The sequence below is a fragment of the Nycticebus coucang genome, chromosome 5, assembly GCF_027406575.1.
Source record: "Nycticebus coucang isolate mNycCou1 chromosome 5, mNycCou1.pri, whole genome shotgun sequence".
NCBI classification, from domain to species: domain Eukaryota; kingdom Metazoa; phylum Chordata; class Mammalia; order Primates; family Lorisidae; genus Nycticebus; species Nycticebus coucang.
In genome coordinates this window covers 72,532,432-72,645,885 of record NC_069784.1, presented here as the reverse complement: position 1 = coordinate 72,645,885, position 113,454 = coordinate 72,532,432, and the positions used below count along the sequence as shown (strand labels likewise).

Below are 113,454 nucleotides of genomic sequence, written 5' to 3'. Positions count from 1 at the left end.
ATCAGAGATTTATGGGCAGAAAGGTCTGTGAAAGATAAATGGCAGGAAGCAGTAAGTAAGAGCCTTCAGACCCCGATGCAGGTCTCACCCCTGTGGAAGGATAGAGGGAGGGAGAGGAGCTCAGGAAACAGGGATCTTAGATGACAGCAAAGCTCTAAGACAGTTCTGGTCAAGTCAATGGGGAGCCCCCAAGCTGAAGTTGTATGTTAGAAGAGCCCCGTATCTGTAGGAGCAGGGTGGCACTTGTGCCCCAGCCACTCTGTCTTTGGCTGGTATAGGCTGAGAGAAGTGTGGGCTTGGTTGTGATCTGGAATCTCTGCAGCAGGACATGTTAGTGGTGCATTATTATTATTTGTTTATTTCAAAATATTAAAAGGATACAAATGCTTATGTTATGTGGATACCTCATATAATGCTTAAGTCAGGGGTTTAGGTGTGCCCATCACCAGAATAGTGTCCATTGTACCCAATAGATACATTTTTATCCCCTGCCCCTCTTCTTGGTTTCAATGTCCTTTATATCTCTTTGTGCCCACGTGTACTCATCATTTAGCTCCCATTTATTATTGAGACCAGATGGTGTTTGGCTTTCCTGAATGGTGCATTTTATTGGCTACCATATTGGGTAGATTTAAATACTTTCCTTTGTATTGATATATTTATTTATTTTCCATTCATATATAACATCAGTAGAAAATCCTTATTTTTTAGCAGAAAATCTTTAGAAAGCAAATAAGTCAAACAATTATAAACAATAAGGAATTAAAATGATTTTATGTAGTAATTTTAAGAAAAAATATTTTCTTTTTATTTTATTTTTTAAAAAATTTTAACTTATGAGGGTGGCGCCTGTGGCTCAGTGAGCAGGGCGCCGGCCCCAATATACCGAGGGTGGCGGGTTCAAACCCGGCCCCTGCCAAACTGCAACAAAAAAATAGTCGGGCGTTGTGGCGGGCACCTGTAGTCCCAGCTACTCAGGAGGCTGAGGCAAGAGAATCGCTTAAGCCCAGGAGTTGGAGGTTGCTGTGAGCTGTGTGACGCCACAGCACTCTACTGAGGGTGATAAAGTGAAACTCTGTCTCTACAAAAAAAAAAAAAAAAAAATTTAACTTATGATCTCCAGGAAAATCAAACAATTTGCATGAAATTCCTTTTAATTCAAATGAATTTTTATCCATTATCTTTCTTATAAAGTGCCAAAACACTGAGCTCTTATAACTACTAAATATTATTTAAAAGTTTTGAAGTAAATTTTCTGTAACAGCTTATTTTCATTTAAAAAACTTTTAATTATGTGAAAAAAGTAAATGATTACAAATGAAATTAAAAGTGCTCAAACTTACTATCTATAGGGTAAGAACCATGACACTTGTTAAAAAAAATTCATACTGGAAGAAATTCACGATTGTAACACTGGTACACATATTGAATGTTTTTAGTTGTGTTTCTTTTTTTCTTTCTTTCTTTTTTTTTTTTTTTTCAGTTTTTGGCCAGAGCTGGGTTTGAACCTGCCACCTCCGGCATATGGGGCCGGCACCCTACTCCTTTGAGCCACAGGGGCCACCCTTAGTTGTGTTTTTTAATGGAAAATTTTCAAATCAGTTGCCTATGATTTTATGTTTCTAAAAGGGAATGAGATAAAAATAACACCAAGAAAACACAAACTCAGGGTCATCAGTAATGGCTCTTATATGCATCAAAATAAGTGTTTTAGATGAATGAATGTCTTGTTTAATCCTCATAACATTTCACTCCTATTTTACAGATGAGGAGACTGAAGGTTGGAGGGGTTAAGTAACTGCCTAATGTCTCTCTATCATGGTGGAGCAGGAAGTAGAAATCATGATTATCTAATGCTCCAAAAGTCTCATGTATAGGAAAAAACTGCATAACACAGATATGGCAAGTGTTCACTGTGAGCGGGAGAGAAGACGTCGTGTGTGTGTAGAAAGAGCTGACCAACATGTAGAGAATGTTCGCAAAATTTTGTAATGATCTCCTGGTACACTGAAGTCCAAAGAAAGGCATATTGTCTGTCTGGAAAGCAAACATTATTTGGCCTCTGGTAGTTCTTTTCTGTAAGAATACTGACTTTCTGGAGAATTGAGTATATCGGTTACTGTACATGATTGCTTTGTGAAATGTGCAAATGATTATCACCTATGCAGCCTTGCTTGATTTACTCCCTTTCGTTTGTACTGTTATTAAAAGCATACTGTATTATAAAAAATTTTTTTGTAATGTATACTTTTAAATAAGTGTGCATTTACTTACAATTCCCTATCTCTCCCATGTATGGCATCTTTTAGGACATATTTTGTATTAAGCCCTGCTGAATGTGGCTAGAAGCCTGTGAGCTATAAAAGCAGAAAGAGGTTTCATAGCAGAGTTTCAAAAGCTTAGCCAAAACAACTTCATGGAGGCTTTACATCTTTACATTTACCTGATGGAGTTGAAATACATTCTTCTTATTAAAATATCACAAGAATGGAAAAATGAATATCCAATGTACTCCATACTAAAATGAAATCAATATATAAACAATTACATGCTCATAAGAACTATGAAACACTAATATAGTCCAGTTAGGGGTAGAGGGAAATGGGAGGGGGAAAGACGTTTGGCAGAAGGAGGGAGGGCATGAGGCGGGATCTCACCTAATGTGCACACTGTGAGGGTGTATAACACACCCCCTGGGTGAGGGGCTCTTCTATAAATGGAACTTTGCCCTGGAAGTGAGAACAATGTAACCTAAAAATTGTACCTTTATATTAATTTAGAAAAAAAACCCAACACCTTCATGAATCCTCAAAATAGCTGCACTTTTATTCACTTATTCCTTTTAAAAAATTGACTCATTAGAAGAAAAAAAACCTAGTCTCATCCTATGAAATAATATCCTTGAAATAATGACATTGACATGTTTTATTTTCTAATCTATAATAAATTAAATAGACTTATTAAGGGTTACCTTCTCCTAAAAATGAATCATGTGCTAGCAATGGTCCAGATACCAGTGTTGGAAGAAGGAGACTGAGGGATAGACTCACAGATGGCCTGAGGGCTGCTGTCCGTCTCCTCTCCTTGGTCTTGGTCTGCTGGATCTTACCCACCACTGCAATGCCATTTGGTGTGTGTGTGAGTGTGTACACATGTGTGTGCTCTCTCAGGGGTAGAAAATACTGTACATAAAATGATCATAAAATGTACATGTGGAAAGATGCAAAAGAGATTATGACTCAGAATTCATGCTATTTTATTGACTGTGATCAGTCTGTACTATAATAGAAGACTTTTCAGGGGCAATGCAGAGTAGACAGCAGTTACAATTCTATTGAATGCCTAGCCTGCTATCTATGGCTCGGTGAAGAAGCAGAAGCATAAATCATGAAGCTCAGTCTGCTTTCCAGTCTTAATAGTCAGAAAATAAGAGACAAGTCACTGTGGGTAGAGGACTGAGTGACAAATCTCTGCACAAACTGATGCTTGGAGAGATGTTGTTTGCTCAATGTCTTGCCACCAAACAGTTTCTCACCCAAATTTGCTTTGAACCAGAGGCTGTTGAACTTCTTATTTTGATCAGGAAAAAGTAAGAGATGGAATTTACATCACAACCCAGAACACACATAATAATGAACACACAAGTTTAACAAATGATACTTAATCTTGTTTAATTAAAATAATATTTGTCAAAACCCAGTAAACCAATTTTATGACTTGCAGTTTGGAACACTCTTCTAAACCATGACAGTACAGATTGCCTTTCTGTTCCTACAAATGGCGGGATATTTTCGCCACCAATGCTGTCTCATTTTGTTTTCTCACGTGGAAAGCTGTTTTGTTTTTCTTTGCATTTTTTATTATTTATTTATTTATTTGAGACAGAGTCTCACTTTGTCACTCTTGGTAGAGTGACATGGCATCATAGCTCACAGCAACGTCAAACTTTTGGGCTCAAACAATCCTCTTGCCTCAGCCTCCCAAGTAGCTGTGCCCACCAGGATGCCCAGCTATTTTCAGAGATGGGGTCTCACTCTTGTGACCCGGCCCACGGGTCAGTTGACAGGGATACCTGGAGGAGGGGGTGAGAATGAAAAAGGGGCAAGGGGTGCGAAGAATGGAGACAAGACAGGAGTCTGATCAAGTCTCGTTTATTGCAAAGTTCTTCCAGGGTATATAAGGGTAGGTGAAGGAGGAGGTTTACGTCACCAGGTATCCAAGCAACCTGGCCTTGGTATAGATAAGTTCCTGGCCTTGGTGGAGATAAGTTCCAACGGCAACCTTCAAAGTTTCGCTCGTGTGAATTATGAGAAGAGGCCTGGCGTTAGCAGGGAAATAGAAACTTAGGCCTAGCATTTGCAGGGAAATAGAAACTTAAGTCTGTTAGTACTGGAAATAGCACTTGGCCTACAAAATAGATGCTGTGGTGTCAGCCTTCCACACTCTTGCTCAGGTTGGTCTGAGCTCAAGCAATCCTCCCGCCTTGGCCTCCCAGATTGCTAGGACTATAGGCATGAGCCACCACACCCAGCTTTCTCTGCATTTTTTAAAGAGCACCAAGTTCTGCCTCATTGAAACATGTTTCCAAGACTACTCCTGTTCATAGTGCCTCTTATTCTGATGCTGATTTTTAAGACACATATTGCTCTACCTTAAATTATACGATATATTGTGATGATCTGTAATCATCTTGCATCTTAGATGATGTCTCATTAAGTTCAATCTCTTTGAGGACAAAGACCATGTCCTATGCTTTTGTTTCTGTGCTCTTCAAAAATATAACTGACTCTGTGAATCCCTATATATTTTATAATAATCTCTTCCTTTAATTAACTATTTGAACTTTTTGAGTTGTTTTCCAGAAATGGTAGATTTTCTGTAAGACAAAGGATCTGAGATTCCAACGGCCTCTGAGCAAGAACTCCTAATGCCAAGAATCACCATCCCCCATGACCTACCTCAATGGACCTGACCAGCCCAGTGCACATAGCCTCTTGTTAGATATACCAGGACCTGCCCCAAGGCATGTGACCCCTCCTTCAAAGCCACCTGACCTCCCTTAGTTGGGTAGATGGATTTGAGGCAGCTTTTTTTTTTTCAGAGTGCCACTATGTCACCCGCAATAGAGTACCACAGCATCACAGCTCATAGCAACCTCAAACTCTTAGGCTTAAGTGATTCTCTTGCCTCAGCCTCCTGAGTAGCTGGGACTATAGGAACCCACAATGCCTGGCTATTTTTTTGGTTGCAATTGTCATTGTTGTTTAGCAGGCCTGGGCTGGGCTTGAATCTGCCTGCCTCAGGTATATGTGGCTGGCACCCTACTCTCTAAGCTACGGGTGCCTCAAGCCTTGAGGCAGCTTCTTAATGTCTCCCAACAAGAAGTCTGTCATATTAAAAATTCCTTTCTTCCTTGCAATATTTATAGTTTCAACAATTGGATTTTTGTGTGATAAGCAATTGGACCCAGACTGAAACACCCTTGTAGTTTTGACAACAATGATGGGGCTTATTGGGGATGGTATTACACATGGTTGAGTGGTTGTGGCACAGGGCAAGACCAAAGCACCTCTTAGCAGCTGCCTGGCCATATTTGCTGGAGGGCAGCTTTGGAGTCTCCCCCCAGCCTTGACTTCTCCATCACTGGCCTTCGTCGCATTCTCACCGCCCTCCAATGCTTTGGTGATTGCTTCCTGATTGTCTCCAAAGAAAGGAACTCTCTAGATTTGGATTTTAAAACTTGGATCTAGGCAAGCAAGTACTATTTGAAGGTCCTGCCCAGTAGAGGATGCTCTCTCAATTTGGGAAATTCTGAAGAAATCCTGTTTGTTTTGGGCTGCATAAGCCCTCAATCACTTGGTTTATGAGAATGGGAAGTGACCTAACCATTTTGATTTGACACTCCTGGGGCTTATTAAGTAAAACAATTCATTTACTTAAAACCTCTTCAACTTCTCTTTATGTTAAACATTTATCTGTACCGGTGTGTAGCACATAAATGTAGAGTCTGTCAAGCTCTTTGTCTCTATTTTCTTTTTCTTTACTTCAAATTTGCTGTTGATGGTTTATTATGAACACAGTTCAAGGTCTGAGAAATTGAAAGATATCTCTAATGGTGGTTTATCTTGTGACAGGTTCTAAAAGGTTAAAAGACACCTCCATCCTAAAGTCTGGGAGATTAGGAGACATCTCCATTTTAAGGTCTAAGAGATTAAAAGGCAGCTTGGCGCAAGTAGGCAACCTGGCTGGGTTTCAGAGACGCCTGCTAGACAGAGAAAGAGGAAAGTCAACATAATGTGTGCAGATTTAGGTAGAACTTCAGAGCCTCTCCTGGCTAAAATTCTGAGATAGAAGCTATCGAAACTTTGCTAGTATACATGTGTATGTGTTTACAGGTGCTTTTTGTGTACACATATATTGTATGTCCACATGGTACACAAACTGGCTTATAAATAAAAAGAACTCTCATAAACTAAATAAGCCCAAATGCTTTTCAAGTTCATGTGAACTTAGGAATCTTTAGTAAACAAGTTGGTTTTTAAGTGTAAGTAAATTAGAATAGAACTCTAAGTAAATCATAGCTCTAAAATAGAAAATTATGGTCAAAGGTTTATGAAGATATTTTGATTTTAGTCTCTTAATCCTAGTCGCAGATCCAGTTTCTTCCACTGACTTTGCTGCTTGTGGAAAGGTACACACAAAATCTGTTTCTGACTCAGTCTTTCTGAATACTGGTTGCAAGCTAGCCTGTTAGGCATGCATTGTGTTGCCATAGCAAAGGCCTTTGCTTAGAAACATTTTAAAAAGTATCCTTAAACGGTTAATTTTTGTACAATAATTTATTTGAAAATAAATAAAATGGTTATTCTTAGAATCCAAAGAGACTCTCAAAACACTGTTTGAAAGTATTAAATGTAATTGAATTTACACTTTAAAAAGTTTTGAAACTAGTTAGATTACTTTAAAAATAGCTTGATCTTGATTTTTTTTTTTTTTTTTGAGACAGAGTCTCACTATGTCACCCTTGGTAGAGTGCCCTGGCATCACAGCTCACAGCCACCTCAAACTCTTGGGCTCAAGAGATCCTCTTGCCTCAGCCTCCCAAGTAGCTGGGACTATAGGAATCTACCATGCCCAGCTATTTTGTTGTTGTCACTGTTGTTTAGCAGGCCAGGTGTGAACCTGCCAGCCCAGGTGTATGTGGTAGGCGTTCTAACCACTAAGCTATAGGCATCGAGACATGATCTTGATTCTTTTTTTTTTTTTTTTATTTTGGCCAGGGCTAGGTTTGAACCCGCCACCTCTGGCATATGGGACCGGCGCCCTACTCCTTGAGCCACAGGTGCCGCCCAATCTTGATTCTTATGTAAAAAAAGTGTTATGACTTTGTGCCATCATTTAAAATGCTCAAGATTGATGTCAGAGGTTTATTCAGTCTATAGTTAAGTGTTGTCAATAAATTTTATTTTGAGATATTAGTACTTTAGAAAGATCAAATTAGTTAATGTCTATAAACATGATGTGTTCTAAGAATTTTAAAGTTCAAAAGTAAGAGGTACAACAATATTTTGAGATAGTTTCTTGGTCTATGTTTTTAAATCATTTCCCAATTTTGTTTATAAAAATATATTTAGATATTAAATTTGTTTAGACATTAAATGATGAGGGCACAATTAATCACATTGGTTATATATCTAATATTAACAGACTATTCGAATTGTTAAGTAAACTGAAAAAATTAAAGTATGCAAATGTAAATGAGATAAATATAATAAAATTGAAAGAGGTTTTCTATAATTTACTTCTTTTAAAACTTCTCCAACATTGTATCTCAGAAGTTCAACTTTTGCTGTCTCACTGCCTTCAGCTTTTTCTCCCTTTTAGGTGGCCTGAGGCGATGACCCTGTTCTTCAATCTTTTTGTCAGCTCCTGGAACTTTGTCTCCTCCACTGGTTCTAGGTCTGATGTCAAGGTCTGATGCCGAAATGTTTACCTTAAACATCTGAAAAGCAATGTTTTCTTAGCTTCTGTTCAACATGGTAAAAAATCTTCTTAACCTAAGAGCTATAGTCCTCTCCTCAAGGTATTCGTTTTTTAAGTTTGTTTCTTTCATTCAAAAATGTTTACTTTGCACATAGTCTTCTTATGACTGATAAATTCTGGGTTTGACTTCCAAGTTGTCTAAATGGATTTCCCATTAAAACGAATAATAAACCCAATCCTCTCAAACCCAATTACACTAAAATTTTTTCTTTACCTTTTGATAACTGGCCTAAGAAACAAAGATTTTATATTTCACCAAGATAATTCTTCTGTCCTTATTAAGTTTTTGATTACTTGGAAAAAGTGAGCTTTAAAAAACTAAGGTTTTGGGCCGGCACCTGTGGGTCAAAGGAGTAGGGCACTGGTCCCATATACCAGAGGTGGTGGGTTCAAAACCAGCCCCAGCCAAAAACTGCAAAAAAAAAAAAAAAAAAAATTATTTTTATTTTTTTGGTATTGCCTTTTAAAGACTTCTAATTATCACTATTATTTAAGTGAATTGCTATTATTTTACAATAATGCGTGATGCTGTTTTGATCAAATATTTTGAGTCTTTTAATGTCTTTGACAAAGTTCCACAAATTCTAAATAATTTAAGTGTTTAAGCTACCTATAAACTTCTACTTTCCTGTGTCGCAGCCCCTAGAGGCCCCTACGGCCCTGGACTCGATCCCCACAGGGAGGAACCAGACATGATGCAGATTAGAAGTACAAGCTTGCAGGAGGCGGGCTAACCTTGCTTGCTGGATAGCCCTGAGCAACCTCTGCAGTAGCCTTTCATTGAGACAGTACAAGACAGGTGAGGGGAGTGTTAGACAATGACTGTGTGCCTACGGATCACCTTGGGCTCGGGCTCTTTCTCTGCAAGGAGCACCTGTGGATGAATTGTCCGAGGGTCCGCCCGGCAGCTGCAAATCATCTTGCTCCGAGGTTGTCTGGCTCTTGGCGTCCTCTACATTTTCCCCCTCTGTGTATTAAAGACATTTCTGGATAGGCAAGGGAGAAAATCTGCCGTTGGTTATTTCAGCTGTTCTCCTCTCTGAGGAGCTTTCCTTCCTGCTAAGAAAAAGAAACAAAAGGGCATATAAGTACAACACAGAATTACACCAACGGAACTAATCCCGGTATAAGGGAAATTATTTTAGCCAAACTAGGCAAAGGGGAAAACATGTCCCCTTTGTGCTAATCACCACCCAACTATGTGCTACGGGCTGACCCATAGGGCCTATAACACTTCCATGGGAAGTATTAACCACCACATGAAGTTACATTAGGTGGGGAAAGGGCTGTATCAGACTCATACTCTTTCCAAAGAGCAGTATAACTTTAAGAGCAGGTGCCCAACTGAAACAGATATAAATCCAATAAGTGAAATTCTCTTTCTTTAGCCGATACCAGTAAAACCATTACCTTGAAGCCTGCTATTTGAGGTCTTTGTTGTCATACCCTTCAAAGGTTTTAGAAGATGCATACTAAGCTTACCTGGGGCTTGTTATTCAGCACAAAATAATGAAATCCTATAGCAAGCTTCCCACTCTGCAGAGAAGCTCCAACTGCCTCTTAGGGAAATAGGATGCTGACCGCTCTTAACTGCTTCCTGCTGAAGATGGACGGTGATATGGGAGAGGCAACTAGAGTTCCCACAGACGAGATTGATCCAGGGTTTCTCTGTTATGAAATTACATAGCCTCCAAAATCCTGTGAATAAAAGAAAAGTTAATGAAAACAAATTTGTTAAGGTGCTGGCAAGGTGTCCTGCTTGTGTCGAGGCTTAATCCAGCGGGCTGGTAACCACTGCTTCTCTTGGTGTTCTGTAATAATATGGGCAAAATCTCGACCCCAATGTAGTACATAACCAGGTTTCCACTCTGACATGTCTGGTTTTCTATAAAAAATAAGTTGTTGTATTGGAGAGGATGGTGGATGAATGGGAGATGTCCAATGGCGTTCTGCAGCTGTCTTTCCGTCATTGCTGAGATTCAGAAAATTGAGAGTGACAAGAGCTCTAGTGAGCATATACTCAGGACTATTATTCAAGGGGAGGATATCCTCTCCCCCTCTCTGTTTATCTAACATATCTTTCAATGTTTTATGATGTCGCTCAATAATGGCTTGTCCTTGAGAATTGTAAGGAATGCCATGAGATAAGTGAATATTCCAAAAAGATAGGAAGGTATTTAATTTGTAAGTAGAATAAAAAGGTGCATTATCAATTTTAATAGATTTAGGGAGACCCACAATCATTGTTTTTGCTATAGATCTTCCCTTTCCAACACTCTTTTCTCCTGTCCCTTTTTTCCACAGTTATGACATTTAGGACAGTATGGACTGACCCCTTCTTTTAAAGCGGCAGCAAGCAAATTAGCCTTGTGGAATTCCATTCCTATATCAGCACATGCCCGTATATATTCCTCTAAAGGAGCATTTTGTGCTCTCAAAGGTTGCAAGGCCCTTTGACACTCAGAGTTAGCATTCTCAAATGCTAAAGTTTGGAATAGCATGTCTCTGAGCTGCGGCTGGGCAACAGCCTTACTGACTGCAGTTTTTAGTCAGGCTATAAGGCTGGTATAGGGTTCATTCCCTGACTGCATTATCTTAATAAAAGATTTAGAGATATCTCCAGGAGCCTGAACCTTTTCCCAGGCCCTAAGACAACACAGCCTTGTCTGGACTACGGCTATGTCATCGTACTGAAGTTGATTGGAAATCCCCAGCCACTGGCCAGAACCAATGAGCTGTTCTGATGTTATAGGAACCCCTCTCTGCTTGTTTTGGCCACTCATCAGATAAGCCTCCTCCTCCACCAGGTTTTGAACTGTAAATACTGTCCAGACTCAAGAACAGTTCTGGCTATCATGTCCCAGTCATAAGGAATGAGCCGCTGCTCTTGTGCAGTCCCCTGTAACAGACCTCTAGAAAACGGGGATTGCAAACCATACTGTACTACGGCCTGTTTCAAATCCTTCATAACCGCAAAGGTGATCATATGGTGATCAAAACGTTGGCCCCCTTGAGTGTTTTGCGGATCGGGAGGAATATCAGTGACTGTAACTGGTAAAAGCCCCAAAGTGTCTTCCCACTTAAAGTCACCAGTTTTACGCCCTTCTAACACAGCCTTCATAACAGAAGTCACGGGCGGTTCATCTACATAGGGAGGTGCTGAGGGCAATATTGGGTGCTGTAAGTCGGCATTTCTGACTGTGAGACTATATACCTGGTCTTCCAATTGTCTGATCTGAGCAGCCATCATGGCCATAGAGGTAATTCCTTGCTTATTCATGTCTGTAGCATATGCTCGATTCCCAGTTCTCCTTAGGTCCAGCTTCCCTCTGAACCTCACTGTTCTCCTCACTTTCAAATTCTGTTTGAACATGGGTTTCTTCCTCAGTTTCTAATTCTCACGACTCCCCAAACAGGAAGTTACCCATTGTTTTTCTAAATGTCTTTGCTTATTTATGAAAGACCTTACTTATTCTGAGCGAGGTTCTCTAGATTCTAGATTGGCCAAAGGTCCCACTTGCCCTGAGTGGAGTTTCCCTTTGGATTTCCTCCCGCTGTCTACCAAAGACCTCACTTCTGAGTATCACTTTCCCCTTTGGCCCACGTCCCTGGTGTCCTGTTGTGTCCTGCTGGATCCTGCCAACTAGGCCAGATCACAGCCCCTAGGGGCCCCTATGCCCTGGACTTGATCCCCACAGGGAGGAACCAGACGTGATGCAGATTAGAGGCACAAGCTTGCAGGAGGTGGACTAACCTTGCTTGCAGGATAGCCCCGAGCAACCTCTGCAGTAGCCTTTCTTTGAGGCAGTACAAGACAGGTGAGGGGAGTGTTAGACAATGACTGCGTGCCTAAGATCACCATGGGCTCGGGCTCTTTCTCTGCAAGGAGCACCTGTGGACGAATCGTCTGAGGGTCCGTCCAGCAGCTGCAAATCACCTTGCTCAGAGGTCGCCTGGCTCTTGGCGTCCTCTACATTCCTGTCTTAAAATATTGTTTGTTCATTCTGATACAAGAGTCTGTAAATCCTTAGCTCAAATGGTTTTTAATGAACGGTTATGTTTTGTATAGCAAATTCCTATGAATCTGATAGCTGATAATAGTAAGTTAATTTTATGTTACTTTTTTGTTTATTTGTTTTTTACTGTTATGCTGCTTAAAAGGTTTTAAAATTTGATAAATGCCAGTTCACCTCCATTCCCACCTGGTCTAGAACATTTATTAACTTTATTTATTTATTTACTTATTTAGAAGGCAGAGTCTTACTCTGTTGCCCTGGATAGAGTGCCTTGGCATCACAGCTCAAACTCTGGGGCTTGAGCAATCCTCTTGCTTCAGCCTCCTGACTAGCTGGGAATACAGACACGCACCACTATATCTGGCTAATTTTTCTACTTTTAGTAGAGATGGGGTCTCAGTCTTGCTTAGACTGGTGTTAAACCCCTGAGGTCAAGCAATCCTCCTGCCTTGGCCTCCCAGAGTGCTAGAATTATAGTAAGCCACTGCATCCAGCTGGCCTAGGAACATTTAATCAGCTGCAAGTCTTTGATTTTAAGTCCATTGGCCACAGGGTCCTAGTGATGAACAAGGTGGAACTGGGTAAGTTGCCACATCACTCCAGTAATGATGGGACAAAATAAAAGTTTAGCCATTGATGTTGCCTTTGGCAAATCTCAGTCATAAGAGGAGAAATATAAATTAAAATAAAACCCTAGGTGCCCTCCCTAACTGAATGGACCCACTCTTAGCCAAGGGGACACTAAGAAAAAAACTTAAAACTGAGTCCTTAGCCATGAGGGAAGGAGCAGTCAGATATGCCTTGTTATACCCCCATTTGTCAGTTGAAAATAAACAAAGCTAAACCCCAGGAATATTGATTTATTTGAGAGTTAAGGGTAATAATAAACTAAATACTGGAGGACATTCTTATTTGGAAAGTTTGCCTGATTTTCAGCAATATAGATTTAAATAATTAATACTTTCTTTTACATTCCTCTTGCCCCCAAATCCCAAGTACTATTTGCTTTTAAATGTGAAGGACCAACAATTTTCAGAAAATTCTAACCAGAGATCTGAGAGAAACAGTTTTGGGCAAAGGAATGATTTTATAGCATATAGATGATAATGTGATAGTCAGTGGGACTAAAGCTAACTCAAGGCAACATGCCATAATTATATTAAATTTACTGGCTAACAAAGAATACAAAGCCTCAAACAAAACAACAACAAAACAAAACAAAAAACAAAGAGCTTAGATTTCCCACTGTCAAATACTTGGGGTTTGTCTCTTGAAACTCACAACTTTCTTCCAGGAGAGAGCCTATAAATCAAATAACAGTTTGTACCACCACCAGCAGTTGTGAGGATTCTTGTGTATGACTGGATTTTGTTAGATTTAGATTCCTAACTTCAGGCTAATAGCAAAACCTGAGGTGATAACCCTTTATAATGCCTTAGATGGAGGGAAAAAAACAAACAAACTACTAACTTAGATGGGAGAATGCCATAGGCCTTTCTTGACTATTAAAAATTAATGGCTGCCCCCACATTGTGCCCCTGGACATATGTAAGCCTTTTGATCTGTTCATTTAAGAAAGGCAAGAGATTAAACTCAGGGTATTAACATAAACTTTGGGAGATCATAAGAAACCTGTACCTTATTTTTCTGCACAGTTGGATGTGATAACAGAAGGGTGGCCCACTTGTCTGAGAGCAGTAGCTGCTACTTAGGATACTTTATAAGAAGCTGAAAAATTCACCCTTGGACAACTGATGACTGTTCACACCATATATTATATATATTTCCTGCTAGAACAAAAAGCAGGCTTTTGGTCACCAGTGAGTGGCCAGATGGGTACAAGTCAGGCTACTTTGTTAAATAATCCTAATACACCTCTAAAGCTGGTGTCTATGTGAAGTTCAGCCACCTTGCTGTCTATGAACTCTCAGTTCCCATTCTGTGATTATATTCAGGTATTGACCAAGTGTATTCTAGTCTCCATGATTTGGTTGATCAGCTCCTAGTCGGCCTAGATGAGGAGGTCTTTACAGATGTAAACAGCATTATGGAACAGAGGTAATGCAAAGGTGGGTATGTTGTGGTTACCTGCCCAAAGACAATTGAAACACACACCCTGTCCCTGGGATGTCTAGAAAAATAAACACTGTGTAGCTGGCTGGTTCTTTGGGGATTCTTGTTTGCCCAGAAAGACAGCTCTTTAGTTACGACCTCCCAATCTATTGCCTTTTCCACTAACCTATCTCACTGCTAAATTAACTACCTAAGACATTTTTTATAAATAACTAGAAAAATTTCAGGATAAAGAATATACCTGGAGAACACTGGGCCAATATTTTCTTGGGAAGGATCTCCTACAGAGATGGGTACCTCTTTCAATATGCTTTGCTACCTTCATAGAAAGAGGGTGGCAATTCAACAATATATACTAAAAAGTTTTAGTTACAGACTGAACACTTTAGTTCTTCCTCAAACCTCAACTGCCTCCCATTTCAACAGGAAACACCCAGGTAGATTAACATCCTGATTCCCCAAGACTGAGGAATGAACTAAGAAGAAGGGGGGAGTTGTAACTGGCTCCATGAACCCATACATTTCTTTTGAGACAAAGTCTCACTGTGTCACCCTCAGTAGAGTGCTGTAGCGTCACAGCTCACAGCAACCTGAAACTCTTGGGCTTAAGCGATTCTCTTGCCTCAGCCTCCCAAGTAGCTGGGAATAGAGGTGCCTGCCACAATGCCCAGCTTTTGTTGTTTTTGTTGTTGTTGTTGTTGTTGTCATTATTGTTTAGCAGGCCTATAGTTGTCATTGTTGTTTAGCAGGCCTGGGCTGGGTTTGAACCCGCCAGCCCCAGTGTATGTGGCTGGGGCCCTAACCACCGAGCTACGGGTACCGAGCCCCTGTATTTTTTTTTTTTATTGACTGGGGCTGGGTTTGAACCTGCCACCTCCAGTATATGGGGCCAACGCCCTACTCCTTTGAGCCACAGGTACTGCCTGCCCCTGTATGTTTTTTAATAATATCCTCCCTTAACTAACTACTTGAATACAAGAATGGAGGATTTTCTACAAGACAAAGGAGATTCCAAAGGCTCCTCAGCAAGATTCTTGATCCCAAGAATCACCATCCCCCACAACCCATTCCAATGTACATGACCTGCCCCAAGGCACAAGGCCACTCCTTACAAAGCCTGTAATCTTCCTGGATTTGAGGGTGCTTCAGTTCTGACAAACTACCTGTTGTATTAAAAATTCCTTTCTTCCGGGCAGTGCCTGTGGCTCAAAGGGGTAGGGCACTGGTCCCACATGCCACAGGTGGTGGGTTCAAACCCATTCCTGGCCAAAAACCACACACACACACACACACACACACACACACACACACAAAAAAAAAAATTCCTTTCTTCCTTGGCAATCCTTATTATCTCAACCACTGGATTTTTATGTGACTAGCAACTGGACCTAGATGGAAACTCCCTTTTGTTTTTTTTTTTTTTTTTGAGACAGAGTCTCGCTATGTCTCCCTGGGTAGAGTGCTGTGGCATCACAGCTCACAGCAACCTCCAACTCTTGGGCTTAAGCAATTCTCCTGCCTCAGCCTCCCAAGTAGCTGGGACTACAGGTGCCCGCCACAATGCCCAGCTATTTTTTAGTTGCAGATATCATTGTTGTTTTAGCTGGGATCAAACCCACCAGGTTCAGTGTACGTGGCTGTTGCTGTAACCATTGTGCTATGGAAGCCGAGCTTCCCTTGTGGTTTTGACAACAAAAATAGTTATGTGACCCTACACAAGTCAATTCCTGACCTTTTATTTCTTTATCTCTGAAATGAAGAGGATATTTTGGGTTATTCTAAAATCTCTTCCAGGTCTGTAATTTTTTTGAGACAAAGCTCACTTTGTCAACTGGGTGGAGTGCTATGGCATCATAGCTCACAGCAACCTCACATTCCTGGGCTCAAGCCATCTTCTTGACCCAGTCTCCCCGAGTAGCTGGAACTATAGGTCCCTGCCACAATGCCCACCTAGTTTTTTTCTTGGTAGAGACGGGGTCTTGCTCTTGCTTAGGCTGGTCTCAAATTCTTGAGCTCAGATGATCCATCCACCGGCCTCGGCCTTCCAGAGTGCTAGGATTTATAAGTGTGAGCTGTTGTTCCAGGCCTATACGTGTATTTTTTATGACATATAAGGACTTCTGTAAAAGGCACAAATGAAGGAATAAAAACATGAAAAAATTTTTTCATTAGCAAATATTGTACAGGAAAAGTTTTTGAGAATTTTAAAAGGCTGAAACTGGTGTTTTTTGTAGCAAAAATATGAATTCCTCTATGCTATCTCTGAAATGATAAAGAAGTTACTGAAGTTTAAAAAGAAGTCGTGCGCTATGTCACTTGGGTACTGAAATGTGATTACTCATGGGCTACAATGTCAAGTTGAATAAATATTTATATAATAAGGAAATTCTATGTCTCTTATTATATTGAATTGATGACATAATAACACAAGGTCTAACAAAGAGTATGGGGTTGGGTATATGGAGGCAGAATTAACATAATTGAGGGAATAATCATTGAATAAAATTACAGTTTAGTTATTGTTTGTTTGCAAGTGGTTTGTTAAACATCACTGAGGATCTTCCCACTTGCTCCTGAGGCTACAAGATGTGGTTGGCTGGTTCAATTACTTGCATCTTCATGACCATTAGTATTCTCATTCTGATTCTGAGGTTACTGGTGAAGGAGGCAGAGAGGTAATGAGCGTGAGTATATGTGGTGGTGGCGGCGGATGTGTCTTTGTGTTTTGGGGAACTGGTGGGTGTTGTAGGAGGCATCTGTAATTTTCATCTATTTAACATTCTTTTCCCTTTGTTAACAACACTTGTAATTTTCCTTTCCTTTTCCCTTCCACTCAGTCCCTGTGGTTTGGGTGTATATGAAGCCTTTTTCAAATACAGGCAAATGGCCCTGGCCTGGCAGTGTGCATTCCCTCCTTTGGTTACAATGGTTAGTCTCATTGGCTCCAAGTGGGTCAACTGAGACCCTTCTTTGTCTTGCTGTCTTATTGATGGGATCAGTTGCTAAGGAGGTTGGGTATTTGCCTAGAGATGTAGGATGTGTTTGTTGCTTCTTAGAGAATATAGAACCAGTGCAGTGAAAGTACAGTGAAGATATGGAGAGAAACTGAGTCTGGATACTCTTTGGGCATTTGGAGGAAAGAAAAAGATATTTAAAAACATGTATATTTCCAGCTCTACTTTTGGGATTTTATAAACATTTAAGCCAATAAATTCCAATCCGACTCAGACGTAGGTTTTGTTAAGTCAGTTTGAGTTGTGTGCTTGTCATATACAACTATCCTGACTTTACCCTTACTTACTGCTAACCTCCTTTCACATCTTGAGGTTTGGTTCACACAGGACCGAGCTGCCTGCTTTTTATAGAACCCACGGCTTATTTCCTCCCATCTGGTAGCATAAGTTGCTCCAACTTTTTACATATTTTCTCGCTGCCCTCTTCCTCCACAAGTACAACACAGACGCTTGTTTCACAGCTGCAGAAGGCTGGAGGGGAAGAACTGAGATGTTCAGGTCTAGTCTCAGGCCTGTGATGATGCATGCAAGTGCTTTTGTGTGCAATAGAAAATGCTACTTCCTCTGCCTGGTGCCAGGACCACTGCTTGGAGACCAGGCTTGATCTTACCTCCAAATTGTCTGCCCACTTCCACCTTAGCTAGAGGACACAGCATAGGGTACAAACGCACTCCACTATGTTGAGGCCCCACAGTACTGAAGAAGTTAAGGATTGTAGCCTTGAGGTAGAAAAACTATGGACAGCAGCAGAGCTTTTGTGGCTCACATCCAGTGTTACATGAGCTATTCCTAGGATGATAACAGTGGCTGATGCTGTGGGCCTCTTGGGCATGGCATCTCAAGGGTGTGGTCTCAGCAATTATCATAAATGTTGCTGATAGCTGGAGAAATAATATCACTTGTCACTCGAAAGTTGCATTTCCGCTATCATTAGATCTTAAGGTGTTATCTTCCCTGGAACAACTTACTGAGTTCAGTTTATCTATCCTTACATCCAATTTCCTTCCTTCTTCCTTTCCTTCCTTTTCTTTCTTTTCCTCCCTCTTTCCATACTTCCTCAGAGAAAGAGAGAGGAAGAGAGAGAAAGCGGGGGTCTCACTCTGTTGCCCAGGCTAGAGCGGTAGGATCGGCATAGTTAATAGCAACCTCAAATACCTGGGCTCCAGAGATCTTCCCACCTTGGCCTCCCAAAGTGCTAGGATTACAGGAGTGCGCCACCACTCCCGACCCTACAGCAAGTATTTGTTGTTGAAAGTCAATGGTTCTAGAAATCTAGATTTGGAAGCTACCTGGAAATTGTCCATTGGAGGAGAACACAGCACCGGGTAAAGTAGGGCGTCTGACAGATCTTCCATGCCACACAGCAAGAGAGATCGCTAGCAAGGAAAACAATTTTATGGTTGGGGGTCTCCACAACATGAGGAACTGTATTAAAGGGTCGCGGCATTAGGAAGGCTGAGAACCACCGGTCCAGGGGCTTCAGCTGGTCTCAGATAGTTTCGTCTCCAGCGCGCCTTGGTAGGGCCCTCTTCGCTGTGTTGGAGATGAAGACTCACCAGGGAAGAAATGCGACCAACCTCGGGAAGTGCAGTCTCTGGGCAGTGGCTAGGGGCGCGCATAGACTTTAAGGGAGAATGGGGACAGAAAGACAAGACCCTGGAAGAGTGTGGGCGGTTAGGGGCAGGGGCGCAGGCCAACAGCAAGGGTCCCCTGGTCCCGGGTCTCTACGCTCTGCGCCTCTGGCCAGGCGGAGGGCAGACCCGACCTGAGTTGGGGGCGCTTGGGAAGCAGAGCTCCGGGGCACTTCGGGGGTGGCCCCGGGACCTGTCGGTCTCGCCTCGCCCGCCCCTCCCGCCGTCAGCGGGGCGGCGCCTTTAAGAGGCAGCCTGGCTGGGCCAGGGGCGGGAACTCGGGTGCGCGAGGCGGCGGCGCTGGCCGGCCAAGCTCCTCACTTTCGGCTCCAACCTCCTCGTCGCCGCCACCACCTCCTCGTCGTCGTCGTCCTCGTCTCCCTGGAAGCGTTGCTCTCTGCGGCGGAGGAGAGAAGTGCTATGTCAGGAAAGTTCCGGGAGGGACTGGATGGGGCCGCGCTCCCCCGCGGGCGCCCGCGCGCCGCCCTTTGTGTGAGGTGAGCCTCGGGGTCCTCAGCCCGGGCACAGGTAGCCGCCGGGGGCGGGGAGCGCCGCAGCGACCGCGGCGTGGCCGGGAGTGTGGGTGAACGAGGCTGGCGAGGCTGAAGTTGTGCCGACAAGCTCGGCTTTTCGGGAAGGCTCTCGCAGCCGGACTGGAGTTATTTCAGCCGGCGCCACCCGGCGGGGCCGCGGTGTCTCTCTCCGGTGCTGCCTCGCCTCCCGTCGCCGCCGCCCCGGCCCCTGCCCGCCGGGCGGCAGGCCTTCTAGGAAACCCGGCTGCAGAGGGGCATCCAACCGGGTTTCCCCGCCGGCTGTGCTCGGAAGGCTGAGCGCTGCGGGTGGGACGGAGGGAAGGAACCGTCCTGAACTTCCACACGGCGCTCTCGCCACTCTCGGGGGCTGACACTCGCCGTGATTGCCCAGGGGACGCTCCCTGGAGCTCGGCAGTCTGAGCGGTGCCCTCCTGCGTGGGGCACCCTGGCCGGTTTTCACCGTCGCCCAGTTCTACCTCTTTTCTTCCGCCCCTTTTGGGAACACTGATTTTGTTTTTTGAAAAGAAAAAATATCCTGGAGGCTCAGGGTACTTAAACAAACCCCTACAACATATCATTGTGAAAACATTTCCCCAGGGCTGGCTCCAGTTTTCGAAGTGACCGTTTAGTCTTTGATGAAATATTTGGACTCAGTCTTGACACTTAATGAAATGCAGGTATCCTTGTAGGAGGAGGTAGTTTTTTAGTGAGTTAGGATGAGGTTTTAACCGTATTCTTTTCTCTTGGTTTATTGGTGAATTTGTTTTAAATTATGCCTTAGATTAAGAAGGCTTCAACCAATTTGAGGAGTAGTATCTCTAAGAATCAAATAAACCCTGATGTTTCTTGCACAATCTAACTTTGCTTCAGGCGTTTTAATCCATTTATGAGGATGTAATATGTGTAGTCCTTTGATGGAACCTAACATTGCACAAATGGGTAAATTGTCTTTTTTCATGTGTTCTGTGGGTGAAGGAAGCCTCATTTTTTTTCACACCCGCAGGTCTTTGCCACTCCATAAAGTATTTCTGTTTCTGTCTTTCCTATGTACATTGTGTACATCTGATGTCAATTACACAAATGGAAGGTCCTGATGAAAAATCCCTGTTTTGTTAAGTGTTGCATTGCTCAGATTTTAGTGACATAACATAATGATCATCCGGATCATTTTGAACAATAAAAATAGAATGTCGGAGCTTATTTAAAGGAAAGAATGTCATGAAGTATTTAAAGTAAATGTACATGCTTTACATGTAATTTTCATGTGCGAGAAATATATTACCAAGATAGACAGGAGATAGTGTAGGAAACGTCTTATTTGTAATAAAGAGGTTTTCAAAGAAAATCAGTCCAGAATAATCATTAACATTGCAAAATTCTATTTGGGATAAATGCTTTCATCTTTTGATTACAGTTTTGTCATTTTGCTGTCAAATATACCAGAACTGAAACTTTTTATTGTAAAAAAAGAGGTGAGGTTCTTAAAAAAGAACTTAACATCTCTAGCATTTTCTGAAAATTTGCAGCAAACTGAGCATACTTGGAGAAAAATTTGTATAGAAAAGTCACATAGTGGGCAGCGCCTATGACTCACTGAGTAGGGCGCTAGCTCCATATAACGAGGGTGGTGGGTTCAAACCCGCCCCGGCCAAACTGCAACAAAAAATAGCCGGGTGTTGTGGTGGGCGCCTGTAGTACCAGCGACTCAGGAGGCTGAGGCAAGAGAATTACCTAGCCCAGGAGTTGGAGGTTGCTATGAGCTGTGACACCACGGCACTCTACCAAGGGTGACAAAATGAGACTCTGTCTCTTAAAAAAAAAAAAAGTCACATACTGAAAACTCTAACTGCAGTTACCATTTTACCTTATATTTGTTGGACTTCAGGCAAGAAAGTAAGAATTTAGGGTTTTAAGGTGGATCTGGCTTAGTTCCTAGAATGGATTTTTTTTTTTTTTTTTTTGAGACAGAGTGTTACTTGTCGCCCTTGGTAGAGTGCCCTGGCTCACTGCTAAAACTCTTGGGCTTAAGCAATTCTCTTGCCTCAGCCTCCCAAGTAGCTGGGACTACAGGCGTCTGCCACAATGCCTGGCTATTTTTGTTGTTGTTGTCATTGTTGCTTAGCAGGCCTGGGCCCGGTTCAAACCCATCAGCCCCAGTGTAAGTGTCTGGTGCCCTAACCACTGAGCTACAGGTGCGGAGCCCCTAGAATGGTATTGATTAGTGTGATTACTTTGATATTTTGTATACTGTATATTTGATTTGGGATGATTGTGTGAATAATTCTTTTTAAAACTATATATATGTATGTTTGGGACATACATACATACATATAGATTAATATATGTATATGTCCATGTCACACATTTATTTACATCTTTAAGTCTGTAGGTAGACACATATATACATATACATACATGCACATGTATGTATATATATTTTTATAGTGGGGAAAACCATTAAGGGACTTGATAGTACTTATGTACTAAGAATAGCAGGTGTAAAAGATCAGCAGCTAAAAATAGTTCTTGTTAGGGCTTGTCATCTTCTTAGCACTTTTGTAGATATCAGTTTAAGTTAAAAAATACTGTTTTCCAAAAAGTTCCTGAATTTTTCCCAGGCTTGGAGTAGGGAGCCATATGCCAGTGATTCTAACCACATATTTATCTATTAAAATGAACTGAAGTACCCTGCTCAGTGTTAGGATCTAACCAAGCATTTCTTAAGTTTCAATAATTTATCTTCAGTAGACAAATTCTAGGTAAAATTTAGCTGTCCAGTATAGTGATTTCTTCTTTGAACCTTTCGAAAATCACCTTCATAGCATTTTCTATGGGTATGTAGACAGTAGACCTAAGGGCCATGAGAGGCAGACCTTGAGAGATGTGAAAGGATGTCTTCAGCATTTGATTTGAGAGAGGAACCCATTAATGGTTGGGAAAATAATACCTATAAATACACTGCTCCATTCTCTACAAGCAAAACTGTCCACTCACCTTTGTAATATTTGTTATCACATTTCACAGCTGAAGCTGCTGCATTTCAGCATATGTATGAAAATTAAAAATGAGATGAGCTGTGTGACTTTCCTTTAATTTGCTGGGTATTTGCCAGAAATGGGTTTGTATTTGCTGTAAGTGCCCTTTGCTTTGTTGCATATGGCATTTTTTTCTTTTTTCTTTTTTTTTTGTAAATATAACAGGTATACTTAGGGTGAATTCTTAGTGTTTTCTTAAAAACACATTAAGTTTCATAGAGTTTATGTTGCGTGTCTTCAACTTTCAAAACATAACATTTGAGATGTTTGACTGTGAGCCTGATCAGATCATAGCTTTCAGAGCTGATGGGATCTTAGTCAAATATAGTTCCAGTATCGTGGGAATTTTCTGTTTTAAGGTCAGATGTGTCCTTAACTTGAACTGGATGATCCGCAAAATAGGTTCTTTTGTAACCACAAAACATGGAGAACATCCCAAATAATTTGCAGTGTAGGCAGTCCAACATGCTTTAGTGTTTGGTTGGCTTGAGGCAGCGTGCCATGCTTGTAAAAAAATGGTTTCTGAAGCTGACGGCAAGCTGTTTCAATGTTTTTTTGAGTTTGACACATAGAACAAAATGCCTTTTAACTTCTATATCAGCAAATATGGACAGGATTAGTACAAGTAATTTGTCCCCATTTGTAGAAATTCTAGCGTAATATATAGGAAAGATCATTCATGTTTGTTATAAATGTAATGAAGAGTTAGAAGGTTTGGGTTTTAACACAGCTCTCAGGTCTTAGGCAAGAGCGTACATTTGCTGTTAGGTGGATAATCTCGTGAACACCTATTGAAATTAATAATAGCACTATTTTTTTTTTTTGTTTGTTTTGGAAACAGAGTCCCACTATGTTGCCCTCAGTAGAGTGCCTTGGTGTCACAGCTCACAGCAACCTCAAACTACTGCACTTAAGCGATTCTTTTGCCTTAGCCTCCCAAGTAGCTGGGCCTACCAGTGCCCGCCATAATGCCCAGCTATTTTTTTGTTGCAGTTGTCGTTGTTTAGCAGGCCCAGGCTGGGTTTGAACCCTTTAGCCTCGGTGTATGTGGCTGGCACCCTACCCACTGAGCTATGGGGGCTGTCAGTAATAGCACTGTTAATAGTTTTTTTTTTTTTTTTTTTTTATGGATAATGCTAAAAAAAATTACATCCTTTGAGGTCCAATTTAGATTAAAAATTTCACCAGTCACATACAATACCAATCATCTGGCGTATGTGTTAATTGATTCTTAGGTAATTTTCAGCTGAAACCTTTATGTGTCATAGTCACAAGCTTTAAAATACCTTTTAGGGTTTTTGAGCAAAGCTTATTGGTTAACTTCTTTCTTTCAGTTGACTTAGTTCAGTCTATACTATTAAAGCATTTGAAAACTATTTGAGACCAATTCTTTTTTGTGGAAATTTCTAAGGATCTGCTTGGGGAAGTTGGTGCAAAAAGGACATGATTTTATACTCTAGCTGTTACTTTCTAAAAGGAGGCTTCTTCACCTTGCCTACTGTTTTCAAACAAAAACAAATGAACAGGCAATTTTAGAGAAAGAACATTAATGTGGGCATTTTGAAGATGCCTGAAGTTTGGATCAGAATAATGGTTTCAGCTGAAAATTACCTAGGAATCAGTTAACATCTGTGCCAGGTGTTCACTGCAGTCTCTGACAGAGGGTTTCTGCTTCAGGTTTTTTTGCTCTAGGTTGATGCTGGTAGGATGTAGAGACACAGGGAGTTGTGTAGGTATAATATCCGTTGGCTCCAAGAGAAAATGCGTTTAAGTGTGTACTTGTAATAAAACTCAATCTTTCCATTGTAGCTTGTTTTTTTCCCCCCATTTCCTCTGGGTTGTATGTGAAGCACACAGCTTCCTATTCCATTTTGATTAACGCTGTGTAAACTGTTATGCCTTCTACAGTTTTATACTGTCCAGCACCAGCAGAAACTGTTCCTGAATTCTCTCAGCTTGTTCTCACTCAATACATTTTCAGACTTCTTCCTTATTTATTTATTTATTTTTTGCGTTATCCAGTTCTTTAGTGATAGGAGTTTTGAATATAAGGCTTCTCTATTTTCTATAAATTGAGTAAATTTGCTTCCATGTAAAGATTTAATGATATTGAGAACTTTATTTTTGTTTCTGTAGTTCATCAGCAGTTGCTATGGTAAAGTTTCAAATCTTTATTTATTGTTACGCTATAATAGATTTTTTCTTGTGAAAGTGACACATATTCATTACAGATAATTTAGAATATTCAGACAAGCAAAAATAAAAGGAAAAAAGAATTGTGCCCATAGGTAACTGTTAACATTTTAGTACAGAAATATTTTTATATACATATGAAAAATACCATAATAATTTAATTTCCAAAAGTGGCACTTTATATACATTGCTTCATAATTATTACACAAAGATAACCCACTTGTCATGGAATGATTTGTAACGTTTTCAGTATTGAATAGTACTATTCTAATGGGTATTTCATAATTTACTGGGAATATGCCATCATGTGTGTATTACGGTTCTGTTTTTCTTTTGCTACTTTATAGCAGTGAATATTTTACAGCTCCTTTTTTTTTTTTTTTTTTTTTGAGACAGAGCCTCAAGCTTTTGCCCTGGGTAGAGTGCCATGGCATCACAGTTCACAGCAACCTTGAACTCCTGGGCTCAAGCAATTCTCTCAGGGATCCTCAAACTACGACTTGCGGGCCACATGAGGTGGTGTGATTGTAGTTATTACCGTTTTGTTTTTTTACTTCAGAATAAGGTATGTGCAGTACGCATAGGAATTTGTTCATAGTTTTTTTTTTTTAAACTAAGATCTGGCCCTCCAATGGTCTGAGGGACAGTGAACTGGCCCCCTATTTAAAAAGTTTGAGGACCTCTTGCCTCTGCCTCCCAAGTAGCTGGGACTACAGGCACCCACCACAACGCCCAGCTATTATTTGGTTGCAGCTGTCATTGTTGTTTGGCGGGCCTGGGCTGTATTCAAACCTGCCAGCTCAGGTGTATGTGACTGGCCCCTTAGCCTCTTGAGCCACAAGCGCTGAGCCTATAACTCCATTTTTATACATATCTATGGTTATTCCCTTTGGGTAAAGTTTAGAAGTAAGAATTTTTTTGGAGGAAAAATGCCATTAATGTTTTCTTTTTGACCTTAAGCTACTTTATTATTATCAATATAAAATCTATAGCCCTAATCATAGACTTCCTTGTATTTACAGAGTTTAGCTTTGAGCTCTGTGTGCGCGTGTATGTCTATATCTGTACTTTGTTCATATATTTATCTATATCTTTTTTCCTTTCTGTCAATAATGTGTAACTTCATCTTAGCCAGAAGGTACCTTTTGAAACCAGTTGAGTATCATTGTGGCTACCACAAAAACATAAGATATATAATGAGCAAAAACCAGGGAAAGGACATTGTGTAAAAACGTAAAGACTGATGGCCAAATATAGAGATAAATTCTTTAATTTTTAGAAATAAGTTATTTTTGGCCATCAAACATGACCCTACATCATACTGTATTTCTCTTTTTTAGAATTTGGTTCTTGGCTGTGGAAGGTAAGAGAAAGTAAACACGTCTGCACACTCCCAGATGTGTTTTCTGAGCCAGTTCTTTCTCAGACATTGTCCCCTTCACCTGTCTCTGCCTTTCTTTAAGTCACACTGAGGTTCTCTGCTCCCCTAATACCCTAGTGCTTACTTCTGCTTTAGCACTTTAAAATATATTTTTTCTTTAGATGAGTATTATTTCTCTCTTCAATATCTTGAAGAATAGGAAACATATCTTTGCATTTTGGTGTGGAATGTAACAGGCATGGGCAAATTGAGCAGGTAAATTTTTTTCATGAGGTCTTGTGGATATTCACTTTATAGGGAAGTTCAGAATATTCTTTTGAAACTAATTTTACTGCATAATTTTTCCTTTAAGAATATTTATTTTAAAGTATATTGTACACATAAAAGTGCATAAAACATGTTTGAATGTTAAAAACAAATTGAATACCCATAGACCTACAACCAAAGTTAAAAAATATAACAAACTTTAAGAGTTCTTTTCTACCAATTCCTCACCTAGAGGCGAGTCTTGTTTTGTCTTTAAAGTGGAAAATTCTTTAGTTTTGGTTATTTTCGGATTTTACCTAAAAGGAATCAGACTACTATACATGTATAATACACACACACAAACACACTTTCATGGTTGCTGCATTTGCTCACTGTTGTATTTTTGAGATTCCTCAATGTATGTATCTGTAGTTTGTTTTTCATTGTTTACTATATATTATATTGATTTCTACAGTTTAGCCCCCCTGTTTTTAAGGGGCATTTTTTTCATTGTAACTAGGTTTTTTTTTTTTTTTTTTTTTTGTAGAGACAGAGTCTCACTTTATTGCCCTTGGTAGAGTGCCGTGGCCTCACACAGCTCACAGCAACCTCCAACTCCTGGGCTTAGGCGATTCTCTTGCCTCAGCCTCCCGAGTAGCTGGGATTACAGGCGCCCGCCACAACGCCCGGCTATTTTTTTTTTGTTGCAGTTTGGCCGGGGCCGGGTTTGAACCCACCACCCTCGGCATATGGGGTCGGTGCCCTACCCGCTGAGCCACAGGCGCCGCCCTGTAACTAGGTTTTAAAAAGTATAAGCTTAAAGTTTTCCATGAGATATTTTTTATTTATTTAGTCACTGCTGTGTCTATGATATGTCCTATTTTTTTCCCTCTGATGCTGCTAATTTTTATTCTCTTTTGTGTTTCGTCTTGAGATACATTATTTTTCTTAATCTTATCAAAGAACCAACCTTTGGCTTTGCTGATCGTTGTTTTAAAGGCGTCCGTTTTCACCCTCATTTTCCTTCTGTCTCGCTTTTAGGTTTATTCTGCCCTTGTTCTAATTTCTCAGGTTGGGCACTCCTTGCTTCTGTGTCTTCCTTCACTCAAAGCTTTGTGTCTCATTTCACTCAAATCACCACTTTAGCTGTTTAATACAGTGTTTAATGTTATCACACATACTAAGTATTTTTTGTTATTTCTTGAGACTGGTATTTTCTAATTTACATTTTGTTGTTGTACGTGGTCACAGAATATGGTCCGTATCATACCAGTTGTTTGATATGTCTTGAGGTTAGGTTTATGGACAATGGCAAGTGTTCCCTTCTGGTAAATGTTCCATATGTAGCTTGAAAACAATGTATATTCTCTGATTTCCGGGTGCAGTATTGCGTGTGTATCCATAAGATGAAAATCTGAATTGTGCTATTTAAATCTTTATCCTTTGGTGTTTTTTGTCTGCTTGATCATTCAGTTACTGAGAGAGTATAATGACGGATTTATTATTTTCTTTCTTTTTTTTTTTTGTGGTTTTTGGCCGGGGCTGGGTTTGAACCCACCACCTATGGCATATGGGACCGGCGCCTTACTCCTTGAGCCACAGGCGCCGCCCGGATTTATTATTTTCATTTGGATAATTTACCTTTTTTTTTTGCAGTTTTTGGCCAGGGCTGGGTTTGAACCCGCCACCTCTGGCATATGGGGCCGTTGCCCTACTCCTTTGAGCCACAGGCACCACCCCGGATAATTTACCTTTTACTTTACACGTTGTTTTTTTTTTTTTTTTGAGAGACAGAGTCTCACTGTACCGCCCTCAGGTAGAGTGCCATGATATTACACAGCTCACAGCAACCTCTAACTCTTGGGCTTACGTGATTCTCCTGCCTCAGCCTCCTGAGCAGCTGGGACTACAGGCGCCCGCCACAACACCCGGCTATTTTTTTGTTGCCGTTTGGCCGGGGCTGGGTTAGAACCCGCCACCCTTGGCATATGGGGCTGGCGCCTACTCACTGAGCCACAGGTGCCGCCCTACTTTACACGTTTTGAGGTTTGTCTTTAGATGCACATAGGTTAAGATTTTTAGCTATCTTGGGTTTTTTTTTTTGAGACAGAGTCTTATTATGTCACCCTCAGTAGAGAGCTGTAGCATCACAGCTCACAGCAACCTCAAACTCTTGGGCTTAAGCGATTCTCTTGCCGCAGCCTCCCAAGTAGCTGGGACTACAGGTGCACACCACAACGACCAGCTATTTTTTGGTTGTAGTTGTCATTGTTGTTTGGCAGGCTCGGGCTGGGTTTGAACCTGCCAGCTCCAGTGTATGTGGCAGGTGCCCTAGTTGCTGAGCTACAGGCGCAGAGCTACAGGCGCAGAGCCTATTTCTAGATGTCTTTGGGTAAGTTAGACCTTATATGTATGACTTTGTATATCTAATAGTGTTGCTTTAATTAAAGTATTTTTTCTCTTAATATTAATAAAACAATATAGAGTTCTCTGTGGATTATGCCTGGCTCGATATACCTTTCTTTACTCTTTGGCTTTAAGGTCGTATCTATGTCCTTATAAGTTCATATGTGTCTCTTGTAAATAGCATGTTGCTGAATCTTTGCTTTTAACTGGAGAGTTTAAAATGAAGACTGATACATTTGGGTTTATTTATTGTCATATTACTATGGTTTTTTAAGTTTCTTTAAAATTTCAGATTAATATGATGGTACATACGATTAGGTTACATTGTTTGCATTTGTAGGGTAAAGTCCCTGTTATAGTTGTGGTCTTTACCTAAGTGGTGTGGCATTTACTCATACTTTATGCACTGTAAGTGGGAAGTTACCAAGCCCCCTCCTGCCTACTGTGTATTTTCTATTCCGCTTTATCTGTCTTTTCTCCTTTCTTGCCTTCTTGGGGATAGACTGATTCCCTTTCCCCCATTTTTCACTGTTCTGTCAATTTGGAGGGTGAGGGAACTGGCTATATACTCTATTTCTATTTTTTTAGTGCCCAGTTTTACTATACATACTCATCTTTATCCAATATAAAGTTAGTCATTATCTTTGTCCTCTGTTATGGAATTGAAGTGTGTCCCCCTCATATTCGTATCTGAAGCCCTAATCCCCAATGTGACTTTATTTGGAGATAGGGCTTATAAGAAGGTGGTAATAAGGTTAAATGAGATCATACAGGTGGGGTGCTGACCCAGTAAGATGTCTGTATCTCCACAGAGATCTCTTTCTGTCTCTCTCCCTCTCTGCGTGCACGGGGGAAAGGCCAAGTGAGGACATATATGTCTACAAGCGAGGAAGAGAGGCCTTACTAGAAACTAATACTGTTGGCACCTTGATCTTGGACTTCCAACCTCCAGAACTGTGAGAAAATTTCTGTTTGTCATCAGTTGTAGGATAATATTTAGAAATAACACCAATATCAGTCTGTGGTATTGTTTTTAATTTAATAATTTTTATTTCAAAGTATTGAGGGAGTGCAAGTATTTTTGTTACATGGATGAATTATACTATGTAAAATGCTGAAGTTAGGGCTTTTAGTGTGCCTGTCACCAGAAGACAACCTTAGCTAATAAATGGGCCTTATTAAAAAATGCGTATTCCTGAGACTTTCTTAACTCTTATGATACTCACTTCCAGTTTATGTGCCATTGATCCTGAGTGTTTTATTTCTAGTCTGTTTTTTTCTTTTACAAGTTAGACTTTCCTGATATTGTTGTGTATAGTGCCAGTTATGTTGAACCGTGTCTTCATCAACATCATTCCTTCCGGTGCCCGATGTATATCCTTTACTTTTCCTTCATTGAGAGTGCATGAGAGAGAGAGAGGGAAGATATGAAATATTCTTATATGTGACAATCCTTTTAATTCACCTTTCTTGAAAGATTTCTTGAGTATTAAATTCTGTTTTCATGATTACTTTCTTTAGCACATCAAAAAATATGATTCCATAGCCGGGCGTGGCAGGCGCCTGTAGTCCCAGCTACTCGGGAGGCTGAGGCAAGAGAATCACCTAAACCCAGGAGTTGGAGGTTGCTGTGAGCTCTGATGCCACAGTACTCTACTCAGGGTGATAAAGTGAGACTCTGTCTCTAAAAAAAAAAAAAAAAAAAGATTCCATTGTCTTCTGAATTTTATTACCATTGACAATTAAACAGTCAAGCCCTTTTTTTTTTTTTTTTTCCTCCTGTGTCAAGAAATCGCTTTTCCAAATTCTGGTTCTTTTGAAGCTCTTTCAAAGATGTTCTCTCTCCTTAAAGATACTTTCCTTCTATTCTGAATTTTCAACATAATGCTACTGGGTATGAATTTTTAAAAAAATGTATTTGACATTAGATGGGCTACATTAAGGACTAGTATTTTTCAGGAATTCTGAAAACTAATATTTACAATCTTTTTGTACTCTTTCTGATTAATTTTATGATTTTCTTTTGGAACTCCGATTGCATGTCTGTTAGACCTTCTGTTTATCGTTCTTCCTTCATTTCTTTTATCTCTTTTCATTGTATATGGAGAAATTTCTGATGCTATAACTTAACATTTTTAAAATTCCCTTCAGCTGTGTCTAATATGCCACTTTGTTGATTTAGTTTTTAATATCAGTGATTATATTTTTAAATGTAGAATTTTATTTGGTTCCTTTTCAAATCTGCTTGTTTCCTGCTCATTTCAACCATTATTTTATATCTTTGTCTAATAATTTTTATAACTGAAGTTCTTCTGTGGATTTCCCCCTTGTCTTAATTACTCATGTTGCTTTATTTTGAGGTTTTTGTAGTTTTTTTTTGACTGTCAGCTGTTCACTTTACTTGGAATTTTGTGGTAACTCTTTCAGGCTTATATTGAAGAGGAGTTCTTCCAGAGGGGAAGTAGGTTTTTTTTTCCCTACTAACTTGGGTGTTGTACCAATCTGGATACATTTTAAATCAGATTTGTGTGAGAATTTTTTTTCTTTTTTATCTCAGTGGTAGCTGTGGTTACAAATCTTCTAGAGACATTATTTTCCTTTATCCATGATGCAGTTCCCTCATCCAGTAAAATGCGGTTTTTATTTTTGTCTCTTTCAGGATGGAGTTTATTTCTTGTTCACTTTTAACAGTGAATATGGCCCTTTGAAGTACCTGGTTGCTGTTGGGATCTTCTGAGAAATGTAATTCTCTGATCCCATCTCAAATCCTTTCAATTTGACTTTGTTTCAAGAAACTCTTTGGTTTTTGAGATTATTAGCATGTATCAAATAGGATATTGTTGTTAATCAGGTTAGTAAGCAAACCTTAACTTTTCACATTAGGCTGTTTGCTTTTGAAAGGGAGAAGCAGACATTAATATCTCAAGATAATGATAGCAAAATGCTTTTCTTTTTCTTAATTCCAATTTCATAATTTCTTTGTTATAAAAACTATAATTTGAATTATTATTTCCTCCATTGGTGGATTTGAAATTTCTGCATAGGATGTTGCTATCAGCATTTTCTCTTCCTAAGTTCAAAAATCTCATCATTTACATCTTTTAGCACTCAGTTATTGTGAAGGAGCAATAAAAACACGTGGTAAAATGAAGCCAAATTAAAAAAAAACACAAAAGTAATTTGCTTGATTACATTTGGATAATGATTTCATTTATCAGGTGATAAATTGTGCCTGTCATAAAATTGAGCTTTTACTATTTCTGTGCTCTTTTTTAAGAAACAGTTTTACTTTTGCATTCTTAGTTCTAAAGTCTATCTTTTTGTCCTAATTTTCCTCATCTTGCGTAAAGAGGCACCAGAATAGATCTCTGAAGCATACACATTAGAATCTAACTCTGGTAAAATCTTTACTCATATCTAGGTTCTAGGTTAGAATAAAGTTACAGAAATAGATCTCTCTGATAGCTTTTTTTTTTTTTTTGTGAACAGACAAGGACACTCATCAAAAGCCACATTTTAGTTTGTGGCCCTTATAAGAAGGAGAATTTTCTTTTTTCATCCAGTATATACTTGAGACTTGATCATTTCACTAAATGTCCCTCCTCAAGCCTATGTTAAAGTCTGTTTTTCCTATTTTACAGCATAATAAATACTCTCTCTATATAAGAAGAATTTTCACATTTGTTACATGGGCTATTAGGCAAACTTTGAATTTGGGCCATGTTACAGTGGTTCGTACTATTACTGAAAATGTATTGTGTGCACATATTTAATAGTGTGCAATTTATGACCACCCTCTATACACACACACCACTCCCCATTGTCAGTCACTCTCATAGGCCATATCTGCTTGAAGAAATCAAATAAGAAGTGGTCATGAGGGAGTCTAACAAAAGGGGAGAAACTCCACATAAGTTTAAACAGCAGCATGTAGTGCATTTCTTTTCCTTTGTTTAGTTTAAGAGCAAATCCAGGAATTGCAATTCTGACTGTGGTGTGTATGGTTGATACAGGCCAGTGAATTCCCTATGGATCCTTCATCTTACCATTTGTATTAGCACTTTGTGAATCTGAAAAGCTTTTACTAATGCTTTAATCTTTGAGTAGAAAACCAGAAGACTAGCGAACAGGTGTCATCACAGTAGGAAACCCAGTAACTACCAGATCACACTTCCCTTGGGCCCTTTTCCCTTGTGATTTTGTGATGCTTAATATCATCATTTGGTGTTAATAATACAGCCATTTTATTATCTTTTTGGGTTTTCCCCCCATTTCTAAAGGTTCAAAACAAATATGGTAGATTTTCTTAATTTTTTTTTTCTTTGGCTAAGGCATTTTTTGGGGGGAGATGGGCAAGGTTTATGCTGGGAAGTGATATGCAGTACTTTGCATTTAGAATTACAATTACATAGCCGTTTTTACCTGGAGCAATTCTTCCTGATTGTTGGATTCCCACCAAACTTGATTAAATGTTGAAATTTAGAAATAGTAGAAATGGATTTTTTATTTTTTTTAGAGGACATACTTATTTTTACAGATGAACTCTGCTTTCTGACAGGATTTAGTATATTTCTTCAGCTAGTGAGGTTTTTAGGAAACATTAGTTATTCTTGAGTTTAAAATTATTTGTTAACTTTTTGGTTTTAGGAGACTTTTTTTCAGGTCTGCATGCATTTTATAAAATATATCTATTTTTGCAATGAAAGACTGCCCTTTTGGTCTGTCTTTATTTTTTTTCTTCTCTTATAACCCAGGACCTACTCTTCCCCTTTCCTTCCCTACCAAAAAGTTAAATGGAATAAAAAATAAGCTCTAGTGTCAAAACCAAAATACACTGGCCTTCAGCGTGGTACTTTTAGATCATCTTAGGAGATAGTATCATATTGTCATAGAGCGTGGGGGTTAGTGGCTGTTGCAAGAAAATATGAGCACATGTGTTCTGAGAAACTTGATGCATCGCGTCTTTAGGTGCTCTCACCACTGTGTGAGCATCGTGGAGTGCACTCACGTGGATGTGTGCATTACAGCTCCCCACACCGAGCTGTCCAGTGTTGCCTGGTGCTCCTAGGCTATACACATGCACTGTATATCACTGTCCTGCACGCTGTAGGCAGATGTAATGATGGTAAGCATTTGTATGTCTAAACATGTCCAAACAGAGAAAAGGTGCAGTAAAAATATGGTAGAAAAGATAAAAAGTAATACACTTTAATTGCTTATAGGGAATGGAGCTTATAGGACCACACGCGGCTATGGGTGAAACAGTGAATGAGTGGTGAGTGAATGTGTGGGCCCAGAACATTGCTGTGCACTGCTGTAGACTTTTTTTTTTTTTTTCCCTTGAGGCAGAGTCTCAAGCTATTGCCCTGGGTAGAGTGCTGTGGCATCATAGCTTACAGCAACCTCAAACTTTTGGGCTCAAGTGATCCTTTTGCCTCAGATTTTCTATTTTCAGTAGAGATAGGGTCTCGCTTTTGCTCAGGCTAGTCTTGAACTCATGAGCTCAAGCAATTCACCCACCTTGGCCTGCTATAGACTATATAAACACTGTACAGTTAGAAAAGAAGGAACAGTGGTGGAGCCAACAAGGGCCATGGCCATGTGCAACCTCTTCTCTTCATGAACGGAGCCCAAGGCATGCCTAAAGACAAAGCTGTAATGAAAGTTCATCATTCCAGACATGGTGGAGGCTGTAGCTGTCAGGGATATTTCTGAAGTGAGTGTCTTCTATGCCTGAATGCTTCCCAAGTTCTGTGTGAAGGTACATAATTGTGAGTTGTGCCACTTACAGCGTGCTGGTCACGAACCGTTCTTGGGAAGCCTGCAAGGACTAAACACTCCCACTTTGATTTAGACCTGCCTGTGCTGCCTGCCGCCTCTACCAAAGCCCATGTAAGGAGTTGAGTCCCTGAGGACTCAAGAAAACTATCCTTTGGAAAAAAATAAAATGGAAACTACTTAAAAACAGAAAGGAAAAGTATATGTGAAAGATTCATGTAGTGTATGGGGTTGGCATTAGCATGGAGATACTGAGTATCAGGGCCAGACATGCAAGTGTAGTTGCCATTTCCTTTACTGGTGGCCACTTTGAATACTACAACTTAGAGTTTAAAAATGTATGGAATAAGACTAAGTATGTTAAGTATGACCTTCAGATTTTTCAGAACCTTCCCAAGTTAGCTAGAATTATTTTGATCATAGCAGTGAATTGAAGTCAAAACACACTTGCCATTATTTCTGAGAATGAGTCAACGCTGCTCTGCGGCGAGAATATTTTGAAGTGGTGTACTAAGAGCAGAATGAGCTTTATTTGTGTGATGTTTCTCTTGTCTTATTTTCTAGCTTCTCACTCATGAAAAAATTTTTGTATTTTCCTTATGTTTATTATTGGAATTTACTTTGGTAATAAATTATGTTTATAAACTCCAGGACTAAAAGAGTGAGGATCTATCCTTTGATTTTTTTTTTTTTTTTTTAAAGTGTGGTATGCACACACACACACGAACATATATATAGGTTGCATATGCAATCATGACCCTGTTTGAGGTCTGGGGACTTATGAAGGTCTTCTGATTGTAGATTCTGTGAAATTTCTGTAATACCATAATGAAGATATGCTTGGTCAATGGGGATGAAGTGGTGGGGTATGGAGTCCACAAGTGTGTCTGTTTTACACCAAGAGATTATGCTTGAACCAGCACAGGCATTACGGGGAGTAACTTCTTGTTGTGCAGGAAGAAAGAGGAGACTGGGGTGTATGCAGATGTGTCCCTTACATGTTAGTAGACAGCATGCTATATTTGAATATCACACAGCCAGTGTGGTACTTGGTACATGGTTGAAGCTTGAGACCTATTTGTTGGGTTGACTTGGTTTGAGCTGTCAGGGATAATCACAGTCAGCAACAAAAAGCATTGCTATGAAAAAGAAGTAAGCTGCACTACAGTAGCATTTGGAGGTAGAGGAATAAACTGGGCATTGTTGCAGCAGATCATTTTGGAAAATCTAGTAAAGAATACATTGGCTTCTACCATGTTTAAAAAAATGGAAGGACAAAAAAAGCTTCATCTCTGTTGTTCTGAAAAGAGATTTTATTTATTTATTTATGGAGGTGGGCAGAGTCTCACTCTGTTGCCCCTGGCTAGAGTTCTGTGGTGTCACTGTAGCTCACAGCAACCTCAAACTCTTGGGCCCAAGCCTTCCTCTTGCCTCAGCCTTCCAAGGAGTAGCTGGGACTACAGGTGCCTACCATAATACTCAGCTAATTTTTCTTTTCTTTTCTTTTTTTCTTTTAAGTGGAGACAGGGTCTTGTTGTTGCTCAGGCTGGTCTCAAATTTCTGAGCTCAAGTGACCACCTGCCTTGGCCTCTCAGAGCGCTGGGATTATAGGCATGAGCCATTGCACCTGGCTCCTGAAAAGAGATATTTTTTTTTTTTTTTTTTGTAGAGACAGAGTCTCACTTTATGGCCCTCGGTAGAGTGCCGTGACCTCACACAGCTCACAGCAACCTCCAACTCCTGGGCTTAAGCGATTCTCTTGTCTCAGCCTCCTGAGTAGCTGGGACTACAGGCGCCTGCCACACGCCCGGCTATTTTTTGGTTGCAGTTTGGCTGGGGCCGGGTTTGAACCCGCCACCCTCGGTATATGGGTCCGGCGCCTTACCGACTGAGCCACAGGCGCCCCCCCTTGAAAACAGATTTTTAAAAGTTATTATTCTGAAATAAAGGGAGATAAAGAGAAACAAAGGTATTATGTCAAAATCACAGTGCAGAATCTTGAAATGAGAAACAAGCTTAAATTCAGTTTGGGGTGAAGTATTGAAAAATAATCATTTGCAGGGGAAAAGGGGTAGAAGCCTAATGCCCCTGAAGGGTTGGTGTTAGAGGATGCTCATTTTTTTTTTCTTTTTAGTGACATGCCACTGTGTGACTAGCTCATATTTTTTGCCATTATTATTACCATATTTATGTCCTAGACTTTACATTCGCTGTCTCATTTGGCCCTTACATTGCTCCTTGGGAGCTAAGGTGCAGTGCGGTTGATCATCTCCATCCTTCTGATGAAGAACCTGAGGAGTTACGAGGCTAGGTAACCTGCCCAGTGACACAGAGTTGTAAACGGCAACCAGGTCCCGCAACCTCTGTCCACGTGGGCACAGGAGAAGGAACATGGGAGTGCTCAGTGGACAGATTACTCTGGCCCTCTTCCAGAGAACTTGGCGAAAGTGAGATGTCATGGAGAAGAGAGTACCAGCATTTTTAGAAGAGATAGAACATGTAGTTTTTGATTAGATAAACTAACTTTAAGGCACAAGTGTTATGCTAAATTTGTGAAAATTAAAGAAAAATGAAACATCTAATAGGCATGTGGGATCAGATGGGTTGCAGAGTTGCTAAGGGAACAGGTTAAAAAAGTGAGTTTCAAGCTGAGTGTTACCCAAAAATTCAGATTGACTCGAAAGCTAGAGTGAGAAAAATCTAGGGGAATAGCATGAAAATAACAGCAAGCCCCCCATTCTTTAAAATTGCATTGTTCTGAGGGCGTATTAGTAGAAACCAGAAAGATGATGTAGAGATTAATATGAAAAAATGGGACTATTTTTTAAGTTATTAGGTGGTAAATAATTGCAGGAAATATGAAGTATTTTTAAAAGTAGTGACTAAAGTGCCATATTTAATCTCATTTTAATTTTATTTTTATTTTTTATTAATATTAAATCATAGCTGTGTACATTAATGCGATCATAGGGCACCATACACTGGTTTTATAAACAGTTTGACATATTTTCATCACACTGGTTAACATAGCCTTCCTGGCATTTTCTTAGTTATTGTATTAAGACAATTATATTCTACATTTACTAAGTTAATCTCATATTTTTAATGCTTTAGGGCAGTGGTTCTCAACCTTCCTAATGCCGTGAACCTTTAATACAGTTCCTCATGTTGTGGTGACCCCCAACCATAAAATTGTTTTCATTGCTACTTCATAACTAATTTTTGCTACTGTTATGAATCGTAATGTAAATACCTGATATTAGGCGACCCCTGTGAAAGGGTCGTTTGGGTCAGGACTCACAGGTTGAGAACTGCTGCTTTAGGGGCTAACAAAATCCTGTTTTTCTCTTAAGTCTTACATATTAACAGTAACACGTGCTTAACTGATAAGGTACATTTGAGTAGCTTCTCCTGTCTCTGGTTTCCACATGTTTAAATACTGTATTTTATTCTACCTATGGACAACAGGCATAAAGAGATAGGCAGGAGGATGGTTACTTTTTAAAAAGGAATATGTCTTATGATCATTAAGAGGAAATATTAAAAATATATATATAATATAGTGCATATGAAATATTCAAGAACATTTTTTCTGAATAGAAGAAAACTAAGCACTCACTTTATAGGATTTGGAAAATAAAGGAAATCTGAAAAATGTTTCACTGATAATACTACTGGTCAGAAATATCTTAATATCTTGATATGTTTCCTTCTAATCCCTTGAAAAGTTTAAGAAAACAGGCCATATTACACATACAGCTCTTCTTGACTCAACATTTTTTTTTCTTTGCAGTTTTTGGCCGGGGTCGAGTTTGAACCCACCACCTCTGGTATATGGGGCTGGTGCCCTACTCCTTGAGCTACAGGTGCCACCCTTGCCTCAACATTTTAGTATAATATATTTTTTTTTTTTTTTTCAGTTTTTGGCTGGGGCTGGGTTTGAACCCACCACCTCCAGCATATGGGGCCAGCGCCCTAGTCCTTTGAGCCACAGGTGCTGCCCTTAGTATAATATTTTCATGCACCATTGTGGACATAAGCATTTTCATTTCTGGGTGCCTAATAGTGGGATTTCTGGATTGTTTGGGAGTTTTGTGTTTACTTTTTTGAGAAATTGCCAAACTTTTTTCCAGAGTGATTATACCATTTTATATTACTAGTGATGTATGAAGGTTTCCATTTCTTCATATCCTCACCAACACCTGTTACTGTCTGTCTTATATAGCCATTCTGATGGGTATAGTATCTCATTGTGGTTTTAGTACTTACTTTCCTAATAACGACGATAGCCATTTAATATCTTCTTTGTTGGAATGTCTACTTAGGCCTTTTGTCCACTTTTCTTTCAATTGAGTTGAGTATTATTGAGTTACAGGTGTTCTTTCTAAGTTATGGGTATAAATCTTGTGTATTTAGTAAATAACCTCAGTCTGTTGCTTGGCTTTTCATTTTTTAAAATTTTCTTTTTACCTTTCAAAGTCTAAAAATTTTTGATGACCAATTTATTAATTTATTTGTGAACTGGTTTTTTTCATTTTGTTCAAGTTGATAAATTTATCTGTGATTTATATTGTTTCATTAGGAGCATGACCTCAAGTCTAAAGTTATGAATTCTTTGCATGACTCAAGGTCTTACAGGTTTTATATATACAGCGTTTTAATTATATAAAATTTTAAAGAATATTTAAAAACATGTTTTAAGGATAGGTTCTGGAAAGTAAAATTTCTGGAAAGTTTTTTATTTTTAATTTTTTTGAAGTTTTTTTTTCACTCAAAGTACTTTTGTTGGGGATTCATTGAGGGTACAATAAGCTAGGTTACACTGATTGCAATTGTTAGGCATAGTCCCTCTAGGTTACACTGATTGCAATTGTTAGGCAGAGTCCCTCTTGCAATCATGTCTTGCCCCCATAAAGTGTGCCCCACCCCCTCCCTCCGTCCCTCTTTCTGCTTTTCCTCCCCCCTCATAATCTTAACTGTCATTAATTGTCCTCATATCAAAATTGAGTACATAGGATTCGTGCTTCTCCATTCTTCTGATGCTTTACTAAGAATAATGTCTTCCACTTCCATCCAGGTTAATACGAAGGAGGTAAAGTCTCCATTTTTTTTTTTAATAGCTGAATAGTATTCCATGGTATACATATACCACAGCTTGTTAATCCATTCCTGGGTTGGTGGGCATTTAGGCTGTTTCCACATTTTGGTGATTGTAAATTGAGCTGCAATAAACAGTCTAGTACAAGTGTCCTTATGATAAAAGGATTTTTTTCCTTCTGGGTAGATGCCCAGTAATGGGATTGCAGCATCAAATGGGAGGTCTAGCTTGAGTGCTTTGAGGTTTCTCCATACTTCCTTCCAGAAAGGTTGTACTAGTTTGCAGTCCCACCAGCAGTGTAAAAGTGTTCCCTTCTCTCCACATCCACGCCAGCATCTGCAGTTTTGAGATTTTGTGATGTGGGCCATTCTCACTGGGGTTAGATGATATCTCAGGGTTGTTTTGATTTGCATTTCTCTAATATATAGAGATGAACATTTTTTCATATGTTAGCCATTCGTGTCATCTTTAGAGAAAGTTCTATTCATGTCTCTTGCCCATTGATATATGGGATTGTTGGCTTTTTTCATGTGGATTAATTTGAGTTCTCTATAGATCCTAGTTATCAAGCTTTTGTCTGAAAATATGCAAATATCCTTTCCCATTGTGTAGGTTGTCTCTTTGCTTTGGTTGTTGTCTCCTTAGCTGTACAGAAGCTTTTCAGTTTAATGAAGTCCCATTTGTTTATTTTTGTTGTTGTTGCAATTGCCATGGCAGTCTTCTTCATGAAGTCTTTCCCCAGGCCAATATCCTCCAGTGTTTTTCCTATGCTTTCTTTGAGGATTTTTATTGTTTCATGCCTTAAATTTAAGTCCTTTATCCATCTGGAATCAATTTTTGTGAGTGGAGAAAGGTGTGGGTCCAGTTTCAGTCTTTTACATGTAGACATCCAGTTCTCCCAACACCATTTATTGAATAGGAGTCTTTCCCCCAAGGTATGTTCTTGTTTGGTTTATCGAAGATTAGGTGGTTATAAGATGTTAGTTTCATTTCTTGGTTTTCTTTTTTTTTTAATTTTTTTTTTTTATTGTTGGGGATTCATTGAGGGTACAAAAAGCCAGGTTACACTGATTGCAATTGTTAGGTAAAGTCCCTCTTGCAATCATGTCTTGCCCCCATAAAGTGTGACACACACCAAGGCCCCACCCCCCTCCCTCCGTCTCTCTTTCTGCTCCCCTCCCCCATAACCTTAATTGTCATTAATTGTCCTCATATCAAAATTGAGTACATAGGATTCATGCTTCTCCATTCTTGAGATGCTTTACTAAGAATAATGTGTCATTTCTTGGTTTTCTATTCGGTTCCAAGTGTCTATGTCTCTATTTTTGTGCCAGTACCATGCTGTCTTGACCACTATGGCTTTGTAGTACAGACTAAAATCTGGTATGCTGATGCCCTCAGCTTTATTTTTATTACTAAAAACTGCCTTAGCTATACGGGTTTTTTTCTGGTTCCATACAAAACGCAGGATCATTTTTTCCAAATCTTGAAAGTACGATGTTGGTATTTTGATAGGAATGGCATTGAATAGGTAGATTGCTTTGGGAAGTATGGACATTTTAACAATGTTGATTCTTCCCATCCATGAGCATGGTATGTTCTTACATTTGTTAATATCCTCTGCTATTTCCTTTCTGAAGATTTCATAGTTTTCTTCATAGAGGTCCTTCACCTTCGTTAGGTATATTCCTAGGTATTTCATTTTCTTTGAAACTATGGTGAAGGGAGTTGTGTCCTTAATTAGCTTTTCATCTTGACTGTTATTGGCATATACAAAGGCTACTGACTTGTGGACATTGATTTTATATCCTGAAACATTACTGTATTTTTTGATGACTTCCAGGAGTCTTGTGGTTGAGTCTTTGGGGTTCTCTAAGTATAAGATCATGTCGTCAGCAAAGAGGGAGAGTTTGACCTCCTCTGCTCCCATTTGGATTCCCTTTATTTCCTTGTCTTGCCTAATTGTACTGGCTAGAACTTCCAGCACTACGTTGAATAGTAAAGGTGACAGAGGACAACCTTGTCTGTTCCAGTTCTAAGAGGAAAAGCTTTCAGTTTTACTCCATTCAGTAAAATATTGGCTGTGGGTTTGTCATAGATAGCTTCAATCAGTTTTAGAAATGTGCCACCTATGCCTCTACTCTTCAGTGTTCTAATTAGAAAAGGATGCTGGATTTTATCAAATGCTTTTTCTGCATCTATTGAGAGGATCATGTGATCTTTATTTTTGCCTCTGTTAATATGGTGGATAATGTTTATGGACTTGTGTATGTTAAACCAGCCGTGCATCCCTGGGATGAAACCTACTTGATCATGATGAATGACTTTTTTGATGATAAGCTGTAATCTATTGGCTAGGATTTTGTTGAGAATTTTTCCATCTATATTCATGAGTGAGATTGGTCTGAAATTCTCCTTTTTGTTTGGGTCTTTTCCTGGTTTTGGTATCAGGTTGATGTTTGCTTCATAGAATGTGTTGGGGAAGATTCCTTCTTCCTCAATTTTTTGGAATAATTTCTGCAGTACAGGAATAAGCTCTTCCTTGAAGGTTTGGTAGAACTCTGGTGTGAAGCCATCTGGACCAGGGCATTTGTTGGTTGGAAGATTTTTTTATTGTTTCTTTAATCTCAGTGCTTGAAATGGGTCTTTTCGGGAGCTCTATTTCTTCCTGGCTAAGTCTAGGGAGAGGGTGTGATTCCAAATATTGATCCATTTCCTTGACATTGTCAAATTTCTGGGCATAGAGTTTCTGGTAGTATTCAGAGATGATCTCTTGTATCTCTGTGGGATCAGTTGTTATTTCCCCTTTATCATTTCTGATTGAGGTTACTAGAGATTTTACTTTTCTATTTCTCGTTAGTCTGGCCAATGGTTTATTTTATTAATTTTTTCAAAAAACCAACTCCTGTTTCATTAATTTTCTGAATGATTCTTTTATTTTCAATTTCATTGATCTCTGATTTGATTTTGGGTATTTCTTTTCTTCTACTGAGTTTAGGCTTAGATGTTCTTCTTTTTCCAATGCCATAAGATCTCTTGTGAGATTGTTGATGTGCTCTCTTTCTGTTTTTCAAATGTAGGCATCTATAGCGATAAATTTTCCTCTCAAAACTGCTTTTGCAGTATCCCACAGGTTTTGGTAGCTTGTGTCTTCATTGTTGTTATGCTCAAGGAAGTTAATGATTTCCTGTTTTATTTCTTCCTGCACCCATCTGTTATTCAACAGAAGATTGTTTAATTTCCATGTCTTTGTGTGGGGTCGAGCGTTTTTGTTAGAGTTGAGTTCCACCTTTAGTGCCTTATGGTCTGAGAGGATACAAGGTAAAATTTCAATTCTTTTGATTCTGTTGATACTTACTTTGTGTCCCAGGATATGATCAATTTTGGAGAATGTTCCATGGGGTGATGAGAAGAATGTATATTCTTTATCTTTGGGATGGAGTGTTCTGTATGCGTCTATCAAGCACAGTTGTTCTAGGGTCTTATTTAAATCTCTTATATCTTTGTTTAATGTCTGTTTAGAGGATCTGTCCAGCTCTGTGAGAGCAGTATTAAAGTCCCCTGTCATTATGGTATTATCAGATATCATATTGCTCAGACTGAGTAAGGTCTGTTTCAAGAATCTGGGAGCATTTACATTGGGTGCATATATACTTAGAATTGAAACGTCTTCTTGTTGTATTTTTCCCCTGACCAATATAAAGTGACCATCTTTGTCTTTTATGACTTCAGTTGCTTTAAATCCACATGTATCTGAAAATAAGATTGCAACTCCTCTTTTCTTCTGAATTCCATTTGCCTGAAAAATTGTCTTCCAACCCTTGACTCGGGGTTTTAATTTGTCTTTTGAAGCCAGGTGTGTTTCTTGCAGACAGCAAATGGATGGCTTGTGTTTTTTAATCCAGTGAGCCAATCTGTGTCTCTTCAGTGGTGAATTCAAGTCATTAACATTTATTGAGATAATTGATAAGTGTGGTAGTATTCTATTCGTCTTATTTTGTGAGAGTCCATTGCTTAGTTTTATCTTTTGCATCAGTGTGAAGGTTAGGTTCTGTCCTTTAATTTCTGAGTTCTCACTTTGCTGCTGATCCATTGTGATGGTCAGTGTGTAGAACAGGTTGAAATATTTCCTGTAGAGCTGGTCTTGTTGTGGCGAATTTCCTCAATGTTTGTATATCCGTAAGTGATTTGATTTCTTTGTCAATTTTGAAGCTTAGCTTAGCAGGGTACAGAATTCTGGGCTGGAAATTGTTGTGTTTAAGTAGATTAAAGGTAGATGACCATTGTCTTCTTGCTTGGAAAGTTTCATTAGAGAAGTCTGCGGTCACTCTGATGGATTTGCCCCTGTAGGTCAACTGGCGCTTACTCCTGGCAGCTTGCAGAATCTTTTCTTTTGTCTTGACTTTGGACAGGTTCATCACAATGTGTCTTGGAGAAGCTCGGTTAGAGTTGAGGCGACCCGGGGTCCGATATCCCTCTGAAAGCAGTGTGTCAGAATCTTTGGTGATATTTCGGATATTTTCTTTTATAATATTCTCTAGTATGGCTTCCATTCCTCTGGGGCATTCTTCTTCCCCTTCTGGAATTCCTATAACTCGTATGTTGGAACGCTTCATAAAGTCCCATAATTCTGACAGTGAACGTTCTGCTTTCTCTCTCTTTTCTGCCTCTTTTACTATCTGAGTTATGTCAAGAACCTTGTCTTCTACCTCTGAAATTCTTTCTCTGCATGGTCTAACCTGTTGCTGATACTTTCCATTGCATCTTTAAGTTCCCTAATTGATTGTTTCAGTTCCTTCAGCTCTGCTATACCCTTTCTATATTCTTCATATTGTTCATCTCTTATTTGATTCTGTTTTTGGATTTCCTTTTGGTTATTTTCCACTTTATGAGCAGTTTCCTTCATTGTTTCCATCATTTCTTTCATTGTTTTCATCACGTGTATTCTAAATTCCCTTTCTGTCATTCCTAACATTTCTTTATAGGTGGAATCCTCTGCAGTCCCTACCTCATGGTCCCTTGGTGGGGTTGTTCTGGACTGGTTCTTCATATTGCCTGGAGTTTTCTGCTGATTCTTCCTCATGAGTGATTTGTTTTATCTGTTTCCTTGCCCTAATTTTCCTTTCACTTCCTCTTGGTCTTTAAGTTCTTGTGCCTGTGGACTAAGGTTTTGATGAGTCCTTTTGGTATAGGACCAGAAGGATGAGAGGGTTGAAGAGCAAGAAAGGGATGAAAGAAAGGAGGAACAAGTGAAAAGAAAAAAAAAATAGAGAAAGGAGAGGGGGTGGGTAAAAGGAATATTGACAAAAAGAAGAGAGGCACAGAAAGAGGGAGACAGAGCAATATAGGTGTACAGTAGGGTACTTTGACACAACCTGAAAAAAAACCCACCTTCTGGGGGTGCCCAGTTGGGTGGTTCCCGTGACGTCAGCAGCTCTTTGCTAACCTGATCAGACACAGTACCCCACCTCCACCAAGTAGAGAGGAAAGACAAAAATGCTATAAATCAAACCAAAACAAGCAAACAGAAAACTTTAAGGGATAAAATTGGGTGAAAAACCAAATAATAGTGGTAGAAACACTAGCAAAAATGAAGTTTTAGTTATTGAAAAAGGCATCAATGGGAAATTATAATTAAACTGGAAAAATTGAGAAAGAAAAAAATTTGTATGGAAAAGGTTGAAATTAAAAAACAAAACATCATCAACATCAAAATAAAACAACCAAACAAAAAAAAAAAAACCACGACCAAAAACAAAGTAGTACGTATATGTTGTTGAATATTGTCTGGTTAACACGTGGTCTTCTGGGGTATGAGATGTTAATCACAGTGCTGTTACGACTGGAGGCTGCTGATTTCTCAAACCCCAGCAGGTAGACACCCTAAATCTCTCTTCAGCCCTCTTAAAAGGCACTTTGAACTTGTAAACTTGCTGAGCAGAAGCTTTCCCGGGAAAGTGCTGGTTGCTGGAATCACTGCTGAAGTGGCTATCCACTTACCCAGTGTGCCAAAACCGGTCTCACTGTGCCCCTGAGGGTTAGGGCTGTAAGGCAGCTCAGACCTCGCCCTTAGGCTACTCAGTCGCTAGGTTACCAGCTCCCACCCAATTCTTGCTTTTTGACCCTGAGGGCAGAGCTTTCCGGGGCAGATCACTCACAATGGCTCCCTGTGGTCCACAGCCAAACACTATTAGCTCCGTCTGGCTCAGCGGCTCAGACTGGGGCCCTAGACAAGGGCCAAAGTTCTCTGCACTCCCGCTCAGGCTCTCCCCAAGGCAGTTCAACTGAGTGCCAAGTCCAAAGACACCAAAACAGTTCACTGTAAGGCACTTACAGTTGCTGGCGGGTTTAGACCGATTGAACACACGCGACCACTTGCCATTTTTCCACTGTTTTTGTCCTCCTCTTGGGGTCCAGAAGTCTCTTGCTGACTCCCTGTATCCTCACAGGATGATTATAGGCAGATCCCACCAGCCAGAGATGCCTGGAGTCCTATCTCCCCAGATGCAAGGAAGCTGTTACTCGGCCGCCATCTTGCTCCCTCCAATTTTTTGAAGTTTCATATGCAAACAGAAAACGCACAAATCACAAGGGCATAGCTCCATGAAATTTTAAAAAATGCATGAGTCTCCCAGAAGCCCTTTCCCACACATTACTTTTACTCTTCCTCATAGATAAGCAGTAACTACTGACTCCATAGGTTTTTTTTACCTGTGTTCGAATTTTACATAAATTGAAAAACATATATACAATTTTATGTCTGTGTATTTTGCTCATTTTATATTTGTGGGATTAATCCATGTGTTATAGTAGTTTGCTCATTTTCAGAGCTGTGTAGTATTTCATTGCAGGAATATATCATATTTATTACTTCTGATGAATATTTTTATTGTTCAAATATTTGGTTATTTCAAAGTGCTGCTAGGAATATTCTTCCATGTGGCTTTTGGTGTGCAAATGAGAGCATTACTGTTCAATATATATTCAGGAGTGGGATTACGAGGTGACAGGGCAGGCCTCAGTGCAGATTTACCTTAAATGGCAAATGTCCTCCACAGTGACCAGTTTCTACCTCTAGTAGCAATCTGTGAAAGCTCCACTTGTACCACATTTTGATCAATACTTGGTGATTTTTCTAATTGTAGCCATTCTTTTGGAGTTTTGTTTTATTGTGATTTTTATTTGCATTTCCCTGATGAGTGGTGTGAGCTCTAAAGATCTGCTCCCAGCCCTTAGAACAGTGGTTCTCAACTTGTGGGTTGCAACCCCTTTGGGGGTTGAACGACTCTTTCACACAGATCGCCTAAGCCCATCCTGCATATCAGATGTTCATATTATGATTCATAACAGTAGCAAAATTACAGTTATGAAGTAGCAACCAAAATAATTTTATGGTTGGGGGGTCACCACAACATGAGGAACTGTATTAAAGGGTCGCAGCATTAGGAAGGTTGAGAACCACTGCCCTAGAGACTCGACTCTGCTCAGCTTCCCTAGCTTTTCAGCTGCCTCTTTAACTCAACTTTTAAGCTTCCCACTGATTTTCCACCTTTCAATTGCCACTTTTCAGGCTCTCAGCATGTCAGCTGCCTGGTAAACATCTTAGAGCTGGCCTTTTAGAATTGGTTTATGTCTTCAGCGGAAAAGTGTCACCAGTTGCAGAGCTCACTTTTCCATACCTCCCTTCTCTCTGAGATCTTGGTCTCTCAGGTCCTACTTTGGTGACCCTTAGTCTTAAAGAGGTTTAAAAATACTATCCAGGGCCGGTCGCAGTGGCTCATGCCAGTAATCCTAGCACTTGGGAGGCCGAGGTGAGTGGGTTGCCTGAGCTCACGGGTCAGAGACCAGCCTGAGCCAGAGTGAGAGCTGGGCATTGTGGTGGGCACCTGTAGTCCCAGCTACTTGGTAGTCTGAGGCAAGAGAATTGCTTGAGCCCAAGAGTTTGAGGTTGCTGTGAGCTATGACGCCATGGTATTCCACCGAGGGTGACAAAAAGAGACTCTGGCTCCAAAAAAAAAAAAAAGAAAAACTACTATCCAGCTTATTTGGTTGCTTTTGATGGAAGAGCTGGTCTGCTACAAGCTTGTCTTTCTTTGCCAAAAGATGAAGTCCCTGGAATATTTCTAAGGTTGTTGATACAGCTTTCTGAATTATTATAAGGTTGTATTTCCATTGGTGGAGTATCTAATTTGCTAGAATTATTTTCATTTTATTGAAACCTTTGATAATTTGCTAGACAAAAAGTAACACTGAATTGCTATTTTAATTTGAATTTTTATTCTAGTGAGACTGAACCCTGTTTCAAATGATGGTTTTTTTTCATCTTTGATTTCTGATTTACTACTTGTTAGTATTCATTCTTTTTTATTTATTTATTTATTTTTTAAGAAGTTTTTATGTGTGGCTCGGCACCTGTAGCTCAGTGGCTCGGGCACTGGCCACACACACGTGGGCTGGCGGGTTCAGACCTGGCCCGGACCTGCCAAACAACAGTGACAAATACAGCAAGAACAAAAACAGTAGCTGAACGTTGTGACAGGTGCCTGTAGTCTCAGCTACTTGGGAGGCTGAGGCAATAGAATCACTTACGCCCAAAAGTGTGAGGTTGCTGTGAGCTGGGATGTCACAGCACTCTACCAAGGGTGACACAATGAGACATTGTCTCAAAAAAAATTTTTTTGTGTGTGTGTAATATTGTCTGTATTAACATATAAGGATTCATGCATCTGAAAATAAGCAGTTATTAATCGTCTTCAAAATAATTAGCATTTCCATTGATCTTTATGTTTCAAGACCTTAAAGGCAAGGGTTGTGTCTCCTTTTCTTTTGTATTCTTTCTTTGTAAGTGCTGCATGGTACAATTCATATGAACGTGAGAGGAGTGGGAAGTCCTTGAGGAATCTTCCCTATGTCACAGTATGTTCAGTGATTAATTGATATGGAAAGTTTGTCTAGTATTGATTTATATTGTTTCATTAGGAGCATGGTCTCAAGTCTAAGAGAGGCATCCGTTTTTTTAAGCTTTTTTGAGGCATAACTGATACACAGAAAATTGCACACATTTAATATATACACTTTGATGAGTTATGACATGTTCATACATCCATGATACCTGTTGGGGGTTGGGGGTCTCGGTTCCCCAAACCCAGTTGACCTTGTTTGATTATTGGGCTGAGTTAGAAAGTTCACTGAGAGGGATAGCGGTAATTGAAAGCAAAAGTGAGTGGAAACTGAAATGGAGCTGCACAGGCAGTGTGGCTAGAGAGCAAAAGTAACCTGCACAAGTGTCAGGGTAACAGATTTTATTTAAATCTCTGGGGGTGTAAATACCCCTTCTTCTCAGTTTGAAATTGGTCTTGTGTTGGTCTCCTTGCACCGGCAGGCATTATTGCCCTTTTCTTTTGGTTGAGTAGTGAATGACCCCATGGGCCCTCCAGACCTTATTCTGCAGCCCAGGTTTTCCTTTTCCTTCCATCCCCCTTGAGCTCCTTTCTTGGTGGCCTTTCTCATCACCTCCAAGAATCTGTATTGTTGTGTGTGTCTGTCCCCTTAACATAAAGCACATGGGAATTGTATCCTTAACTATAGGTACGTTGTGGTACAGCAGGTCTCTAGAACATAGGCATCTTGTGTAACAAACTTTATACTCACTGAAGAACAGTTCTCCATTTCTCCCTCCCCCTAGTTCCTGGCAACCTCATTCTATTCTCTGCTTCTCTGAGTTTAATGCTTTACCTTGTGTAAGTGGAATCAGAGGTATACCAATTTCAAGTCATTCTCTTCTCTCTCACAGCCGTGCAAATTGCTAACTCAAGATCTGATTCTCCTTGGTGATATGCCACATTTGTTGGTGATGAGTACCTGACTCATAAATATCCACACATGTCTAAGGGGAATTACATGTTTTACCCCCCCCTTACAAGAAGTTAAATTAATCTCATTCTTGGAAGCATCATATAAATGTTGAGAGGCAACCTTACCAGTTGCATTTTGAAGGAGTTTAAGAGTAAGACGCTTTTCTAGTTCATCATAGTTCTAAAGCATGGACATAAAAATTTAGATGACCTGAGGTATTCTTCTTTCTCATAGTTTAGCTGACTCTAAAGATATCATCTAAACAGTTTAGTAGTCAGCAGTATGAAAATAGTGTCTGAAAAAGAAAATAGTGTCTGAGGACAAGGGACAGTGGAATTTTCCTTATGTATCCTTTGGCTTTTTAAATTGTGGAAGTATAATATAAATCACAGCAATGTCCTTGTTTTAGTCACTGCCCTACATTTTTTGGTCATTTCATTGACTCTGCATAAAACACGATATCTGCTCTCATGCTGCCTCAGGGAATGGTGTTCTAAAGAAGAATTGAAGCCTTTGGGGAGATGGTCTAAAAATAAAACCCTCAAGGTATTAAACCAGGGGTGTGGGCCAGAGTTAGGGACATTTTTAACATTGCAAACTATGATATTAAATAGAATGAAAAGTCCTGTTCTCTTTACTAGGGTGAAAGGCAGTAAAGCATTTGGGAAGAACAGGAACTTTGGAGCCAGCTGCCAGGGTTTCAAGGCCAGCTCTTCCATAGGCTGTGTGATTGGAGGCCTGTCACCCATGAGCCTAAGTTTAATTCTCTTCTGCCTTTGAGGTGATTTGTCAGGATTAGTAGTAATGTATTTTAAGGTCTGGTATGTGGTGGCTGTTTAAGAAATGGTAGCTATCATTGCACATCTTAATTTTTTTCTCTTATTCTGCAGTAGGACTCCACCCCTTGCCCCATGTGATAATGATTCACGGAGAGAGCCAGGTTACCTGGGTTCTAATCCTGGCTCTGCTGTTTACCAGCTGCATTACCTTGGCAGGTTACTTTGTTTCCTTGTGGTTCAGCTTCCTTATCTATACATGAGGATAGTTATAATGACCACCTTCTAGAGGTGTTAATTATATTAATATTTGTAAAGAACTAAGAATGGTACCTGTCAAATATGAAAGCACTAGGTAAGTATTTCATAAATAAAAGTGAACACTCAGAGCCAGCTTTAACTGATTATTGTTATTCATAAAAGTAATGGGATTAGAGACAGTGTTAGAAGCAACATTGCTGCAAATTAAATGATGAACAGCAAGTAGGAAAAATAGGTATCACAAAATTTAATGAGATAAAAATTGGCAACTGAAGCTGGCACAAATTCAGATGGTTGATCTTGGTAAGTAGGACTTTCAGAGTGGGAGATTCAAGAATATGTACATAACTCTTAAGATGAGAGCAGAGTGATTTTTCTCCATCTCAAGTTTTACAGAGACTTTTAAGAAGAAAAAGGGTAAAAACAGATAGGTTCAGTAATTTCTTAGTGTGAATTTTGAGAATGTCTTCATTACTGATGGTTTTTGTAAAGTTCACCACATCTTGTTTTTCACAGACTTCTATAGGCTAAAATAGATATTTTAAGTTAAGAGAAAGATTCATAGTGATGTGCTTAAGTATAATGAATGGAGGAAATTGAATGGCTAAGCTGCACCCCATACCTGCACTATTTTTCCTCTGCCTGCAACTCTACCTTGTAGAATAGAGCAGCTCAGCATTTTATCCCTGAGTTAAAAACTGGAGACTTCTTTCTTAAGAAATCAAAGGAAAAATTGATTTCTTGAGACATTTTAAGCAGTGGTGGGCCTACAAAGGGTTGCTGAGAGGATTCAAACAAAGTCCTTTTCTTGATATCTGTAGATAATTTAAAATGAAGCCTGTCTTTTGACAAGTGTAACATCCCTATGTGCAGAGATCCCTGCCAGCCTCCTTCTTAGGACATGCTAGCAGAGGGGTATGTGTCCAGTGGCAGCAGAAACCCACAGCAGCCTTAGAGGAAAAAGCCACCCTGTCCTTTCTCCAGGAGTCTGCACTGGGCATATGACAAGAAACAAACAGTATCAGAGAATGAGAACAAAATAAACAGAACTAATGTCCCTGGGAGAAATACAGCTTAATCAGAAAAGGAAAACTTTAGAGAAGTTTCAGGAATGGGGCATCTAGAAAATAAGAACAGGATGGAGTGAAATAGGAACAATTAAAGAATAAGGAGGAACTCTTAAAGTTAGACAATCATTTGCTGAAATTAATTCAATGGAAAATTTAAATGACTATAAAGAAATCTACAATACAGTGTAGAAAAACAAGGCAAAACCATAAATGAAGAGCAGAGATAGGCTTGGTTAAGTTGGTCTACTACTTAAATTCATGTTTTCAACCTTTTTTATCTCATGCTACACTTGAACTTCCATGGCACACTTAAAGTATGTTGAGCAAAAAAAGAAAAAAAAAGTTAAAAAAATGTACTTACTATGTTTTGAATTTCTTTTGAAAATATTTTAGTGATTTTTAAAAATTTTCATGGCATACTGGTTGAAAATAATTAATCTAAATATATTAGGAATTCCAGAAGATACATTTTAGTAAATGAAGAGTTGAATATATGGAATAAATGGCAGAAGTTCTTCTTATGCTCTACAAAAGAATCTGAATCTTTATTTTATTTTTTTTTCCAGTTAGTCTTTCTATTTTTATTTTATTTTATTTTTTTATCGTTAAATCATAGCTGTGTACATTAGTGCAATCAAGGGGTACAATGTGCTGGTTTCATATACAATCTGAAATATTCTCATCAAACTGTTCAATGTAGCCTTCATGGCATTTTCTTAGTTATTATATGTAGACATTTGTATTCTGTCTTTAGTAAGTTTTGCCCATACCCATTCTAAGATGCACCATAGGTGTGGCCCAACCCATTACCCTCCCTCCACCCTAACACCCCCCCCTGCCCTTTTCTCATAGTCTTGTGCTATAGTTGGGTTATAGCCTTCATGTGAAAGCTATAATTTAGCTTCATAGTAGGGCTGAGTACATTGGATACTTTTTCTTCCATTGCTATGATACTTTGCTAAGAAGAATATGTTCCAGCTCCATCCATGTAAACATGAAAGAGGTAAAGTCTCCATCTTTCTTTCAGGCTGCATAATATTCCATGGTATACATGTACCACAATTTGCTAGTCCATTTATGGGTCTATGGGCACTTGGGCTTCTTCCATGACTTAGTAATTATGAATTGGGCTGCAATAAACATTCTGGTACAGATGTCTTTGTTATATTGTGATTTTTGGTCCTCTGGGTATAAACCTAGTAAAGGAATTATAGGATCGAATGGCAGGTCTATTTTTAGGTTTCTAACTATTCTCCAAACATCCTTCCAGAAGCAACGTATTAGCGTGCATTCCCACCAGCAGTGTAGAAGTGTGCCCTTTTCTCCACATCCACGCCAACATCTCTGGTTTTGGGATTTTGTTATGTGGTCTACTCTTACTGGAGTTAGATGATATCTTTTTTTTTTTTTTTTTGTACAGACAGAGTCTCACTTTATGGCCCTCGGTAGAGTGCCATGGCATCACACAGCTCACAGGAACCTCCAACTCCTGGGCTTAAGCAATTCTCTTGCCTCAGCCTCCCGAGTAGCTGGGACTACAGGTGCCCGCCACAACGCCCGGCTATTTTTTGGTTGCAGTTTGGCCGGGGCCGGGTTTGAACCCGCCACCCTCGGTATATGGGGCCGGCGCCCTACCAACTGAGCCACAGGCGCCGCCCAGTTAGATGATATCTTAAAGTAGTTTTTATTTGCATTTCTCTGAAGATTAAGGATGATGAGCATTTTTTCATGTGTCTGTAGGCTATGCATCTGTCTTCTTCAGAGAAGTTTCTCTTCAAGTCCCTTGCCCACCCTGAGATGGGATCACGTGTTCTTTTCTTGCTAATACGTTTGAGTTCTCTGTGGATTCTGGTAGAATCTGAATCTTTAGATTGAACAGTTGTGAGGGTTCAGTAAGATGGAGGAAGACAACTTTAAACTCAGATTAATTATAGTTAATTAATTGTTAAATAAGAGCACTAAATATTAAAAAAAAAATCTTTAAAGTTTCTAGAGAAAAAAGTAAAATTGTCAAGTCCTCATTTGTCTTTGAGCACTTCTGATACAAGAAGGTTCTCCAGCCCCCTTTCAGACTTTTTCTCAGACCTGTGGAGAAACCAAGTCGACCTTGGTTCCTTTTGGTGGTAAATGGTGGTTGGAAATCAAGACTTATGTGCTCATTGTATGTGGAGTATTTTGGCTTCATTGGCTAGGGAAAAAACAAAAATGCGTTTATTTAACCCTTAAATAAATATGAAAACACATACATATATCTGTGTATGTTTTATCGTATGGAACATACAAAATAGTTTTACCATCTGTCACTACCAACATAATTCCTGTTTTGTTTTTGTTTTACTCGTCTCTTGGAAATAACCATAAGATGCATTTTATAAATAGTTTGAGGTGTTTGGAACTTCATTTCTATATGTATCTATGGCTTTCTTCCTTCTTTCCTCTTCTCTTTGCTTCAGAAATAACATTAAAAATATATACCAGGACTTAAGCTTCCACTGAGAGGAAATAGTCCTATTCTTCCCATGTCCCTCCCTTGGGACATTATGCCACAGATAAGCACAGGATATCCCTGAAAAGTGGAAAGAAAGGCTTCCCAGGACTGTGGGGACAACACAGCAGTGAGTTCTCTATGTCTTCTCTATCCCAGCTTTTAGGATCATCATCATCATCATCTCTAAAAAATATGCCTCCCTAGCAAAAGGATGAGGAAAAGGGTGGTTGTACAACAGAAACCCTTTTATCAATACGTCCCTATTCCTGTTTTTTTACAGACATGTACAGATTTTGTTCTAAAATCTAGATGGAAAGGCCCGGGTCCTAAAATAGCTAGAACAATCTCGAGAAAGAAGTGGGAGGGATCACTTTACCCAATATTATATAGCTACAGTAATCAAGGTAGTATAGTATTTGTAGAAGAATAAACATGGATGAATGGAATAGAATATAAAAGTTAGAAATATATACATAAAGTATGCTTAAGTGATTTTTTTTTTTTATTGTTGGGGATTCATTGTGCTTAAATGAATCTTGTTTGTCTTTGAGCACTTCTGATACAAGAAGGTATCAATCAATACAATCTTGTATCTTTTGACAAAGATACAAAAACAATTCAATGGAGGGAAGATAATTTGTTAACTAATGTTGTTGGATTTACATACACAAAAAATGAGCTTTTACCTAAATCTTACATTTGAGTTATATAAAATTCAGTGGATCAAGGATACAAATGTAAAATATATAAACTGTAAAAAAGAGGGAAGAATATCTTCAGGTTCTGTGGCTAGGCAAAGATGTTTTAAACTTGACATCAAAAGCACCATTCATAAAAAGAAAAACTGATAAATTAGACAACATCAAAGGTAAAAACTGAAGGTGGTAGGACGAACTATAGACAGGGAAAAAATATTTGCCAACTGTATATTCAGCAAAAGATTGTGGATAGACTACGTATAAGTAACTCTCACAAACTCAGTAATAAAAAATAATATAATGAGGAAGTGGACAAAAAACATGGAGAGAGATTTCCCTGAAGATGATATACAGATGGTAAATAAGCCCATCAAAAGACGTTCTGCATCATTGGCCATTATAGAAATAAAAACTAAAACCACAACAATGTGTTATTTACTATACATCTGCCAGAGTGGCTGAAAGAAAAAAACAGCAGCAAACCAAATGCTAGCGAGGATGCAGAGAAACCAGATTGCTCATCCATTGCCAGTGGGCATGTAAAATGGTATGGCTACTTTGGAAAATAGGTTAGCATTTCTTATAAAATTAAACATGCAGCTACCATATGACCCAGCAATTGTACTCTTGGGCATTTATCCAGAGAAACGAAAACTTACGCCCACACAAAAACTTGTATACAAATATTCATAGACGCTTAATATGTCCCTCGGTTGGTGAATGTTTAAAAAACTGTTGTAGATTCATGAAATGCTACTTAGCAAGAAACAAGAGTAAACTGTTGGTACACAGAACAACTTGGATGAATCTCCAGAGAATTATGCTGAATAAAAAAAGCCTGTCCCCAAAGATCCCAGTGTAACATATAATGTTCCTGAAATGACACAGTTATAGACAAGGAGAGTAAATTAACGGTTGCCAGGGGTCAGGGAGGGTGGGGAAGTGAGTGGGAGGTATGTGTAGCTATGAATGGGCAACAAGAGTGATCTTTCTGGTGATGGGACTGTTCTGTACATTGACTATATCATTGTCAATATCCTGCTTGTCATACTGCTTATAATTGTGCAGGGAATTTGAAGAAATTGGATAAATGGGATCTCTACAATTTATCTCAAAGTTTAATTGAAAAGTTAAAAAGGGCATGTTACTTGGTTTGGTATCTGATTGAGAATCTTATATTAAGTATAGATGTTATTTTAAATCCTGGAGAGGTTATATTTAAGTTGGAGCAAAAATGTTTCATAATTAATTCAAAAATTTAATGTATCAACTTATAAGTTGTTTGATTATATGAAGAATCAGTTCATATAGAAACATGAATTAGAGGCTGTTTGCATATCTTCAGTATTTATTTCACCCAGGAACCTCCTCACCAGGAACCTGTGAGGCCATGACCAGATCATTGAAACATTTTTTTTCTCTTTGTCTTTACCCTGAATTTCTCCAATTTCGGAATATCTGATACATACAAACACTATTGCCAGAGCCCAGATGTTGACAGTCTACGCACATTCATAGCTCTGTCTCTCCTGCTCAACTCTCACTATCAGTAATGATCATGCTTTCTGAGTGACTACTAAGCAGAAGGCAAGGCAGAGTCTATTTATTTTTCCTTAGGTTAGAGCAGCATTAAGTTCATAAGCAGAGTTAGAGGTTTGGTAACTGAAAATACCCTAATCAGAAACTCCCAACCAATGCTTCTGTTTAATGTGCATGGGAATTGCCTCAGGATCTTGTTAAAATACAAATTCCAAGTCAGTAGATTGAAATAGTCAGCCTGATAGTCTACATTTCTTTCTTTTTTTTTTTCACATTTTAAAGCATGAGCAATTTTATTATTTTATTTTACTTTATTTTTTTCAGCTTTTGGCCAGGGCTGGGTTTGAACCCACCACCTCCGGCATATGGGCCGGCGCCCTACTTCTTTGAGTCACAGGCGCTGCCCTTATTATTTTATTTTTTATTGTTAGGGAATCATTGAGGGTACAATGAACCAGCTCACACTGCTTGCATTTGCTGGGTGAAGTCCCTCTATTAATAGTGTCCTGCCCCCAAGAGGTGTGTCACACACCATGGGCCCTCATCCCTTTCCCTCTTTCTCTCTTCTCCATTCTCCCTCCCCCCACCAGGTACTAGCATCAATTATCCTCATATCAGAATTGATTACATTGGATTCTCGCTTCTCCATTCTTGTGATGCTTTACTGAGAATATATTTCAGCTCCATCCAAATTAATATAAAAGATGGAAAGTCACCATCCTTTTTAGTGGTTGTTTAGTACTCCATGGTATACATATACCACAGCTTGTTAATCCATTCCTGGATTGATGGGCATGTAGGTTATTTCCACAATTTGGCAATTGTAAATTGAGCTGTGATAAACAGTCTAGTGCAAATGTCCTTATGTTACAAGAATTTTTTTTCTTCTGGGTAGATGCCCAGTAATGGGATTGCAGGATCAAATGGGAGGTCTAGTTTGAGTTCTTTGTGCATTCTTCATACTTCCCTCCAAAAGGGTTGTATTAGTTTGTAGTCCAACCAGCAGTATAAATGTGTTCTCTTCTTTCCACAAGCACACCAGCATCTGCAGCTTTGAGACTTTGGGATGTGGGCCATTCTCAGTGGGGTTAGGTGATATCTCAGGGTGGTTTTGATTTGCATTTCTCTGATAATTGGGGATGATCATTTTTTCATATGCTTGTTAGCCATTCGTCTGTCTTCTGCAGAGAAGGTTCTATTCATCTCTCTTACCCATTGATAGAAGAAATGGTTGGTTCTTTTTTTGTTGTTTGAGTTCTCTGTAGATTCTAGTTATCAAGCTGTTGCCTGATTCACAATATGCAAATAACGTTTCCTTCTCAGATGGTTGTCTACATATCTAACAAGCTCCCAGGTAGTGCAAGTGCTGCTGGTCCATGGGCCACCATTTGAGTAGCAAATTTATAGATACTACATGTGCTTCAGGTTTCCTAATTTTTCTGTATGGTTTTGCAAGAAACAAGGATAAGGAACAAAGATAGCAGGTGGCTTTGTATTGAAGGCTTATCCTTTCATCAAATCAAAGAGCATGGGTGAAATCGTAAGAAATATATGACACAAGGAAAAGAAGGGAAGAGGAACAGCCAGCCAGAGCCTGGTAGTCCTTCCAGGACTATCAGCAGCCTGCACTGCAGGACACAGAAGTTCTGGTGAGAGCAGAAGCTGAGGAGGACACTTAAGGCTGGAGGAGCAACCAGAGCAGATGTTGGAATAGCTTGGCTGGGCTGGGAAAGTTTTGGGCAGAACAGCCACCTGCATTTCTCTCCTTTAGCCTGTGTAGGCTTCAGTGTGGGCTTCTTATAGTGTTCAGCAGCCCCAGAGAAAACCATGTGTCTCGCTGAGGAGAGCAAATCATTCAGAACCTGTCTCTCTGCAGTCTTTTGGGAGCTCACAAGATGTGCAAGTAGCAGTGCAGATGGGAAGTTGAGTCCTTCAGCCCTGTATCCTACATATCTGATCTGCATCTTTAATAATGTTGCATCATGATTTTAAGAGGCTGGGAAAGTGAATAGTAGTTGTTGAAATATGTTCATCAAAGAGGTGGTTAAGTTCATGCACTAAACTCAGCAGGTTTACTCAGCTATAGAGAGTAATTCTTTTTTTTTTTTTTTTTTTTGAGACAGAGTCTTACTCTATTGCCCTTGGCAGAGTGCTGTGGCATCACCGTTCACAGCAACTTCCAACTCTTGGGCTTAAGATTCTCTTGCCTCAGCCTCCCAAGTAGCTGGGACTACAGGCACCCACCACAAGGCCCGGCTATTTTTTTTTTTTTTTATTAAATCATAGCTCTGTACGTTGATGTGATCATGGGGCATCATACACTAGTTTCATAGACCATTTGACACATTTTTATCAGAATGGTTAACATAGCCTTCCTGGTATTTTCTTAATTATTGTGCTAAGACATTTACATTCCACATTTACTAAGTTTCACATATAACCTTGTAAGATGCACCACAGGTGTAATCCCACCAATCCCCCTCCCTCTACCCACCTGCCCCCTCCCTTTCCCCCTTCCCCCTATTCTTGGGTTGTAACTGGGTTATAGTTTTCATGTGAAAGCCCTAAATTAGTTTCATAGTAGGGCTGAGTACATTGGGTATTTTTTTCTTCCATTCTTGAGATACTTTACTAAGAAGAATATGTTCCAGGGCGGCGCCTGTGGCTCAGTCGGTAAGGCGCCGGCCCCATATGCCGAGGGTGACGGGTTCAAACCCAGCCCCGGCCAAACTGCAACCAAAAAATAGCCGGGCGTTGTGGCGGGTGCCTGTAGTCCCAGCTACCTGGGAGGCCGAGGCAAGAGAATCGCTTAAGCCCAGGAGTTGGAGGTTGCTGTGAGCTGTGTGAGGCCACGGCACTCTACCGAGGGCCATAAATTGAGACTGTGTCTCTACTAAAAAAAAAAAAAAAAAAAAAGAGTATGTTCCAGCTCCATCCATGTAAACATGAAAGAGGTAAAGTCTCCATCTTTCTTTAGGGCTGCATAATATTCCATGGTGTACATATACCACAATTTGTTAATCCATTCGTGGATCGATGGGCACTTGGGCTTTTTCCAAGACTTAGCAATTATGAATAGGGCTGCAATAAACATTCTGGTACAAATATCTTTGTTATGATGCGATTTTTGGTTTTCTGGGTATATGCCCAGCAGAGGAATTACAGGATTGAATGGCAGATCTATTTTTAGATCTCTAAGTGATCTCCATATATCTTTCCAAAAGGAATGTATTAATTTGCATTCCCACCAGCAGTGCAAAAGTGTTCCCTTTTCTCCACATCCAGGCCAACATCTCTGGTCTTGAGATTTTGTGATATAGGCTCGTCTCACTGGAGTTACATGATATCTCAAAGTAGTTTTGATTTGCATTTCTCTGATGATTAAAGATGGTGAGCATTTTTTCATATGTCTGAAGGCTGCGCGCCTGTCTTCTTCAGAGAAGTTTCTCTTCAAATCCCTTGCCCAGCCTGCGATGGGATCCCTTGTTCTTTTCTTGCTAATGCGTTTGAGTTCTCTGTGGATTCTGGTTATTAAACCTTTGTCGGACACATAACCTGCAAATATCTTTTCCCATTTTGAGGGCTGTTTACTTGCTTTACTTACTGTATTCTTGGCTGTGCAGAAGCTTTTTAGTTTGATCAAGTCCCAGTAGTGTATTTTTGAAGCTGCTTCAATTGCCCGGGGAGTCGGCTATTTTTTGTTGCAGTTGCCACTGCTGTTTTAGCTGGCTGGGGCCAGGTTCGAACCTGTCACCCTCTGTATATGGGACTGGCGCCCTTACCCACTGAGCCACAGGTGCCACCCAAGAATAATTCTTATAGACTTGAGGTTTTACTATATTTGAATTCCAGCAAGAGATGGTTTTATGCTTTTTTCAAATATATTGGAAATATTCTTTGCTGTTCAAGTTAATTTTATTTTCTCATAATAAATGTACATTTAAGATGTAGGAAGAAAAAAAAAAGAAATAGCCCACATTTCAACCACCCTGTAGCATAGTACTTTCAGCATTTGGGTGATTATTTCTTCTAAGCCTAGGCGTGTGCATGTTTAAAAAAGTTATCCATGCAATAATCCATCTCATTTTTTTTTTTTCTTTTTCTTTTTTTTTTTGGCTGGGGCTGGGTTTGAACCTGCCACCTCCGGCATATGGGGCTGGCGCCCTACTCCTTTGAGCCACAGGCGCCGCCCCAATCCATCTCATTTTTATGACCTGAAATTATAAACATTTCTTTTATGTTTTTATAAAGTCTTCATAATTAACACTTAAAGCAGCTCAGTCATTTCTTATTAAATTAAGTCCATAAATGATGGTCATTTAAGTTGAAATGGAAAACAGTTCTGTTATTTTATTAAAGTGAATTGTACTGTGAAGAGTATTTTGGTAGGTGAGTAGTTAGAAGTAACAGAAGATATTTAATCAGATTGCTGACCTTTTTAAAAAAACAACAACAACCAAAACAAAAAACAAAAAACGGTCTTTCCTTACTACCGGTCTTAGTTAAACACGACATAAAAATTTCCTGACAGGTACTTTGCCCCTGAAGAGATACAGTGTCACTGTATCAGTGATGACCTGGAGGTGTGTATAGAGTGCACTTGAAATACAGAGAGAGGGTACTTTGTCCAAACTGCAACCTGAGAAGGATTCCTGGAGAGATGATGTACTGAGTGACCCCTCTAAGTAGAAGGACCAACAGGTGTCGTGGCCCATCACCAGACGAATGACTGCTTAGAGATGGAATACTTGGCAATCACATGACTACCCTCCATGGCCTAGGGACCCTGTCCTCCCCAGTAATGAGAGAACAGGTGCTAATAAGAAAATGCCATGAAGGCTATGTTAAACAGTTTGATGAAAATATTTCAGATTGTATATGAAACCAGAACATTGTACCCCTTGACTGAACTAATGTACACAGCTATGATTTAATAATAAAAAATAATAAAAATAATTAAGAAAAAACAAAACAGGTGGGCGTATTATAATCTGAAAGAGAGAAGTGGGCAGCTCTTCCCCGACTTCACACGTATCCTTCACAAATTCTGATACACATTTCTTGGATGACCACCATTCTGTACCCTGGAACCCTTGAATTCTTACTAATTACGACTATGATGTATCCCTCAGATTGTTGAAAAAAAGTGGTCACCCACCATTTCTGTAGTTGATAGGAATTCATAAAGTTTACATGATTAGGATTGGAATTTTTGAAAAACTCATGTGGCTACAGTTTGTCTATAGTTAGAAGAGGGCAGGAGAGATTATTAAAGAGGCTCCTGCCTGGATTAGGTACATGGTCATAGCAGTCAGGAGGAGAGGAAATAGTTAAAGAACTACTTAAGAGGTAAAATTGGCCAGATGGAGTGACTGGTTTGGTGTGCTGGTAGAGAGACAAGAAGAAATGATGCTTGACGCTGAGGTTTGGGGGTGGAACAAATGGATAGTGATATCCTTTCATTAACTGCAGTTAGGGTACAGAAGAAGAGTAGGAATAGTAGTAGTATTTTAGATGAGTATCTTTTTTTCAGTGTTTTTGTGTTTTTTTACCTGGGGTTCTCAGAATATAGCTTGAGGCAAAGCTAATATAATAGAGGGCTGTATTGGGAGGTGTAATCCCAGGGCCACAAGAGTGTGGGAGTAAGAGGAAGAGAGATAGGAGGAAGAAAAAACAAGTGCAGGGTAGTGTGTTACTGATCTGGCTATAACTTCATTAAGTGAGCTGTCTTCTAGATAGGTGTTAAAGTACTCTCCGTGGGCTTGGTGAGCAGTCAGAAGAGACATTCTTTTTTTTTTTTTTTTTGTAGAGACAGAGTTTCACTTTATTGCCCTCGGTAGAGTGCCATGGCATCAAACAGCTCACAGCAACCTCCAACTCCTGGGCTTAGGTGATTCTCCTGCCTCAGCCTCCGGAGTAGCTGGGACTACAGGCGCCCGCCACAACGCCCGGCTATTTTTTTTTGTTGCAGTTTGGCCGGGGCTGGGTTTGAACCCGCCACCCTCAGCATATGGGGCCGGCGCCCTGCTCACTGAGCCACAGGTGCCGCCTGGAAGAGATATTCTTTCTGGATCCTGTGCTTCAGAGGTTACCCACATTCTTGGACTGAGTTAAGGAACCATTTGGGATAGCCAGCGGAAAGCAAATCCCATGCCCTAGAGTATGGCAAGTAATAGGAGTTGAGAAGTGGTAGGAGGAGTTGGAAACTGTTGGTTTGGTGGGGTTAGATTTGGAAAGCAGCTGAGGTCCAGAGGATTTATAGTCCCAGGTGACAGATGGGGGTGGCGTAATAGAGAGGCATGTAAACAGGGTCCAAGGTACTTACCCAGTTTCTCTCAATTCTTTTTTCTTATTCTCTCATTTATAGTTCAAGAGTTTTATAATGCTCTGGTTTTTCTTTTTTTAGAATGATCTGATTTTTATTGTACTGTTTAATTTTTGTTAATGGTCATGTTTTAATTTTAGATCCACATCCTTCTAGTTTCTATGAACCTGAAGCTTCCGTTTATTTACTTTCTAGACTATGGGTTTAATATAATTATATTTCTCTGCTTACTTTCTGGTTCATTACTTAAAGGACAGAAAATTGCCCTAAGGGTCAGATCCCAGTAAGTATTTGATTTCTTTTATTCTCTGGGTATTAGTGTGCTAATTTCCATAGCTTGATTATTGCAGACAAGATACACTAAATGTTTCAATAAGGAACCATTGAAAACCAATAGTTAATCAGAAAATTAACACTTTTAAGGGCAATATTGTAGAACAAACTCTTTTAAGGGTTTCAAAATAGGGAATAAAAAGAGACCCTGGATTATGAAAAGTAATGTCAGGATTTTTTTAAAAAATTTAATGATCTGTTAGGTTTTTGTTGAGTGTATATTAAATGCCAGACTCCCATTTGGATTTAAGTATACAGTCCTGAACAACAAATACTGTATCTCTGCCTTCCTGGAGATTGCTCTGAAGCAAGGTGAGGGCAGGCATGGATATGAATCAAGGAATGACATCGATAACTCTAAAGTAATTGCTAATGTCCTATTGTCACAGAGAAATACATGTGGAAATGAGACACTAGAATTGGGGTGGGGGTTGACCTGGTCAGGAACCAGGGAAGTAATAATAATAAAAAATAATAGTAGTGGAAGAGTAAATTCACAAGGTAAAAAGGAAGTAGAGTTGGGTGGATAACAGAAGGCTGTTTATTAATTTAGAAATTGTTTATTTAACACTGTGTGGCACAGGTATAGTCACAGGTGTTGAGAATAAAGTGAAAGTTCCTGCCCTCATGAGAATCGTTGGTAGTTTAGACTGAGATGATGGCAGAGTGGATGGAGAGAAGCGGCATGAACACAATTTAGGAATTAAAATGGACAGTTCTTGGAGAGTGGAAAGAGTTATAGCTGAGGGGAGAAAGATACTAAGATGACTTTTATGTTTCTGGCTTCTGTAATCAAAGGGGTGGTGGTCCAGTCAGTGAGCATGGGAACCCTGGTGGTGGTGTCAGGGTGTAATATATTATTGAGGACTCTCTAGAGAATGGAATCAGTGGAATATCTACCCATCCAGTTATAGAGGGTATTTATTATGTAAACTGGCTGTTGTAATTATGAAGGCTTAGAAGTCCCAAGGTTTGTTTTCTTCTGGAGAACCAAGGAACCTGGTATGTAGTTGAGTCTGAGTCCAGAGGCCTGAGGGCCAAGAGAGCCAGTGGTGTAAGCTGAGAGAATTCATCACCACTAGACTAGCCCTATAAGAGATGCTTAAGGGAGTCCTACATCTGGAAGCAAAATAATGTTATCTAACATCATGAAAATGTGAAAATACACAAATAACAAAGAGAGAAGACTCTGATTGTTACAGAAAACCACCAGAGAAGGAAATGAACAACGGCTATTCAGAATAACCAGAAATCATTTAATAAAATAAAAGGAAAAACCCACACATATCACTAATAACCTTGAATGTAAACAGATTAAACTTTTCACTTAAAAGATGTAGATTGGCTGAACAGATAAAAAAAGACCAACTATGTGATATCCATAAAAACTAATCTCGGGTGGTGCCTGTGGCTCAGTGAGTAGGGCGCCCGCCCCATATGCCGAGGGTGGCGGGTTCAAACACGGCCTCGGCTGAACTGCAACCAAAAAATAGCCGGGCGTTGTGGCGGGCGCCTATAGTCCCAGCTACTCGGGAGGCTGAGGCAAGAGAATCGCTTAAGCCCAGGAGTTGGAGGTTGCTGTGAGCTATGTGAGGCCACGGCACTCTACTGAGGGCGATAAAGTGAGACTGTCTCTACAAAAAAAAAAACAAAAAACAAAAAACTAATCTCACCTGTAAAGTCACATGTAGACTGAAAGTGAGGAATGGAAAAAGATACTCCATGCAAATGGAAACCAAAAGTGAGCTCAAGTAGTCCTACATATATGAGACAAAACAGACTTTAAGTCAAAAACAGTAAAAAGAGACAAAGAAGGTCATTATGTAATGATAAAGGGATCAATTCAGCACGAAGACATATGTACCCAACACCAGAACATCCAGACATGTAAAGCAAGTATCGTTAGATTTATAGATAGAGATACATTACAACACAATAATAGTTGTAATATTAGCAAACTTCAATACCCTATTCTCAGCATTAGATTACCTAGAGAGAGTTGTTGGTAGTTTAGACCAATAAATTTAACAAAGAAACTTTGGATTTAAATTGCACATTAGACCAAATGAACCTAATAGACATTTACATAACATCTCATTCAATAGTTACAGAATACATATTCATCTTACCAGCCCAAGGAAAATTCTCCAGGATAGATCATATGTTAGGCCACAAAATGAGTTTAAATAAACTTAAAAAACTGGAATCATATCAAGTATCCTTTCAGATTATAATAAAATTAGAAATCAATAACAAAAGGAACTTTGGAAACTATACAAATACATGGAAATTAAGCAACAGGTCCTGAATGACCAGTGGATCAAGGAAGAAGTAAAAAAAGTCTCGAAACAAAATCAAACATAACTTACCAAAAAAAACCTTACAGGATACAGTAAAATCAGTGCTACAAAGGAAGTTCCTAACAATAAGTGCCTACATCAAAAAAAAAAAAATAGATTTCAAATAAATAATCTAGTGATGCATCTCAAGGAACTAGAAAAGCAAGAACAAAGCCAACCCCAAATTAGTAAAAGGAAAGAAATAATAAAGATCACAGCAGAACTAAAGGATAGAGAAACGTAAATTTTACTTTCTGAAAATAAAATTGGTAAACCTCTTGACTAACCAAGAAAAAATGAAAAGACTGAAAACCAGAAATGAAAAAAGAGACATTGTAACTGAAACCACAAAAATACAGAAGATTATTGGACCGTATTTTGAATAAGTATACATAAACAAATTCCTGGACACGTACAACCTAACAAGATTAAATCAAGAAAAAACAGAAAACCTGAACTGACCAATGATGAGTAATGACATTGAAGCAGTAATGAACATTGTCAACAAAGAAAAGTCCAGCACCAGATGGCTTCACTACCAAATTTTAAAAGAAGAAGGAACATCAAGTCTCTTAAAACCATGCCAAAATAACTGAAGATCGGGGAATTCTCCCTGACTTATAATATAAGGCCAGCATTATTGTGATACCAGAACCAGACAAGGACACAGAAAAAAAGAAATCTATAGACCAAGATTCCTGATTAACATAGATGCAAAAATCTTCAACAAAATATTAGCAAACTGAATCCAACAGTACATAAAACAAAATACACCCTGATAAAATGGGATTTATCCCAAGGATGCAACAACAGCTCAACATATGCAACTCAATAAATGTACATCATATCAACAAGTGAAGGAGAAAAGCCATATGATCATCTCAATTGATGTGGAATATGCATTTGATAAAATTCAGTAAAAAAATCTCAACAAAATCCATTAAAGATGCATGATACAAAATCCACCTACAAAAATCAGTAGCATTTCAATATACCAATAATGGATTTGCTGAGAAATAAATCAAGAGAGCAATCCCATTTATAATGGCTATGAAACGAAAAATACCTAGGAATACACTTAACCCAGGAGGTAAAAGAAAAATTACAAAAGACTGATGAAAGAAATTAAAGAGAACACAAACAAATGGAAACACATCACATGCGTTTAGACCAGATAAGTTAATGTTAAAATGACCATACTGCCCCACTATAATTGCTATCAAAATATCAACATCGTTTTTCACAGAATTAGAAAAAATTGTAAAATTTACATGAAACCAAAAAAGAGTTTGAATAGCTAAAGCAATGCAAAGCAAAAAGAACAAAGCTGGAGGCATGTCACTACCTGACTTCGAAATGTATTGCAAGGTTACAGTAACCAAATCAGCATGCTATTGGTATAAAAGCCAACACAGACTAATGGGACAGAATAGAGAATTGAGAAATAAATCCATGCATTTACAGTCAACTGATTTTCAACAAAGGTACCAAGAATATACATTGGGGAAAGGTCTCTTCACCTAACGGTGCTGTGAAAATTGGGTATTCACTTACAGAAGAATGATACCGGAGCTCTCTCACCATGTACAAAAAGTCAACTTGAGATGGATTAAAGACTTAAACCTAAGACCTGAAACTATAAAACTACTTGAAGAAAACATAGGGAAAACACATAGGATGTTGGTCTATGGAAAGATTTTATGGTTAAGACCGCAAAAGCATGGACAACAAAAGCAAAAATAAATGCAACTACATTATATTTAAAAGCTTCTGGGCAACAACAGAAACAATAGAGTAAAGAGACAGCCTACTGAATGGGAGGTGTTGACAAGCTATTCACCTGACAAGAGACTAATATCTAGACTATACAAGGAACTCAAACAATTAAATTTTATTAAAAATGGGCAAAGGACATGCATAGACACTTTTCAAAAGAATACATACAAATGGTCAGTGGATGTATGGAAAAAATGCTCAACATCACTGATCTGGGAAATGCAAATCAAAACCACAATGAACAATCATCGTACTCCAGTTAGAATGGCTGTTGCATGTCTTAAAGAAACCAAGGATGCAGATAAAGGTGATCTTCCATTGTTGGTGGGAATATAAATTAGTACAGTCTTCATTGAACACAGTATGAACACACAGACTGAACACATAGATTTCTCAAAGAACTAAAAATAGAACTATCATTTAACCCAGCAATTTCACTACTGGGTATATACCCAAATGAAGAGAAGTCAATATTATCAAAGGGACACTTGCACTTGTATGTTTACTCCAGCACTGTTCACAAAAGCAAAGATGTGGAATCAACCAAAATGCTCATTAGTGGAAAAATGAGTAAAGAAAATGTGGTATATATACATAATGGAATACTGTTTGCCCATAAGAAAGAACAAAATCATGCCTTTGGCACAACACAGGTAGAACTGGAAACCATTGTTAAGTGGAAAAAAAAAAAAACAGGCACAGAAAGGCAAATGCCGTATGTTGTCACTCGTGTAGGAGCTAAAAGAGTTGATCTCATGGAGATAGAGAATAGAATGATAAATACCAGTGGCTGAGAAGGATGTGAGAGTGGGGATAAGGAGAGGTTGATTAATAGGTACAGACATGTAGTTAGCCTGCAGAAATAAATTCTGATGTTCGATAGGAGGGTACGGTGATTGTAGTTAGCAACAATGTATTATACATAGCTGGAAGACTTGAAATGCTTCTAACACCTAGAAATCATAAATACTCAAGATAGGATGGATACCCCCAAATACTCTGACTTGATCATTATACATTATCAATAAAATAAAATTTTTAAAAAGGTAGAACTAGGAGACAAAGAGAATATGAACAAAACCTATCTCTTACAATACTCATTTCTTTTGCTTTTTGCATTTCTGCAGGGTGGGATCACCATACATAGGGAAAATGAGAAATTATAGCTAAATGTACCTTTGTTTACCAACTATTTGTTACAGAAGTTTACAAAATACTTACAAGATTTTGTGTACATGTTGGCCACCTCTTTCTACACATGAAGTCTTTGCTCTCACTCATGGAAAACACATTCCAATGTATCTGTTGTTATGCAAGTAGCATTTTGAATGCCTTCCTTTAAAGGATCCATATCCTTTATCCATATCCTTCTAATCTTTTCCTTGTACACAACAGCTTTTAAGTGGCCCCACAAGTGAAATTCAAGTGGGACAAGATCAGGGGAACTTGTAGGGGAAGTTCTACAGGGCCACAGTGACCAGTCCACAAACATAGAAACTGTTGATCCAACCATGGTTGGATGCTGATACCTTAATGGGGTGGTGCCTGTCATGTTGAAAATAAGGTGGAAAGTCTCCACCCTTGTTAAAGAGATGACATTATCTTACCCTGTAGTGTGTAATTATGTCAGTTTGTTAATTTTTCCTGTATTTAGAGACTTTTTGAACACCTTATAGAAAGTTTTCAAAAGGTTAATTTTCTATAGGCCACTTAAAAAATAAATTTTCCTACTTTTCAATTATACTTAATTTGCCCTTCTATTAAATGCTGACCTTTCTTGCCACCTGAGTTTCAGTTTTAATTGTCATCAGAAGCCACTTGGGATGTTCTCTGAAACAGCCCTTCCTGACATTTAGTTTAATTTCTTAGTATTTATGGGTAAAAGTAACAGGAATGCAAATAAGTCCTTGTGCATAATAATTTAATTTTTAAAATGTTTGTGGGAGAACTAAATGTTCTCTTGAATGTTAGTGAGAAGAGTTTTCTTTTTGTGGTGATAATTCTGGTTGGTATTAGAAATATATTAGGAACAGAACAGTGTTATAAATAGAACACTCTTGTGGTTTATATTTAAAATGTGCATGCAGTATTTTTTTACTTTATCTTTAATGTGTAAGGCTTTAAGTTAGATACACCTTGAAAATAAGTGAAATTTTGATGCAATGATGATGTGTTCTATATCCCTCCCTACCCCATTGCATTCCACTTAATTATTGCATATTCTTTTTTGGTTAGTTTGCTCAAAGCTTCTTTCTATTCCACTTATGGATAAATCAGAGAATGATAGAATTCAGCCCCCCAAATGTAGACATTGTTACAGTAATATGAAATAGTGGACTTTATTTATTTAGTAGAGACAGAGTCTTACTTTATGGCCCTCGTAGAGTGCCGTGGCGTCACACACAGCACAGCAACCTCCAACTCCTGGGCTTAAGCGATTCTCTTGCCTCAGCCTCCCATGTAGCTGGGACTTCAGGTGCCCCGCCACAACGCCCAGCTATTTTTTTTTGTTGTTGTTGTTTTTGTTGCAGTTTGATGGGGCTGGGTTTGAACCCACCACCCTCGGTACATGGGGCCTGTGCCTTACTGACGAAGTCACAGGTGCCATCTAAAATAGTGGACTATTTTTAATAGTAAAGCAGGTTATTTGATTACAGTTATTGCCTTTTTGGTCTTAAATGAGATAAAAGTTGAAATTTGGATTGCTTCTGAGGTGAAAAGGCTGGTTCTGCCTTCTACATAACAGAACTGAAGAGTGTGCTCAGAGAGTATTTGCTTCCATCCTGATGTGTCCTTTGTCTACCAATACCCTTTTAAACTTAGAATCTCTAGCTGTTTAGCAAGGTCCTAATACACACAAGGAATATATTTATGTATGTTACATCTTTTCTCTTAGTTTTTAATTTACGTTCTTTTCTTCTTCTTTTTTTTTGAGACAGAGTTTCACTCTATTGCCCTGGGTAGAGTGCTGTGGCATCATAGCTCACAGCAAGCTCAAACTGCTAGGCTCAAGTGATTCTCTTGCCTCAGCCTCCTGAGTAGCTGTGACTACAGGCACCCACGATACCCAGCTAGTTTTTCTATTTTTAGAAAATAGCTGGAGTCTCACCCTCAATGAATCCCCAACAATAAAGAAAAAAAAAAAAAAAAGAGAGAGTTTAAATCTTGAAAAAGAAAAAAAGAAAATAGCTGGAGTCTCGCACTTGCTCAGGCTAGTCTCAACCTCCTGAGTTCAAGCAGTTCACCTGTCTTGGCCTCCCAGAGTGCTGGGATTATTAGGCATGAGCCACCGTATCTGGCCTTCAATTTTCTTTCCTGAATGAAAGGAAATATAGGAATGGAGGGAGAACCACATGAAATTCTCTAGGCTAAGAGTGTGGCAAGTAACAGAAACAGACAGTGATGTGACATCTTTTTTCCTCAGCTGTATTTCCTCTCCCCTGGAACGGGGGAGAGGCGCTCAATAAGCCAAGACAAAAGCTCTCTCCTTCCTTTTTTTCCCCTTATGCGTTTCCTTTTTTTTCAGATTTTACTTTGTTCAAGACAGAAGTAGACAGTCTGAGTAAGGCCAATACTTTAATTTCTGAGTAAGACCTTTACTTCAAATTCCTACCTATTTTGTTCTGCTGTATTAGCAACATACATAAATCTATATTCCTTGCTTGTATTAGGACCTTGCTAATTTGCTGGAACACTTGGGTTATTCTCTTAGTCTTCTCTTGGGCTTTATCAATAGCTAATTATGTGTTTACCTCACTTGTTAATGGACAGAGGAATTCTAGGCAGCAGTTTCTTTCCAGGTGGTGCTGCTCAATTCTTCCCAGCAGCCTGAGATCAGTGGAATCAAGACCAGCATATAGAGTACATGCAGTGAGCACAGCACTTTAGGGAGCTGAGTTTGGAAGTCTTTGTTGAGAAGCTTGAGCCTAGGTCTTTTGCTGGGCCCAGTGGTAGAGAGGATGTACAGACTGTGGTTTGCTTCTTACCCTTTTCTCTGTGGTTAAAGGGTGGTATAAGTGGCCACTGAACTTGAAACCTCACTGTGAAGCACACCTTCGTATTAGGGCTGTTAGGTTACAAATAAGGTAGATTTCAACCACATCCTCAAGAACTTTATTTATATGTGACAGTGATAAAAGACCAGTACTGGGGGAGGCGGGGGTGGGGGGGAGACAAGATGGCTGACTGAAGCCAGCTTTCCACAGAGGCTCCCGTCCAGAAGGAGAGTTAAAGGACAGAAATTTAGCAAGTAACCTGGTGGATTAGAACTGCACCAAGAGAGAAGGTTGAAGAACACACATCAACCCTGCTGAGGTGACCTGCGACCCCAAGGATACAAAAAAAGGTACAAAATCCATCACCAAGCAGACGGGACTCCCCTCCTCCATGAGAATGGCTTGGAGTACCCCACAAACAAATAAGCAGAGTTTTTATTTTTTATTTATTTATTTATTTATTTTAAACCAACTAGAGTATATTTATTTAATATACATCACAAGGGCTCAACAAGAGACTTAATTTAAAAAACAAACAAAACAAAAATACCACCACAGCTCAAGATAGGGAGTCCTATACAGAAATCAAGGAAAGGACAGACCATTGAAGGAAAAAATAAAAACACAATATAGGAAGAGGCTGGCTAGCCCGTGTCAGGGCTCCTGGCTGGATACCTGCTTTGAGTAGGTTTCTTGCAGGTACTTTTTAAAAGCTGTGGGGTTTTGCAGAGCTCAGCAGCATGTGTGTTCAAAGGGCTATCAATGTTGGGTTCTCCTAGCCGGCTCTGAATGGAAAGCAGGATGGTCCTGACTTCATACAGGGCAGACGACTTGTCCTTCAGGATGTTCAGGCAGATGTTACCCTGGGTGTCCACATTGGGGTGGTAGCAGGGTGTGAGGAACTTCACTGTGGGTGCATTGTAAGGGTAGCCACTGGGGAACTCCAGGGAGAGCTTATACCTCAGGTCTTCATATACTGTGCCAGCTGCTCCATGGATGGTCCCTACCCATTTGAAAAGGTTGTTTGATTGAGGGAAAGCAGAAATTCCTTTGTCACCAGAAATCATGGGGGTCATCAGCTCCTGCTGTATCCTTTTGCCCACGGGGCCCTGGGCGGCATCCCACTGGGCTCTGCTCCTTTATGGGCTGCTGCGACACTGGCGGGGACTGGGTTGCAGTTTTGGGAAGCCATCCCGGTGGCACTGGCAGGGAAACAGAAACTCGGAAAACACCGCTGCAACTGCCAAATAAGCAGAGTTCAAAAGTCTTCCCACTATACTCCACGGGAGAGATCCTCTAAAAACTGGACCTACCTCCCCTACTAGGGTGCCATAGTGCTCTCCTGCCAGGCATAAAAGTATAAAACTGTATATATTCTCTGCCTGCAATTCTGAGCTCCCAGCACTCCCCTCCACTCTCACTCTGAGGTCTGGAGGCCTCTCCCCCAGGAGTCCAGATTCTTGGGTGATTTCTCCAGGGGTGTGGACAAGGCCTGGACTGCAGCTGATCAGTGCTGATTCTGTGGCACAGAGGAACGAGGAGAGGACAGTTGGCTGAGAGGGAACCACGCTGGAGCGGCGGTGCCCTGAGGCACAGAGCAGCAGCTGTATTTGGCAACAATAGGGCTCACCCCACATATTCTGAAGTCACACCCCCCGTCTCTCTGGGCAAGCAGAGGAGGCCAGGCATCTTCTCAGGTGGCAACCACCACGGAACAGATCTGGGACCGAAACACAGGCCCTGTGAGTAAAGGGATTGCCTGAGGTGGTACTGGCCTGGGTGGGGTGCATGGACTAGAAAACGCACGTGCAGAGCCAGGAGATTCCCAGAGCTGGGCTGACCCAGAGGACCGCTTTACTGAGCCTAAGACGCACCCGGCCCCCAAGGGAACAGCAGCTTAAAGAAAGGAGGGCAGGCAGAGGATGGAACTGACAGGTAACCGTACTGCGAATACAAACTACACCTGAGACCATACAGCAGCACAGACAGGGTCTGAGGCGCAGGTTCTGGGAACTCAAAACAGCGTCTCCTCTGCAGGGGAATTTTATCAGGGGCAGAAACAAATTCCCCCAAAGTTGTTGTGTTCTGTCAGTAACATCAATCAGGGGCAGGGCCAGAACTGAGTGAACAGCCCCAGCCTTCCGAGCTTGTCAGGCCTCACCTCCCCCTGCTGGATAGAGACAGAGAGCAGTGGCCTGGCTGAGCAGACATAGATCTCCTTGTGATTCAGGCAGGTGCAACCCCCTGGAGTATCTGCTCATTGGAGGCAACTGGGTCACAGCCCTTCAGGGTTATCAGTGACTGGATGTAACAGAGGTGCAAGGTGGGGAAGGAGGCATCAACCTTCCCAGACTAATCTATTTGCTGGGTGGGTCCTCCTGACTTCACGGAGGACCGGAGCAAGTCATATTTGAGTTGTGAGCAGACCCCTGCGATCTAGTTGCAGAGACCTTTTAAACTCTCCCACCTGAGACAGGTGCTGACTGAGACAATTGATTTTGACCTTTTGAACTGAGCCAATCGCCTGAGGACTATTCAGGTGGTGCCCTGGGTGTGTGGTTATAGGAAGGTTTGATTTTCCTATTCCAATTGCTACCTGTAGGGGGGCGGGGTGACTTAATTGCTGGTATTTCTCCACAGCTGAGACTTCAATCCAGAGTAACTGATTCACTAGGGTCGGACAGAGACCAGCTGAAAACAAGACAGAGCCGCTTAGCCCCACCACACCAAATAGGTCCCCAGTTTCTCAGGCTGTAGCACTGTACAAGTCCTCGACAAAGCTCCAGGAGAGAAGTCAAACAGTGTAAAATAATCATGGGGCAGAATCAGCAGAAAAACTCTGGTAACGTGAATAACCAGAACAGATCAACACCCCCCAAGGAAAGATATGGCAGATGTAACTGAAGATCCCATTCATAAACAGCTGGCCGAGATGTCAGAAATCGAATTCAGAATTTGGATTCCAAACAAGATTAATAGAATGGAGGAAAATTTGGAATTAGAAATTCGAGGAGCAATTCAAAAGTCAGAATTAGAAATTTGAGGAGAAATTCAAAAGTTGTCTCAAGAATTCAATGAATTTAAATACAAAACCACCAAGGATTTTGACACATTGAAGCAAGAATTTGCAGCCCTCAAAGATCTGAAAAATACAGTAGAATCCCTCATAACAGAGTGGAGCAAGCAGAAGAAGGGTTTCTGACATTGAAGACAAAGCTTTTGAATGCTCCCAGACTCTCAAAGAGGAAGAGAAATGGAGGGCAAAAACAGATCATTCTCTTAGAGAGCTCTGGGATATTTCGAAGAAGGCTAATATCCACCTCATTGGAATCCCTGAAGGCGATAAAGTGCCTTTACAAGGTACAGAGGCTCTTCTCCATGAAATTATGAAAGAGAATTTTTCAGAAATGCCATGAAATTCTGAAATTCAGATAGCAGACAGTTTCAGAACCCCAGCATGACACAACCCAAATACGACATCCCTGAGGCATATTATAATTAACTTCCCTAAAGTTAATATGAAGGAGAAAATTCTGAAAGCAGCCAGACGAAAGAAAACCATTACCTTCAAAGGGAAGAATATTAGAATGACTGCAGATCTCTCTGCTGAAACTGTTCAAGCCAGAACACAGTGGTCATCGAATTTTAATCTCCTAAAACAAAATGACTTTCAACCCCAGATATTGTATCCAGCAAAACTGAGTTTCATTTATGACGGAGAAATTAAATACTTTAATGACATTCACATGTTGAAGAATGTGAAACCAGCTCTTCAGGATATTCTCAGACCTATCCTCCATAATGACGAAAGTAAACTCTATCACAAAAGTAAACTCATAAACTTTTGATCAAACTCTAATTTCCACAGAGGCAAAAGGATTAAAAATGTCCACTGGACTTTCAAAAAACTTGATACACAAAATTTTACCAGACTTATCAATATTCTCCATTAATGTGAACAGCTTAAACTGTACTCTAAAGAGGCACAGGTTAGCTGACTGGATACAAAAACTCAGGCCAGATATTTGCTGCATACAAGAGTCACATGTTACCTTAAAAGATTTGACTCAGTGTGAAAGGATGGTCGTCCATATTTCAGGCAAATGGTAATGAGAAAAAAGCAGGTGTTGCAATTCTATTTGCAGACACAATGGGCTTTAAACCAAAAAAAGTAAAGAAGGATAAGAACTATCACTTCATCTTTGTTAAGGGTAATACTCAATATGATGAGATTTCAATTATTAATATCTATGCACCCAACCAGAATGCACCTCAATTTATAAGAGAAACTTGAACAGACATGAGCAACTTGATTTCCTCCAGCTGCATATTAGTTAGAGATTTCAACACTCTTTTGACAGTGTTGAATCGATCCTCCAATAAGAAGCTGAGCAAAGAAATTTTAGATTTAAACTAACCATCCAACATTTGGATTTAGCAGACATCTACAGAACATTTCATCCCAACAAAACTGAATACACATACTTCTCATCAGCACACGGAACATACTCCAAAATCGAACTCATCGTAGGTCACAAGTCTAACTTCAGTAAATTTAAAGGAATAGAAATTATACCTTGTATCTTCTCGGACCACCATAAAATAAAAGTTGAACTCAGTAACAACAGGAATCTGCATACTCATACAAAAACATGGAAGTTAACCTTATGCTGAATGATAGCTGGGTCAGAGATGAGATTAAGAAGGAAATTGCCAAATTTTGGGAACAAAACGACAAGGAAGACATGAATTATCAGAACCTCTGGGATACCGCAAAGGCAGTTGTAAGAGGGAAATTTATAGCACTGCAAGCCTTCCTCAAGAGAATGGAAAGAGAGGAAGTTAACAATTTAATGGGACATCTCAAGCATCTGGAGAAGGAAGAACATTCCAACCCCAAACCCAGTAGAAGAAAAGAAATAACCAAAATTAGAGCAGAATTAAATGAAATTGAAAACAAAAGAATTATACAACAGATCAATAAATCAAAAAGTTGGCTTTTTGAAAAGGTCAATGAAATAGATAAAACTTTGACTAACCTAACCAGGAAAAAAAGAGTAAAATCTCTAATTTTATCAAACAGAAATGACAAAGATGAAATAAAAACAGACTCCCCAGAAATTCAAAAAATTCTTTTTTTTTTTTTTTGGCCAGAGCTGGGTTTGAACCCTCCATCTCCAGCATATGGGGCTGGCGCCCTCCTCCTTTGAGCTACAGGCGCCTCCCCGAAATTAAAAAAATTCTTTATGAATATTACAAGAAAATTTATTCTCAGAAATATGAAAATCTGAAGGAAATTGACCAATACTTGGAAGCACATCACCTTTCAAGACTTAGCCAGAATCAAGTGGAAATGTTGAACAGGCCTATATCAAGTTCTGAAATAGCATCCACCATACAAAATCTCCCTAAAAAGAACAGCCCGGGACCAGATGGCTTCACATCAGAATTCTACCAAACCTTTAAAGAGGAACTAGTACCTATATTACTCAACCTGTTCCAAAATGTAGAAAAAGAAGGAAGACTACCCAACACGTTCTATGAAGCAAATATCACCCTGATCCCCAAACCAGGAAAAGACCTAATAAGAAAATTATAGACCAATATCACTAACGAATTTAGATGCAAAAATATTCAACAAGATCCTAACAAACAGAATCCAGCAGCACATCAAATTGTACATCATGACCAAGTGGATTTTATCCCAGGGTCTCAAGGCTGGTTCAATATATGTAAATCTATGAATATAATTCAGCACATAAATTAACAAAAGACCATATGATTCTCTGAATTGATGCAGAAAAACCTTTTGATAATATCCAGCATCCCTTCATGATCAGAACACTTAAGAAAATTGGTACAGAAGGGACATTTTTAAAACTAATACAGGCCATCTACAGCAAACCCACAGCCAACATCATATTGAATAGAGTTAAATTGAAATCATTTCCACTCATATCAGGAACCAGACAAGACTGTCCATTGTCTCCACTGCTCTTTAACATTGTAATGGAAGTTTTAGCCATCGCAATTAGGGAAGAAAAGGTGATCAAGGGTATCCATATAGTATCAGAAGGGATCAAACTTTCACTCTTCACAGACGATATGATTGTATATCTGGAAAATACCAGGGATTCTACTACAAAACTCCTAGAAGTGATCAAGGAATACAGCATCGTCTCAGGTTCCAAAATCAACATTCATAAATCGGTAGCCTTTATGTATACCAACAATAGTCAAGCTGAAAAAACAGGTAAGGACTCTATTCCATTCACAGTAGTGCCAAAGAAGATGAAATATTTGGGAGTTTATCTAACAAAGGATGCGAAAGATCTCTATAAAGAGAAATATGAAACTCTAAGAAAAGAAATAGCTGAAAATGTTAACAAATGGAAAAACATACCATGCTCATGGCTGGGAAGAATCAGCATTGTTAAAATGTCCCTATTACCCAATGCAATCCCTATTAAAGCTCCACTGTCATACTTTAAAGATCTTGAAAAAATAATACTGTTTTATATGGAATCAGAAAAAACCTCGAATAGCCAAGACATTACTCAGAAATAACAACAATGCAGGAGAAATCATGCTACCGGACCTCAGACTATACTATAAATCCATAGTGATCAAAACAGCATGGCACAAAAACAGAGAGGTAGATATATGGAACAGAATAGAGAACCAAGAGATGAATCCAGCTACTTACCATTATTTGATCTTTGACAAGCCAATTAAAAACATTCAGTGGGGAAAAGATTCCCTATTTAACAGATGTTGCTGGATGAACTGGCTGGTGATCTGTAAAACACTGAAACTGGACCCACACCTTTCACCGTTAACTTATATCGACTCTCACTGGATTAAAGATTTAAACTTAAGACATGAAACTATGAAAATACTAGAAGAGAGCTCAGGGAAAACCCTTGAAGAAATCAGTCTGGACGAGTATTTTATGAGGAGGATCCCCCAGGCAATTGAAGGAGCTTCAAAAATACACTACTGCGACCTAATCAAACTTAAAAGCTTCTGCACAGCCAAGAACACTGTAAGTAAAGCAAGCAAAAAGCCCTCAGAATGGGAGAAGATATTTACAGGTTATGTCTCCAACAAGGGTTTAATAACCAGAATACACAGAGAACTCAATCGTATTAGCAAGAAAAGAACAAGTGTTCCCATCGCAGGCTGGGGAAGGGACTTGAAGAGAAACTTCTCTGAAGAAGAGAGGCACACGGCCTACAGACATATGAAAAAATGCTCATCATCCTTAATCATCAGAGAAATGCAAATCAAAACTACTTTGAGATATCATCTAACTCCAGTAAGATTAGCTCATATCACAAAATCCAAGACCAGAGATGTTGGCATGGATGTGGAGAAAAGGGAACACTTCTACATTGCTGGTGGCAATGCAAATTAGTACATTCTTTTTGTAAAGATGTTTGGAGAACACTTAGAGTTTTAAAAATAGATCTGCCATTCAGTCCTATAATTCCTCTACTAGGTATATACCCAGAAGACCAAAAATCACATCATAACAAAGATATTTGTACTAGAATGTTTATTGCAGCCGAATTCATAATTGTTAAGTTGTGGAAAAAGCCCAAGTGCCCATCCATCCCCGAATGGATGAATAAATTGTGGTATATGTACACCATAGAATATTATGTAGCCTTAAAGAAAGATGGAGACTTTACCTCTTTCATGTTTACATGGTTGGAGCTGGAACATACTCTTCTTAGTAAAGGATCTCAAGAATGGAAGAAAAAGTATCCAATGTACTCAGCCCTACTATGAAACTAATTTATGGCTTTCATATGAAAACTGTAACCCAGTTATAACCTAAGAATATTGGGAAGGGGGAGAGGGAGGGGAGGGAGAAGGGAGGATGGGCGGAGGGAGGGTGATTGGTGGGATTACACCTGCAGTGCATCTTACAAAGGGTACATGTGAAACTTAGTAAATGTAGAATGTAAATGTCTTAACACAATAGCTAAGAAAATGCCAGGAAGGCAATGTTAAGCAGTGTGATGAAAATGTGTCAAATGGTCTATAAAACCTTTGTATGGTGCCCCATGATCGCATTAATGTGCACACCTATGATTTAATAATTAAAAAAAAAAAAAAGACCAGTAGTGATTCAATGTGAAAACCAGAGTGAATAAGGAGAATATATTTCAATCCCTTAATTTCATACAGGAAAAGAAATCCTTTTGGTCAGTTTGGTGTATCTTATTGTGTCTCTCAGATTGTGAATACATGTATAATCTTGTACATGTATATGTACACACATGTATATGTATACACGCACACACCTACATACATACATATCTAACAAGGGGATCATGTTGCATATTGTCTGGAAGCTATTTTTTTCATTCAGTGTATGATGAATGTTCTCTGATGTCACTTCTCCAGGTTAACCTGTAGTTTGTGATAGCTGCATGGCGTTCCCAGTATATGTGCTCATTTAACTGTTACCTTATTGATGAGCATTCAAAAGGAGTCCAATTTTTCACTATGGAATACCGCTGCAAGGAACATCTTTACTTGCATGTTTGACCTATTGTTTCTATAACACAATTCTAGAGTATTTTAAAGTTTTTATTTTGAATATTGAAAAACACTACCTGCTTATCTTCCAAAATATCATATAGCTTGTACTCCTACCAGTCTTATATAATACAGATAGTGATTGTATAAAATAATTGAAAGTCTGTAGATTATGGCTCTCCTATGTTGCATTTTGATAGCACCTTGTAGTTTATAATTCACTTTTACCTATCAGATTTAATTCTCATAATCACCCTAATAGTGGGGTTTTATATCTGCATTTTTGAGATGCAAGAGTCATGAAAGTTCATAGAGTTGCCTAAATATCTCTTTTAATAAAAGGAAGGGTCAAGACTATTGCCAAAATATGTTTTCTCTGCTTTTGACATCCTTTTAGTGAGAGGAAGTCAGGAAAGGATTGAGCCAGGCCATGCTTAGATGACATTTTCTTAGCATTTGTGGAAGTTGATAGGTCTTATGTGGGTTACTGTGTATTTGAAAGGAAGAGAAAAATACAGAAAATGATTCAAATCAAACTGCATATACAGAGAAGAAAATATTTATTGAACCATGAAAGGATTTTTTGATTATACACATACATAATATTTATACATAGCAGCAGCCTAAATAATTTTAGTATCAAGGTAGAATGTTTTATAATAGATGTTGCTTTTGCAGATTTGCAGTCTGAGCTGTGGTCGAGATAGTCTGCATATACTCTGAACATTTGGCCACTTGGGTCCCTGAACTAGTGAGGTAGGGCAGGCTTGTTCATGATGGGATGTGATGGAAGTCATAAGTAAATGAGGTGAGAGATAGATTAACCAGTACAAAGAAAGCATTCCAAATTGTATATGAAATCAGCACATTGTACCCCATAGATGCATTAATGTACATATCATCTACCTCTTTATGATTTAATAACAAAACAACAACAACAACAACAACAACAACAAAAAAGAGAGTGTGGTGTTAAGGAGCTGGCAAAGCCAGTGTGTTTGAGCATCCACTTGGATCTAAGGACTTAGCAGAGATTGGACATGGAAGTTGGTTTTGAAAATTTCAGTGCAGAGATTCAGCAAGAAGAAACCAGAAGAGAAAATGAAAAGGAGTGGAAGGGAAAGGAAAGAGGAGAAAATCATCTTGAAGAACTGGACATGGCAGGTTGAGATAAAGCAGCTGGCCCTGCTTACCTGACTAAGGGATTCAGTGCAGGCCTCCCTCTTGTTTGTACCTTTTCTCTACATTCCATTTCCGTTTAAAGGAGGGCTTCTCTGCAGTGTTTTTGGAAGCCCTCAGCACTTTAGCCTGTAGACACTTCTGAAGAATAGCTAACGTTTGTATTACTGCAGCTTCAGGAAATCTTTTTTTTTTTTTTAATTTTTTTAAAGTTTTTTTTTTTTTTTGTGGTTTTTGGCCAGGGCTGGGTTTGAACCCGCCACCTCCGGCATATGGGACCGGTGCCCTACTCCTTGAGCCACAGGCGCCACCCTAATTTTTTTAAAGTTTTTATAATTTAATTTTTTTTAGTGTTAAATGATAGCTGTGTACATTAGTGCAATCAAGGGGTACAAGGTGCTGGTTTCATATACAATCTGAAATTTTCTCATCAAACTGTTCATCGTAGCCTTCAAAGTTTTGTAGTAGAATCCCTATTGTTTTCCAGATATATGATCATATCATCTGCGAAGAGTGAAAGTTTGATCTTTTCTGACCCTATGGATACCTTTAATTGTGGTTTGTGATTAATACACTTTCTGTTTATTTAATTGAGTAATTTACATTTTTCACACTCCATGAACATTTACATTTTAACATTTTTTTTTCAGGGATCACTTGTATAGTTTATTTAATTTTTTTTTTTTTAACCAAGGAAGGTTTCTTTAAGGTATAGAGGAGAGAAATAGAGGAAAGAAAGAATGAAGGAAAGAATAGAATGGAGAGAGCACAGGAATGAGATCAAGAGAATTGGATGAAGTGAGGGAGAGGAGAAGGGAGTGAAGGAAGAAGGGAAACCAAAAAGTGAAAATGAACAAACTTGATGGCTCACTTCTATAACATAGCCCTCTGGCATGCTGAGATGAGTGGAGTTCTTGAACAAGGTGGTGCTGAGAAAAGACTGAGCAAAAGTCAGAGCCTGTCTTTACTAAAAAGTGAGAAATCATCTAGGCATTGTGACAGGCACCTGTAGTCCTAGCCACATGGGAGTCTAGGCAGAAGGACTGCCTGAATTCTGGAGTTTGAGGTTGGTATGATCTAGGCTGAGGTCTCAAAAGACTAGCCTGGGCCACAGACAGAAATTGTATCTCAAAAATACCCAGACATACACCCATGCACATAAAAAACCAACAAACCAAGAAACATTTTCATCATCTAAAATAACCAGAATTACCTTGATGGCTCAAGCAAAGTAGACATCTTTAAGATAAGTGAAGCTATGACCAAATTGAGGCAGTAGGCAGGCACTGTAAATTTGTAAGCTTCTGTGAAATGGAAAATTTTTTTAAATTTTCTTTTTTTTTTTTTTAGCAGTTAGCTTCTTTTTTTGTTTTATTTATTTTTATTAACTCATAGCCAAACATTAGTGCAATCAATGGAGACAATGTGCTGCTTTCATATAGAATCTGAAATATTCTCATCAAACTGTTCAACATAGCCTTCATGGCATTTTCTTAGTTATTGTATGTAGACGTTTGTATTCTGCATTTAGTAAGTTTCGCCTGTACCCATTCTAAGATGCACCTTAGGTGTGGCCCCACCCATTGCCCTCCCTCCAACATAACCTCCCCCCTCCCTTCCCCTTTGGCCCTTTCCCCATAGTTTTGTGCTATAGTTGGGTTATATCCTTCATGTGAAAGCTATAATTTAGCTTCATAGTAGGGCTGGGTACATTGGATACTTTTTCTTCCATTCCTGAGATACTTTGCTAAGAAAAATATGTTCCAGCTCCATCCATGTAAACATGCAAGAGGTAAAGTCTCCATCTTTCTTTAAGGCTGCATAATATTCCATGGTATACATGTACCACAATTTGCTAGTCGATTCGTGGGTCGATGGGCACTTGGGCTTCTTCCATGACTTAGCAATTATGAATTGGGCTGCAATAAACATTCTGGTACAGATGTCTTTGTTATATTGTGATTTTTGGTCTTCTGGGTATATACTTAGTAAAGGAATTACTGGATCAAATAGCAGATCTATTTTTAGGTCTCTAAGTATTCTCCAAACATCCTTCCAGAAGGGACGTATTAGTGTGCATTCCCACCAGCAGTGTAGAAGGGTGCCCTTTTCTCCACATCCACGCCAACATCTTTGGTTTTTGGATTTTGTTATGTGGCCTACTCTTACTGGGGTTAGGTGATATCTAAAAGTAGTTTTGATTTGCATTTCTCTGATGATTAAGGATGATGAGCTTTTTTTCATGTGTTTGTAGATTGTGTGTCTGTCTTCTTTGGAGAAGTTTCTCTTCAACTCCCTTGCCCACCCTGAGATGGGGTCATGTGTTCTTTTCTTGCTAATACGTTGAGTTCTCTGTGGATTCTGGTTATTAGACCTTTATCAGAGGTATAACCTACAAATATTTTCTCCCATTCTGAGGGCTGTCTACTTGCTTTACTTACTATGTTCTTGGCTGTGTAGAAGCTTTTTAGTTTGATCAGGTCCCAGTAGTGTATTTTTGATACTGCTTCAATTGCCTGGGGAGTCCTCCTCATAAAATATTCACCCAGGCCGATTCCTTCAAGAGTTTTCCCTGCACTTTCTTCAAGTATTTTTATAGTTTCATGTCTTAATTTAAATCTTTTATCCAGTGAGAGTCTATCTTAGTTAATGGTGAAAGGTGTGGGTCCAGTTTCAATCTTCTACAGGTTGCCAGCCAGTTCACCCAGCACCATTTGTTAAATAGGGAATCTTTTCCCCACTGAATGTTTTTAATTGGCTTGTCAAAGATCAAATAACTGGATTTATCTCTTGGTTCTCTATTGTGTTCCAGACATCTACTTCTCTGCTTTTGTGCCAATACCATGTTGTTTTGATCACTATCAATTCATAGTACAGTCTCAGCGTGATTCCTGAGCGTATGTTTTTATTGTTTCTGGTAGCGTGATTCCTCCTGTGTGTTTTTATTGCTGAGTAATGTTTTGGCCATTCCAGTTTTTTTCTGATTCCATATAAAACGAAGTATAATTTTTTCAAGATCTTTAAAATATGGCAATGGAGCTTTAATAGGAATTGCATTAAAATTATATATTGCTTTGGGTAGTATGGACATTTTAATAATGTTGATTCTTCCCAGCCATGAGCATGGTATGTTTTTCCATCTGTTAACATCTTCAGCTATTTCTTTTCTTTAAGTTTCATAGTTCTCTTTGTAGAGATCTTTCTCATCCTTTGTTAGGTATACTCACAAATATTTCATTTTCTTTGGCACTACTGTGAAAGGAATAGAGTCCTTGGCTGTTTTTTCGGCTTGGTTATTGTTGGTATATATAAAGGCTACAGATTTATGGGTGTTGATTTTGTAGCCTGAGACATTGCTGTATTCTTTGATCACTTCTCAAAGTTTTGTAGTAGAATCTCTAGTGTGTTCCAGATATACGGTCATATCATCTGCGAAGAGTGAAAGTTTGATCTCTTCTGACCCTATATGGATACCCTTGATCGCCTTTTCTTCCCTAATTCCAATGGCTAAAACTTCCATTACAATGTTAAAGAGCAATGGAGACAATGGGCAACCTTGCCGTGTTCCTGATCTGAGTGGAAGTGATTTCAATTTAACTCCATTCAATACGATATTGGTTGCCTGTAGATGCCCTCTATAAGTTTAAGAAATGTCCCTTCTATGCCAATTTTCTTAAGTGTTCTGATTATGAAAGGATGTTGGATGTTATCAAAAGCTTTTTTTGCATCAATTGAAAGAATCATATGGTCCTTATTTTTTAGTTTGTTTATGTGTTGAATTACATTTATAGATTTACATATATTGAACCACACTTGAGACCCTGGGATAAATCCCACTTGGTCATGGTGTATATTTTTTTTTTATGTGTTGTTGGATTCTGTTTGTTAGGATCTTATTGAATATTTTTGCATCAATATTCATTAGTGATATTGGTCTATTATTTTCTTTTCTTTTTGGGTCTTTCCCTGGTTTGGGGATCAAGGTTATGTTTGCTTTGTAGAATGTGTTGGGTAATATTCCTTCTTTTTCTATATTTTGGAATAGTTTTAGTAGTATAGTTAGTAGTTCTTCTTTAAAGGTTTGGTAGAACTCTGCCGTAAAGCCATCTGGTCCTGGGCTTTTCTTTTTAGGAAGATTTTGTATAGTTGATGCTATTTCAGAACTTCATATAGGCCTGTTCAACATTTCCACTTCGTTCTGGCTAAGTCCTGTAGGTGGCGTGCTTCCAGGTATTGGTCGATTTCTTTGATTTTCATATTTCTGAGAGTAGAGTTTCTTGTAGTATTTGTTAAGGATTTTTTTAATTTCTGAGGGGTCTGTTGTTATTTCATCTTTACCATTTCTGACTGATGAAATTAGATTTTATTCTTTTTTTCCTGGTTAGATTGGCCAAAGGTTTATCTATTTTATTGATCTTTTCAGAAAACTAACTTTTGGATTTATTGATCTGTTGTATAATTCTTTTGTTTTCAATTTCATTTAATTCTGCTCTGATTTTGGTTATTTCTTTTCTTCTGCTGGGTTTGGGGTTGGAGTGTTCTTCCTTCTCCAGTTGCTTGAGATGTCCCATTAAATTATTAACTTGTTGTCTTTCTGTTTTCTTTAGGAAGGCTTGCAGTGCTATAAATTTCCCTCTTAGGACTGCCTGTGCAGTATCCAAGAGGTTCTGGTAGTTCGTGTCTTGATTGTTTTGTTCCACAAATTTAGTGATTTCCTTTTTCATCTCATGTATAACCCATCTATCCTTCAGCATAAGGTTGTTTGGCTTCCATGTTTTTGTATGGGTATGCAGTTTCCTGTTGTTATTTAGTTCAACTTTTATTCCATGATGGTCTGAGAAGATGAAAGAAATAATTTACATTTTTTAAAATTTGCTGAGGTTAGATTTGTGGCCCAGAATGTGGTCGATTTTAGAGTATGTTCCGTGGGCTGATGAGAAGAATGTGTATTCAGTTCTGTTGGGATGAAATGGTCTGTAGATGTCTGTTAAGTCCACGTGTTGAATGGTTGAATTTAAATCTAAGATTTCTTTGCTTAGTTTCTTTTTGGAGGCTCTATCCTGCACTGGTAAAGGGGTGTTAAAATGTCCAACTACTATGGAAGTGGAGGAAATCCAGTTGCTCATTTCTGTTAGAATTTCTCTTATAAAGTGAGGTGCGTTGTAGTTGGGTGCATAAATATTAATAATAGAGATCTCATCATATTGAGTATTACCTTCAACAGATATGAAGTGTCCATCCTTATCCTTACTTATTTTGGTTGGTGTAAAGCCTATTGCGTCTCCGAACAGGATTGCAACGCCTGCTTTTTTCTGCTTTCCATTTGCCAGGAATATAGATGACCATCCCTTCACCTTGAGTCTATATTTGTCTTTTAATGTAAGATGCGTTTCTTGTATGCAGCAGATATCTGGCTTGAGTTTTTGTATCCAGTCAGCCAACCTGTGCCTCTTTAGAGGACAGTTTAAACCATTCACATTAATTGAGAATATTGATGAGCCTTTCGAGAGTCCAGTGGACATTTTTAATCCTTTTGCGACTGTGGAAGTTGGAATTTGATCAAACTTTTCTGGGTGAGTTTACTTTTGTGGTGGAGGATTATATTGGTCTTTATGGAGGATAGGTCTGAGAATATCCTGAAGAGCTGGTTTAGTTATGGCAAATTTCTTCAACATGTGAATGTCATTTAAGTATTTAATTTCTCCATCATAAATGAAACTCAATTTAGCTGGATATAGGGTCCTGGGTTGATAGTTATTTTGTTTTAGGAGATTAAAAGTCAATGACCATCCTCTTCTAGCTTGAAAGGTTTCAGCCAAGAGATCTGCAGTTATTCTAATATTATTTCCTTTGTAGGTAATGGTTTTCTTCCGTCTGGCTGCTTTCAGAATTTTCTCCTTCATATTAAGTTTAGTGAAATTGATTATGATGTGTCTGGGGGATGTCTTATTAGGGTTGAGTCATTCTGGAGTTCTGAAACTGTTTGCTATCTGAATTTCAGAATCGCTTGGCATGTCTGGAAAGTTGTCCTTCATAATCTCATTGAGAAGAGACTCTGTGCCTTGTGAAGCCACTTCGTCGTTTTCGGGCATCCCTATAAGACGAATATTGATTTTCTTTGCATTATCCCAGAGCTCTCTGAGAGAGTGATCTGTTTTTGCCCTCCATTTATCATCCTCTTTAAGAATTTGGGAGCGTTCGAAGACTTTGTCTTCAATGTCAGAAATCCTTTCTTCTGCTTGCTCCATTTTGTTACTGAGGGATTCTACTGTGTTTCTCAGATCTTTGAGGGATGCAACTTCTTGTCTCAATGTGTCAACATCTTTGGTTATTTGGTCTTTGAATTTGTTGAATTGTTGAGATATCTTTTGGTTAGTGCTTGGAGTTCTAATTCAATCTTATTTGGTATCCAGATTCTGAATTCTATTTCTGACATCTGAGCTATTTATTTGTGCATGGGATCTTGTGCTGTGTCTGCCCCATTGGTCCTTGGGGAGTTGATCTACTCTGATTATTCATATTGCCAGAGTTTTTCTGTTGATTTCGCCTCATGATTGTTTTTCGCCGTTTGCCTCTGGCCATCCTCAGAGTTGGGGAGGTGTCTCTCCATGACCAGCGGGATCACTCTATTGTTGCCTGATCTTTGTAGGGAGTGACCCTGTATAGTTCCTCTGGGACTGCTCCAGCTAGGGAGTTCTTGTTGTGGAAGCAGGTCTGGCGTGTGACACACCCGGATCCAGCAACAGGGCTGGAGGAGGTGTGCACAATTCTGGGAGTGCCTGGCGCCTAGTGAGTTTGGCACAGAGAGCCCAAGGCTCCAGCAGTCTGTGGCCAGGAGAAGGGCTGTGCGCAGAGGCAGGGAGGGCTCCAGAGGGCACGCGGCTACCGGTATCCCTGGCCAGATGGGCGGGCCAGTGTGGAGGTTGGGAGGACTCAGGAGGGAGGCTGCAGGGTTGCATGGCTACCGCAGTTCCTGGTTAGGTTGGTGCGGGTTGGGGCCCACATGTTATGGAGGCCTGGTTGGTGCAGGGTTACGGCACAGATCTTATGGAGGTCTGGGCAGCACCAAGCCCAGAAAATTGAGGTTGCTATGAGCTGTGACAGCACGGCACTCTACCCAGGGCAACAGCCTGAGCCTCCAGTGTGCTAAAACCCTCTCTCTCTGCCCGTAAGGGTTAAGGCTGTAATTCGGCTCAGTCCCCACCTTTAGGCTGCTCAGTGACTAGGTTACTAGCTCCCGCCCAACCCTTGCTCTGGTACCCTGAGGGCGGAACTTGCCGGGGGCAGTTCTCTCACACATTGGCTCCCTGCAGCCCAGCTAAGTTGCTCTGTCTGGGGCCCCAGACAATGCCCAATGTTCTTCGCACTCCCGCTCAAGCTCTCCCCAAGGCAGTTTAACTGAGTGCCAAGTCCAAAAACACCGAAACAGTTCACAGGTAAGGCCTTTCCGGTTTGTAGTCTCACTGCCACTTGTACTTACAGTTGCCAGCGTGATTAGGTTGATCGAACACATGCAACCACTTGCCAATTTCCCACTGTTTTTGTCCTCCTCTTGGGGTCAAGAAGTCCCTTGCTGACTGCCTGTATCCTCAAAGGGATGATTATAGGCAGATCCCACCAGGCAGAGATGCCTGGAGTCTTATCTCCCCAGATTCACTGTGCCCAGTTGCAGGGGAAACTGTTACTCGGCCGCCATATTTAATCTCTATTTTTCAGCAATTTTATTTCATATGTTACTATAGAACTTCAGTGGATGTGATTATTAGCTTTCTGATTATTTTTCTTGATGCATACAAGATATTGTGTGAAAGGAAGGACTCACAGGATACAAAACATCCTGATACTATACTTGATGGTTTAATATGATAAATTATCCAGGATATGGATGTATTCCAATCAGAACAGAATCTCTAGCAATGGAAAGCATACATGTAATCAACCTGTCACCAGGTAGCTGGCTGGTGTCCCCCAGAGATGATGCTGTGTAATCAGTGAGTTGAGTTGTGGTCTTCATGTTGCCAGCTTGAGTGGTCAGTGGCTATCGCCAGATTGCTTTGATGAGCGGAAGGCCATGTTGTTGTGCCCATTACAACCTCCATCCCTTCTGCCACGGCTGCTTTGTTCTTAAGTCCTTTAAGGAAGGACAGGGGTGGAGAAAGAAGTTGCTCTCCACAGACTGGCTCATCACCTGATTATCAAGCTCCTTCTCTCTGAAATTGCTGTTTGGTGACCAAGAGCCATTGTCCAGAAATGAATGTAGTTCACCTCTGGCATGATTTCCTCAAAATCACCAGGATGTGCTGTGATTTTCCTTTAAGGGTCCTTCCGAATGCTGTGGTCTGCCACAGACACTTAGAACCCCAATTAATCTTTTAGCTTATATAGCCCAAATGGCAAGCAGCTTTCCTAGCAGTCTGCACCCATTGCCGAGCCTTCTCTTGTTCTCACTTTTTACTAGAAGCAGACATCTTTTCAAGGACTTGATAAATGGGTCAGAATAACATACCCTACTGTAATCATAGCACTCAGGAGGCTGAGGTGGGTTGATTGCCTGAGATCATGGGACTAGCCTGAGCCAGAGCAAGACCTTGTGTCTAAAAATAGCCAGGTGATGTGGTGGGCAGCTGTAGTCCCAGCTGCTCGGGTGGCTGAGACAAGAGAATCGCTTGAGCCCAAGAGTTTAGATTGCTGTGATCTGTGAGGCCACAGCACTCTACTGAGGGTGACAAAGTGAGACTCTGTCTGAAAAAAAAAAAAAAAAGAATAACATACCCTAAAGAGATATGTTGCCTCAAGAAAGCCTCCTCTATGCTGTGTCTCTTCTTTAATGGTTAACAGCCAACTATGACTTTATAAGGGAAGTCTTGACATAAACTAGACCCCTAGAACAATTACTATACAACTAAGGAGCCTCTGAATTTTTATAGAAACCTTTCCCCACCCTTTGGCACATATGTGCCTTACAAAGGTATTTAAAGATAGGTACTACTTACTGTTTAGCTAGCATGTAATAGACGGCATGACATGTGAGGAATGGAGGACAACCAGGATCCCTGTGGATTAGGTTTTGACATTATGCTGTAGAGTTGATTGATAAAGCCCTGAGGTGGGACAGTAGGGCGCCAGCTGGAAGCAAACTGCTTCAGGTAGCACATATGGAGAAAAACAGAATTGGACATGTCAATAGCTGTGTACCAGATGCCAGGGAATATGTTGATTTGCTCAGTAATGTAGCCACATCTAGTACAGCATCTGTACTGTCCAGAATCCATCCCGTTTTCTACAAGGCCAAATAGGCACCTTGAATGAGAGTGGGATAGGCATGATCACCTTCATCCTTCAAATTCTTGATGGTGACCCTAATCTCTGTAGTAATAAAGCATTCCTTTTGGTTTGCCATTTTCATAGTTAGAGATAGTTCTAGGGTTTGTGCTTCACCTTTCCTACCATTGTAGCCCTTGTTCCATAGATTAGGGAACCTGCAAGGGGATCTGCTGAGTTTGGTCTAACTCTGCCTTTCAGAATTGGTAGAATAGCCATAGCATGAGTTCTGGGATGAGTGTGTATGTGTGAATGTATCATTGATGTACACATTAGCGTATATAATTTTAAGTTTTTCTTATTTGAAAAATGTGGTAAGCATTTCCAACAAGTGGCAAATAAAGGCTAGTGCAGATTAAGTTTAATGTTAAAACTGTTGTATGATTATTAGCAGTGGGAGCTATTTGTCTTACTGTTCTCATGCTGCTACTATCATTTCCTTTAGAAATACCAATTTAATGTATTTTAATGAAAATAATTATATTTTTAGTTTTAGAGTGTTACAGGGGTTCTTTGGTTACACACATTACTTTTGGACAGTGTGAGTCAAGGTTATAATTGTGTACATCCCCCAGATAGTGTGCATTGTACCCATTAGATGTGAAGTTACGTCCCTCTCTCCCCTTCCAACTCTTTGACTTCCATTGAATTTTACTGCCATATGTACACATGCGTGTTGATCATTGAGTTCCATTTAAAAGTGAGCACATGTGGTGGTTATTTTTCCATTCTCGTGGCACTTCACTTAGGAGGATGGTTTCCAGTTCCTTCCAGGTTGTTACAAAAGATACTAGTTCATCATTTTTTAAATGACTAATACTCCATGGTATACATATCCAACATTTTGTTAATCTACTCATATATTGATAGGCACTAGAGTTGTTCCCATATCTTTGAGATTGTGAATTATGCTGTGATAAACATTTGAATGCAAGTGTCTTTTTTATAGAATGACTTTTTTTCCTTTGGGGAAATAACCAGTGGGATTGCTGGATCAAATGGTAGATCTACTTTCAATTCTCCGAGGTATCTCCATGTTACTTTCCATAGAGATTGGACTAGTTTGCATATTCCTTTCTCTAGATCTATGCCAGCATCTCTTGTTTTTGGACTTTTGGATAAAAGCCATTTTCTGTAGTTAGGTGACATGTCACTGTGGTTTTGATATGCATTTCCCTAATGATTAGAAACATTGAACATTTTTAATGTGTTTATTGGCTATTACTAAATCTTGTTTTGAAAAGCTTCTGTTTATATCTTTGGCCCACTTTTAATGGGGTTGTTTGATGTCTTCTTGCTTATTTGAGTTAATTCTTTGTAGATTCTGATTATCAGCACTTTATCAGATGTATAGCATGCAAATATATTTTTCCCCTTCTGTAGGTTGTCTGTTCATGCTGTTGATTGTTAACCTAAGCCGTGCAGAAGTGTTTTAATTTAATCAGGTCCTATTTATTTATTTTTGTTGTTGCTGAGATTGCCTTTTGTGGTCTTCTTCATAAATTCTCTGCTTAGACCTATATCTATAAAAAGTTTTTCCAACCTGTTCTAGAATTCTTACAGTTTTACACCTTAGATTTAAGTCTGTTATCCATTGTGAATTAATTTTTGTGAGTGGTGAGAGATGTAGTTCCTGTTTCATTTTTCTACGTGTGGCTGTGTAATTTTCTCAGAGCTATTCATTGAATAGGGATTATTTTCCCCATAGTCTTTTTTTGTCTTCCTTATCAAAGATCAGATGGCAATGTAGGTTTTCTGTCCTGGTCCATTGGTCTCTGCCTCTGTTCTTTTGCTAGTAATATGCTGTTTTGGTTACTGTAGCCTTGTAGTATAGCCTAAAGTCTGGGAAAGTGATGCCTCTTGATTTGTTCTTTTTGCTTAAGGTTTCTTTGGCTATGCAGGATTTTTTCTGGTTACATATGAAGTGTAAAATTATTTTTTCTAGATTTGCAAAAAATGATGTTGATGTATTTATGGGGATTCCATTAAAACTTTAGATCACTTTGGGTAGCGTAGACCTTTTAACAATGTGGATATTGCCAACCCATGAACACGATGTTTTTCCATTTGTTTACATCCTCTGCAACTTCCTTGCTAGTGTTTCATAGTTCTCCCTATAGAGGTATTTCACCTCATTGATTAAATATATTCCTAGTTATTTTCTTTTCTTTGTTGCTGTTGTAAAGATGTTGCGTCTTTGATTTAATTCTTAGCTTGACTGTTGGTGTATAGGAAAGCTGATTGGTGTACATTAATTTTGTAACTTGAGACTTCACTGGATTTATTTAATCAATTCCAGGAGTCTCTTGTAGAACCTTTGGGGTTTTCTAGGTATAAGATCATATTGTTAGCAAAGAGTGATAGTTTTACTTCTTTCCCTATTTGGATACCCTTGATTTCCTTTGCTTTCCTAATTGCTCTGGCAAAGACTTCCAGCATTATGCTGAACAGAAGTGGTAACAGTGGGCAACTTTGTCTGGTTCCAGTTCTAAGCGGGGATGCTTTCAATTTTTCTCCGTTCAGTATATTGGCTGGGGGTTTGTCATATATGGCTTTTATGATATTGAGGTATGTTCCCTCTGTGCCTATATTCTTGAGCATTCTTATCATAAAAGGGTGCTGAATGTTGTCAAATGCTTTTTCTGCATCTGTCAAGGGTACTTTCATGGTCCTTGCTTTTGCTTCTATTTACGTGTTGAATTACACTAATAGATAAGCATATGCTGAACTATCCTTGCATCTCTGGGAAGAGCCCACTTGGTCATGGTCGATTATTTTTTTGATGTACAGCTGAATTCAGTTCGCTAGGATTTTATTGAGAATTTTTGCATCTGAATTGATAAGAGATAGTTTACTGTAGATTTCTTTTTTATGTATTTATTTCTGGCTTTGCTATTAAGGCGATATTGGCTTTCCAGAATGAGTTGGGGAGTATTTCTTCCTGTTCAGTGTTATGAAAAATTTTCTGCAGTATAGATCCCAGTTCTTCTCTGTAGGTCTGATAAAACTCGACTGTGAAACCATCTGGTCCAGGACTCTTTTTATGGTTGGGAGGATTTTATTGATATTTGAATTTCAATGTTTGATATTGGTCTTTTCAGGAGTTCTATTTCTTCCTGATTTAACTTAGGGAGTTGTGTGTTTCCATGAATTTATCCATTTCCTCAACGTTTTCAAGTTTATGTGCATAGAGATTTTCGTATTGTTTAGAGACAATGTTTTGTATTTCTGTGGTATCAGTTGTAATAGCTCCTTCATTTCTGAATGAACTTCTTAGGGTCCTTCCTGTTTCTGGTTAATCTAGTGAAAGGCCTGTCGATTTTGATTGTCTTTTCAAAGAACCAACTTTTTGTTTCCTTAACTTTCCCTATAATTCTTGTGTTATTGATTTCATTTAGTTCTGCTGTTACCTTAATTGTTTCTTTTCTTCTGCTTGGTTTGGGATTGATTTGCTCTTCCTTTTCCAATTCTTACAATGGAAAACCCATCATACTGACTACAGACTTTTCAACTGAGATCTTAACAAGCCAAGAAGGGCCTAGGCCCCATTCTCAGTTTTCTCAAATAGGATAATGCCCAGCTTAGAATTTTGTATCCTGTAAAATGAAGTTTCTTATGACAGAGAACTAACAACTTTCCCAGACAAGCAAACACTGAAAGGATTTATCAAGACCAGACCCACCCTGCAGGAAGTATTCAGAACTGCATAATATATGGACCAGCACAACAGACACCCACCAGTGTAAAAGCCCCAAAAGCTAAAGGTCAGAGCCCAGAGCCCACAATGGCTCAAGAGGTGAAACAAAGCATTAAAGTTCTACTCAACAAGATTAACAGAAATCTACCCTACTTACCAAGTCTTTTAATAAAAGTAAATAGCTTGAATTCCCCACTCAAGAGACATAGGTAGGCTGAATGGTTAAAAAAATACAAGCCAAATATCTGTTGTCTTCAGGAAATATATATAACCCACAAATACTCATTCAGACTTTAAGGTGAAGGGATGGAAAATAATGTCCAATACAAATGGGAAACCAAAAGACAGCTGGCGTAGCCATTCTTATATTAGATAACATAGTCAGCGGTCCTCAAACTACGGCCTGCGGGCCACATGAGGCAGTGTGATTGTATTTGTTCCTGTTTGGTTTTTTTACTTCAAAATAGGATACGCGCTATGTGCATAGGAATTTGTTCATAGTTTTTTAAAAAAACTATAGTCTGGCCCTCCAACAGTCTGAGGGACAGTGAACTGGCCCCCTGTTTAAAAAGTTTGAGGACCCCTGCTTTAGATCATCAAAAGTAAAGAAAGACAAAGATAGTCATTATTTAATGGTGAAGGGAATAATTCAACAAGACAATAACAATTGTAAATAGTTATGCACCTAACACAGGTGTACCCAGATTTCAAATCCTACTCAATCTAAACAAAATGAGAGACAACAGCATTGTTTTTTTTGTAGAGACAGAGTCTCACATACCACCCTCAGGTAGAGTGCCGTGGCATCACACAGCTCACAGCAACCTGTAACTCTTGGGCTTACGCAATTCTCTTGCCTCAGCCTCCCGAGCAGCTGGGACTACAGGCGCCTGCCACAACGCCTGGCTATTTTTTTGTTGCAATTTGGCTGGGGCTGGGTTTGAACCCACCTCCCTCGGCATATGGGGCCGGCGCCCTACTCACTGAGCCACAGGCGCCACCCAGAGACAACAGCATTGTAATAGCTGGGGACTTCAACACCCAACTAACAGAAGAGGACACATCCTCTAAGCAGAAAATAAGCAAGGAAATGATGGACTTAACTTGAACTCTACACCAGATGGACCTGACAGACATTTACCTAAAACCCACTGAATATACATTATTCTCAGCTCATAGAACATTCTAAGACTGATAACATGATAGGCCACAAAACAGGCCTCAACAAATTAAAAAATACAGCGAAATTATACTCTGTATCTTTGCATATCACAGTGGAATAAAACTACAAAGCAATTTTAACAGAAGCACACATCTACACAAAGTCATGCAAACTGACCAACCTACTACTGAATGGTAGTTGGGTCAAGGAGGAAACTAAGATGGAAATTCAAAAGATTCTTCAATCTAAATGACAAAGGGGGCACAAATTCTCAAAATCAGTGGGACTTAGCAAAAGTGTCATAAGAAGAAAATTTATTGCCACAAATGTCTACATTTAAAGAACAGAAAAATCACAAGTCAGCAATTGTCTCAAGGAAATACAAATTTCAAGTAAAACATTTTTATTAAATCTTATATAAAATTCAAAGACACTTCAGGTAACAATGGCATTTGATGAAAAGTCCTGAAAGGAAAGACTCTTTTAACCTAATTACTGTGAGCATTTAAAAGCATTTCTATATGCTCACACCTGTAATCCTGCGAGGCTGAGGCCAGAGTGAATATCTCTTAAGTTCAGGAGTTCAAGATCAGCCTGAGCAAGAGCAAGTCCCTGTCTTTAGTAAAAATAGAAAAATTGGCCAGGCATTGTGGTGGGTGCCTGTAGTCCCAGCTGCTTGGGAGGCTGTGGCAGGAGGGTCACTTGAGCCCAGGAGTTTGAGGTTGCTGTGAGCTATGGCACCACAGCACTCTATTGAGGTTGACAGTAAGACTCTGTCTCAAGAAAATAATAAAATAAAATCACTTTTTTGTTTTTTTATACTTCTCTATAAGAAAAGGATAGAAAAAGAAAAGAAAAGGATAAAGGCTAAGGAATATTTACGTTCTAGTGAACTAGGATTACAATAAAAGAAGAGAACTTTCTTGGGGCAAAGGCAATATTAAGTGTATACATACTTTTAAATAGTTTCCCGATATTTTAAATTCCAGTTATTTTCCATAATGTTTGACTACAAAATCATTTTTGGTTAATCCCTATGTGGAATCTTTATTTGTAGGGAAATAGACCATTTATATTTAATAGGCACTGAGAAGTTGATTACAAGCTCTGTGTTGATGGGCTGTGTTTGGGCTTCAATACACAGAGTGACTGAGCGCCATGCTGGCATTTTTCTTGGGATATCATCAAATGTTAGTATCTATTTTCTCCTCTAGTGGTATTTAGTTACTGAAAAAAAAAATGAGCCCTTCATTCTTCTGAAAGAGCAATAAATGCCTCACTTCTGGCAGTTTGGAAAGAAGGAACTAGGTTCTCAAGATGAGTGTGTATTCACTTGGTCCCCTTGTTTTTAGCCCTGAAATGATACTTTTGAGTTTGGTGCTTGTCAGGTTCAGTTGTGCCATAGACTTGGGCTACTGGAATGTGGGTAGGTGCTTTCCTGCAGTTGTTCAAAGGAGAGGAGGTGTGGAATGGATCTTGATTTCTCAGTTAGTTTTCCAGTTTCAGTTCTGCTCACATGTTGTGTGGTTACTGGTGTTATCCGGAGCTGATCTGGGTATCTACAGAGTGTTTCAGCTTCTTCAAAATATATTTCCTTGGATAAATTGTTCTCTGTTCTGTTTTCTTAAGTCAGTTACCACAATACCATCTGCTTTTTTCCTTAAAATGTTTAAGAAAAAAGTTCTTTGTCTACTGATGTGTCTGTCTTTCATCCATACCTCTTGTCCTTTTGGTTTTATACATTTTGTTAAAAGAAAAATCCCTTCATAGGGGATTTCAGTGTGATTTGGGGGATGTGGTATCTGTGGTCAGATTGTCATTTTAAACCAGAATTCGAGGAACCATTTGCTCATTCTTTTTCTCTTTAGTGTCTGGCACATAATACGTTCTGGATGGAAATATGTTTGTTTGCTTGGACAAAAAGTTTTGTCTGTTACATTAGTCTTAAGATACCCCTTTGCTATTTATAATTTTTCTCTGTAAGTAGACATGTATTAAGGCTGATTTACATAGCAAGTACAGGGTTTATTCTGAATTATATATACAGAGGGTATCAAAAACATATACACAATTTAAGAGAAGAAAAAACTGCATTAAAATTGTAATACTTGGGTGGTGCCTGTGGCTCAAAGGAGTGAGCTGGATTCAAACCCAGCCCTGGCCAAAAACTGCAAAAAAAAAAAAAAAAATAGTAATACTCATTCTATACCAATAAAAGATGCAATACAAGTCATATGTGAGCACCTCTTGTAATTGTAGAAGTCAAACGTGACTTGAGTATTCCAATTTTAATACAGTTTTTTCCTAAGAAAGGAAAAATGCATACACATTATTTTAGGACCTATTTGTCTATATTTAGGGTAGTTCTAAAGAGGCAAATGGTGATTATGGTGTAAAGCCTTCCAACTACTACTGCTCCCTCCCATTGGCTCCTTTGTAGTTAATTTTGGGAGCCACTGGCTTGGCACAGCATCTTATCTAGGTAAGATGTCTACATTGTTAAGCAAATGTATGGGGATGAATAAACTCTAGTAGGGGCAAAGAAATTAAACTATAAAAGTGAGAATAAGTAATAAAATTGGCATTTTGAACAAATAGATCAGTATTTCCCTTACTCTTAAAGGTACCCCTGGACAAGCAATTCGAGGGAATAGAGAGACAGGTGTGGTAGAGAGACAGTTGTGGTGTAGAGCCCTTGCCGTGGCTCCAGGGCTAAATCTTGGGTCTCACAGTGGGAGATGCCTTCATGCATCACACACCAGGAAATAAGTGAATGAAAATTTGGCACTTACCTTAAAATAATGAACAAATTACAATTTTGTTTTAAACTTCTGTGCAATTATTTCTCCTTGGTCTTTAAAAAGTTTATTAAAGGATTCTACCCCAAAATTTAGAGAATTCTTTCTAATTAAAGTAGTTACCTCTCTAATAAAGACCTACAGAAAGGAGAACTCATGCCACAAAATGTTTTAGTAAGATGGTGGGTTAAGAAAACTCTAGGGCTGTAGAAATTGGGGTTACTCAGGGAGGGGTAAGGATAAGAAACTTTTTGGAGCAAGGTAACTATCTTTGTAAATTTTCTAGATTAGAGTCTTCATACCTGAATATTTTTCTAGTTGTCTCCTTTAACATACCCATCTCTGTTACTTAGTTGACATATTCTATCAGTTGCTAACATAAGATTGGTTTTAGGGAAAATAAAAAGAGAAGATAGAAATATACATTCCAGGTTCTGTGCCTATAGCTCAAGCGGCCAGCCACATACACCAGAGCTGGAGGGTTCGAATCCAGCCCAGGCCTGCCAAACAACCATGACAAGTACAACCAAAAAAAAAAAATAGCCAGATGTTGTGGTAGGCGCCCATAGTCCTAGCTACTTGGGAGGCTGAGGCAAGAGAATTGCTTAAGCCCAAGAGTTTGAGGGTGCTGTGAGCTGTGATGCCACGGCACTCTACTGAGGGTGACATAATGAGACTCTGTGTCCAAAAAAAAGAATAAGTATACATTCCAGAAAAGAAAGGACGAAAATGCATAGGTTTGGGAGAGAAGAGAGAATGTGAGAAACAAAAGAGAGCTTTAGAAAAATAAAAGTTTTGAAAATATGACCAAGACCTTTTACTTACAATTTTTCTTCTCTTGAATGACTTCTCCAGCATTATTGGTGGGATTTCTGAGGGAAAACACCTCAAAAAAAAAAAAGGAAAAGATAGGAAACTGTTTTAGACCTTCATTGCTTCAGTGAAAATTATCTAATTCTTTTTTGAGACAGTCTCACTCTATCGCCTTGGGTAGAGAGCTGTGGTGTCTTAGTTCACAGCAACCTCAAGCTCTTGGGCTCAAGAGAATCTCTTCACCCTCCTGAGTACCTGGGACTAAAGGCATGTACCATCATGCCCAGCTAATTTCTCTTTCTTTTTTTTCTTTGAGTTTTTTTGTTTTTTTATTTTTTCAAACTAATCTGAGGGTACAATTTTTAGGTTACATTGTTCTTACTTCCAGGGTAAAGTTTCATTTGTAGAAGAGCTCCTCACCCGGGGGGGGTGCGTTATACACCCTCACAATGTGCATATTAGGTGAGATCCTGCCTCATGCCCTCCCTCTTTCTGCCAAACCAGCTAATTTTTCTATTTTTAGTAGAGATGGGGGGTCTCACTCTTACTCGGGCTGGTCTTGAACTTCTGAGCTCAAGCAATTCGCTTGCCTCAGCTTCCCAGAGTACTAGGATTATGGGCGTGAGTCACCAGGCCTGGCAAATTATCTAGTTCTTCTAAGGGTGTTAGAACTAAAGTGTGCAGTTATTATCTGTTAAAATAGAAACAGAGGTTGGGGTTCTTTGCCATCCAATTTTGTGCTAAGGTAAAAATGGAATAAGAACTATTAAGAAAAAAAGATAGTACTCTCAGGAAAAATGGATGATAAAATCTGTATTAATAGTGACTGTAGAAATGCCATGATACTACTAGAATTTTAACAATAAAGTTATAAATTTTGTCTTTGGGGTAGTAATACATCTGAACTTTTTTTTTTTTCATTTTCACTTTGTATATGAATGGCATAAAATTTCCATCACGATTGACTAAGAGTAAAGCAACAGAAGAACAATATTTTAGTACTGACCGGACTAGAGCAAAAGTGATCCTTTGTGACAGTGGTTCTCAACCTTCCTAATGCCGCCACCCTTTAATACAGTTCCTCAGGTTGTGGTGACACCCAACCATAAAATTGTTTTCGTTGCTACTTCATAACTGTAATTTTGCTACTGTTATGAATCTTCTGATATGCAGGATGGTCTTAGGCGACCCCTGTGAAAGGGTCGTTTGACACTCAAATGGGTTGCTACCCACAGGTTGAGAATCACTGCTTTATGATGAAAGGTAAGAAGTGAAATGTTATTTGCAAATTGCATTTCTCATTTTCTTTTTGTGTTTTGGTTTTGTTTTCAGGCAAAAGTACTCCTATGGAAGATGGAACTCATCGTCCATTTTCCAGAATGTGTTTACCAGCCCATCCATGGAACCTGATATTGCTCTCCAGTATTGGAGAGCTTGAGGAATGCCTGCATCTCTGCCTGCATTTTCCTTTCGACCAAAACCATGGTCTTCTCAGCAGTGTTGACTGCGTCCCATGCTGGGGCATCCGACGTGACATTTACAGTCTATGAAAACACCTACATGAATATTACTGTTCCCCCACCCTTCCAGCATCCCAGCATCAGTCCGCTGCTTCGATATGGTTTCAAAACCATGGCTCCCACAAGTTTGAGTTCCCTGACAACAAATAGCACAGCTGTGACCCCAACACCAGCAGTTTTTGAGAGCCTAAACCTCCCTCTCCAGATCATCCTTTCTGCTATAATGGTATTTATTCTATTTGTGTCTTTTCTTGGGAACTTGATAGTTTGCCTCATGGTTTACCAGAAGGCTGCCATGCGATCTGCAATTAACATCCTCCTTGCCAGCTTGGCTTTTGCAGACATGCTGCTCGCAGTGCTGAACATGCCCTTTGCCCTGGTAACTATTCTTACTACCAGGTGGATTTTCGGGAAATTCTTCTGTCGGGTGTCTGCTATGTTCTTCTGGTTTTTTGTGATCGAGGGAGTAGCCATCCTGCTCATCATCAGCATTGATAGGTTCCTTATTATAGTCCAGAGACAGGATAAGCTCAATCCATACAGGGCTAAGGTTCTGATTGCAGTTTCTTGGGCAACTTCCTTTTGTGTCACTTTTCCTTTGGCTGTGGGAAACCCAGACTTGCAGATACCTTCCCGAGCCCCCCAGTGTGTGTTTGGCTACACAACGAATCCAGGTTACCAGGCTTACGTTGTTTTGATTTCCCTCATTTCTTTCTTCATCCCCTTCCTGGTAATATTGTACTCATTCATGGGCATACTCAACACCCTCCGGCACAATGCCTTGAGGATCCACAGCTACCCCGAAGGCATCTGCCTTAGCCAGGCCAGCAAGCTGGGTCTCCTGAGTCTGCAGAGGCCCTTCCAGGTGAGCGTTGACATGGGCTTCAAAACACGTGCCTTCAACACCATTTTGATTCTCTTTGCTGTTTTCATTGTCTGCTGGGCCCCGTTCACCACTTACAGCCTTGTGGCAACCTTCAGTAAGCACTTTTACTATAAGCACAACTTTTTTGAGATTAGCACCTGGCTACTCTGGCTCTGCTACCTCAAGTCTGCATTGAACCCACTGATCTACTACTGGAGAATTAAGAAATTCCACGATGCCTGCCTGGACATGATGCCCAAGTCCTTCAAGTTTTTGCCGCAGCTTCCCGGCCACACAAGGCGACGGATACGCCCCAGTGCCGTCTACGTGTGTGGGGAGCATCGGACAGTGGTGTGAATACTGGAGCTGTCTGACACTATGGGTGATGGTTGCTCATTGACTTTGAATTTTCTTTCACGTAGATTCTCCACTTACATTTCATAGTTTTTCTTTTCTTTTTTTTTTTTTTTTTTTTGTAGAGACAGAGTCTCACTTTATTGCCGTCGGTAGAGTGCCATGGCATCGCACAGCTCACAGCAACCTCCAACTCCTGGGCTTAAGCGATTCTCTTGCCTCAGCCTCCCGAGTAGCTGGGACTACAGGCGCCCGCTACAATGCCCAGCTATTTTTTGGTTGCAGTTCAGCCAGGGCCGGGTTTGAACCCGCCACCCTCGGTATATGGGGCCGGTGCCTTACTGACTGAGCCACAGGCATCGCCCCATTTCATAGTTTTTCGTAGGGTTTTTGTGTGTGTGTGTCTGCAGTGTAAAGAAAGAGTGGTCATCAGTTACAGTTCTGTTACCAAGTGTACACAGTAGGAAAGTGATCACACATTTTACCTCCAGGGTTTAAGAAAAGTCCTTGATTTAGGATGGGGAGATTTTTTTTTAATTGGTTTTGTTTTTGTAGTAGGAATCGGGATTATGTTTTACTTAGCCTACAGTTACATTGACTTGTAGGTGTTTTGTATGCTGCTAAGATAGGCTCAATTGATTTTATAAATTATTTTTAATTTTTATTTTTTTTCTGGAAGACACTGCTGCTTTTTGCCATCACATTGGAGCCAAAAACCCATACATCTCGGTTGATAATTTAGTTTTAGTAAAAACAATAACCCAAGGGGGTTAGTGACATTTTAAAGGTCATTACTATTTACTTTTGGTGCACTTTAAGAATGATGTAAAAATTAATTCAGTCATGTTTTTCAGAATGTTTCTATACATGACTTGGGCTTTAGGAAGCATGTGCATTATCATTTCTGGGAAGATAGTTTTTATAAAAAATCTTGTATCTGCATGTACAGTTTTAAAGGAGAGGTCAGAACAATGTAGACATTTTCCTAAGCACAATAGGAGCGATAGGACAAAATCAAGGAGACAGTGCTCTTGCAAATTTAAAAGGGAATGCAGTGAGCAGGGTGGCTGCGGCAGGCGGCGGCATTCCTCTTGTTCAAGGGCTCTCACCTGCTGTAGGGAGAAGGTGCTGCCATTTGTGGACATCCGCCACGTGCCAGCCACTGTGCATCATTTTATCTTCACATTTTTCCTTTTTACAGATGAAGAAAGCAAGTGTGAGAGGGGTAAACTCCTGCCTAACGTGTTAGTGGGAGAAACTGGGCTTTAAAAACCTTGTCGGAATCTTGAGACTGTGCCACTCTCCTTTGCCACATAGATGCCTCAGTTAGTTTAGATGTTTCAGATTTAAGAGGAAACTCTCTGTGTAACCTTTAACGTTTTTTAGACTAAAATCTTCTTTTTAAAAATAGCTTTATTTTCTTATTATCAAAAGAAAATTGGAAATCATTATAGAAAGTTTAGAAAACAGAAAAGATAAAAACAAGATCACAACCACCTTTTAGAGCTTAAATGCCTTAGCTAAATAAGGCTATTCAGGAAATTAAGTGAATTTTTTGATTTGCAAAACAAGTGACTGACGATTATTGAGAAATGTGGCTCGCTCTAGGTCTTGCCCCTGTGGGTTTGGAGGTTTCTAGTCATCCATCTGCATTGGTTCTAAATGTGCTGGGCTGAACACCATTGTTGCCCCAGTGCTTTCCCTAGAAGCTGGAGTTAGGAACATGCTCAGAACTGTGTCTCCTACAGAGAAGGGAAAATAAACCCTGGTCTGAACCTAGGGCAAGTTTCAGTATGGCTTGTCTTTAGTTTCAAATTATTTTTGTCTTAGTATCTGCCCCTTCTCCCCCAGCCTGGTCACCACCAGTCTACTTCATAAAACAGCGCATAGGGATGGGGCAGCAGATGAAGGCCGTAAGGGCTGAGAGTACACTCTCTTGGCTACATCGTGGGCTAAGTAGATTTAGTTAACTATGGACTTTTAATGTCTTTCTACAGTTTTAGTGCTTTGTGAGCCAATGGAAAAATAAGCCTCTCTTTCTTAAGTTGTAAAACCAGAGAGTTGGATCAGATGCATCTCTAAGGTCCTGTAGAACTTTAACGTGCTTTTTTCCAAATGAGAGTGTGGAGTTTTGAAAAGCCCAGCTGGCCTCAGCATCACTCCATGGTCTCCAGTATTACTTCCTTAAATCTTACTTCATTAGCTCTTTCTTTTTTTTCTTTTGAGACAGAGCCTCAAGCTGTCGCCCTGGGTAGAGTGCCGTAGCATCACAGCTCACAGCACCCTCCAACTCCTGGGCTCAAGCAATTCTCCTGCCTCCGCCTCCCAAGTAGCTGGGCTTATACTCACCCACCACAACACCCGGCTATTTTTTTTGGTTGCAGCCATCATTGTTGTTTGGCAGGCCTGGGCTGGATTCGAACCTGCCAGCTCAGGTGTATGTGGCTGGCGCCTTAGCTGCTTGAGCCATTAGCTATTTCTTAAAGGTAAATGTCTGCAGAACTCCAGGCACAGTTTCAGGAGTTAGGAGGGGGAAGATTGGCGACATCAGGAAAGACCTGGGAAACCTGCTCTTCAGGTGGTTGCTGCGTTTAGAACTCATTGTCCAGCTACAGAGCTCCTTGGAGACTCAGACATATTATTCAACATGTTGTTTTGGGATCATCTTCAGATGATAGTCACCTACCTCTTTAATTCTAATTTATACATGGTATTCACAGGTAAAATGTTTTTGTCCATAGGGATTTTATAGGACATAAACACTGTAGTAGATAAGTAGTGGCATGTTGAAGAGTATTATGCTTTCTCTTTTCAACATAAAGTGGATTTCAAGCAGATATTAACAGGAATATTTTTGATTAAGCTTTCTCTGAGGAAAGTCAGCATGATCTGTTTCATCTTACGTACTGGTAGGTCAGGAGACTCCTTTTGTGGCCAGAGTTGAAACTGAGATTTGTTTCTTCTTTCTTATTTTATGGGTGGCCTTCAGGTACTTTTATGCTGCTTAGTAGGCAGGGCCTCATTTGGTGAGAGCTCTCAGGTACCTGCTGAGACATTCCTGCTGGCCTTTGTAAAAATCCAGCAACAATGCTGAACAGCCGTTCTCTCTACACTGGATAATCTTGATCAGATGACAGTTTACACATCATCTTGAACATAATTATTATACATACACCTTGAAAGCTTTATAAAAATGAGTTCTCTAGTGCACCTTCAAGAAATTAGGTGCAAGAATTTTATGTTGCCTAATCCCCATAATCTCTTGAGGGGGAAAAAATACCACTACTAATCTTCACTGTGGATGGACATAATCAGAAATGGGTTTTTTTGATGTTGATTTTTGCTTTTCCTTGTAGTTAGTAAGAAGCCTGAAAGATAATAAAATATTTGTGGTCAAAAGAAAGAGTAGAGAGAAATCCCAAATAGTAAGGAGTAGTGTTATTTAAACATTAATTTATATTTAGTTACCCCGGGGGAGCTTGTTAACAGTACAGATCCCTGGGGGCCCCCGGAGGAGTCCACTGGGCCCTAGAATGCACATTTTTATTGTCAGGGACTGCCTGATTCTGGCTCAATGGTAGGTCCCTGGGGCACACTTCAAGGAGTGTAGAAAATGTATCTATTTAAGTATTGTTTGTTTATACCACAATGTTTGTTTTGTGCTGGAAGCCATTATCTCCTGGGCTTGGGTAATCCACCCTGAGAGCAAGAGCTGCCGGCTGGGTCTGGCCAGTGCTAGCTTTACGTACTCAGCTGGCAAAATTCTTATAAGCAGTGAAGTTTCACAATAGAGTAAAAAGAGTGACTTACTTGAAAGTCATGACTGTCAGAAGTCTATTTATTCTGATATTTTCTTTCCTCCTAGAGAGATGTCTTTATTGTATGTAAATCCCCGGAGAGTATGAGAAACATGTAAAGATACATTCAATTCCCACTGCTCTGCTTATGCCGGTTGTGTTCAATGGAAGCATGAAGTAAAATAAAATAACATTCTTAGTCTATGTTTTTCTGTTGTGATAAACATATTTAAATAAAAATTTTCTTGTCTTTTGTTTACATAAAATATTTATGTATCACAGAAAAGTTTTCGCTTGCTTGACATTTTATTCTACAATTCTTAGTTTAAAGAACTGCTAGATTCAAATTTATTTTCACAACCATAGTCCTGCTAAACTGCCTTCATTAAAAACTCAGTTTTTATGATAATAACTGAAAATATCAAAGCACAAGTTTGTTATTGCAGGTAAATGGTAATACATTTTTAGATATCTATTGGTACTAGTTCTCTGTAATTAAGATTAATTTATTTTACCATAGTACCTGACCTGTATGAACACAAACCAACCTGGAATTTGGGGTTGTAATATTAAACATCAAAAAGTGTGATTATTTGTGCATATTCTTATTTCAACCAGGATTAGAAAGAAAGCCAGTAAGAAAATAAATAAATGTTTAACGTTTCTAAACTGGAGTTTTTTTTCTTTTGGAGAACTGCTGCATCTCATTAGAAAGTCTGTTATGAATAATAATCTCTGTGAAATTAAAATCTGAGTTTAGTTCAAATCCTGCTTCCTTTGGGTTCTTACTTTCAAATTAGCTCTCAAAGCCTATGTGCCCACAATTATATTTTAGTTTTAGAAGTTCTCAGATTCTCAGATTTGTGATGAAAGTTGAGAAAAACTATTAGTATTAAGAAAGAGTTTTCAGAAATTCTGTCTTGGAAAGTTAAAGTTTTACTGTTGAATCGCTTAAAATTAGATTGTCAGTTGGCCAAGCTATAACAATGCCTGCTTCTCTTTCGATGAAATTATTTCATACTGCAATTCCTTTTCTAAAATCTAAGGCCTTCTAAAATTCACTTATAAATTCATAGGAAACATTTTATTTATAAGGGTTTCAATTTTGTGCCAATTAAAGATGAGGGTTTTTAAGTTTCTTTTTTATACATGTTCAATAGGTAAATGTAGTTTCTTTTCAAAAGAAGGTTGCTGACAAAAGGTTATCATTGAATCTATACTTGATGTTTCCTTCTGAAATGGAAAGGTAAAAATGTAGCAAAATAGAGTTACATATGCTGAATTAAAAGTGTATTCTCATCTATGAAGATAACGAGCCCCACTCTCGGTCATTATTCATTCATATTAAAGAAAACTCTTATGGAGCAATTTCTATCTTAAATATCAAGGCACAGTCAATTTAATGCAAAAAAAAAACCCCAAATATTTCATGGCTGTGTATCAGTCAGGGTTCAACCAGAGAAGCAGAATTAGTAGGAGATATTTATTGCAAAACAGAATTCGCTTATGTGATGGTAGGGCTGGTTAGGCAAGTCTGAAATCGGGGCGGCCTCCAGGAAGGGACGATCAGAACTCTTAGGCCCAGGCTGCAGGTGCTGTCCACGGGTGGAATTTCTTCTACCTCAGGGAAGCCTCAACTCTGCTCTAAGGCCTTCCAACTGATAGAATCAGGGCTACTCAGATCACGTAGGCCAGTGATTTTCAACTGGTGTCTCGCATCACACTGGTGGATCTTGGGTGTGCCTCGAAAATGATCATTAATTAAATGATTCTTGAAAGCAGCTCAAAGCACAGTAAGTATATTCTTCTTTTTCTTACTGTTTTTTTCCTGGTCAACATAATTTAAGTGTGCTGTGGAAGTTAGTAAGTTCTAATGTGCCGTGAGATAAAAAAGGTTAAAAAATGCTGATCAAGGCTGAGCTCCTTCAGTTAAGGCGGACTGATTATAGACTTTAATATCCTCAAAATATCTTCACAGCAACATTAAGATTAGTGTTTGATGGAATGATTGGGGTCTGTAGTGTAGCCAAATTGACTCATCAGAAAATTATCACAACGATTATTTCCAAATTTAAAATACTATATGAAATCTTCCCATGATGCTGGAGGTGGTGGTCCAAGAATTCAATCACATAAATTTACTGTTGAATAAGTGAGAGGTTAAAAAAAAAGTGACCAAGTTAAACTTGTTATTTGGACATGCATAATCACAGGGCACCATGTTTTTCTCTTTTACTTTTATTTTGAGAAAGGGGTTAGTAATCGATTAGATGATTATATAAACCAATGTCCTTTTTATATAAGCTTTCCTTGTCTATTATGCTTGCCAAAGGTGATGCTTTTCTAAGGAATTTGAAGCATTTATAGTTGTAACAATATTTAAAGAGTCTAAAAATGCATAATGGTGCTGTTTGGGGGCCACTTCTTGTGATCAAAATAGACTTTACCTATTTTAATCCACAGTATTTCCCCTGTAATTAATGGAGATAACTGTGTTCCCAACAAGGTAAGTTTTTCAGGTATAGCTGGGATTCACATCTGGGCTACCTTGCCCCTATAACAGATAAGAGGACTGAGCCTCCAGTTAGAAGAGTTTACTAAACAGCGTACTGGGTGAGGGTTACTCTTCGTGTATTAAGTAATAAGTGGTCCCAGCAGAGGAACCTGTACTCCCAGCTGTGGATATTAATACTAAGCCTATATTGGTTTCATCTTGGCTTTTAGTCAACTGTATTTGGAAAGTCAGAAATGATAGTATTAGGCTGAATGGAACCCTGGGAACCTTGGACACACCACTTCTAATGTCATAAAACCTTCATGGAACTTGCCAGCTGGCAGAAATTTGGGGGATGCTTGGTAACCAGCCACTGTCCTCAGATCCCATGGATCCCAGAAGCTCTGTGGAAAGGCCTTTACCCTGATGCGCAACTGGGGTCTCATTGCAACTGGGTCCCCTTACATTCTGTAGTAGCCAAGAATGAGGGAGAGGAGGTGGAGGTGATGAACGCTGGCAGACCTGGCAAGGCAAGGCGGGGCCTACATGCTGGCAGCGGCAACATGAGTCTCTCCTGATCACCCCTCCACCTTGTACCCTCCCCTTCCTGGGGCCACCTGCCTAAGCCTGATGGGGAAGAGAAACCCAAAGGATAAAGAAAAACTGCTCTGAGGACTCCAGCACTTCTACAGAGGAAAATGGAAATAGCCAGGTCTTAGAAGTGATTTCCCCTCCAGACAGTGAGCGCCTTGAGCCAAGGAATAGTGTTGACCTCAGTGCTCGCTCAGGGGAGGCACTCAGTGTCATTAGTAGACATTTTTCTTTTCTTTTTGCAGTTTTTGGCCCAGGCTGGGTTTGAACCCACCTCCTCTGGCATATGGGGCTGGCGCCCTACTCCTTTGAGCCACAGGAGCCACCCAACATTTTTTTTAAACAATGGCTTAAGTGGAGGTGAAGACCAGCATTGGGTGTTCAGAAGAGATCAGTGTAGGAAGATTGGAAGGGTGGAAATGTACTAGGTACTTACAGATGGTGAAGAAAGAATTCTCAGACGATTTAGGATAGAAAAGTACGAAGTTTATTTTCCTGAGAAAGAGGAGGGAGTGGCCACGGCACACAGAGGAAGGAGTGAAAATGCTGGGCAGTTCAGGAAAAGTGGCTGGTGTGTTAAAGAGTAAAAATGTTTTTTTTTTTTTCCTTTGCTTTGGCAGACGGATAACAAGTGGCAGTGAAATCCTTGTAAGTGCTCTTTCCAGCTTGTATCAGAAACCTTGGAATCTGCTTTTTGGGAAGAACGGAAGCAGAGAGTTGGAGTGGGGGGCCAGTGCCCCTACTGTCCTTAAGATTTTCAGGGCTGAGGTAGAAGGCTTTACAGACAAAAAATTAGGCCATGGGGGTTTAATTAAACAAAGGGTAGTTGTGTTGTGAGTTTTTTCTTCAAAGGGCAATTATGTGCAATGAGTTTATTTCTCTTTCTGTTTGATAGTTTATTTTCCTCTGTTACGCAGGTTATTAGTAAGAATCACCAGGGAGGGCGGCGCCTGTGGCTCACTGAGTAGGGCGCCGGCCCCATATGCCAAGGGTGGTGGATTCAAACCCAGCCCCGGCCATACTGCAACAAAAAAATAGCTGGGCGTTGTGGCGGGCGCCTGTAGTCCCAGCTGCTCGGGAGGCTGAGGCAAAAGAATCGCTGAAGCCCAAGAGTTAGAGGTTGCCGTGAGCCGTGTGACGCCACGGCACTCCACCCGAGGGCGGTACAGTGAGACTCTGTCTCTACAAAAAAAAAAAAAAAAAAAAAGAATCACCAGGGATCAGTAGGATACTGGCATCTTCTTACATAAACTGACTCAGCGGGATTTTCCTGAGCGTCAATAAATGTCTTTGTATTGAATATGAACCATCACTTTGGAATTGTGATAAGTAGGCACTGGTTCCAACGTGGTTAATCTAGATACGGTTGATTAAACCAATTAATAACATAAACGTTATTGGAGAGTATGTAACTGTCAAAGCAGATAAGCCTGGAGAGTGGAGTTGGAGTCAGAAGCCTTGGGTCCTTGTGCCGGTTTTGCTATTCCTGCTGTGCCTCTAGCCTCTCATGACATGGCCGTGATTTTAGACACCCTTAAAGTTGTGATTTGTATAGTAATTAGAATTGCCTAATCAATTGAGTCATTTGTATTAAAAAAGGTACTCCAAACTGTTACTGTAACTTATTATTGAAAATAATGAAACAATATTTGAAATTATGTAATTTATCATCTGCTCTGTGGCAGTACCTTCATTAGAGGTTTTCCAATACTTTGTACTCTAATAAGCAGACTAGGAGACAGGAAACAGTTTTCAAACAGTTAAATGACTTGACCAAATTCTTGTAGCAATCTGGAAGGCAATCGCAGGCAATCTGGAATTCAAACCAGACTCACCAGCTCCCGACTTTAGAAATCTTTCCACACCACCGGAGCCAGTGAGATTTCAGTGCCGGGAAGAGAAAGGCTGAATAGTGAGGTTGCAAGGTTTGTTAAAAAAACAACAACAACAACAAAAAAACAAAAAAACCCAACAGTAATCATGTTAGAAGAGGCCATACAAATGATCCTGGAAAGTATCTCAATCTAATAGGTGCATTTTTTATTAGCAGAAACAAAAAATGAAATCTTTATAACATTTTAAAGAAACATTAATAATTTGTATGAGTTCATCACACAAATGTAATCACTTAAAAAAGGCTGCGTGGGGCAGCACCTGTGGCTCAGTGAGTAGGGCGCCGGCCCCATATGCCGAGGGTGGCGGGTTCAAGCCCAGCCCCGGCCAAACTGCAACAAAAAAATAGCCGGGCGTTGTGGTGGGCGCCTGTAGTCCCAGCTGCTTGGGAGGCTGAGGCAAGAGAATCGCGTAAGCCCAAGAGTTAGAGGTTGCTGTGAGCCGTGTGATGCCACGGCACTCTACCCGAGGGCGGTACGGTGAGACTCTGTCTCTACAAAAAAAAAAAAAAAAAAAAGGCTGCGTGCATGGAAAAAAGAATGTGGGCAGGCTGATGTCATAAGGCCAGGATTGCTGCTCCCAGGAGTTGGGCCAGCCTTTGATCTGGGTTTGGACTTAAAGTTGTGAGAGGACCTAAGCTGCTCTGGTAAGGTGAGGTGTGAAGGACCAGCTCTCACTTTGGCCTCCCTGGACTTGTGCCCAAAAAACTTTTTGTTCATAGATACAGGGGACTTTTAGGGAAGCTGTCAGTAGCCATGATTCTTTTCTGCTCTCATTTCCTCTGGACTCATTAGCAAAGTAACTGCAAATGCCACAGAAGACATTTTTCTCTGACAGGAAAAAAAATTATTTTTTCTTGTACAACTCTCCCAAAGATTTTATATATATGTATATGTATGTATGTGTATATATATATTCTTACAAGCTATGAATAACTTGGACTGTAAGACATGCAATGATTCTGTTTGATCTCTCTTGAGGGCAAAAGGCTTCTTCTCTGACTCCAAGATGCACAATAAAGAGAAATATAGGACGTAATCTGACAGAGATAAGATACCATCCCCCCAGACTTCTCAGTTGTCCAGCCCCCCTTTCCCTTGCATTGTGCTTTCTGTTCTACTCAACACAAGCTCCATGAGGGCAGAGCACTGTGCTTGTTCATTGTTTCCTCAGCACCTACCATGGTGGTTAACTGAGAGTAGTACCACCCAAAAGTCTGCAAATGGACCTTTCACAATTGAACCATAATGGACCCCCCCCAAATTAAATAGGTGCTAAGTAGCAAGAGCTGGGATCAGCTCACCTGGCTCTTCCCTCTCTAAGTCCAATGAATTACCCACTATACTAACTGGCTTCCCCGACTCAAGGGAGAAAGGAATCTGGAGTTGTCTGACACTGTATCTAGGCTGTTTGGGGTATGAATGTTTAGACTGGATAAGGTTGCTAAATTTTTATTTGCTAAACTAGGAAATCCTAAGTAGTGCACTTATGCATGTATTTTTTTTTTCTCTACGATTTCCCATTCACATAATGGAGGAGGTCCTCTGTTCCACCTATTTGTAAGGCTGCGCTTGGCTGTATCTCATGGTCTTGACTAAATATGCTGGGGTTTAGGCTCTTCACAGGGCAGAGGGAGAATGTGACTCACGAAGCAGCTGAAAAGTGCAGACTGATCACACCAGCATGTAAAGGTGTGTGCTTGTTACTGTTGTGCGACTTCACCTTGTGGGTAATTGAATGATGATGGTGATAAGGGCAAGATAGAGTCAATAACCAACTCCATCACAGAGATCTGGGCTGGGAAAACTTTCCTGCTGATAGACTCAGACATCCATATGTCGGATGCCATTTTGAACACTGGCAACAGATCTTCAGAGTTTAAATCACTTTCACCATAGTTTTGGCAGGACTATGAACACATTTTTTTCAGCTGTTCTTGCTGATGGGAGCTATAAATAACTTTGGGGAAGTATATAATTATCCCAAAGTAGAAGCTAAAGATAAAAAGCTGCTTGAGATTTTAAGGGAACATCTAATAGTTATTATTACATAACATTTATTAAGTATGCTCACTCTGCTCATTTTCTTTGCCAGAAAGAAACTGAATGAAAAGTCAATCTAAGATGTGACATGTATAAATAGACAAAAAAGTAATTGAATGTGGTACAAGGACAAAGGGTTGGCTTAGGTAAAAAAAAAAAGAAAGAAAACTTATAAGAACAAAAAAGGGTAGCCAAATCAACCTAGTATGGTATAGAGGTGGAGAAAATTTATATTTAGTAACAAGCCTTTGAGACACTGGCAGTTAAAAACAAAATGGATAGTCACAGAAAAATAGGAAACATTATGGTGATGCAATGCACGGGGTGAGCAGTAGTGTGTTTTTGGCAACGAGTTCACACTTTTACATATAAAAGGTGTTTGCTCAATGAATAAGTAAGTATTAAAAGATTTAAATACTAAATAGAGATTCAGTGTTGGCTGAAGCAAGGTAGGTGTTATAAACAATGAAGGCAGCCATCAGGTCCTGGCAAAGACTGTTACTGCTGTCAAACAGAAAGTGCACAACCAAAGAATCAGATTAGTGGTAGCCATCATTTATCTGTAGCCTGCTAGATGGTGCAAGCACTCCGTTTATCTAATATAATCTGTAATTTCTATGATAACTTTGGGAGGTAGGTATTACTATTCTATTTTACAAATCCTTTCAGGGTCCAAGTAGTTAACTGAATTTAAGAGGCCACAGCCTTCACAAAGTGAAGAAGAATTTAAGCCTTACAACTGCGTGGAAGTGAAGTTCACATTATAGTGTTGTCCAGCCAACCTTTGCCTGTGCTTTACTATTTCCTTCACCTTATTTTTTCCTTATTAGGGAAGGATTTCTGACTGTCCCACGCAGCCCAGGTTGGGCCTCATGACTCTTTGAGTTGTTGCCTCTGGTCCTGCCCTGAGCTGTCCTTATTTTCCCTGGTCTCCTGGCCCTCAGCTCAGGTGCTCTGTCTACACTATTCACCACCCCTTCATCTTGGTATATACTAAGTTCGGTGTTGTGAAGCTCAACTCAGCACTGGTTATTTGCACAGGTGCCACCCCACAAGTTCTGACCCAGATCAACATGAATTTCCACACTGTGGCCTGAAGTCATTTGCAAGCATGAGGCACAGGAAATGACTGTAAGGTCCCTTGAAACATGACTGGCTCTTGTACCTTCAAGAAGGTATGAATATAGGGCAGAAATCTGGCAGGTCAGATCAGCACATAGCTCCTGGAGGCCAAGGGCAGGGCAACAGAAGACTTCTGAGATCTAAACAAGGAAAATGATGGTGGTTTCTCTGTACTGGGGTTTTTCTGGGAAGATGTTCAGACATAGCTACCACTAACAAGGCAGGAAAGATTTTTGTACCAAGGAGGGACTCAAGCTGCTCAGGCCCTCATGTGTAGGACACATACTTCCTTACTCACAATGCCTGCCTGGCCGAGGGACCATGGACACCAGGAGGCCTGTGGCTCTGGTCAAG

The 113,454-nt window shown here is 39.6% G+C and overlaps 1 protein-coding gene and 1 pseudogene across 1 annotated transcript; one reads left to right on the top strand and one right to left on the bottom strand.

The window, feature by feature from the left end:
* Nucleotides 1–19,204: 19,204 nt before the first annotated feature.
* Nucleotides 19,205–101,734, top strand: GPR63 (G protein-coupled receptor 63). The gene is made up of 2 exons (XM_053591636.1): nucleotides 19,205–19,305; nucleotides 99,755–101,734. The coding sequence occupies exon 2, from the start codon at nucleotides 99,905–99,907 to the stop codon at nucleotides 101,162–101,164; it is 1,260 nt and encodes a 419-aa protein (XP_053447611.1). The 5' UTR covers nucleotides 19,205–19,305; nucleotides 99,755–99,904; the 3' UTR covers nucleotides 101,165–101,734.
* LOC128586099 (ubiquitin-conjugating enzyme E2 C-like) lies at nucleotides 71,396–72,094 on the bottom strand (annotated as a pseudogene).
* Nucleotides 101,735–113,454: the final 11,720 nt, after the last annotated feature.

Coding starts and splice junctions, on each gene's coding strand:
- GPR63 (XM_053591636.1), top strand. CDS start 99,905: ATGGTCTTCTCAGCAGTGTTGACTGCGTCCCATGCTGGGGCATCCGAC.